Source organism: Argentina silus, assembly GCF_951799395.1.
Source record: "Argentina silus genome assembly, chromosome: 7".
Classification (NCBI taxonomy): Eukaryota; Metazoa; Chordata; class Actinopteri; order Argentiniformes; family Argentinidae; genus Argentina; species Argentina silus.
This window is the reverse complement of record NC_139661.1, coordinates 1,501,159-1,645,337: the sequence shown is the minus strand read 5'-3', so window position 1 is coordinate 1,645,337 and position 144,179 is coordinate 1,501,159. Positions and strand designations below refer to the sequence as shown.

At 40.7% G+C, this 144,179-nt stretch overlaps 2 protein-coding genes and 1 pseudogene across 3 annotated transcripts; all 3 read left to right on the top strand.

Moving 5' to 3' along the window:
• Positions 1–52,346: 52,346 nt before the first annotated feature.
• LOC310806942 (integrin alpha-2-like) lies at positions 52,347–77,674 on the top strand (annotated as a pseudogene). The gene is made up of 16 exons: positions 52,347–52,398; positions 57,349–57,472; positions 59,578–59,687; positions 60,124–60,213; positions 61,011–61,125; positions 63,031–63,221; positions 69,562–69,710; positions 69,910–70,060; positions 70,373–70,533; positions 72,006–72,082; positions 73,145–73,204; positions 73,661–73,791; positions 74,635–74,798; positions 76,670–76,821; positions 77,058–77,168; positions 77,615–77,674. The product of its transcript is annotated as an integrin alpha-2-like (transcript).
• Positions 77,675–89,881: 12,207 nt separating this feature from the next.
• Positions 89,882–95,615, top strand: fsta (follistatin a; the record flags this gene model as incomplete). The annotated part of the gene is made up of 6 exons (XM_083672748.1): positions 89,882–89,975; positions 91,237–91,428; positions 91,682–91,900; positions 92,115–92,339; positions 92,794–93,024; positions 94,693–95,615. 6 exons carry the CDS (start codon positions 89,882–89,884, stop codon positions 94,779–94,781), a joined length of 1,050 nt encoding a protein of 349 aa, XP_083528874.1. The 3' UTR covers positions 94,782–95,615.
• Positions 95,616–96,568: 953 nt separating this feature from the next.
• On the top strand, positions 96,569–134,106 carry ndufs4 (NADH:ubiquinone oxidoreductase subunit S4). Its single transcript, XM_083674240.1, has 5 exons — positions 96,569–96,690; positions 110,762–110,840; positions 131,306–131,475; positions 133,062–133,135; positions 133,396–134,106. Exons 1-5 carry the CDS (start codon positions 96,608–96,610, stop codon positions 133,497–133,499), a joined length of 510 nt encoding a protein of 169 aa, XP_083530366.1. The 5' UTR covers positions 96,569–96,607; the 3' UTR covers positions 133,500–134,106.
• The last annotated feature ends 10,073 nt before the right edge of the window (positions 134,107–144,179 follow it).

Below are 144,179 nucleotides of genomic sequence, written 5' to 3'. Positions count from 1 at the left end.
ACAGCATGGCAAAAGCATGGAGTAATAGGAGGGGAGGGGCACAAATCTGGCCTCAGGGCAACAGGTACTGGGATCTCTGCCATTACTTTGAAGTTGATATTGCACAGAGATTACTCCTCAACAAAGAGAGCCAAACTAGTGCACCACAGCGAGACGCTGTCCACTGGCCCTTTGTTTTGACGGGGGTCTTTCTGTCATGGTTAATCACTTTGTGCTCTGGAGTTGAATGGTCTTCCAGAAGAGCCTGTGTGTGACTGTGTATATGGATTACACCTGTAATAATATACAACACAAACACCATAAAGGACATATCACACCAGCGAGTCACTGCTTCTCTGCAAATAGGCATAAATAATCTAGTCCAAGGTACAGAAATGACTGGTTTCTGTTCCCTTCAAATTTTAAGAATGTCATAGGAAAGGGTCTGAATACTTATGTACATGAGGTATTTCTATATTTCAGTTTTAATAAATTTGCAAACATTTCTAAAAACGTGTTCACTTTGTCATTATGAGGTATTGTGTGTGGATTGATGGCCTGTGATGGCTAACCCTAACCCTAACCCTTTTTTATACATTTTAAATTGAGTCTATAGCACAACAAAATGTGGAGAAAGTGAAAGGGTCTGAATACTTTCCGAAGCCACTGTATATTACATAGAAACTAGCCTACCTCAGAGCACAGAGCATATTTTTGACATTGACTGTTTGGTATTGATGTTGTTTCTGTTTTTTGTGATCACATGCTTTTAGGTGACCAAGATCTGCCAGAGATTGGCCAGAGAGTTACTTCACCTGAAATTAAAGTGAAAACCAGCTGTGTTGTGGCTCCCCGGGACCTTCATTGAATTGTATCATTTTTGACACAAGTACCTCTAAAAGTTGGGGAAAGCAGGTGGGTTTAGGCTGGTGAGAGTTGTGGAGGGTACCATCTGGCGCGTGTGTGTGTGTGTGTGTATGTGTGTGTGTGTGTGTGTGTGTGTGTGTATGTGTGTGTATGAGCCCCAATAAGCTGGAGATTTGGGGCTCTATTGTTGCTCTGGGCCCAAAACCAGAGCTCCCTCGTAGGGCCACTGACCACAGACAGTGAGGTGGTAAATATGAGGAATACCTCCCCGGCACACCAAGAGCAACGTTCATTAACTCCAAACAGAGGTGAACGCTTTTAAACCAGGGTGTTACTCCTTGCAGTTGCAACAGGACCTCATGCTTAATTGGTATGAATTCATACAAAAAGCAGAACACCAAATTTGTATGAAAAGTTATGAATATGACTTGCGTGGTGGTTAGGCAGTATTAAGATTAGAGTGGTTAAGGTTAGGGTAAGTTGTCAGGGGATGGCATTAGCAAACATAAGCAGAAGCAACAAGAATTAGCACAAACTAACAAAAATGTCCCAAACACAAACAAAAATGTGTCCCAATCAGGATTTGAACCAGAGACGTTGAGATTGCAAGATTTCATACAAATTCGGTGTTCTGCTTTTTGTATGAATTCATACAAATTTAGCCAGTTGAGAGCCAAGAGAGCCAGTTGCTTGCTAACTTTTAAGGTAAAGGAGAAACATTTCAGAACGTTTTAGAACACTTTAACTTATGAACAAGACACATTTACAATAAACTGGCCATTGACAGGGCTATCTCTCTGAATCAAGCCAGTGAGTGTGAAAGATTGCTTCATAATCATATTTTGGTATTATAATGAATTCTATGTAAAAAAAAATAAAACAAGTGTATTGATATATTTATATTACTGTTATACTGTAGCATGTTGCCAGTATTGTTCTTTATTCCTGCCTTGCTGTTATTTTATGCTTTAAGATAATACATGTTTGTTAATCCAATAACAATAACTTTTTTTTCTTTATCCCAAGGGCTATAAGAACACCATTAGAGCTGGCACAGAACAGAAGAAAATGGTGTGTGTGAAAAGTGTGTGTGTGTGTGTGTGTGTGTGTGTGTGTGTGTGTGTGTGTGTGTGTGTGTGTGTGTGTATGTGTATGTGTGTGTGTGTGTGTGTGTGTGTGTGTGTGTGTGTGTGTGTGTGTGTGTGTGTGTGTGTGTGTATGTGTGTGTGTGTGTGTGTGTGTGTGGACCATTGCATTACCCTGAGCACCTGCAGCAGAAAAGCATCTTATTCCAACCATTGTAGAGAGCACAGAAGGGGAGATTTTAAAGAGAGATGCCTCCAAGGGAAATGTTTGAAATCCACTCAAACATACTCTGATATATTATACGATAAACATGTGCCAACCATCTCTGTTCCCTCACCTAAATACAATGGATAAAGATGGACAGAGCAGTCAAGCTTATGGAATGGGACTATGCTGCCCTCTTTTGGCTGAGATGTTAACTACATCCAACTACACCTTTCCTCTTGCAAAGGTGAGCAATTTACAAATGAACAAACATTAATTAATGTTTCACCAATTTACTAATGAACAAACAACCAACAAATTGCTATTCTCCTCTCTACATGCAACACTTCATTTCTTTAATTATACAGTTTATTGGTTTCCTCAGTTCAGTATGTATGAAAGCTTCTGCTGTCCGTCCTGACGCTAAGATAGAAGTCCAATCAAAGAATTCAATTCCCTTAAATAATAACCAACGGAGCAGCTTGGGTTCTTAATAATGAAGTGTGTGCAGGGTGCCACTGTGTATGTTGTGTTTTTAATTGTATGAGGATGCATTCACTCTGTCTGAGCTAATTATGGATTAGTGTTCTCTACCTCAGCCCAGTTGGAGAGACCCTTAATTGTATGCTAAAAGACTATTGGAAATGTGTCAACAAACCCCAGGGCTGCAACATGCACACAAATAGGATTTATTTCTATATTTATTTTACTTGGGTCGTGTTATTTCTTTCAATAGGCTTAAATGGTAGATTTGATATGTCATACAATTTGATCCATTCTTCTTTCCACTACAGTGGAAAATGTAAAATACATTTTGAGTATACATTTGTGTAAAGTAGCCTACTAATGTACGATATAGAGTCATATACCTTTTTCTTGACATTAACTTGTCAAGCAATCCATATTGTTGCATGAGGTCTATAGATATTCCTTATTGTTTTCATTAAAACATGTTTAAATTCCTGAATACTCAATCTGCATAAACCCTAATTGAAACTTTATAATGTGTTTTGATTACACAAGTTACACAAGGTCCAATAGTTCTACAGACACCATACAAGGTACTGCACAACACAGTAAATCCTTACTGACTGACTTCTGACATTCAGAACATACAGTACGTATGTTCAGTTGGTTCTACTGTATACCCTCATAGTCACCATCCAAGGTGCCTAACAATAGAACCATTAATCACATTAATATTAGTCCACAGCAGAGTCCAGTATAATGCATTGTGGCAGGGCCTACAGAAGCTTGCTGTCTCTCAGACAGTCAGTATCCATGATATTGAAGGCCAACTCTCCATCCTAACCAATTGAAAATATGTGTCATAGCTAGCACCAGGAGGTTTTCAAGCCCATGTGACCTGAGCAAGGAAAACTCTTGTCCCTAGTCATAGCCTTTATAATTCAAGAGTTCTTCCTGATCTAATCATGAACAAGTCGTAGCCCCTGGTTTTGGTAGCCCAACCCATCTCTTAGCACTCCAATCACACTTTCCAAAAGGCCAATTAGAAACTGTAAAAGGACAATTAGTCACTATTTGCAGTAGGCCATTTGTCTACTTCCCAGGTCTCCCATGGCCAGAAGATGATATGCATAATGAATTAAAAGCAGTACAGTACAAATGGTGTTGGTTTTTTTTTTTATTGGAAAGTAGGAGGACGTTCCTGTAAGAGGCACCTCTGACAACATTTCAGTAGATGAGAGATAGAAAGAAGGGGGTAAACAGAGGGAGAGTAAGAAAGAAAGAGCGAGATTAAGACACAGAGAGAGAGAGAGAGAGAGAGGGAGAAGGGGGGGGTAAAGAATGACTATTGTGGTGGGGCTGCACTGACTCGCACTGATAACTTATTCACGAAAACATATCAGGGACAGCGATGGCCATTTCTAATTCAAGATTTAAGATTCAGGGGTCCTGACTGGGGGGCCCTGGATACATAGAGCGCCTGACTGAGCTCCCCACACAAACAGACAGCGGAATCATGTGGTTCCCTGCATCCCCGGGCAGGGGCTTATTGATTGATTAATCACTCTGCCGATGAACTAACAGATACTGACCTTTTGACGTCTGGGAGCATTTAGCCCCCAAAAAGTCGGTGAAACCACATCGATCATTTAATGGAACATCAAGGCTCACAGATTATCTGGCAGCTTTTTGTCGCTCATCCCGGATCGATGGGCCATCGATACATTGACCTTCCCCGACCGATGCAAACAACAACAGAGAGAAAGGAGAGATTACTATTATTAACCTTCATCATCATTTGGAATGGTTGTTTAGTCTGGGGCTAATGAGCATGTCGGGAATCCACACTCTCTGTCACTGTCCATAGTGCTTCTGCTGAGTGTGGAGAAATGTGGCTGACAGAGACGGCTCACAGGCTAGTTTCTCATTTTCTGGTTATTTGCTTTGTTTGTACTGGGGTTGTATATCATCAATGTTTACCCAGCATATTCTCTATGAGTATATACTCTATTCTCTATACTCACAAAATGTATGTACAAAAATATGCACAAAATATTTGCACCTATACCTAAATAAACCTTACCATTTATCAGCGGAAATCAAGCATACACTGTAAGTAAAATACCACACATCCCCTGTATAACCCAGGGGAACAGCACAAATCAAAAAGTGATCGCATTACATAGCAAAAACCTTTTACCTATTCTCCTCCAAGCATGATGTACACCCTCCCCATAAAGCAATACAATGTCCTGGGTATCCTAAAAGAGTGTAAACATGCCAGCTGGGGCTTCCAGGAGAGTACTGAGGGTTCAGACTGGGATATTGTCCCCCTGCACTAGACTGCGGGCATGAACTGAACTGGATGCACAAGAAAAAGGGGCAAAACAAAACAATGTGGCAATCCATACTCTCCTATCAGCGCCCGAGTCCCCATCGAGGACTTCTGGAGCAGAACTAGCTTTCTCAATGGACATCAGCCACGTGAAGAGTAATGGGAGATGACACAGAACATAATGCACCAACTAGATCCCGGACAGGCAGGAGTAATGGGTCATAAATTCAGGCCCCGAAGCAGAAACTGTCAAAACTCGACAGTGCACGAATGGCTAATGTTTTCACCCCCCCCCCCCCCCCCCACCCGCAGCCTCTGCTGTGTGTCAGTCATTGTGTGTGTTTGTGTGTGTGTGTGTTTGCCACCCCTCCTCCCTCCCCTCCTCCTCCCCTCCTCTCTGCCACTCTCCACCCTACGGAGAAATGCAGCCACCCATGCTAAAAAACGTTTGCTTTTTAATTAATCACGCCGATACAAAGGTGGCCGCGAGCACGGCTTACGTTCAAATCAATGGCACAAGCCGGGGCCTGAGCGTCAATATTTTCCGAAGTGCAAAAAATGCTGCAAGTCCTATAGGCTCTGGCTTTCCCCAATAAAGGCCCTGGGGACTGACTTGGCCTGGCCGCCCCACACTGTGCCCTGGCTTTCCCCAACATGCCACACTCCCCTTTTGTTCCTGCTAACTGGGTGTAAAGGGCAGAATTCAGTGGGCACCCATCACAGGGGCTAACAAAAGAAAGGGTTGTGACCTGATGTACTGGGTCATGTCTGGCATGCTGTTCAGCACACATTCAGAGTGCACTTGTGTTCATCATGTAACCATGTCAAGGCTGGATTTAATACATGTTTTCAAATATGAACACTGGTATTGTTGTACAGTCCACAGCAAAGTATAGCTGTAAAGTTCTATCTGCCAGATAGTACTGTAGTACAAAAGTATCTGGAGTAATAATAATAAAGTACTACTGAAGATTGTGAGGGTGGAAAATAGATGTTAAACAAAGTTGGCTTTGGAAAATGTGGCTTTGATGTACTTAGATGACATAATTATTATAATAAATTATTTTATTATTTACTTACGTACCTTATTTACAGTGATAGACTTTAACCCTTGCAAAACGCACATCCTAGTGAAGTGTGTTTTCCATTGAGTTTGATACACACACTGTTGTTGAAATGACATGGAGCAAACGGTGTAATCTAATTTAAACTAAACTAATCATATTCATTGATCTTAAAGCCTAAAGTAGGCTACTATGACTTTTAAATACCACTCCATTGGATCACTGTCACTGTGGTATTCAATGTGCAACCGCTGAGTGATGCAGCTCAATGGCCAGGAGATGCAGCTCAATGGCTAGCAGGCCATCCCAAGTGTGCATATTAAACATTGTCCTTATCTAAAGCTAATGAGGTGTGTGTGTGTGCGTGCGTGCGTGCGTGAGCAATGAAAAATGATCCACCATGATAATGGCTGTTCTATTTCTGAGTTTCTGTTCGCTAAACCATTTTCAAGCTAAGAAGTCCAGTAGTCAGGGTACCTAGTTAGATTGACAGAATACTGCACAACTGCATTTCAGCTTTTTTTGGTTGTTAAACATAAAATAAAAAATATTTAATTCCTGTGTTGCAAAAGTTCCATGATGAGCTTAATAGTAACTAGAAAAGGATGTTCATGAAGAACTTTGTGTGCTTGCTCAGCTGGCTAAAAGTATAAGGGTAGTGGAAGAAGTTTACATACTGTATAGTCAGATAGTTCTATCTTTGAGATATATTCAAATAAGATCAATAAGCTTTTGGTGACCACTGAAACCACTGAAACCCATGTACAATATGACCAGTTCCGAAACAATTTCTTCAGGGTTCTTACAGGTCTAGCATGTAGTTTTGCACATTGCCCTCTTTGGTGACATTGAAAATCAGAAAGCGTATAATATTCTACGTATTATAATAGCGGCAAATGTGTGCATATTAAAATGTACAATTGGTACTCGGCCAGTACTTTGGACCAAAACAACGCTCTCCAATTAATGTCCTTTATCATGGCCATTTAGTACTATTTTAAAGCTGAAATCTACATACTGTAAGAGCAATAGAATTTTAAATAGCCTGGAGGTAATTCTGTGGGCATAGATTGAGAGAGTAGAGTCTTCAATCTACTACAGTAGGTCAGTGTTTTAAAAGGTTCATACTGCCATTGCAATGGTGGGCTACCTCAATGCCGTGTGAAGTGCTGCCAAAAGGGACCACAAGGTTTTTTGTGGTGTCAAAAGCTGTGAAGAATGTTTGAAAAGATATCTCCTATATTTTGCAAAATCGAGCTGATTAGATAGAAGGTTAGCTCATGAATTACAAGAAGATGAAGAGTGGACATTTTTAAATATCAAGTTATCTTAACAGGGACCAACTGGTGTTCAAATATCATTATTTACTCTCATATTGTTTGTTGTAGTCATCACACATTCTCTCTACCTAAGCACTCTGATATGGGCAGTCAGGAGAATCAGGGGATATGTTTTAGCGGTATTTTGACATGAACAAGCACAAGTCGGCTTTGATGCAACCTATGGATTATAGAATAAAATTAAGATTTCTTAGGAAAGTTACCAACTAACTAAGGAGATTAATTCCCTGCTTACCTTCCCTCACCTGCCCCATTTGGTACTATAGACTCTTGCCCATTAAAGATGGCCATTAATTTGGTAACAATGGCCAGGGTGCAAGTTAAGGGACATGCAAAGATAGCAAGCATGCATCTTGCTAATGTTGGCATCCGTTGGCATCGGTCACAATAATGCATCCATTTATTGTCGATTTATTTGGCATATTCTATTAAATGAAACTTCTCAAGAAATGTTATGAATTTGAGCATATTATGTGCCAACTTCCTGGTATATATAATGAATGTCCATGCATAATCATTAAAAGGAATAATAAGACAATAATAACAATCAAATAAAACATGTTTTTAAAAACCTGCTTCATCATAGCTTGATGAGTTCATCACACAAGTCAATGACAGCACTACAAGTAAAAAAAAAATGCAATTAATTGTGCCTTTTACTGTAGGCTACCTACAATTTAACACCTAAAGATACAGTAAAAACTAAAATCTGAAGTCGGGGATCTGAAATTGAATGTCCTATATCACATCAAACTTATTCCAGGTAAAATACTTTATTTCAAAATTGGGAATTCAATTAGAGACAGTTCTGTTTTTGCAATTGCTTTATTTCTCATAATAGAATGTTTACTAATTATCATTATTATTATCATTGTGATATCAACATTATCAAATTGCCCACCACAGTGGCTCAAAAATATCAGGTAATGGCAAAGTATGACAATAATAAATGTATCATATTTAGGAATTGCTTGAACATTGCATTGAAAAAGACTGTTTTTCCTTTCCTTTCATCATTTTCTCATCTTCTCATCACGTGTGTGTGTGTGTGTGTGTGTGTGTGTGTGTGTGTGTGTGTGTGTGTGTATGTGTGTGTGTGTGTGTTCGGACCGATTTTCTGGCATATAACATCAAGCTTAAGGAAATGCCTATAAATTCATTAAGATAATGATATAAAAGATAGGCTCTATTCATGTTAGGGGAGTGGAATCGGGGTTGTTAGTCATTAGTGCTGCAGGTGTTATTGCTTTGAGCGCACTATCCCATCAGTCCTTCCGGTTAAAAACCCTTGAAATTCAATACCAAAAAATAGGTTTTAAATTAGATATTTAGAGTTGTCAAAAGGCAAAAAAAGACAGGAAATTAGATTGAGCATCATAACTCTAAATCTGACCTCACTCTGTTACAACAGCTTTGTTGGGCTACTGTACATCAAACAACATAGGTTACACTCAGCAATGGGCATGTTGTTTGCTTCTCTCAAACTGCCTAATACTTACTCATCATAATAGATGTTATAGTGGACTGTTTTCAGAAAAGGTTTTCATTTGGTTGATATAGGTTATGCATATTAATTTGAAATGCAGAAAACATTTTCTGCAAAAAAATCCATAAAAATTACAGACATTGCCGATTCACATGGACTCAAATTATGGCGATGCTCTGGTAATGATTACATTACCCTGCCTCCTTTTTTAAACTAATCCCGTTCGAATAGAGCTTAGATTGCAGTCATATAATACTGTCCTTGGGCTGCTTTCAAATAATAATGAAGACTATAATATTGTGAAATAAGCACTACTAATTTTGTAAGAACAATAATTTGTATTTAATCCATTGAATAGGTCATCTTTTATTTTATCCATTGATTGGCATTTTGAATGAATGAAAATAAATTAATAAATGAAAATGCTAGTCAGATCTGAAAGAGCTTGGTTAAAACTTATCTTCAACAAGTCCGAAAGTGAGCCTCAAGGCAAGCGCGAATCGAGCGCCATCTACAAATCTTTAATACTGTCCTTGGCTGCTACTGATTCAAATAAACAAACAATGTAATTGGCCTAAAGGTAGAAATAAGTCAAAGGAATCAGATCCAACTATACCGTTGTGGGAATGTGGTGTGGCCATGGGTGCAGTAGCATGCACGTCTGATTAGCCCGTTAATCCCAAACTAATCCTCAAATACTTGGACTGCTTTCAAATAATACTGTCAAATAAAACAGAATGAAAGGCTATTGCCTATGTAAATTACTGTCTGCTTTCTCACTTTGTGACAGTGTCATTGTAAAAAACATGAATTACATGATTTAAAATGACATTAAAATATAAAATGAATATCAGCTCACAAATGGGACAATCCATTAGAATGCTCAACAATGCCGGTTGGTGGTTGTTTTGCCAAGCTGAAATACCTCAAATAAAATATTTGAAAAAGTCAAGTTGACTCACTACTGCTGTGGCTGTACTGCTGTGGCTGTACTTCTGTAGGTGTACTGCTGTGCTATGTCACTCAACCATGAACCTTTTAAACTCTGACCTACTGTATAAGTAAATTAAACCTTAAAGGTCCAGTATGTAGATTTAAAATGTTTGCACTGTGTAACATCAGTGTTTGAAGTAGAACACCCCCCTGTTTATCAACTTTGTAGATGTCAAGAAGGCCTTGGTCTTTGACAGAGAGGTCGTCAGCAAAGTCTAGATCTTCCAACTGGGAAAACAGGGTCCATTTGATGCCTCTGGATTTGTTTGATGTGGTTTCGGTCATGATCCAGTGGACGGTGGTAAGTAAGAGGATGGGAGAGATGATGCACCCCTGTCTCACTCCAGATTGCACAGGAAACCTATTTGATGGTATTTGCATACATACTGGTTTCACCATTCAGAAATGACAACACTTTTTTTATGCATAGTCCCCCTATTTGAGGGTACCCAAAAGTAATGGGACAATTGGAACTTAAAATGTAGTTATTCTCTCTGTCTTTCCATCCTCTCCATTTCCTCACTCTCTCTCATGTTCATCCTGCTCTTTCTCTCCTGTAACTTCTCTCTCTCTTATTCCAGCATCCTTTTCTGTTGAATCAGGGCATCACTCTCTTTCCATGTTTTGAGCATGTGCTCCTGTCCAGCTCTCTTTAGATCAGCCCACTCTTGCTGCACCCTCTCTCCTTTCTTAGCTGTCTCTCCCTCCTCACAAGTTCCTCTTCTTTCTTGTTCTTCAAATTCTGTTGTTCGGTTTCCTGTCTCTCTTTCCATCACCTCCATTTCTGTCACCATCTCCTCATTCCTCCTCTCAACCTCCTCTGTCTTCTTCCAAACGGCCTCCGCCACTGCCCTCAATTCCTCCCTCTCCTCCAAGATGGTGTCTCTCCCCTCTTTAAACCACTCTCCCTTTATTTTCACCTGCTGTTGCTCCGTCCTCAACACCTGATTGTCTCTGTGAATCTGCTTCCTTTCCTCAAAGAGGGCCGCCTTCACTTCTTCCATCTCCTCCTCCTCCCCCAAACAACTACAATGTGAGTGAGAAACCTGGCACGGTGTCAGTCACAGTGAAGAAGACGGGCAACCTGAACCAGTATGCCATCATGCTGTGTTGTACGGAGCAGGGCACTGCCACCTCCACCTTCAGTGTGGGCTCACGGCCCGGCCAGCAGGACTATGTGGAGTACGCTGGGCAGGTAAGGACATCATCACACATACTGTAGTGACACTAGCCTGGCCAACCTCCATCTGTTTCTGCTGTATCAGCCATCTGCCATGGCATGGCATGGCAGTCAGGCCATTTAGTTCATGTAACACATGCAGTGCCCTGCGTAAGTAATGGGACAGTGAGGCATTTTTTCTTCTTTTGGCTCTACACTTTTTTTCAATTACTGTGAGGTTAAAGTAGAGATTCTCAGCTTTTATTTGATGGTATTTGTGTACATAAAAAAATGCTTTACTTAAAAAAAAATCATACCATTACTTACACAGGGCACTGTAAATATATTGTACTGTAAGATGTGAGACATTTTAACAATGAACAAAGCCCACCTTCTGCGTTATGCTCTCTTGGCTGGAAGTACTCATACATTATGTATTTATTTTTAAATCCTTCTAGCACTTCTGTGACTGCCTATGGCCCCTGGTCTGAGCATTGATTACTTTATCTTATGATGACTGATGGATAGATCAGTCCTCTTGATTCCTTTGTATGTCTTGACATGTGAAGAATTGACAATAAAGCCACTTTGACTTTTTTGACTTTGACTTTGATGATTCACTTACTTGAACAAATGTATTTGTTGTAAGTCGCTTTGGATAAAGGCGTCTGCTAAATGCCATAAATGTAAATGTAAACACCGGAAACCGAGACAAACTATCCTGAGGTAAATACAGACAGCCTTTGTTTACTAGCTAGTTAGTTAGCTAGCTACTTTGACTGCAGCTGTTCTCAACCATTGATTATGTAATTAATTACTTTTGACAGTGTTGCGCAGCACGAACCGCGTACTAGTCGTACAAGTGACGCACCATACAAACCACATTCAAAACAAATATTGATGTTGTCTTGTGTGGACGTCTGTTTGGGAGGATTAGTCTTAAAGAAAAGGCTTCTATTAAAATTATCTTGTTTTACTAATAGTAAATGTGTATTTAAAAGTATCTGTAATTCATGTTGCATTTCTTTCAAAGTTTCAAGCATTTTCTTTAAGCTATATTTCTATTAAAATGCTCTTGTTTTATTAACAGTAAATGCCTATTTAAAAACTTTTGAAATTCATGTTGCATTTCTTTCAAAGTTGTTACCGTTTTATGAAGAAAACATAACATTTTGTAGCAGTTACTATGTTTCTTCCAAAAAGTACTATGAAAATCCAAAAAGTTGATTAACTTATATTAAAACTTGTTTTAAAAGAAAAGCCACATTTTATTTGCAATGTTCTGTTTTCATAAATGGTTGCAGAATTTCATTAGAACTTGATATCTTCTAAAATCTAACAAGTAAACATTCTGCTGTTTGTGACTCATGAACTTTCATTCATGTCCTCCATTGAGGCAGGGCTGGGGCAGAAAAACACATTTTAGAAGCTGATCTTTTCTAAGCCCCCTTGTGTGTGTGTGTGTGTGTGTGTGTGTGTGTGTGTGTGCAGGTGTCTGGTGAGTTCATGAAATGTATCTTACAGTTACAGTATGAATGGCTTACCCATTTTAACCCTTTGGCACTATTTAACCAAAAGCCTAGGACGAGCAGGTGTGACACCAGGAGCGCTGTGCCCTCTGCTGCCTGAACCGAGGTGACTGCACATATCAACCAACCATTGATGTAAGTGAGGACCCTCAAGCCCTTTTCCCGAAGGATGGTTATGGCTGCTTCAGCACACTTTGTGAGTGACAGAACGAATGGTAAGGTTAGGTATTTTTAAGTCGTGGCCTGGAAGGCAAACTTCTGAAATCGCCTGTGTGCAGGATAAACTCTGACGTGGAAATATCGTTGGGTCGAATACACTCTAACAGTATGGGATGCATGAGCATTCAGAAGCGGTAGGTCTGTAGGTGCCTGTCAAAGGCTGTAGAAACCCACAGACAGCTCCCTTGTCCAACAGGGACTGTATTCAGTCATTGAGGTCTCGGGCCGTGTTCCCCTGTGCAATGGACTGCATGAAAACCGCAAAATGTGGTGGAGGGCCCGGAAACTGTAGTCAGTACCCCTGGTCTACTGTAGGACCCAGGGAGAGACTGCGCATACTACTCCATATAGAGCATCAGGGTCCCCACTCATTCCCCAGGGGGAACAAGGGGTACCTGCAGTGGCAACCCCCTTGGCGGGATTGCACAAACAGTCACCCTGCCCTGCAGAGGGGTCAGGAGGTCTGCTTGGCCCGAAGGTCCCGCAGACAGTTCAGTTATGTCAAGTTAGAGTTTGCTGGCTAACCACCGCATGCTCCATCACTCTGCCAGTAGCCTCAGGACTGGTTGAGTGTTCAGCAAGGAGGCGGAGCTCCATCAATTTATTGCGCTTGACCGTAGCCCCTAGGACCAGGGAGTCACATAACTCCTTAGCATACACTGCCAAGTAGACAGAGAGGAGGACTGTGGAGAGGGGCTTAATCCATGTAGTCTGAACTGATGCTAGGTAATCTGGGAAGCCAGGCATACGCATATGCGTAGATTGGGTCCATCCAGCTTGTTTTTTACTTTATTACCCCCAAAATATATATATTTTTTCATGAGGGGAGGGGGGGGGGGGGGCAAAAAGATTGAGATAGTGTCATCGTCTGTAACCCTCACTCGCCTGTGTTCTAACACAGGTTGAGTGGAGGGGAGGGGCTTCCACTCCACCGTCTTATCCGCTGTGAGGTGAGGGAGAAGACCACAGGTTATCTAGCAGCTCAACAACACTCTATAAATATGGCTTTCGTCACAGTTCCCAACCTAACAATTGGGGGCTACATGGGCACTCACACTCAGCGGTTTCCTCATCCAGCAGTCTATTCGCCAGCTCTGCACTCACTGAACTTGGTCCTCTGCTGCAAATTCCCAACCTCGAAATGCAGGCAATGCTCGCAAGATGAAGGATCCACTCTATTGCTGTTAAGCAACTAGTGTAGCTTCTCGTTGTGTGGTGAAGCTAGCAAGCCAGGCTAATAGCACTAAAGTGGGGGGTAGCAGGCTAACAGTTGTGTACCGTGGGCTAGCTAGTCAAGTTTTTCAATGCTACAAAAGTGTTCACACATGCGGAAAACACAAGGGGGCAAACTAGACTCTTTCTTTCTCACTTTCTCACTTTCTCACTTGTGCAGTAAAAGAGGGGAGTACCTCAAAGGTCATGTAAACTACAATAACTCACCCACCAGCTAGAAACAAAACTTGTGTGGTACCTGAAGGGCATGGGAGAAAGTAGTAGGCTAATGACTCATTCAATCTCTTGTTGATGAAGCAAACTAGAGAACTTCGCTCGGTAAGAGTGAAGCCTGAATCAGCAGGATTCCTGTGGGGAAGAATAAACAACCTAATGCCCCAGGGAAAGCTGTGAACTTCCCAGTGAAACCGTTCAGCTAGGTAGCTAGGTTCTATCAGAACACTGTAGCCAGGCTTGCGAATAAGCGAGTGAAGAATGAAAAGAATGAAATGGCAGTGCATTGCAATAGCCTTTATAAGGTGGCTGGGGCGGGGTCAGCCATGCAAAGCACTCCCGGCCTGATCCAGGCATGATTGAATAAGGTTTCAGCGAATAGGGTACACAAGGGTGCATAGTGAGATTTCTCGACTGAAAAAGAACATTTGTCTGTCATTGAGTCATAGTAGTATGCATCAATCACCTACACTGATATGTAGTAATAATGGGCAAAGTTGACAATGTACAACTTCCAAAGGTAGTCCTGTTTGTGGGACCAATAGCATAGTGTATCATAGCAGGCTACATAACGTTGGTGTTGGTAAATGTTTGCTTGTAGCCCTAACAGATGGAAAGAATAGACTTGGCACCAACCACAACCTCAGCCTAACTTCAAGGTTGCGGTTACATACTGTGTTTGCTGGGGGTGCTGTCAAACTTCCTCCTTCGCGAGAGCAGGCTTAACCAATCTGAAAACAGAGAGGACATGCTACTGTGCTTCTAGCTACCTACCTCCATTTTACTGAAGAAATGGGAAAGCCTGTTATTAGTTCATCATGTACATGGAAATAATGGACACTCAGCGGGAGCTGGGAAGTTCACAGCTTTCCCTGGGGCATTAGGTTGCTTATTCTTCCCCACAGGAATCCTGCTGATTCAGGCTTCACTCTTACCGAGCGAAGTTCTCTATCATGTAATAATATTAGCCACAGCTGGCTAGCTACTCTGAAGTTGTCAAATTAATTTGGCTAACTACTGTAACTGTATGTGCACATAATTCACCCTTTTACTGTTACAAATGAACTGCTGATATTTTAGTTTGTTAGCTGGCCATTATGTGTGTATTGTGTGTGAACCAGAATCTATGGTGTGCACGTGCACTGCCCTTAGTTACACTTGCAAACCATGCTGTTTCAAATGTAGAGGTCCTTCTATTAATTTTCCTCAACATTACATTCTAGTCACATCCACGAACAGCAAATCTTCTGTGTGCTGACACTGGACGAAGCAGGATTGTAGGCTCTGGCTGCTGATTGCTTATCATCCTCTTTTATCATATTAGTCAAATTCCTGTAGTCTCAGAAGTTGATATATCTTATATTAAATAAAGGTTTGATCATTCATGTGATGGTGTGGTTGTAGTGTCGAATGGTCATAGATCAATCCTTGAAATTAAATGTGAGTATGTTGTTAAGATGATATGACATCTTTCTAATTCTACAGTAAATTTGTTACATACAGACTATAAATATACAACCTGTACTGTACATTTTCATGTATGTTTAGAAACCTGTTGAAACCTGTGCTCTTGATAAACTTGCTGAATTGTTCTCCTTCCATGCAGTATCGGAAATGTTAATTTTGGGCGATCTTAACGTGGACACGCTTATCAGGCAAGCTTAAAGATCTATGCATTGATCTAAACTTGACATAGTGAATATCCAAGCCTACGCAGTCGAATTTGAAAAACCTTGGGAAATCTACCCTCATTATGTTGACAAATATATCCTTTGACGTTTTTGTAAATGATATCAGTGATCACTGCCCCATTGTGTGTGTCAGAGATACTGTACTGCCAATGTCTAATCCCTGTATGATTTCAAAGAGAAACTTTGATGCACAGGGGATTAAATATCCCCGGTCACACAGATAGCCTGGCTAGGTTGATCACCGATCAGACTGATAGCCTGATAGTTTCCACACTGGCTAACAATGTCCCTAAATCCTCCATCCGTTGTGTTTCTACCAGGGAAGTGTTTGATGTTTGATGTTAAAAAGTCTATTCCCAGATGCGGCCCTTTTTATCAATAAATTGCATTTTATGCACCATTCAGGTTTTAGGTCTGGACATAGTACAATCTCTGCTGCTTCCCTAGTTATTAATGACATTATGATCTCTCTGGATAACAAACTGGCCTTTAGTTTCTATGACTGAGTGTTACGGTTGGGGGTCGCGCTCCCCAGTGCGGTCCCTAGGTGTCTCCCTGCATCCTTCCACTGTGCCATTCAATCACAAACTCATTCCTAGCGCTTGTGCATAATTGTCACTAATGCTATATGTACCCTCACTTCCCTTCACTCCCCGCTTAGTCTTCACCGTTTGTTGGCGGCTTCACGAGCACAAGTTATCTGAGTATATCAGTACTATTTGGTGATCTCTCATTTTGTGTTCGAGCTTTGAGACTGTGTTTTGTATCCTGTTTGGTCTATTCTATCTAGTAAAGATCCTTTTGTTTGGCACCACCTCCCTTCCTCTGCACCGCACCTGGGTCCACTTACAACATCAAACCTTACACCTGAGTACTTGGAACGACCTTCAAAACATACTTAAAATAGATTATCTTGTTTGTCATTTTAAGACATTGATAAAAGATCTGTCATCTGAGGAATGTACATGTTTGAATTGATCATATTGTGTAAATTGTTGTTGTACTAGTTTGTCATTTTGAATGTACTTTTCATTGTTCATTTTGTATGCAGGGCTCCCCTGAAAAAGAGACCTTGGTCTCAGTGGGACACCGTGCTGTGTTCAAATACTGTACAAATGAAGGGTTTTAGATGACAACTGTGAAATCTACCAGTACCCAAGGAAGCCACTGAATAAACATTAACTAGCTTTATTCCAGTTTCACCAACATCCATTTTGATATACAGAAACAACGGCTGACAGGAGACACAGTTGGATTCACATTTAGTACTGTATGTTTTATACTTCTAAGGTGAGTTTAATAATAAACTTATGAACAATATGTTACAGATAATTGTTCTCATACTAAGTAATATACAGTATATCAATGTAATCATGTAATGGGGTTGCTAGTGTAGCCTACAGTACAGTATATATTTATCACAAACAGCATAGAATTGATTCTTCTTGATTCTTAGCCCCACATTGCCTTAGGTCAGCTGAGTGTCTCCACTGGTCAAATCCTGTAGAATGCAAAAATAATAAAATATAAATAATAAATCAACAATACAGCAGCTATCTGAGAATGTCTCAGGAAATTATAGCTCATTGCTCATGTCAGGCAGCATATACAAGCATACATGGGAAGGATTCAAAATGCCTATCTTACTGACAAAGCAGTCAAGTTGGCCCATGTATGAACCTATGAACAATAAGTTACAGACCTTGTTTTCATACTGGGTAATATCTGACCATGTGGTCATGTAATGTGGTATGTTTATTACAAACAGCATAGAATTTATGGATTCTTATCCCCAGTCAGGTTGCCATGCAAAGATGCAACAAGTGACACACAGCTAAAATATTGTCATTCTCTGACATTAGCTATCTATATATAAATGGTCATACTTTTGGTGCATTTAAATAAAATATCAATAAACAGTCAACGTCCGGGCTGACTGTAACAACATAGAAAGCAACACTTACCTTGTCTCAAGTGCTGAGTCCTCGTCTCAAGTGCTGAGTATGGATGATGTCTCGGTTGATGCTACACACGAAAAATATTTGACCAATTTGACTAATCATAGCCAGATGGATAAACTACAGGACTAGACTGCAATTTGTAGCATCGTATCATTTGAGAAGCAGGCTGTCAAAGATATGCTTTGCATATTTATCTCTGTGACTGCTATTGTTGTGTCAAGTTTGGTTGAGTGTTCACCGTCAGAAGACAGGGGAGGCATGAGAGTTGTATTATTCAGGGTCATCGGAGAGACACAAGGGAAGTGATTCTGCAATCCCTTGTGAGAGATGAAAGAAGTGTTTTTAGCAACAACAGGAGCAAAATCAGTAATTTCAAGTGTAAATCTCAACTAAACATGGTATATTAACCAATACTCTGTTATGAAAACTTTGAATCATTCCTTTAACATCAACCCACAACAATTAAGTGAATAGGCCTGAATGGTATAAGATAAGTAAAAGGCTGGGACTCAATAAACTGAAAAACGTATACTTTTTACATCAAACGTTATCCCATTTTAGAATTTAAATTAAAATCACTTCATGAATTGACTGAATTTGAATCTAATTGACCACACTGTACAAGAGGAGTGTCAGCCCAGGCCTCCAATGGCCTCATGTACCCATTCCACTTCTCACACCAATGTAGCATTGACCTCACTATCCACTCCTTCAAATAATGTTATCCCATTTGAGGGGGATGACAGCGGGCTTGCATTGATATTATTACTATGATACAACCTGTTAGCCTTCCGGTGAATTACACAGCATTTCTCCATCCAGTCTATATTTGTGGCAGCCAAGTTTCTTCTGCTGTCGGCTACTCTTTGCTATTGACCTGCTTCAGCTTGGCAGCTGACCGAGATTGATTTTAGCATTTCCTCTGAAATTAGATCCTTGCAGACCACCATGGGAACTGGGCTCCGCACGCTGATCAATTCTCCGAGAGAATCAAGACCACACACTGTCTGGGTCCTTGGAGTGTCCATACGCCCCCTCCCCCGCTCCACCCCACATTCACACAGAAGTATGCACGCACACATACTTTATATCACCCTTATTTTACCAGGTAAGTTGACGAAGATCATATTATCAACTGCAGCAACAACTTGGGGAAGAGTTGCAGGGGAGAGGAGAGGGGATGAATGAGTCAATTGAAAGCAGGCGATGATTAGGCCATGACAGGCCATGGGATCTTTTAACGACTCAGGAGTCGGGACCTCCATTTAACGTGGATGAAGAACGACAACGTCTGCAAGGAAGTGCCTCATTCACTGGTCCCACCTACTGGTCTTCCAACACCACTTCCAGCAGCCTGTTTTGGTCGCCCTCCAAGGATTGACCAACGTATAACATGCTTAGCTTCCCAGACAAGCCAGCAGAGGGATGCAGTATGGTGGGACTGTATGCTTATACACACAAACACACACATACAGGAGTTTAAAATATTTTAAAAATTCACTCGGGGTAATATGACGGCAGTAGGGAGTCAGCTCTCAGACTATTTGCCATGTTTTTTTTCAGGTAATTCACCTCGGGAAAAACAATCACCAGGAAGCATCATTGAGCAATTCTAATGGATAGGGTTACAATGTGTTATAGACCCCTTTCAGTGTTTACAATCATTGCCACCTGATGAATTACATGAAGAGTAGCTTATGAGTTGTTGTTCCAATTTGGAAAAGGAGAAATTATTGTCTGGTCTGAGATATTCAAAACGGTGTGCTTGGATAAATTCGTAATTTTGAACAAATCATGTTCATGGACACATACAATGATATCATAATATATTATTAGCCATTTAGCTGACGCTTTCATCCAAAGCGACTTACATTGCAGTGAGTGCATACATTTTTCAGTATATATGGTCCCAGTGGGAATCAAACCCACAACCTAAGCTTTGTTAGTTTGACTGACTGAGTCATAGAGGACCATGAATCAGTCAAATGTGTACATGCCAAGTTCAATGATAAGAATAAAAACGAATTATATTTTCACTGTTCTACTGACCGTATCAAACAAGTCATTTGTAGTTGCCTACTGTCTGTTCTTTTTCGCCCCTGTCCGTCATATCATGGATCATAGTTGGCTACAAATGAATAACTTTCATATAGGTGTCATATCATTGCTGTAGCCTTGGACAGTTGTTGATATGTGTGACATTCATGATCTGTAGGCTACACATTTTGATTCAGCTCCTATATGTGCTTGCTTGAGCTCCACTTACAACAAGCTCAAATCGTTTCCCATTAACAAACAAAAGCGTGACAATTTATCTAGCCACTAGACAGTCTTTTAGAGATACAATTCTGGATTGTGAATCCAGTCCCACTCCTCCCCTAAAAGAGTAAAGTTTTTAATTTAATTAATTCCGTTATAACATATATATATCATAGAAGATTGACATGCAAACGTTGATTTTACTGTAGCCAAAATGTTGCATATTTTCCAGAACTTTTATCAATTCAATTTTACATTACAAAAATAATGTATTTCAAATTATTTTTAGGCTATCCAGTTTGGAAGTGTGGGCTTTAGGAGTAGCCTAACCAGTGTGATATCTAAACTACCAGAGTGCAAGTTGCTATTGGTATATTAAGGAGTGAGCTAAGACAGAGAGACTTATAAATACCTACAGTGCGCTGCGTAAGTAATGACAGTGAAGCATTTTTTGGGCTCTATACTCCAAAGCTTGGATATTAAATCAATGCAATTATGATGAGATTCTCAGCTTTTATTTGCTAGTATGTGTGTACATATTGGTTTCGGGATTCAGAAATTACAACACTTTTTCTGCATAGTCCCCCTATTTTAGGGTACACAAAAGTATGTGGAAGTCTATGTGTGTCATCTAGTCAACTGGTTAAATTGTGTGACTGCTGCTGGATTCTATACTTATCATTTGCACAAACCACTATGCTATTCTCCCATCAAAAGTCACTAGAATTGCTTGTTTAACGGGTGATAGGCAACAGTTTCGCTGGGTACATAAAGGGGGGGATGGGGATAGGGGTGACATCTTCTGTCATTGTCGGAATCGGGACAAATAGTGAAAATGCAAGGTGTTCACCTTACTCCATCTCGCATTACACTGCTCTCTCTCACTTCATGTGATCACTTTGTGTGGTGGTGCGCGTTGACATAGGCTCTTGCTAGATTGTAGCGCAGGTTTGGATGAGTTGGGATTGATATACTGACAAATATATCTCTTGTGATCCGTCCGGACGGGTGCACTTGGGTAAATCAGCTGTAGGCCTTGTGTCATTTACCTGAGACACAAGGCCTCATTCGTGCTAACCACTACGTTATTCTCCGATCAAAAGTCACCAATTCGTGAACTGCCATAATAAACTTAATTTTTCCAATCTATCTGATAAGGCAAACTGATAAGGCAAACCATTCTCTTTTCAAACATCCTTCACAGCTCTTGTCACCACCTTGTGGTGGCTTTCTGCAGTACTTCCCACCTTGTGTCTGCTGCGGCGGTAGACCACCTCTGTGATGGCGGAACCTATTAACCACTGGCCCACTATATACACTTGCACACACACACACACACTCCCTTCCCTACACACACACACACACATTGAACACACAAGTACACTACAAGGGAGAGGGTGTTGACTGGCTGCCACTGACAATATAAAAACATTAGGAGTGGTCCTCTATTGATACTACGTCATGGCATGTATATGCTTGGATGTTACTGACTGAAGTATTGTATGTTACTGACTGAAGTATTGTGGTATTATTAAGTATTTAAAAATACAGTGCCAAGTATTGGAAAGAGCATTTTGTCTTCTTTTAACTCTATACGCCAACAGGATTTGAAATCAAACCATTACTGTACTATGAGGTTAAAGTAGACATTCTCAGCTTTAATTCAAGGTTGTCTTTTTTCAGATTGGTTTCACCATTTATAAATTACAACCCTTTTTATACATAGTCCCCCTAATTCAGGGAACCAGTAGCATTAAAATTTTTACTTCACGTGTTTCCCCGGGAGGAAGAGCAGCTCAGTCTTGTTAAGGTTGAGCTTGAGGTGGTGGGCTGACATCAAAGCAGAAATGTCTGCAAGACACGCAGAGACACGTGTTGCCACCTGTGAGTCAGAAGGGGGGAAAGAGAGAAAGAGTTGAGTGTCATCTGCGTAGCAGTGGTAGGAGAAACCATGTGAGGAAATTACCGAGCCAAGAGATTTGGTATAGAGGGAGAACAGTAAGGGCCCTAGCACAGAGCCCAGTGGTGAGGGCTCGTGGAGAGGACAGCGTTACCAGGTAAGAGCGATCGGCCAGGTAGGATACAAACCACACATACCCAAGATGGTATTTGACTTGTACACAATTTTGGCTCTTGTTGCTAATTGTGTAATAAGAGGTCAAATCAACCAGCTTTTTGACCAGTCCAAATTCTAGCATTTTATTATTCAGTACTTTGGCAAAGATCATGGACTTCTGAGTTATGTATTTATTACCATTTATCACAAGTCATTTGACTGATACAGCATGGTTTACTTCAATGAAACCTCGGACGTCCCTCAATTTTCAATGTAAATCTTTAACCTCTGAAACAGGTCCCATCTCCCTGTCATTTGAAAAAATTGGGTGCACTGAACTGTCAACATTTTGGCAGCTTTCATATATTTGGTTCTGATTAATCAAAACACCTACATCTTAATTGTCCCTCCTAAAGACAAGCATTTGCCCAGATGACTGTTTTAGTTTACCATCACTTGATGTTAATGTACTAACAGAAATTGGGGATGGACGATCTCTAACATCTAGAGGGGAATAAGGGAAATCAAGAATAGCAGAATGGGGCTATGCCCTCCAGAATTACATGCATAATGTCTTGCGGAGTTTGTTGTATAATATCAAAGGCTGAGAATTCAACTAACTTACTCCTTCTATTGATCCCATCTGTTGTTCTCAGGCTGTTGCGAAGCAAGTCCGTCTTTGCCTTTTCTATTTCATCACACTGACTGACATGCTTCTACAATGTCCTTTTAGTATATGCATCCTCATTGAAGTGTGACTGCATGTCCTCAAAAGAACACTCACAGTGTCAGCACTTACTGTAGGCAAAGCCCACACCAACTTGGAACCCTGCTAGTTCATGTTGTGCCAGAGTGTCTCCACAGAGAGACACCATGGCACCATATATTGTTTTCTTGACGTTAATAGTTTGCATTTTAACCCCACTGTACAACGCATCCATGTATTCCTTGATTCTATTCAATATTACATCTACACGAGGTCTGCTGATCTAGCCATGGCAAGTAGCCTGATAGCAGCCAGTTTAGACCTGTATTTTGGATTTATATTTCCTAGGGTGTAGTACACCATTAACAACTTTTTTTTTTATGCAAAGGATCCTATTGGATTACAGATCTCTATTTCATCCGTGTACAGAAAAATCTGCAATGCATTCGGTTTCTCTGAAAATAAGGGATGTGATTTTAGAAGAGCATCATCAAGAATGTCATGAAAAAAACCTCCCCTGCACATCTGGGGTCCCTTTTCATCCATAGACAAAATCCTTGGGTGTGATAAGAACTGTTCTAGACTTTTGACTACATACACGGTACATGGTACATAATGAAATAATTTGTCTTTGATGAAAAGGTATTTTGATCCTCCACATTTCCTCCTACATATGGTTGGAGCAATTGGAATTCCGGCTGCGTCCAAACAGCTAAACTGCTTCTTAATAACACTGTTCTGTTGATTTGTTGTTGCAACGCCAGCAAAAGGGTCAATGAAATTGTCAAATATATCCATTGCATCTTTTTCAAGTTGACCTGATGTGCTTCCTGAATGCTTCTTTAGCACTCCCTCCATCTGCTTCCTGAGGTTGTCCAATAGTGATGATTGATACTGCTGTACCCCAGCAACAATGTCATTCATGCCTTTCTGAAAATGAGAGAGAGAGAGAGAGATGGGGGTGGGGATGTCATCAATCATGGAGGTTGGAACACACCATCATGGATACTTATGATATACAGATTTTGCTTATGACATATTCATTAACATAAGGACATAAGGGATCAACAATAGTAAGGTGGACATCCTAGCACTAAGAATGAACTCTGTGCTCTGTTCTGAAAAAACATCTTACCGATGCTTGGCTCTGGCATTTATCACAAAAGCAGTGGCATGTGTTGTCAGATCCTGAAAAAAAGTGGACATTGAATGTAGTATCCATGTGCAGGCAGGACATTACTAGTTCATGACAAGTATGTTTGTGACAGGAGAAGTGGTTGCAAAGACTGACTATGAATGCTATTAGTATAGATGGTACATTTTTTGTTACTATTTATCATTGATTATTTTCACATTAACCCAGCTTTAGCCATAAGAGTCATTATACCTAAACCTAAGTCCCAATTGAATGGCGGTCAATGGGCGGTTACTCTCTGCGCTTATAACGACACTAATCGACTCCAAACTGCTCAAAACGAGGCTAACTAGATTCTGTAGGCCGAGAGGAAAACCTCTTGACATTTGGTCTATTTTTTTCTGACCGCTAGATCGACGAGAAGACGGCCAATTTTATTCAACAACTGTACATGATGATGACATGCATCATGGGTGGGGGGCGACAGGTTCACTGTGCACTTGTTGAATGAACGGATGATACACCGACCGACTTCATTACAGATAGCTACTTACTTGTTACGGTGGTATATGGCTTTCCTCCAATAGCTGTTCACCTGGTCGTGTGCCTTCAAGTAGGTGTTGAGGGTGTCTTCTTTTTACATGATGATAGAAGGAATTGTACACTCTATATTCCTCAGCCGTCAATACTACAGAGCAACCAGAAATCAGGGCTGCGACTGTGCAAACTATTGATATGGCTCACTCACAGTTTCAATGGAAAAAGTGATAAAAACGCAGCAGATAACCATCTTGAACGTTACTAAAAGCAAACGTAAGTAAAACGTGCCCACTGCTGTCCATGAAAAGGGCGGAAACAATTATGTTCACAAGTATCTACTGACGTACGTTCAGCTACATTGGGGAGGCCTATGAATAAATAAATAAAAAATAAGGCGCCAAAGATGGTCCACATTTTTGAGAGCGCGCGAAAGGTCAGGTACAGCTGTAGCTAACCTTACCTCAGTGAGGTCCTCACAATCCTTTCATTAGTAGGTGGCTAGTCTTTCACCCGTCCAAAGTCTGAACATCTGCGAGTCATCTAACAGCATGAATGAAGATGGAATGGATGACACATATCCGGGCATGGATCATATATCAACCGCAGTATTAAAAGGTAATGTTAATTTGTTTGTACCCATCTACCTTTCTCCTTAGCAAGCTAACGTTAGCTAGCTAATTTGAATTGGGAAGTTGGCCAACCAAGTTAGCATGCTAACTAGGTAACGTTAACTGTTGAAAACACTTTAACTTTGGTTAGATTGATAGTGCTTTATTGCCAGACATAGTGTTAGTAAGGTAAATGTGTAAATGTGCCCTAATGGCTGACACCGTCGATTGTTAGCTTCGCCGTCTTTGGCGCCCTTTCTATTGTCGACCATTTTAGCTAAACTAGCTAAGATTAGCATAGCTAACTAACATATGGGCGATAATTTAGCGTTAACGTTAGCTAGTTTCATTAGCTTGCACTATCTTTTGATTTAAAGTAATTAACGTCAACGTTAATTATATACTGGTAGCTAGTGTAATTTTGTTAGCTAACGTTAGCTAGCATGGTAAATCATTCCTGCAATAACTGGAAAGGGCAGACAGTATGCTAGCTAATGTCTCATAACCTAGCTATATCAACCTGACACTTTACGTCTATAAACTATGTATTAGTTGCTAATTACTTAACTATTTACCATGTGGTTGAATGTGTTTTTCAGCCACAAATATAAGCATAGACATGCTGCCCAGCCTCTCTACCAGTGGAAAGATTGATCTTAATTTCAGGCTACATTTTTTAATGTTAATTGGTGGGGTTTGATATGTTTTCTGGCATCAGAAACTACTGAGAGCCTACAGAATCAGGCGAGACATTATAAAACTCTACAGGAGGACCAAGGCCAGACCCAACAAGAAGGATGTTTCCCAGCTCCTGGACCTTGAATTCTAAGCAAGATGGGCCTTCATCGACTCTGGATCATTGATCATGTATTCATTTTAAGTAGGCCTATGCTTCCTTAGCCTGGTTAACACCAGACCGAATCTCAAATGAGATACGGTGTGGGAACTGAGCAGCGTTAGAAGCCATAGTAGGGACAGGGGTAAAGTTCATTGGGCAAATGTAAAACACTGAGCTGGCGAGAATTCGGTCTGGTAGTAACCAGGCTAATGCCTCCTGGCTTCCAGCTAGATAGTGTAAGATTTACAGTGTGTTTGACTCAAGTTATGAATGAACTCTGGCGGATCCTCGATCAAGGGAACTCCCGCTTCATACCTGAACTGAAGACTGGCAGGGGGACCTTTTACGACACAGTTTTATGGAGTGTTCAAAAAGGTCATGAAGCCACCGCTGCTGGACAAAGGTAATTACTGGCTCTGTTGACAATGGAGAATCCCATGAAAGTATTAATGTTTGTTTAAATAACTGGCTGCAGTAAATCAAATGAGACTGTTTTTGTTTTTAACAGTGCTCAAGCACTCAATCGCCATGATGAAGGCTTTACCAGACATGTTCCATCACCTGTGGTTCCACCCAAGAAGTTAGGACATGCAAGTGAGGCTATGCTTAACCCATTTACTCCTAAAACGCCTGCTAAAAACGGCTCTCAAAACCTATGGTATTCTCGGATAAATGTCCTTATCTCCTGAGGGTTTTCCGAAAAAATACTAAGAATTGTCAACGTCTACCAAAACCTTAATACCTAAGCCTCTGTAGCACATAGAAACATGAAATAAATTACATTTTAAAGGTAAGAATCACAGGTTGTATTAAAACATGCTCCCTTAGCACTAACATACCAACACATTTTTCTAAAAATCCTCAAAATCAGGGGAAGAAAAAATATATTTTATTTGATTTATTTATATAACAAATAACATTTTAAACATGCCAACACACAGACCAAGGCACCTTGGTATGAGAGAGAGGTGGGAAAGGAGTGGGGAGGGGTGGGGAAGGAGTGGAGAAAGTCCAGAGGTGGAACTGGGAACAGTCTCAGTTTCACTATATCCTGAATCGAAGGACGTGGTGCATGAAGCACTCGCGGTGCAGAGGAACGTCACACTGCCTGCACTCCATCAGAGTTGACCCAGGACGCACGTTGGTGCCGTGGTGCTTCAGAGAACACTCCCTACAGGTCTTCCTCTTATTGTTGATCTGGACCAGGTCATGCTCAGCAGAAGCTCCAGCTGGGGTGGTGGGGAGCACCTGGGGAGCACTTCTTGCAGTGACGGGGACGATCAGCTCCATGGTCAGATCCTCCAGCCAGTCCTTGTAGCCGCCCCTCCTATACTTCCACTCGGCTCCTCCTGCAGACCTGGCAGCCACAAAGGCATTGTAGCACGCCACCGTCATGAAGTAAAAGAACAGCCTCCTCCACCACTTTGTAGACCGATGTTGGATCTGGTAGTAGCCCACCATCTGGTCCAGAAGGTCTACCCCCTTCATATGTTGCTGATAGTCAGCAAGGCATGCTGGCACCCGAACCTCCATCTGGCGTTGACCATTGGCCTTCCTCCTCACTGACCCATAAGCTGTCGGGTCATGGTAGTTGGAGAGGACCATCACTGCCTTGGTGTCCTGCCAGATGCAGAAGGTCAAGTCATCCCACTGCGCCACCTTGAACTCATGCCTGTTCAAGCCAGCCTGCTTTGTGAGGTCCTTGTTCTTGGGGAGGTCCTTCCTGTTGGCACGCACCGTTCCACAAGCTTGCACCCCCCTGGTCTTGAGGTCCACCATCAACTTCACACCGGTGTAAAAGTTGTCCATGTATACGGACAGGTTGGACCCGAAATAAGGTGTCGCCAGGTCTGAGACTATCCGGTGAGCCAGGTCTTTCTCCGTCTTACCCTGAATGGCCCCCGTGTACACCTGAAAATTGGTGACATAGCCTGTATTGCTCTCCACCATGACCCACACCTTTATTCCCCACTTCACCGGCTTCATAGGGAGGTACTGCCGGAAGCCCAGGCGTCCCTTGAACTTTACCATGGACTCATCCACGGTCACGAAGCCATTGACCTCATAAAGTGCCTGGAATCTAACCAGGAGGAGGTCCATGAACCCCCGGAGCTTCCAGAGCTTGTCCGATTTGTCCACGGCAGGGTCCATGTTATCTTGGAGATGGAGATATCTGAAAATGCATATGATAAGATTAATGTGAGTTTAAGCCTAACGTATTGCCATCATTGTATTTATTTATATGTATTAAGTAAGAGAACGGAACTCGGAAGAGAGCGCAAGAAAACAAAACACAAATCATTACCTCCAGATCATGTCAAAGCGGTCCCTTGCCATGGCCTTGGGGATGTGGGTCTGGTACAACCATTTGGTCTGCCTCCAGTAATCCCTGCGTGCTGGCAGCTTCAAAATGCCGAAGGTGAAACACAGCCCGACAAATGTCTTCATCTCCGTTTTGGAGACAGGGTTCCACTTGGAGTTGGTGGGGGTCTGACCGCGCGTCTCTTCAGCGTACCGATTCGTTTCCGTCACCAACATGTCCCAAAGCTCATCGGTAAAAATTCGCGAAAAGACATCCAGGGGGCAAGCATCCACGGGGATCGGCTGCTTCACCCCCGGTTTGCGGGTGAACTGTTTCGCATTGCGCGGCTGGTAACCCTCGGTTTTCCAGTCTACCTGGAATCCGAGAAAGTCGTCCTCCTCCTCTCCGTCTGTCTCGAAATCCCACTCCTGCGCTCTATCCAAAGGATCATCAGGTAGATAATCATCCTCTACCTCCTCCTCCCTTTCAAACTCCTCAATCTCTCCCAACTCTATGACACTGCCCTCGCTGTCAAAACTTTCTTCTGCCATAGCCATTTCGCCACTCTCGAAATAAAATCTACAATAAACGCACGTGTATGTCTGATTGACTGACGTGATTTTCGGCGAACCACACGACATTTGGGTGGTCACGTATTTTTAAAAAATCAACAAGACCCACCTCATGTGTATTTGAACCAATGACAGTGCATTATATGCTGCACGCCTCATGAAAAATACAACAAATAAAAAATGCTGCGCCACGCAGCATCCGGCAGGAGAGGCAATGTTGCGCTACGCAGCAACCGGCGGGAGATGCAATGTTGGGTCGCGCAGCATCCGGCACAAATGGCTTAACATCCTTGAGGTAAGAAATGTGTGCATGTATGAGAATTGTCATATTACTTGACCATAAGATACAAAGAGTGAATTGTTTTTGTGGTCATATTTGTTTTTCTCTTTGTGTTTGTGTCAGTCTGCAGAAGACCCCAACACCTTTCTTCAAGCGAGACCACTCTTCAGCCCTGTCGTGATTGTCTGTGAAACCAACTGCATACTGGCCATTGGAACCATGCCTGTGATGACCTTCCCAAAAGAGGACATCTATGCCAGCATGACGCTCTGTGCTGCAGACAGAAGTTCTCTCGGATGCCATCTCCAACTGGGATATGACTTCTTCGTATAAAAAGGCAATGGCCGAGTGGAAAAAGTTAATTATTGACTAGGGTTGCACAATATCATTTTTTCAGAGGCCTGATGGTGGAGGCGGGGAGTCCGGCCAAGAGTGCGTCGCAGTAGTCAAGGCGAGAGATTACAAGTGTTTGGACCAAAAGTTGTGCTGCTTCTCTGGTGAGGAATGGACGTATCCTTCTGATGTTGTAGAGGAAGAATCTACAGGAGCATGCTGTCGCTGTGATGTTCATCACACAGGATAAGTGGTTGTCAAGGATCACCCCAAGGTTCTTGGCTGTATGGGAGGAGGTAGTTGTGGTAGGAGAAACCATGTGAAGAAATTACAGAGCCGAGAGATTACTTATTTTAAGCACAATATGCTATTTTTCTCTGTAAATTCTAGGGTATATAGCCTTATTTCAAATGATTGCAATAGCATTGGATGCTAAATTTCAGCACATTTCCCTACATATTGAGAATTTTTTTTTTGTATCCAGACAAATGTACTTGTTTTTAGTCTGGCTGCACTAGTTTTAAGATATCTGTGGGTTCTTTGAGACTAGATCATTTTTACTTGTTTTGAAGATCTTGGCAAGTGACATTTTCCTGTTCTGTTGGCAGATAAAAAAATATATTTTTGAGAGCTGACTTTTTGCAGTGTGATTCTAGCCTTTACGTTTTCCTTTGGAGTCTGCTATTGGTGTCTGTCCACAGGAAGACCAAAAGTGTTGTCACAACAACAGTTTGGAACATCTTCCAAAATAAAAACACTGGTGAGCTTAGCAATCGCAACGGCCTGGTAGATCAAGGAAGACTTCTACAGTGGATGATCGAAGAATGCTCACCATAATTCAGAAAACCCCCATAACAACTGTCCCACAGACCAGGAAAACTCTCCAGGAGGTTGACGTGAATTTGTCAGAGACTACCATCTGCAGAAGACTTCACCAGCAGAACTATAGAGGCTACACTGCAAGGTGTAAACCACTAGTTAGCAACAGAAACCGGAGGGCCAGAAAAAGTACCTAAAAGAGCCTGCAGAGTTCTGGAAGAAGTATTGTGGACAGATGAGACAAAGACTAACATGTACCAGAGTGATAGCAAGTGTAAAGTGTGGAGAAAGGAACTGCTCAAAATCCTTGGCGTATCACCTCATCTGTGAAATATGGTGGAGGGGGTGTTATTGTTTGGGTGTCTATGGCTGCCACTGGAACTGGTTCACTTGTCTTCATTAATGATGTAAATGCTGACGGCAGCAGCAGAATGAATTCTGAAGTGGACAGAAACATCTTGCCTGCTGAAGTACGAGCAAATGCTTCCTATCTCATTGGATTGCGCTTCATCATACAGCAAGTTACCTCAAACAGTTACCTCAAACATAGTGCCATAGCAACTAGGCAGTTTTTCAGGGCCAAAAAGTGAGAAGTTCTAGAGTGACCAAGTCAATCTCCAGATTTAAATCCAATTGAACGTGCATTTCATTACTGAAAAGGGGACTTAAACTGAAGATGGCTGCAGTACAGGCCTGGCAGAGCATCATCAGAGAATATACACAGCCTCTGGTGGGGTCAATGGGTCGCAGACTTCAGACAGTTATTGCACGCAAAGGATTGTCGACCATATACTAAACTTGAGTGCTTTATGTGGACATTATATGTTTTTTTCCCAATACTTTTGTAGCCTTCAAATAGGGGGAGTATGTTTAAAACATGTTGTACTTTCTAAATGGTGAAACCAATGTGAAAAAAAACAACATTGAATTCAAGCTGAGAATCTCTACTTTGAACTAATGGAGGGTAGATACAGTAAATATATGTATGTATGTGTACATATATATATATATCAGTACCAGTCAAAAGTTTGGACACAAACTTGCCAAGAGTGCAAAGGTGTCATCAAAGCAAAAGGTGGCTACTTTGAAGAATCTAAAATCTAAAACATATTCTGGTTTGTCACACACACACACACACCTATGAGTACCGGTCAAAAGTTTGGACACACCTTCTCATTCAATGGTTTTTCTTTATTTTTATTATTTTCTACATTGTAGAATAATATTGAAGACATCAAAACTTTGAAGGAACACATATAGAATTATATATATATATACACACATACACACATACACACACACACACACACACACACATACACATATACACAATATATATACATATATACACTCACCGGCCACTTTATTAGGTATACCTGTTCAACTGCTCATTAACGCAAATATCTAATGGTGTGGGGGATATTTTCTTGGCACACTTTGGGCCCTTAGTACCAATTGAGCATTGTTTAAACGCCACAGCCTATCTGAGAAGTGTTGCTGACCATGTCCATCCCTTTATGACCACAGTGTACCCATCTTCTGATGGCTACTTCCAGCAGGATAACGCGCCATGTCACAAAGCTCACATCATCTCAAACTGGTTTCTTAAACATGACAAACACACATATACACTCACCAAACACTTTATTAGGAACATTATACTAATACTGGGTAGGGCCTCCCTTTGCTCTCAAAGCAGCCTAAATTCTTCGTAGCATTGATTCCACAAGATGTTGGTAACATTCCTTTGAGATTTTGGTCCATGATGATATGATTGCATCACGCAATTCCTGCAGATTTTTCAGGTGCACTTTCAAGCTGTGAATCTCCCGTTCTACCACATCTCTAAAGTGTTGGATTCAGATCTGGTGACTGGGAAGATCTGGTGACTGAAGAACACTGAACTCATTGTCATGTCATGAAACCAGTTTGAGATAACTTTTGCTTTGTGACATTGTGCATTATCATGCTGGAAGTAGCCATTAGAAGATGGGTAAATTGTGGCCATGAAGTCAGCAACAATACTCAAATAGGCTGTGGCATTCAAGCAATGACTGATTGGTATTAATCGGCTCAGAGTGTGCCAAGAAAACATTCCCCACACCATTACACCAACTCCAACCATGAGAAGGTGTACAGGTGTTCCTAATAAAGTGTTTGGTGAGTGTATATATGTAATCTATATATATAATCTTCTTTTTCTACATAAGTAGGCAGATACTGCCACCGTCTGGCAGCTTTACCTGCTGCATTTCAAAATTCAAATGGCCAAATGTAAATGGGCCAAATGGCTCAAACAGATGACCAAATGTAAATGCCCAATAACAGGGCACACAATAGAAACAATACTTATAGATTTTGATGACAATTGTACCATCTTATGTATGAATAGGTCCTAGTCCTACTTGCTGCACTTGCATATATTAATAATTTGCAACAGACAGCACCCATTGCTAGGTTTCCATCAATGAACTAAGCAATGGATGTAAATAATCTGAGTTGTTAGAGTAAACAGGCATCAGTATATATTTAGCATGAGTAATATGTTTTTTTTTCTAATGAAGTGTTTACTTAATGGGGCAAATGGTGCCAAAAATCTGAATCCATAAGCAATTTTTATTTTCTGTTCATCATGCTGTGGGTCACTCTGAGTTTGAAAGACCCTCTGGTTGATGTATCATGTTATAGTGAATTACTTTAATTGTGCATGGACCACTGCTGACCTTTCCCTCATGCATTAAGATTTCATATGCCTTCATTTATGCCTTTGTTTTTGTAACTGATTATAATCCAGATGGCATATATTGAGACCACAGACCAGGACTATCTGATTGATTTTTAGAAGTTGCATTGCTGGTACTGAGCCACGTGGTGGCACACTTTTGTAACTGTTGACAACAGAATAGCAGTTGGGCTGAGATTATTTGATTGATGGAATATTACACAACAGTAAAACAGTCATCTGATTCACAGTTACATTTATGACACAGATTTATGTTGTAAGAACATGTAGGTTTTATGTTATACTATGTGATACTATGAATGTAGGTTTTACATTATGAGTATCGGTTTTATGTTGTTACTATGTAGGTTTTATAGTGTAAGGATATGTTGGTTCTGTTTTGTATACCCATATACCCAAACAGAGCTAAAATGGGGAACTTCCTGGATGACTCATCAGAAATGTATGCTTCACTGTTCTGCTGTGTCTACATGTGTCTTTATGACTCTTAGTGGGTGCTGAGTACTGGGAAAGATGACAAGAAGTCACACCACAAGATTCTCACAACCTCAACTGCAATGAGACAACAACACTAACATGTTACATACCCAAAATAGATCCAATGCTTATGATGATAAAATGTGATGAACAAGCAACAGCAATGAAGCAGGTTTTAGATTATAGGACAAGAATCTTAATGTACAGTATTAGAATATTGCAATCAGAGATTGGTGGGAGAGCCATGGGTAATACAATCATTCTCTGCTAGCACATAAACACAGTTGCACAAGGGATCCCAGCCTCAACATAAATGCATGCATATACTGTACCTCTATTATATACTGTAGAATGTGAATTGTATTATTCTGCGCAATTCAGTCTCTGACTGGGAGCAATCATTTAATCAAATTAGCTCATACTATCTCTAGGAAAGGAGAGTATCCACCTCTTCCTTATAATACGTAGTTCTGGATTATTAGCTAAATGGCAGAGCCATTTTGTAATTCTGACCCAGTAAACAGGATGAGTGGGGAAATTGCCTATCCATGTGTAAAATGGTTTAAACATTTTTTTCTACCTGAATATTTCCTCTAGCTGAGTCAAAGTTGGCATGTTCAGGATGATTCCATAAGTATTCATCCCCCATCAATACATGCACAGAAGTTGCTCTCAGAAGGACACCAACTGAAAAGCCCCAGGTGAGGCAGTAGAGGTGTGGGGTCCTACTAATCTCCCCTAAACCCCAAACAACTACAAACAGGTACCCAAAAGTACCCCAAACAACCCCAATGCACTCCAAACAGGTATCCAAAAGAACCACAGAAAACAGCACAAAACCACCCAAATTATCAGTTCAGGTTCACATTTCGATTTGGTATGTGATATATTGGGTTCAGCATTCTATATTGTCACGGTAGCAGAGATGATAAAAACAAAATATGAAAGAAATAGAGCTTGGCTAAAACATGCTACCAAATGTTTGTGCCTTCAGTCAATTCAGGAAGTGAGATTTCAGTATAGTTTCGGTCACAGGCCACATTATACCAAATTGGATCCACCGAGCTCAATCTTACAGTGTTACAGTAGCCTACTCAAACTCAGATGAATGCCTCATTTTCAAGATATGTTCATCTGTGGGCAACTGAAGTTGGAACAAAAAATATAATTAATTAACCAATATACTCATGAATCCATTACAAGCGATAATAAAAAGAATATAGACAGATATATACTGTGTGTATATATATTTGTGTATATATATTATTTTTATATTACATGTACCTTACCAAGTACAATAAATAGCGGTAACCCACTATATCCGCTAACTCTTCAACCATTATTAGATTATTTAGTCCCAGTAGCCATACGATGCCTTTCCAGATACCATATGGTACTCTACTTATTGTCTCATCAGCCAGTGTTACTTTTAGATCCCCTTCTTTTCAAAGCTTATTACGGGTCATGGATACCTCAGCCCCTGAATCCACTAGGTAGGAGACATCAAAGATGTCAGTATAGATGTCATCTACCCAGTAGGCATTTTCCAGGCTGACCCACAGCTTGGTAGCCATTACTTTTTGTCCCGTTCCAGCTCCCGCACCTTTCGGGACTAGAATAGGGCTTCTTTCTGCTCTGCTCTGATCCTTGCGGGGAGGCTGATTCCCACGGGTTTCCTGCTACGGCTGGGACGTAGTCTGGGTTGAGGTTGCCGCTGTGGCGAGGTTCCTTGCTTGCCGTTCTGATGCTTTAAATGGATCGACTAATTTCACCTCTTTCTTGGGTTTTTTAGTCTTATATTGAGCGTTACTGAGAGGCTTCTGGTTCTGACAAGGGGGCCATTCCCCACCGATCATCTCCATGGTCTCCGAGACCTCGTCCAACTCCCCCTCCGACCCAGTCTCTCTCAGCTCCGACTGCACCCCCTTGTCCACTCTGTTGTCCAATCGTCGCCCACCGTGACCATTTCTGAGCCGTGGCTGGCTGACTGTCCTTGCGATGTATCTGGACAACTCCTTGATCCACCCCCGGTAGTTCCAGGGCACCCTTGCCCTCGGCTATCCCCCGGGTTCGATTGCCTGGGAGTGGAGGTGTACAGTGGGTTTTGAAGCACCACGCTGCCTGGTGTCCTCATAGTTTTCTAATAGTTCTCCGGACCTCCTCCAGGATGGGAACACGAGTCTGGAACCTAGACCCTTTTTCCGAGTCTGGCCGGCACTCTAGCCACTGCTTTGGGGTGTATACCACCACTACCTGTTGTATGCAGTTAGGCCTTTTCTTGGCACCCAATTGCTGGTCAATGGCTTGTAGCGCCCCCGGCTCAACCTTTGAAGCTTTCCAGACTACCACTCTCCTCATCCCCAGATTATGTACCTCGACCAGGCCCTGCTGCACCACATAATATGCCCTCTGCCCTGGTTCAAGATCTTCTCCTAGTCTGATATCCACATATATTACTGCATGCGCCGTTAGGTTCTCACTTTCGATTACCTCAACAGGCTCACCCGACTCGACTTCCTCGTGCCTGGCATGTGCTCGCCTCCTGGCTCGGACATGCTCAGTGCCGGCTAACTTGCTGAGCTGTTTCCTGACCTCTCGATTTGTGGCTTTTAGTCGCTTGTCGGTCGTTACCAACAGCCCATCCGTCAGAATAACCCACAGGCTTCCTATGAATCGACAGAGAGTGGTTCCTACCTGGAATCTCGTTTCTTCTATGTTCCCCTCACCTAGGTAACCTAGGGGATAGCTCAGCCCCCAGCTTAGATGGGTCAGGCCCAGGCTTGGAATTTCGTCATTTTAGGGGCAAGGCCATTTGGCCTTCCCGTGCACAAAGGCCACATGACAGGGCACAAATGCCGTTGGGTTAAATTACGCTGGTTTTACCTTTCAGATTAATACCTTAACATTCTCATTCACCAAGAAACATTAATTATGTATTAAAACATTTGTTTTAATTTAAAAACATTGAAAAACATATCACATTGTAAAACATTGCATTTAGAGAGACTGTGAGTATGGGAGAGAAAGAGAGAGAGAGAGAGAGAATGTGTGTGTGAGAGAGAGAATGTGTGTGAGAGAGAGAGAATGTGAGAGAGATAATGTGAGTGAGAGAGAGAGGCTGAAACAGTGGCCATAGCCTGGCCATAGAAGTGAGAAGGTACAGACAAATACTGCTACAGAAAGACAACAGCCACCACTGTGACCTAAACACAGAAGTATCAGAGATACACTTTCTCCTGACACAGTGCAGTGCACAATATATTAAATATATTAGAAAGAACCTTTTTTGGAAAATGACAAATTAACCTGTTTTGAAAAGATGGCAAATGCACCTATTTTGAAAAGATGGCAAAATGAATCTCCTGCCTGAGTTCATCTAAGAGGAAAGAAAGAGAAATGCCTCCTCCCTGCCATAAAAAAGGAACCTGCTGAGGTGAAATTTACATCACCTAAATATGAACATATATACACTCAAACACACAAGCAAAACTACCTTAACAATACAAGCTCAATTTGAATTTGAAACAGAGTGTGTGTGAGAGAGAAAGAGAGAGAGAGAGAGAGAGAATGTGTGGGGGGGACAAAGAGAGAATGTGAATGAGAAAGAGAGATTAAGACAGTGTGTGTGTGTGTGAGAGAGAGAATGTGAGTTAGAGAGAGTGATAGAGACTGTATGAGAGAGACGGAGACGGAGAGAGTGTGAGTGAGAGAGACAGGGAGTTAGATTATTTTAATCTGACTCGGAATCAGAATCAGAATCTGGAACAGGGTCAGAGTTCAGTCTTGGCCCATACGGCTGAATGTCTGGTCTCCTGCTTGAGAGGCCAGCTCTCCACCACCTTGCCACTGCATCCTCGCTTTGGTATTCCAAGGGATCACATCCCTGTGATTTGATTAAGAGGAGATCTTCTACTGTTTTCAATTTCAATCTCAAGCGCCAGTCTCCTTGGATCCTCTTGATAGTTGAAAATTGGCGTTCAACTTGGGCTGTGGAGACAGGGAAGACGAGTACAATCCTGATGAGATGAAGGAGGTTTGGATAGATGGCTTCCTTTTCTGTGAGCAGCCTGTGCCATAGCACAAGGAAGGCCTCCCTCCTGTGGTGCTGATGAATGTCATGTTTGGCTCTCAGCCACTCTCTCTCCACTTCGGCCACATTGCAACCATTACTCAAAAGCAGTGGCTCAAAATGCTCACACAGTCTCTGAACTTCCTCGTCTCCGTAAGTGTCGATTGCACTGATGTTCTCTGGCATATTGTGTGGATCGAAGATCTCAGCAGCCAGGAGCACAGGGTCTGTGGAGAAAGTCGCAAACCGTTGAGAGATGCAGTCAGTGATTCTGTTGACTATTTCCACCCTTTGGTGGCGGAAGGCCTCGTCGGACGTAGAATGGTGGCTGATAGCCACTCCCTTAAATTCAAAAACACCAGCGCTGCTTGTGTTGGTGAAGGCATTGAGGACAGGACGCAAGTAAGGGCCAGGTTTTTCCCTCTGTCTGAGCAGAGCAGTCTGGGAGGCCACAACCCTACTCCTGACAGAGGAAAGGGACAGCTCATCTGCCTGGAAGTCCAGAGAGAGTTCGGCCAGTTCTGCCAGGAGATCCTGGTATAAGACCATATGCAGGACGAATTTAGACGAGGTTAGTTGCCGCCAGTACGCTTTCAGTTTGACTTTGTCTTGTCCAGGTTCTTCTGCACCCTGGAGAAGATGGACCGAGAGACTACGATAGTTGGCAGCAAGGGCGACTAAGGCTTTCCTTCTGTGGTTGATCCACCTTGTCCCCTGAGCACGTGTTGGCTTCAATACATGCTCCTCAAGAGCCTCTCCGAGGTCCTTCAGCTGCCTCCATTTTTTGGCTGAACGGCGGTAGAGTGAGTAAAGGCGGGTGAGAAGGTAATCAATCTGGAGGGGGGGGGGGGGGTCGTCAGAGAGAGAGAGAGAGAGAGAGACATAAGCTATGGAATTCTTCATATTAAGTGTGTTTTTTACCTAAAGCATTGTAATGGACAAAAATAAGACATGCATTTCTTCTTAAGTTATAGAATGTAACAAAACATTGCTGCACAAACACACAAAAAATCCCCTAATGTATGCTTATTTGAACACACCTGGGTAAAGTATGTTTCCTTAAAAGCATCCTTCAGGCACAGCTCAAGCCTGTGAGCAATGCAGTGAACCTTGATCATCCAGGGGGCCGACTGCTGCTGGAGTCTTGTCAGGACACCGGTGGTTTTTCCAAAATGTACACTAGCGCCATCAGCTGCTGTTGCAATCAAACAGTTGCTGAGGATGAGCTGGTTCTCCTCACACTTCTGTGCAACAGCCTTCAAAATCCCCTGAGCATCACAGGTGTCTGGCTCTACAATTCTGAAAAGAAAGAAAAAACATACCAAAACAAAACATTTATTCACCTTAAGTTATTAACATTGAGGCATATGTTGACTCTGACTGAAATGGAAAATCATTTGAACTGAATCAACAACACACTAAAACCAGTTATTCAAAAGCCAGGTGCATTAATAAACAAAAGCCAAGTACATGACTGTATAAACAAGTATGTGAGGGAGCTACCAGTACTTACCCAAGCAGCCAAATTCTTGGTGTGCCATTTTCAATTACCTTAATGCTGATCACCTCTTTCTCCGTCGTCGTTTTGTCTGTGCTCCCATCAAATAGCAAAGAGCAGTAGAATGGCTTCTTTTTAACAAGGTCATGAAGCTGGTCTTTCATTGTCCCAGCGATGTACTCTATGAAAAGTCGACAGGCTTTTGAGTTTTGATAAGTAACTCCAAGCTCCACACCATGCCTCTTTTCCAGTCCCACTAAAGTTCGGAACAGCCTGAAAGGCTGCTTAGAGTGGGCCACAGTGTATGCAATGTCAAATAATTTACACATCTTCTCTTTTGTTCTATCATTAAGCCTTTGCAGACATTGAACTGTGTCAGACACTTCAGGTGATGGAGTAGTGAGTGCCTGAAAGGCTGCGATATGGGACTTGGACTTTCCATGTGTTTTTATATTTGTAGTTCCTGAGATGTACGGTTCAGTGTTACAAAGTCTTTCTTGTCCTGCATGCAGTGGGATAGACCCCTGGTGTTTGCTGTAGTATTCTCTGCATGTGCAACACCAGACCTTTGTTACTACATTGTTGTTTGCCTCATAGCGGAGCCAATCAAAGCCCCACGAGTCCACACTGTGGACTTGCGTCGTGGCCGTCGTGAAATTCCCACCCTGGTCCACAGTGTGGGTAGCTGATGTCCTATGTTTTGCATTGCTAGCCTGAGTTTCTATCTGGGTTCCTGTCCTGGCCGTTGTTAGTGTATCTCCCTGTTCCTGTGTCAACTCCATGCTTTCTGGTTCCTGTGTCTGCTCTCTGCTTCCCTGTTCCTGCATATCTCTGTTCTGCTCTCCATCTTTTCCCTGTGCACCATCATCTTGAGCCTGACTGGTCTTACTGCAATGGGTGCTGTGAAATCCGAATATGCAAGTTAAACAAACACAAATCACAAACTGTCTATGGAGGCCTATGCTATTATACTAATAAGAAAATTCAGCTTGAGATCAGGACTAGTCAAATTCAGCATCCCTAGAATATAATATAGAATATATAGCCTGTTCACAACTTTTACTAGGACATAATTGGAACCTTTAAATTTCATTAGTTCCGATTTTCTTGCCTATTCCCTCTCACACACATACACATACACACACTGTAAAAAAGGATAACTAGTAATTGTTGGTCTCACACACATTTTCGAAACAATCTGACTCAGAAACAAAGATCTGCCACTTGCAACGAACAAAAGCAAGCCTGCCCAACAAACTCCCCTCCAGAGTTGACGAAACAAGAACTAAACAAGAACTTTGAAATCAATGTAACAAGGATTTGAGAGTTGCAACAACTTCACCCCATAGACATGCGCATTGCAGCGCTATACGGGGTTTCCGTGCCTCTGCGCAGGGGACGACACACGAAGTCAACGGCGGGGAATTTTCCTTTTTAACGGCTGCATGAAGTTGACCATTTCTCAGGGCTGCCTTGTCAGGTAAGTGTTTTTTTTTACGAAATAAAACGTTTTTTAACCGTTTTTTTCAACGCGTTAACAGTAAAGCGCACTATGCTGTGGAAAAGAGATTCAATTAGTTTGAATCTTTGTCTTAATAATGTTTTTAACCGAAGTTACCCAGATTCTTGTTGGTTGTTAGCGTTGTTAGCTATCGATAACGCTAAGCTACAATAACAGGGCATTTTATGCACAGTTAGCTTACCTAAAATAATTGATGTACAAGCACCAAGGGTGTTACTAACGCGTTTTGATGGGATTTTCATGGTATACGTTTTTAGGGGAGACAAGGATCTGCACATACCCTAAAACAGGGGTTCCCAAACTTTTCAGCCTGCGGAGTAGCTAGCTAGATAGAACTAGCTAGATAGATTTTGATATGAATCTGTCGTAATCACCTCAGGAGTCACATCAAGAGGATTCTGAAAATCATCTCGCGACCCCCACTTTGGGAACCCCTGCCCTAAAAGATAGTAACGTTAAGTAGGGGGGCTAGTTTAATTGAGGCATTGGTGCCCTTGTATGCTTTTATTTACTATTATTCTTTACTTTTGTTCATGCACATTGAATTACCCCTGTGTATGAAATGCACTACATAAGTAAACTTGTCTTGACTTGGTTAGCGCACAGAATATGAACTTAGTAGCAAGTTAGCTGTGAAGGTATGTATAGTTTGTTGATGTGCAGTCTAGGCTATTTGTCTGTGAATAGCCTTCAACCCTCTAAGCTATGGCTATGTATTCAGTAATGTAACATGTTACGTTTTGGACTTGTTATTGCTTCAATATTGTCACTCATTAGTTGTTGTAATTGTACTTACAGCAATATCGGGTCATTGTACAATTACAAATGCAAATCACAGGGTTTGTCGCAAAATGCTTTTAGCACAATTGAATATGCTTCATTGTGTGCCTCTTCTGTTGCAGACGTGGATTGCATGTGCCGATACTGCAAGTTTGCCAGCTCCTCTGCAGAAATTCTTATAAACCATTGTCGCCTTCGTCACGGAAAAGGAGCCCACTGGCCGTGCATTTACACAGTGCGTATGTGTCTTTAAAACACATGGTGCATTGAGATCACACATATCAAGGTCACACAGAGAATCCACCAATCCACAGGAATCATCATTTCAATGTGAGTTGTGTGATTTTAAAGAGACTTGCAGTGAAAATACTTTTTGGAACCATCTCGGACAACATTTAAAGAATCGAGAAACGGTGCAATGTCCCATTCTTGGATGTACCTTTAAAACAAACACTCGCCCAACCTTCAGTTCTCATAAAAGTCGAAATCATAGAAATTGTACACTTAAAGATTTCCGAACTATAGTGAGCAGCAACACTGAAGATGAGGCAAGTGAACAATATGACTGTGAAGCAGGGACATCACAGAATAGTGTGAGAGCAGATGAGTTTGAAGAGATAGTTGAAGATGTGGATAATGAGACACTTGAGCACAAATTGGCTTCTCTTTTTCTACATATGCAAACAGAGTTGCATGTTTCTAGAAGTGCAACTCAGAATATTGTAGAGGATTTGCATAACCTGCTGTCTTTTTCTAACATTCAGACTTTGAAAAGTGTTAAAGAGATCCTTACAAGATATGAAATTGAAGTAAATGATTCCGTTTTGCAAGAAATTTCTGACGCTATAGTTCAAACCAATCCACTCCTATTAACAACTTCAAAGAAGGGTTGTCTGTCTACAGATCACGGAAGGAATTTATATTTCAAGGAACACTTTTCTATAATAGAACCCACAGAGTATTTGTATAACTCAGCCCATATAAATTATTTTGTTTATGTATCTGTCACTAAGGTACTTGAGACTTTGTTTAGACATGCAGATTTTTTGGACCAAATTGTGTTTGATCAAGACTCTTTACCTGGACACTACACGTCTTTTCAAGACGGGAAGTATTACAAGGACAATAAGTTACTTGGACAGCAGAACAAATGTATCAGTCTGGCATTGTACATTGATGATTTTGAAGTCTGTAACCCTCTAGGCACCTCTAGAAAGCTTCATAAGATAACTGCAGTATATTGGGATGTTCTCAATTTACCAGCCAAGTTCCGGTCCAGCCTCACTTCAATTCAGCTAGCTCTCCTAGGTAAAAGTGTTGATGTGAAGCAATATGGTTATGAGAAGTTTCTTGAGCCATTGATTAACGATATAAAGTGTCTAGAAGGGAATATTTGTTGAAGTATTAGATCAGTTCATTAAGAGTACTGTGTTTTGTGTGTGTGCTGATAACCTTGGAGCACATAGTCTTGCAGGCTTTTATGAAAGTTTTACTGTAGAGAAGTTCTGTCGATTTTGTTTGATAAGTAAGGACCAAATTGCTACTACTGATGTTCATGATTTCCAGTTGAGGGATGTTGATGAACACAAACATTTTTTGGAAGAGCTTTGGCAGAATGAGAACCTCCAAAGCATTAATGGTGTAAAAAAGGAGTGTGTACTGGGGAAGCATCTACTGTTCTTTCATCCAGTTAATGGGTTCCTTCCAGATATTTTACATGACTTTTTTGAGGGGGTCATTCCTGTGGAATTATCTTTGTGTTTGAAAAATATGATTGCAAAACTTTTGTTTACATTTGATTCACTAAACGACTGCATAACATCATTTCCCTATAGGCATACAGACAAAGTAAACAAACCACACACAATTTCAAAAGCAAGCTTTGACAAAGGAAGTGTTGGAGGTAACGGACATGAAAATTGGACATTGTTGCGCTTCCTTCCTTTTATGATTGGATACAAGATACCAGAACACGAGCCTGCTTGGGAGATTTTAATGGACCTTAAGGAAATTGTTGAGATTGTCGTTTCACACACTCTCTCAGAGGAAGCATTGTGTTATTTGTCTTCTAAACTACGGGATCATCGCAAGTTACTCACTAGTACCTTTCCGCAGTTCAGACTTAGGCCAAAACATCACTTTATTGACCATTACCCGAATCTAATTCGCTGTTATGGGCCGTTGGTGGACTTGTGGACGATGAGATTTGAGGCTAAACATAGCTTTTTTTAAAAGGTGGTCCACGACACTAAAAATTGGAAAAATGTGCTGCTCACACTTTCTTCAAAACACCAGCAAATGCTTAGCCTACCATCTAGATAGGCGCAACCTTTTCAAGGCAAAGCTACATGTTGAAAAAGTGAAAGTGGTCAGGGTTTCAGAATTAAATACATCACTCAAGTGTGAAATTGAGAAGAAGTACCCACATCTTCATAGTATGTCTCTGTCTAAAACTATTCACCTGCATGGCAGTGATGCAGAGGGCATGATTTTATCTTCTGGGCAGTGCAGTGGCCTCCCAGAATTCCATAAGATTGTTATCATTCTTGTCAATGCAGAGGAAGTGACATTCATTTGTAAAAGGCTCTCTTCATGGTACATTGAACATTTCAGATCTTATGAACTTGTTGAACATCACTGTTCTGAAATTGTAGCCTTGGATCCAGATGCGCTGACGGATTACCACCCTCTAGAAGCATATAAAGTCTGTGTAAAATTGATGGTGACCACAAGGACATTCATCCTCAATTAAAGCAGCTGAAAATGGTATGTTGTCTTGTGCCAGCTGTTTGCACTAAAAGGGTCTATAAGTATTGTTGGTCACATTAGCCTATATAGTGATGCAGAATCAGACTGTTTTCCCACTTTCTCTCTCTCTCTCTCTCTCTCTAGACTTTGTTACTTCGGGTTGTCATCTCCCCAAAAGAAGCCAAAAGAATTCAGCTCACATACCTTCCAGAATCTGTGGACCAGCTAATTGAGGTACTTAAAGAGCGACTTCAACTTCAAGGTGATTTCACACTCCAATTTGAAGATCCGGACTTTGGAAATTCTTTATGCCAATTGATCACAATGTCTGAATTGCCTGAGGGGCGTGCAGTCCTACATATTATGTGGAACTCTGACACATCCCCTCTTAACTCATCCTCTCTTAACCTATCTGACCATTCCATTGGATCAGTGTCCTCTCTGGATACGGCAAGTTTTCATTCAGAAGATTTTAGGTCTAGTGATTCTGTCCCGAGCACGTCTAGTGATTCTGCCCAGAGCAGATTAAGACAAGTCACTAAATGGCCCTCTCCGTTCACCATTCCTAAGTTCTCATATGATGTTGAACTGAAATTGCGAAAGGGAAATGAGATCTATGAAAAGACAAAGAAGCCCCTTAATGTGACCAGAGATGTCAAAATGGAAGTTTTGGATAAAGTGGCACAAGCTATTTTTGACCTCAGAGGAGGCTATCCTGAAAAAGATCAAGTAGCATCAGTTGCCTCTGCGCTGGTTCTCAAGTATCTGTGCCTTAAGGAGTCAGATAGCATAACAGGCTGTGATGGATGGCTAATGAGTATCAGATATAAGATTGGTAACTTTAGGGCAAAACTGCGTGATGCGGGGTGCAATGAGGTAAATGTAAACAGAAAAAGAAAGCAAGGAGATGGGAATGACTGTCCATTCACACTGAAAAAGGCCAAATGTGGAGAGGTCAATCATGTCCCGGACAATCCGGAACACCATGATGATTCTACTCTTGAGGAGGAACGGCTTGCTCTGGTCGAAGAAATGAAGAAGAAGAAAAGGCACATGGGACTGATTCGGCACAAGATGGAACTGACCTTTTCCCTTAGACGGAAAAAAATAGTAGAGATGCAGCCTATGGTGTCAGCAGTCCAGAAGAGATGGCCTGCGCTGTTTTCTCTTGAAGAGGTAAGGTTTTTCATGTGTATTTATTTGTATTTAAATGCTCATTTCAGAGTGTGTAACGGGACAGCACCCCATTCTTGCCTCTGAATGTAGTGAATCCTGCATTGTGTTCTACTGGGTTTTTCTCTCCCTGTTGAGAAAATAATAAAAACAGCAAATAAAATACAGAATACAAATTTGACTTGATACACTAATTTTCTATATGGGCAAAATAATGAAATTATATTGTTAATTGTGTGCAGATGTCTGAAGAATTTTATCGAATCACCAGCAAGGACCTCCTTGGAACGTTCAATGCATCCCTTGACAAATATGTGCTTCGCCTGCTAAGACTGTATCGGGCAAGGAAGGCAGCTTTGGATCCGACAATGGAAGACCTCCTGGATAAGCTTGATGAAGAAGTGAGTAAAGTGCCTAAAGCTAAAAGTATGCTAATGCAAAAAAATGACCTGGCTTTACTACTTTACTTCCAAACCTTGACCAATTGGTATGTTAAGCAGCCAAAAGAGCGTTGTCCACCAAAGCCAAATATCAAGTGCTCCTTTGCCTAACATTTCTAGGAGATACATATAGGTTACAGTATACACATGCTTGTAAACACATCTCTTCTCAGTAAAAATGTTGGCAGCAGCCAAAAAACACTTAAGACAAGTGGTTGTAAAAATCCATATAATCAATCTTTTTAGTTCTTGATGACATTTGATAACTATGATTTGTAGAAATATGCCTTAATGCCGCACTATATGAATTGGTGGGTGGGTGTGTGTGTGTGTGTGTGTCTGTCTGTAGACAAGGGAGATTGTGTCTCAACGAACAGCAGCAGCACTGAGAGGCCTGCCCATTTTCGTCCGGGAGGACGCGTCTGAGTTTTTCCTGAGGTGTTTGGTAAGTAATAGTAGCTGTAGGAAATAGACTTGCAAAATGAAAGTGCTGCTCAATGTAGGATTTCAAAGCTTACGGTAATCATTTTATGCACAATATACTTTGTGGAAGATATTTTATTTACCCCCAGAGATGGTTTTCAGGATGTTCATCCAAAATGCACAAAACATACCTGCCATCATTGCAGTTCATCAGTCCAGATAAGTGTGGTGCGTGGAATGAGTTTTTAGTGACTGTCTTCTTTTTATCTACTGAGGGGCAACTGTTGTTGGCTGGTGTATTTGTGCAATAAATAGTATTAACTAAAAAAACTGTTAACAACTGGTGATGGGTCACTTTTGGGTCTAACATTATAAAACATCCACAAGCTGAAGGGGAAAAGTAGCAGGGTACTAATGATAAAGTTAGAATCAGTAAAATGATTTTTTCCTTAATTTTCCACAGTACTTAATCATGTGTCTGACTTTTCCTCAGGACACTGATCCTGAGGAAGCTGTGATCCGAGATGTGCATGTTGCAATCCTGACCGTCTATGAAGACGACGATGCCACCACATCACCAACAATACGAGACATGGCTGTTGTCTTGGAAGGGGCCATTATACTACACAACCTACCAAACCTTCAAACTGCCTTGGCATACCTCTTTGGCCTGCTGTATGCCATGAACATTGATTATCCAAAACCAATGAAGTACACATTTGAAGCAATCCAGACCATCTTTTTTGAGCTTGGTTCTCGATGCTCACAGCGCATAAGGTCTCTGAAAACTAAGCTTTTGCTGTGAATGTTAACACGGAAGCCATATATGATAAAACTGTTCCACCGGTTTGAGCAGTTCAGTTTGAGCAAGTTTGCACAGGTTTATTTCCAAGCTTTTTAATTGTTGAATAAGAAATGTTTGGATTTGTAGTGTGGATGCACTGGTTTCTTCACTGGAGGCACTGGCTATTTTGCTTTATTCTTTGACCAGCTCGTAGGAGAGCTGAGGACCAGGACTCTATATGTTTTTGGAGAATGTAGGGGCCTGCATATTTGTGTGTGTGAATGGTTAGGGAGGGGGATGTTGGAAGTGATGAAGTTTCCTCTTCCGCAGGTATTTGTGTGTAAGACCAGTGGTTACCATGTAACATCCTTGTTTAAGGCAGTTATATGAGCGGCAAGAGGCTCAGCATCAGCCCTCCACACAAACTATCATTTTAGTTATAATAAAATGCCTTATTGTGTCTATTTTTTCTGTTTGCAATCAAGCTTTTTGATTGAATAAGAAATATTTGGATTTGTTGTTGGATGCTCTGGATTCTTGTTTTTTTCACAGGAGGCACTGGCTATTTTCCTTTTCTTTCACTTTTACTTCTTCTCAACCTATTCAGCACATTATCATGTGAGCCCTTTTGTTTGTAAAATACATTTGTAGCATTTGTGGAGTTCTGTGAACAGATAGCAAGAAGCACTTTACAATAAACAAGGTTTCAGCTAAGTTCCATTGTTGTATGGTCATTATAGTATGTATATACATTTAGTGACTATTCCTTTAAATGAAAATACAAAAAATATAAGGTATTCTGGCTAATTTACTGAGTGTGTTGAAGGTAGAAATACATGACATTAAAGCAAGAAATTCATTCTTATCAGGATACAAATATAATTAGATGAACAAGAAGTTCCAAGTTGGCAGAACTTGTCCAATTTACTTGAAATTTTATCTAAAGCCAACAACAGTACACATAAGTTGAGAGAACTCAAATATCTCTTGCATCATGTTGCCTTGATAATTTGAGTTTTCTACAGTGCATACATATTTGGGAATGCAACTGCAAAACTCACCGATGTATAAATCCATCAAGACGCATGCACTTAGCTGCAGAATCACGCAGAAGTTTCTAGTTTTTTTGACGGATTCTGTCAAATCTAGGCATCTCTGAAAAGGCAAGGTGAAATGCAAGACGATTATTATAGTATTGGCGACCTATTAGTTGCGTTCAGTGTTGGGAAGGATACTTTTAAAATGTATTCAGTTACAGAATACATGCCCTAAAATGTAATTTGTAACGTATTCCGTTACATTACTCCATCTAATTACCGTATTCTAAATACTTGGATTACATCAGCGCTGTTTTACATTTTATCAAGTGTGAATCAAGCTGCTATTTCAGAGTTTGAATCACCCACAGGCGATGCCAGCAAAAACCCACAACTTAACTTCATAGGATAAACTGAAACATTATGCATCATCTCACAGAAATGTCAGAATTTGAGTTCAAAAAGCCCAGAAATTCATATAAGAAGGATTCCAAAAGTAACCCCTACAATTGACCAAAGTAACTATTCTAAATACCACTCAATGAAAATGTAACTGTAACAAAATACAGTTACTCATAATTTTGTATTCTGAATACGTAATCCCAAATACATGTATTCAGTTACTTCCCAACACTGGTTGCGTTTCCATCCAGCTCATTCACATATTCTATCTTGCATTCGTGAAAATTCGGCTACAGAAAATGCGCATCTGCGTGCATTAAGATGTTTGATGGTAACGCAACTATTGTTTACTTTACAGCAGGAGTCAGTCAGCTGTCAGATGCAGTAGCCCTCTTGGCATTTTGCGAGTGTCAGATATTGGAGTGACAATAGTGAGCTACAATTACATTTATTTGGTCAACTGTGGGTATTTGGACTGGCGAGAAATGGCTAAATTCACAGGTTCAAGTAACTTATAGATGCCGACCTTTTTTTTTCCTCCAAAGAGAGACGTATCCTAACAAGTGATAGCTCACCAGCTATCGCTAGTCAATCAACATGACAGAAAAGTGTAGCACTAACGTCAACACCAGTCGTTTTAAGATTACAAATGGCTGAATAGCAATAGTGTTTCTTAAACGTATACGTTAAGTTCAGCCATAAACCACATAAGTCAGTCATGTATTATATCAAAACCGCTTAGCAAGAAAAATACTAGATTCAAAGCTGACCGTAGCTGACAGCTATCTGCTAGTAGAAGCAACACTAGATGTCGACCCCTTTTCCCTGAGGAAGGGAAGACGTTAGCGCTATCCCAACTAGCTAGCTATCGCTAGTTTTCATGACGCAATTTTTTTTTTAACGTTAACGAGTCACGGGACTAACCTACTGTGCGCACTAGGGTGGCTGTAATTCCATAAAAGCCCACCACGCGTCACTGGCGTTGTTTACACTGGAACTTTGACAGAGGCACAAAGGCCACCTTGGCCGTAAATTGAACATTTTTTCACAGGGCATCAATGGCCGTCGTGGCCGTCGTGAAATTCCCACCCTGGTCAGGCCTGTACGCCCCTCAGGCTGTTCTGCTGTTCTCGAATCCAAGGCCATTCCCCTATTTCGGGCCGGATTTCCCCTGGTCCCAGAGCGGTGTTCCATAAGGGTTCCATGAAGACAAACTACTTCTTACTTTTAGCTATTTATTTATATGTCAGAATTCCAAACTTGTACAAGGACCACTTTTGGCGAAGAAAATCACAGTCAGCAAGCTGTTAATCTGTAACCAACCCTCCAAAAATGGATGCATTCAAACCGTCAAACAAAGCATTTACAGTATACAAAATGATTGTGATTGGCTATTTGGTTGGGGAGGAACCGCGGTTTAGACTTGGCATCCCTTGTTGTTCACGGGCTGGTCACACCATTCATCCCATCTGCGGAGTCAGCACCCTGTAAAAGATAAGATACCTACTCTGGTATGTCCTCCCTAGCCTGTCCTCCCTAGCCTGGTACTTTTCCACTATAGCTCTTTGTGTAAGCGTGTGTTGCAACATCTTTCTTGATGACCTGGCTTAACCTCTCCATGTATTAATTCAACGTACTATGGGACTAATGCTTGATTCATCTCTCATTTATCAACAGGCCATCACATTAGTAAATTTAGCACACTGCAGTACTGTATTTTTATTATAGCAATAATAAACTGTTTTTATAAAAATTATTTCTAACAGGGCTTATGTGGGGGAATTCCTACTGCTCCACCTCCCCACTGGGCAATGAGCCGCTGGGTTCTGCCATCGGACTCCCATCATCAGTCATCAATGTCAACTCCTCCGGTCGCCATTTGGGTTGTAGTTAGGTTGTTTTTGTAGTCAGCAACAATTCCTTTCTGAATTCTGAGTTAATACCCACTGAATTCCGGCTCAAACCATTCCAGATACATTTCCCGTCTGGAGGTTTTTAGGTCACTTGTTATAGGGTTAAAGCAAACACCTGATCAAGGTTGCTTTTTCACCCCAGTCACACACACACACAACTAGACAGATTTCTCCATCAGTCTAATCTCTTCTCCTGATCAGTTCCGCGCGTGGGAGTTGTTGGGTTCAATACCAGACTTTCGTCTAGCCTGGGTTTTGAAAAGCGCTAGCGGCTCCTTCTCTCCGGGTCGACGTTCCACTCAATCAGTACTCCCGTAATGAGAGTCGTTCGGGCCAAAAAGGGGAACCCTGTCTCACCTTAGCTCGGACAGGCAATGCTTCTCAAGCCCCACGTTGGGTGCCAAAAATGTCTCCCGGCAAAGGCCCTGTACAGGAGCCCCGGACTAGCTCTCTGACTAACGGGTTAGATCCTTGGCCTAAAGGGTCTTACCCTATTAGGATTCCAAAAGATATATATATTAGGCTAGTGGCGAATAGATTCACCCTGCTGATCCACAACAGAACAAGGCTTAGGAAAGCCCCTATAGTTAACAACGGCTGTATTCTAATGTGAGTGCTAGTTGGTGTGGTCGCAGGATTTAGATCCAATGATGTTATATGCACATTAATATCTATCTTTTTACATCTAACAAGGAGAATAATACGACTTTAGGTGACTGATTCAATTCTAACTAAACATGTTACAAGAACTAAAATACTTATTTGTCTTTAAATGCAGGTTTGTACTTTAATTAAGCTTTAAGCGTTACAGCATAGCAGTGTAATAATGCATTAAAGTAATCTAAGAAATTAAATCTTACCCTATCTGTCCTTACTCTGTCTGACTTAATCTAAATTTAGAGAGGCTCCAACCAGCATCGGCATTTGCAACCATTGAGTACTCTCGGTTCCTCTATCAGCCCTGCTGATGTCTCCGGAGCAGCACCGAGCCCTCAGCCGAGGGGCTTTGACGACCCACGCTTCCCCGTCCAAGTAAAGCAGTCACTTAACCTCCAGCAAGCCTTTTAACAGATTCCCAACCACAGACAGTTATGGGCAATGCCAACTATTGAGAGGGCGAGGGCTAAGTCTCCAGGCAGCCTCTTGCCAAAGACCAAACTACTAACAGTTATGGACAATGCCAACTACTGATAGAGCGAGGTCTAAGACTCAAGGTAGCTAAGAGGGAGCCTACTCCGATACCAACAGCCTCCAGGCTGGGAGCTTCCAAGTCTAAACTTTCCCCTGGGAGGACTTTGGTCGTGGATACCCTGATTGGGCTAGACCTCCTGGTCTATTAGTAATCCATCCTCTGTGGGGTCTTGTGGAAATGCCCTTTGAGATGCTCTTGTCATCCCTTTTTATACGTATATGTTAAACACATTTCGACATTAGTCAATCTTGAATCATTCTGTTAGGTACATCTGATATAATTTTCATACATTAAATGTATTAAAACATGTACTACTGGTTACACTTGGATGGTTACATTTGCTGTTACATTAGTCACATTGGAATCTTGATATTAAATCATTAGTTATTGTTTAGTATATCTTGTTGGTTATAAACGATTATATTTCAAAACATCATTGCTTTGCCCAGAAACGCTTCTTCACTCAGCTCTGGTAGATTCAGCTCTGGTAACTCCAGATCATCTCCCAGACCTCCCTGAAATGCCGCCCTGCCATTCAGCTCATTAATAAGTTCAAGGAGACCTGGTTCGTCCTCTGGCTCCATCCGTACTTCATTGGAACCAAAATTACATCCGGAACAAGCATTTGGTTGGCGTGGTATATCATATGTAGAAACGATGGCCCCCATCTCCTTTAGGCACTCCAACACTTGGTTGTTGGATACTTTAGTAAGCTCATCCAGTTCCTTCTTACGGGTCATCCTCCTGGTCTCTACATCAGGTCGCTTAGGCTCACTTCTCCCTCTCACAGGCCCACTTCTCCCTCTCATTGTTGTACTCTCCCTTCATTTCCTGATTGTATCAGTTTTGGGACTTGGCAATGGATCAAGAATGAGGCCTCCCGGTGGGGTCACCTCCTTCTCACCCCGCTGGTGTTGCCTTGGTGAGGTCATCTTTTCCTCATGATGGCGTTGCCTTGGTGACGTCACCTCACACTGGCGTTGCCTCAGCTCCGTCCAAAGGCGTCTTCCATATCGGTGTAGTTATCCCCAGGGGTGGTGTTGTCTCATCTATTCCATCGCCATCTCTCCTATATCGTATCCCACTTTTGGACGACGATGAGGTCCACCCAGGTGGTAAAGCAGGTCGAGGGAGGTCCAGATTTTCAATAGTAGAAGTCAACTTTTCAGAGGGGGGATGAGAGATTAAAACATGACATAAAAAGGAGAAGAAATTTTGGCAAGCAATGTTTTCTGATAACAATTAAGTTATATCTTCCCATTTCAAAGCTGATTTATTCTTAACATTATTTTATTTTTTTATTTTTCTGAGGCCTGATTGGACCACCTGCAGGCCCCATCTTTCACACCCCTGAGCGAGGCCCTGTGCCCATGTCCATCAACTCTGACTGGAACTAGGAACGGCCGTAAAATCTGTGAACCTGCACGGTGGACATTAAATGAGGAATTTGTTGACAAGGACATGTCAGGATTTCAAGGGCCATGGTTAAAAAAAACATGGTGACAGCTGTACTGTACTTTGGGAGATCTTAACATTGTACTGTATGTAAAGATGTGTTGAATCAGTTTGGTGCCAGCAGGATCATGCACACAATTCAGGAAATAACAAAACTAATTTTGCATAATTTCACATCAGGGTTGGCTGTTAAAGCATTTATAAGTGCATTTATAAAGCATTAATAACTGGCTTCTGATTGCTATTTCACAAGCACCAAGTGAATATCAAACAATCTAATTACCTTTATATCCCATGAATGGTTCATAAGCAGTAGTGCAAATTATATTAATGTAATTTCTTGTCCACTACTCAATTTAATATAAAACCTCACTTTAGGCTGTAAGAAAGTTGATTTTGCTTCATGCACACCCGTTTATTCTTTCTTATTATAAAAAAATAATTAAAGGTAGATTCTAAACCAACAGTTTGTAAATGGTTTAGAATTGAATAATAAACAGTTATAAGTGATTTATTAACTATTTATAAACCATTTATAAACCCTTTACAAATTTGACCTTAAGGTAAAATGTTACCAAAAAACCTATGCTAAAACAGTGGACTGTTTACACTGTCATCACGTTATAAATATTGACTATACATTTTACTCACAGAATACCTGCTTGAGGTCGTACTACCTCCATCAACTGAGCCAAACACAAATGTTGTAAGAGCAATGGTCTTACTTTTGACCGTTGTCTTGGTTGAGTGTGTTTCTCATCAATCAAATGAATAATTTATTATCTTTAATATAAGAATCAAATAAGAATCAAATACAACATAAATAACCAACAAAACTTGCAAGGAGCAACAGCATACCCTAGGTGAAAATAAGTTGATTACAGGAATTATATATTACATTATATCATTATATTACATTATATCATGCCGTTTTAATGCTATTCAATTTTAAAGAAAATAAACATTTATATATATATATATATATATATATATATATATATATATATATATATATATATATATATATATATATATATATATATATATATATATATATATATATATATATATATAAATGCATAGATGTCTTTTCTAGGGGAAACATGGCCAGTGTGTCTGGTTTGAATTGGTTTTAGATATCTGTATTGTATGGCTAAAGTCCTATTGAAGTGTAAAAAAAACAATGAGCTCAATCTTAGGTTAATTGAATGCACCGTTAAAGAGCTATTGGGATTTGAAGAGCCGAGAGCCGAATATCCAATATGCAACTAACTTTACCAGGGTACCAATCTGTCCAAATCTAAAAAAATAAATAAAAAAAAAGTAGTACGTCTTGTCACAAATTGGGGTTAGGTGCCATCACACCTATGCTGGTCCATACTGAGAATATGCTTGGGAAGTTAGGGAACGTCATCGCTGTCTCACCGTTCATCTGATTTGACACGGCAAACAAACCGCAAAAGTTATAGAAACTGTCAACAAGACTAAGTGGACATGGTATTTATTTATGGTATTTATCCCTCACATGGAATGGACTTGAATAAGCAATTAATCGGACGGCATATCTTCACACTTCTAATTCTTGGTAAGTAGCCATATAATAGAACACTGAAGTATGGAGACCACTTTTTTAAATTCATAATTTGGGAGTGTTTGACGAACTCACCTGAATGTAAAAATGGATACTTTGATAATTAATTGCTCATTATCTCTGGTGCTTTCGATTGTCGGCTGCTTACGGGCTGTACTTTACATTATACATTACAGAAAAATGTAGCTGATTTATGCATATGTGATTTGGGTGGTGCCTCGAGCGTGTCCCCGCTTATAAATACCTGGGCATTTGGTTTGACAAAGACTTGACGTTCAGGAAACAATACGGAGGAGCTTGTTTAAATGCTAAGATTTGGCTTATTTTATAGGAATAAATATTGCCTTTCCATGAAAAAGCAGAAAGCGGATTGTGCAATCAACCTTCATACCAGTGCTGGATTATGGTGATATAATCGACCAAAATGCAGCAGCCACCACTCTTAAACCCTTGGATGCCATCTAGCCCTAGTGCCCTTCACTTTATGACAGGTGATGGTTTTTATACTCATTATTGCATACTTTATCATAAGGTTGGCTGGACTTCGTTAAAGTCCCGTAGATCTCTTCATTACTCCCTTTTGTGTATCAACCCTACTGAAAACCTCCCGGTCTACCGCACCTCGTTATTGAAATTCAAGAACATAAATTACCTAACTCGTTCTCAGAGTTGGTTAACTCTTGGGGTTCCTCGGGTCTCCACCGAATTGGATAAATCCGCTTTTAGTTATGGTGCACCTCACTGCTGAAACAATCTACAAAAAAACATTTCAGTTGGTTGTTCTGGTTGTTCTGCCGCTTGGGCAATTTAGGTGTTGATCGAGAACCTCTTTGGTGATGGATGTGATTGTTTCTCTTGATATATCGTGGTTTTATATGATGTATTGATTTCTGTATTTAACTGTGTTGTATTTTTTTTTTAATTGTGTAAATGTTGTGGACAGGGTGGACCTGCAACAGAGGCCTTGGACTCTGTTTTCCCCTGTCTAAATACAAATATTAAATAAAATATTAGTATTTTTAGCAGACGCTCTTATCCAGAGCGATTTGCACGTAGTCTACCGATGTGTCTGTGTAATTCCTTTAGGTTGCACAAACTTGCAAAACCCAACATTGAAAAGTAGCCTAGAATAACACAGAAATGCATAACCAAGTGCATTAGGGTACATATCCCTATTTTGTCGGCTTTTTGGGTTATTTATGTTTGTGCTTGTATTACTGGCTTATCGCTGCTTAAGAATGTTTTATGACAGATTGCAAAACGCAAACACTGTGATATTGTACATTTCTTCTTATTTTTTCTCAAGCCTTGTCTTTGAACAATTGTCACATATACATATCAGTGCTAGGCTGTCACCATGGAAAAGATGAGAGAGATGAAGCAGCATCAGTCATAAGCACACTATTAGCACTGGATGGGGGTTTCCAGTAACATGAACCATACCTATTCCACCCGATATCTTATTCTGTTCAATTGGATTTTATGTTTAACTATGTGTGATTGTGTTACCTCAAATTGTCCATAATAGCAATCTGCCCTTTTAATCTAAGTATAGCACCTGATGTTACTTTATGGACCATCACCACTTTATGCAGGCCTATTGCTTAAGGTTATTTGTCAATTGCTCAGTAAACACCATACATTTCAGGGACACTAGGCTATTAACTTGTGCAGTGTATGTGTGAGCAACATTGCGTTTGAACCTGGGTCTCCCACATGAATGACATGCACCTTAGTCCACTAAACCAAAGCGTAGGCATATCTTCAGGATCTCAGGGATCGTTACTGGTTACGGGCGAGTGGTTCCAAACCACCTCCACTACACATGCATGCTCCCCTTAGACAGATCTGTTAAACCAAAGGTTAGAATGTGCTTTCAAGACACAATTACATCTATTTACACATTAACCATTTGCTGCAATGCATACAGATTTTCTGATCATAACAAAGAATTTCCTGTCTTTTACAAAGGGAGACAAAATAAGTAGCCAGTGCTGTATGGACTCACTCATTCTAGATATGATGCCCATGGTTGTATCTCAAAAGGTGTTTTGAGTACACATAGCAGATTGTGCTTACAACTGAGCAACTTATGATTACTACTGAGCCTGATATGCTGGGGCGTGTGGGTAAAACATTGTCTCTGGAAAGAGTAAATACCATGCCCTTGGGGGTAGGGGTCGTTTTTTTGATTTCTCTCTTTGAAGACTACTTCTGTTTGTGAGTGTGTTTGTGGCTGTTTGGGTGGGTTATCCCCAGTTACTCATATTTATGTGAAGATGCACAAACAAGTGACTTACTTAAAAGGGAAGTTAGGCTGGTTTAACCTTTGCCAGCTTGCCTGTTCAAGCAAACACTATACCCACTACAGTGGAACCTCGAGATACGAATGCTCCAATATACGAATGTTTTGAGTTACGAATTGAAATTTCGTAGAATTTGTGCTCTGAGATACGAATGAAAATTTGAGATACGAATCCTTTTTTATCGCGAGAAGTAGCAGCCGCGCGCGAGAACTGGCAGCCGCCTGCACACGAACCCTTTTAAAAAAAATAATAATAATTGAGATACGAATGTTTTGACTTACGAAGGAAGTCTCGGAACGGATTAAATTCGTATCTCGAGGTTCCACTGTACTTACATTTTCCATATTAACAAGAAAGAAGAAAAAAAACAAATCTAACATTTTCTGTGAAATTACTACCACCTTGTATCCACTCCACTAATTTACCAGTGTCATAATTGCATGTTTGTTGTTGGGAAAACTGCTAAACTAACCTTCATTGTTGTTGTGAATACCAAACACTCTCTTTGTTTCTATTCCAGTTGACAGAATGTGGTACTCTCAGCCCTTTAATGTTGGAACGGCAGATGCTAAGGTTTTCTCTGGACCTGCAAATGAACAGTTTGGCTATACTGTGCAACAATTCACAAATCATCAAGGCAAATGGTAAGAATGCATCCCATGTCATCCCTAAGTCTGTATTGTGATTCCATGTGCAGTGTTCATTGTGTTGAACTGGGAGTTGTATGCCATATCCATGTGCAGTAGTGCTCATGTCATTGTGTAGCTGTTCTATTCTAGTATTGGACCTGTGAGCCACTGCTAACCTATGGAGTAAAGCCCACAGAAAGCTGATTGGTGGAGTCATAATGTACCCATTTAGTGGGTATGACACCAACAATATCATCTTCTGAACTTGCTTGGACCTGTGACTATTGGATGTCCAAACTCTTAGATAGACACACAGTTGCCACACAGTTACCATACTGTCAATACATTTTTTAGCATGTCTTTGGGGATATCTCTCTGCCCTACTCCTCTTTTTCTTTTGCACTTGTATACAGTAACTGCATTTACAGTGCCTATAGAAAGTCATCATACCCTGTGAAATCTTTACCTTTTGTCACATTACACCCTGGAAATTAAAATAAATCAAATCTAACTTTTTTGAGCTGTATGTACACATTATAACCCTCATCATCAAAGTGAAAATAAAAATGTTACAAATTCTGGACAATTATTAAAAATTAATTAGTGAAATACCTGATTTGGTTAAGTGATCAGCCCCTTAGAGTATACCATTATAAACTTGCTCAGGTGCAACCAATCAACTTCCAGATCAAACACCAGGCTAATTGCCCCCCACCTGACATCAATTGTAGCGGTTTTGATTACTTCAGAATAAAACCAGCTGTTTCTTGAGGATTCCACTACTAGAAGTGCATGGTTCTGCAAAGAATTCACCATGGTTGGAAAAGTACTTTCAAAAGGCCTCCAGGATAAAGTTGTAGGAAGGCACAAGTTAGGTGAAGGCTCCAAAAAGATTTTGAAGGCTTTAGCTATCCCTCTGAGTACCGTTCAGAGCATCATTAAGAAGTGGAAGGCGTATGGCACCACCAACACCTTGCCTAGATCAGGCCGTCCGTCCAAATTGGATTACCGAGCCAGGAGGACATTGATCAGAGAAGCTACCAAGAGGTCAAAGGCAACTTTGAAGGACTTACAAGTCTTTATGGCTGGGACTGGTCTGTCTGTGCATGTGACAACAATCTCACAAGCTTTACACAAAGCTGGCCTATATGGCAGGGTAGCAAGAAAGAAGCCTTTTCTGAAAAAGTGCCACAGCCAGTCTCGTTTGTGCTATGCAAAAACACACCTGGAAGATTCTGTTGCCATGTGGAAAAAGGTTTTATGGTCAGACCCAAGCACTATGTTTGGCGAAAACCAAACACAGCACACCACCCAAAACACACCATACCTACTGTGAAGCATGGTGGTGGCAACATTATGTTGTGGGGATGTTTCTCTTCAGCGGGGACTGGGCAATTGGTCAGGATTGAAGGGAAAATGGATGCTGCCAAGTACATCCAAATTCTTGAGGACAACCTGCGTCCCTCTGCTAGACAGCTGAAGATGGGCAGGTCATTCACCTTCCAACACGACCACGATCCTAAACATACCGCCAAAAGAACAACGCAGTGGCTTAAGGATAGAAAGGTGAATGTCCTTGAGTGGCCAAGTCAGAGCCCTGACTTAAGTCCGATAGAAAATCTGTGGATGGACTTGAAGAGAGCATTCAGTCAAGAATTTGACTGAACTCAAACAATTCTGCAAGGAAGAATGGGCAAATATTCTCCAATCTAGGTGTGCAAAGCTAGTAGAGACATATCCAAACAGATTGATGGCCGTAATTGCAGCAAAAGGTGGCTCTACAAAGTATTAAATCAGGGGACTGATGACTTTTCCAACCCTGTTATTCTTGTTTTTCATTTTTTATAAATTTTCAGAACTGTCGCCTTTTTTTTCATTAGTTTGATGTTGTAATTTGTACATAAAGCTGGAAAAATTATTGGTTTTGATTTCAGGCTGTACGACAAATATAGTAACTATTTCAAAGGGGTATGATGACTTTCTATAGGCACTGTATATGAGCTAATCTGGATAAATGATACAGTAATACAAAGCTTCTATGTGAACTTACTGATGTCTTCACTGACATGACATGACATGTATAGGTGTGAGGTAAGCATTTAGTGGTTCCTGTCTCCGAGGCTCCTCGTTGGATCTCCATGGAGTGGCTTCACTGGAAACAGGAAAGGGGATGTTTATAAGTGTCCAATCTCAGGATCTAAAACCAGCTGTGACAAGCTCAACATCCAGGGTTAGCCTGGTATTTTAACCTTTAACCTTTCAGATAAACGTGAGACGAGCAAGCTAAACTTACAACCTCTTAGTAAACATCTGGTTTTTTTACTAAATTCAAATAGTGTAGGGTTTTGTGGGTTGACTTCATCTCACAGCCCATAATACTATAAATAAGCAAAACACATTTTTACTAAGTTACAAACATAAATACACATACACAGACATTCAAAACAATAGACGTGTCCAAATCAACCATTATATCATTTGTGGTCCTTGTGGCAATTACAATTATCAGTGACATGAAAACCTAGATTTCAAAGTTTAAAATGTGTTTGTGATACAAAAGTAGCCTTGATGACACTCTCAATGAAACAATTACAGCAAGCATATCTGTAGAAGCAATGTATCATGCTGTAATCAACAGCTTTCTCTTTTGATCTGTATTTTCTCAGATTCTATCAAAATTCCAGATGTGAGGAATATCGATACCAACATGAGTCTAGGATTGACTCTCACGCATGCCAAAAATCAGTGGATTTATGGTGAATCATTTTCAATTATTGATTGAAAAATCTTTTTTTCTGAAACATTTAAATGTACTATAAATATACACTCACCGGCCACTTTATTAGGTACACCTTGCTAGTACTGGGTTGGACCCCCTTTTGTAGCCCATCTGCTTGAAGGTTCGACGTGTTGTGCATTCAGAGATGGTCTTCTGCATACCTTGGTTGTAACGAGTGGTTATTTGAGTTACTGTTGCCTTTCTATCATCTCAAACCAGTCTGGCCATTCTCCTCTGACCTCTGGCATCAACAAGGCATTTTCGCCCAAAGAACTGCCGCTCACTGGATATTTTCTCTTTTTCGGACCATTCTCTGTAAACCCTAGAGATGGTTGCGCGTGAAAATCCCAGTAGATCAGCAGTTTCTGAAATACTCAGACCAGCCTGTCTGGCACCAACAACCATGCCACGTTCAAAGTCACTTAAATCACCTTTCTTCCCCATTCTGATGCTCGGTTTGAACTTCAGCAGGTCGTCTTGACCATGTCTACATGCCTAAATGCATTGAGTTGCGGCCATGTGATTGGCTGATTACATATTTGCGTTACTGAGCAGTTGAACAGGTGTACCTAATAAAGTGGCCGGTGAGTGTATATGTATCAGTAAGGGATTACTAACAAAGTGGGCAAAGGTGCAAGGGGTTGTTTCTGGACAACGTCAGTGTGTATATGATCACTGTGTATGTAGGGTGTATGTAACATGAGATGATGAGTAATAGTTTGAGCCCAGATTCAAGGAAGGGGCTCTTAGTGACACTGTGTCTCCTCTCTGTAGACATGTGGGCCAATGTGGGCACAGCAATGTGGCAGGCAGGACTTCTACCCAGGAGTCTGTGCAGGGGTCAGCCCCCTCTTCAAACCTCAATCTGCATTCTATCCTGCCATCCAGAGTAAGATCTTTGTCTCTCCCCCTATCTCCTCTTCACACACTCCATTGCAGTCTACATTGTCTTCAAAATAGGTCTCCTTCCATGTCTCATTTCCTTTACAATCAGGACAGGTCAGATGAGGGCAATATGGTAGACACCTATCCAGTCCTCTGGTAATGAAGATAATGGAGTGAGTAGACTAAAAAGCATAATCAAAGAAAGGTTTCCATTGAAAGTGTGATAGTCAAGGACTTGGCTTAATTGAGCCAAGTCTCCATGAGCTTAAATAATTAAACATACAGTACTATTTCAACTAAATGAAAGAATGTTATAATGGTATTCAAGTTAAGAAATGTGCTAACCTTGACATAATGTTACCTTCTTTTCTCAGCTTGAGGGGGCCTATGGATATTGTGATTATTTTGGATGGCTACAGCATTTATGACTTCCTCAAAAAACAACTACCTACTTTAGACATTGGGCTAAAACTTACCCAGGTAGGCGTATAAACAAGAGGCTAAATTCAGATTGATGGGGAGGGACATGAACACACAGTAAATCTGCCTATCTAGGCCTATAAACTCTCTATTGTGCCTTAATGTCAACCCCCCCCTCCCCCCAAACTTGTGATTTGTTGGTAGAGTCTGTCTGTAGAAGACCTTTCCTGTAAGTTTTTTTTTCTCACTTCTCAATGTTCTCGAAAAGTGGATCCATTATTTTCAGATTTAGAGCATAACCTGGTACGGATGGCTCGAGACTAGCTGGATACTGTACCTAAACCCCAAATTAATGGAAAATAGATGGTGCACATCTTGATTTAGGCATTTGAATTTGACTCCACCTTTGAATGTTGATATTCTGCTCACGTCAAAACATCATCTACCGCCCATTAAGTCACTTTACAAAAACTTAAAACTGATTTGGGATTCAGAAAGGCATACCAGTGTGGGAATGGCATGTTTCTAAGGTGTTTTAGAAATACTCAGAGTGAATGGGGCACTATGGTCACACTAATAAAACAATGGCAATGAAGTATGTAAGTGAGGACTTCCTGTGATGTTATGGTAGCAGTAGCAGCTTAAAATCTTGCTCCGTGTGTGGTGTTGTGTGTTAATAACATTGACTTTCCAGTATGCATTGCGGTGACACATTAGTAGTCACGAGGACAATACTTTAGTTGTTTCTGAGGAGCCCGACATGTGTTGTATTGTATTGGCTAGTGCACCATTGCAATAAACACTATAAACCTACGCCCTGTTTGTCATCTACAAAAGAACAAACATAACACCGTGAAAAACCCTTGCTAAAACTAGCTAAACTGAAAATTTCAAAGGCAAACAATAGCAAAAAGTGAATGTGATATTGCCTTTATTCACAATGAGTGCAACAAACAAAAGTGGAGACCGAAACGTGAGAGGTAAAAAGAAAGATGAAAAGAAAACCGAAGAAGAGGAACTGTTAACCTCGGGCAATGAATCGAACGAAGAGGAACTAATGGTCCTCTCAGAGCTAAGGAAGTTCAGAAAAGATTACAAAGAGACATCCAATGACACAAAGACTATCCTACTGAAACTAGAAGCAACATTGAAAGACATCAATAAGCGAACAAAGAAACTGGAGAAGAAGACAACGGCTGTAGAGACGAGAGTGGGCAATGTGGAGGACAGAGGAATGTGCCACCTGCTTCATTGAGACTCCAAACTCCAGGCGCAATAATCTGAGGACCTATGGTGTTGCAGAAGGGCACGAGAAGAATGACACAGTGGGCTATGTGACTGGATATGTGATTTGGACATATGTTTGGAGAGAGTGATCCTGGATTACCGAGTGAAAGAAACTGTCTTGCAACAGGCCTGGAAACAACGAGGAGTCACGCATCAAGGGGACAAAGTGTACTTTGACCAGGATTACTCCCCTGATGTACAGGAGAGGAGGTGCGGGAGGTGATTAAGCAGCTTAAAGAGAGGAACATCAAAGGCCAGTCACCATTCCCCGCACAAATCAAAATACATATGGACTCAGTCCTTCGCCACACTTATGGACGCAGCACCTACTCTCTAGGGAATGGGAATTCACATCAAAGTGGACGGCAGAGAAAAGTTGGAGAGGGAGCTGTTGTAAGATCATTGGTCAGTGCGCGTAACGAGAGAACCTGGGAGGAAAGGCACAGCAACGTTGTCGGATGCGGATTTGAGAGCCTTCATTCAAGGGGATAGCTGAAGATAATGAAGATGTAAGTAGCCTACTGTGAACAGAAACATCTACTAGGCTATAAATATTCATAGATTTTGTCATTGGAGCCACAAGGCACAAGTTTATAATTGTATTTTATGGACAATAGAACACAATGGTTTTTTGTTTGGAACAAAGAATGAGCTAGATAAGTCTACCTAGCCACATTTCCATATAGGGGAACAGCGATTCAATCAGCATGTTCGTTGTTGGTCTGTTGCAGTTGCACTGAAAGTGTTCATCCCAGAGAGAGCTTGTCACAACTCCATCTCCATCAGGAGTAGGTCGCACTCATTCATGCGACCAGCTGGGTTTTTGGTGTTTCCTTTTGTTTGTTTGTTTACAGATGTGATTTGATTACATCCTTGCAATCTTAGAATTGAACTCTCAGGGCACTTTATTTTTATTTTATTTGAACTATCAGGGCACTTTATTTTTATTTTATTTGAGTTTTCTCTTGATAGAAATGCAGTTTATGTTCAGGGGAACGGGAATTCCCCTTCTACTTTGTAAGAGTCAACCCCATAGGTGAATGAACAACTTATGATGTTCATGGCTTGAATCACCCAATTAAAAGGAAAAAGTTGCACTTATACAAGAAACCCACTTAACAGAGGATGAACACAAGAAATTGAGAAGAGAGTGGGTTGACCAAGTATTTAGTGCATCCTATGGAAAGAAAAGAGGTGTGGCCATCCTGATTAATAGAGCAGTGGCTTTCTCTCCAGATAAAGTATTGCAAGACCAAGCAGGGAGATAGGTCATCCATTTTGAACATACAGTGCATTCGAAAAGTATTCAGACCCCTTAACGTTTTCCATATTTTGTTATGTTACAGCCATATTCTAAAATGGATTCAATTGATTTTTTTCCTCATCAATCTACACACAATACTAGAAATGTTTGCTAATTTATTAAAAATAAAAAACTGAAATATCACATTTACATAAGTATTCAGACCCTTTGCTATGACACTTCCTGTTTCTATTGATATGTTGACATGTCCTTGAGATGTTTCTACAACTTGACTGGAGTCCACCTGTGGTAAATTCAATTGATTGGACATGATTTGGAACAGCACACACCTGTCTATATAAGGTCCCACAGTTGACAGTACATGTCAGAGCCAAAACCAGGCCATGAGGTCGAAGGAATTGTCTGTAGACCTCTGAGACAGGATTGTGTTGAGGCACAGATCTGGGGAAGGGTACAAAAAATGTTTATGCAGTATTGAAGGTCCCCGAGAACACAGTAGCCTCCATCATTCTTAAATGGAAGAAGTTTGGAACCACCAAGACTCTTCCTAGAGCTGGCTGCCCGGCCAAACTGAGCAATAGGGGGAGAAGGGCCATCGTCAGGGAGGTGACCAAGAACCCAATAGTTACTCTGACAGTACTCCAGAGTTCCTCTGTGGAGATAGGAGAACCTTCCAGCAGGGCAACCATCTCTGCAGCACTCCACCAATGAGGCCTTTATGGTAGAGTGGCCAGACGGTAGCCAGGCTTGAGGCTGTAATCGCTGGCAAAGGTGCTTCAACAAAGTACTGAGTAAAGGGTCTGAATACTTATGTAAATGTGATATTTCCGGTTTTTATTTTTAATAAAACATTCACATTACTAAAAACCTGTTTTGGCTTTGTCATTATGGGGTATGTTGTGTAGAGTGAGAAAAAAAAAACATACAGCAAAATGTGGAAAAAGTGAAGGGGTCTGAATACTTTCCGAATGCACTGTATATGCTCTGAATGAAGATGATCAGGTTTTTTTCACAGATATAGCAAACCTAATTGCCAGTAATGCTAAAGGGGTAATAATAGTTGGTGGGTACTTCAACTGTGTGCTTGATGGGAAACTGGATAAGCTACCATCAGACCAGGGGCCCCAATCTAGAAAATCAAAGACTCTGAATAGTATGATTTTTTTAATCCAGACTGATCTATGGAGATACAGAAACCCAAAGGGTAAAAACTTCAGTTTCTTCTAAATATACACGGCAGTTATTCACATATAGATTTTTTTCTGTGTCAATGCAAATGTATCATTGTTGTCTGATCTCAAGGTGGGGTACAGGGTCTTAAACAAGATCTGAAAGATTATTTGGATGTTAATGCTAATGGAGAGGTGTCACATTAAGTTCTTAGGGAAAGGGCAAAGTCAGTGATGAGAGGGAAATTTCATCTAGGCTTAAAAGAGATCGCTTAAAGAAACAAATGGAGCTTGAAAGCAACAGAGACAGATATATTCTGAAAGAGCTTCAGAATACTAGGCGAGCACTAGATGAGCTTCTAATGCACAAGAATATCTACGCTTTTCAAAGCAAAGATATTATGAAATGGGTAACAGAGCCAGTCGTCCCCTTGCTTTCCAGCTCCGTAAGGCTCAGGCGAGTCATGTGATCCCAAAAGTAATTCACCCGGGATCTAAAAAGATGGAGTCTCAGCCAAAGGGATTAGCGGATGCATTTGCATTATACTACAAAGAGATGTATGACTCCAATGCTAAAGAAATCAAGATACAGACCTTTTTTCAGGACTGAATTGACCCTCCATATCTGGGAAAGAGTGGCACCTATATTGAAATAGTGGAAGTGATAACATTTAAAAAAAATTAATAATAACAAAAAATCACCAGGGACAGATGGATTCCCTGGAGAGTTTTACAAATGCTTTGTAGAAGAACTCTCACTAGTGCTAGCCAAGGTCTACAACTATACACTCTCAGAGGGTAACCCTCCAAAAACCTGGTCGGAAGCCATCATTTCAGTTATTCCTAAAGAAGGCAAAGACTCTGCTCAGTGTGAGGGATATCGGCCTATAAGTTTGTTGTGTAATGACCAGAAAATTCTGAGTGCCATTTTGGCAAGGATAGTTCAGAAGATAATTTCTAGACTGATAAAATCAGATCAGACAGGTTTCATACCTGGTAGACAAGGAGCCAATAATATCAGGAGAGTACTTAACATAATGTCTTGTGCCAGAAAAGGCTACAGCCAACCATGTTACTCAGTCTTGATGCACAGAAAGCTTTTGTCAGGGTGAATTGGTCATTCCTCCACCAAACCTTGTCATGGGCTTCCACCCTACATTTATTGACTGGGTAAGAGTCTTATATAAAGACCCAAAGTCATGGGTGAGGGTCAATGGGTGCTGCTCTGAATTTTTCAGCATAAGGAGAGGGGCTAGACAGGGAGACAGCCTCAGTCCTCTGCTTTTCACAATAGGCATTGAGCCCCTTGCAGAGCTGATAAGACAAAACCATCTTATTAAGGGAGTGGTGGACAAAGGGGGTGTCGAGCACAAGATCTCACTTTTCGCTGACGACACAATGACATTCATAAGTGAACCTGCCACATCTATTCCACCTCTTCTACAAAGCTTGAATGACTATGGAGACGTTTCAGGGTATAAGATAAATGAGTCTAAGTCTGAAGCAATGATGCTATCGGGGAAATGGCCAACACAACTAAATCAAAAGGTCAAATTTCACTGGTCCAAACAGGGATTTAGATATATTGGCATTATTATCACCCCTTTTACATCACAATTATTTAAAGCAAACTATAGGAGGTTGCTGGGTGAGATGAGAGCAGACTTGTTGAGATGGGAGGTTCTTCTTGTCTTTAATAGGAAGGGTGGAGACATTGAGAATGAACATCTTACCAAGGCTGCTCTTCCTATTCCAGTCACTGCCTATAGGAGTCCCCATTTCTACATTTAAGATGTTTTCCAAATGTATATGGCAAAACAAGAAACCTAGGATTAGACTTAAACAGCTTTTCTACCCCAAAGAAAAAGGGGGGCATAACCTGCCTAACTTTAAGCACTACTATTTGGGCAGCTCAGCTTAGACCACTGGTGGTATGGATAACACAGGATAGAGACATGGGTTGGTTTGCCATGGAACAGCCTCAACATATCCTTAGAAGCACTGCAGTTTTTTTTTGGTACTGTGGAAAATACTTTTAAAGTGTGGTCAACAGTAAGAAAACAATTGGGTCTCCTTATTTCAATATCTAGGGCTTTGAAGATTACAGTTAACACAGACTTCTGTCCTTCCAAATTGGAGGTAGGATTAAAAAAATGGGCTGACAAGGGATTGACTATGGTGGGCCAACTGTTTGAGGGGGAACAAAAATAAACATAATTTGAACAATTCCAGCTTAAGCTTGGTCTCCCTGCCTGTGATCACTATAGGTTTTTGCAGTTGAGACATTATTTGCAATCACATGGGGAGTGGGACCAAATATCTAGGTTCCCTTCTAGTATTGAGCAGTTATTCATTCTAACAATTGAGGGGATCTTTCAGAAGGAATATAGTATATTTACAAAGTACTACAGCAAACATCCACAGGTAACACCCTAGATGTAAAAGAGAAATGGGAATTAGAAATGAATGTTATTATCACAGATGACACCTGGGAGAGAGTATGTAGAGAGGGACATAAAATAACAAACAGCCCACCTTGGAAAGAGTTTGATTGGAAAGTCAAGATGAGGTTCTTTAAAACACCTCTTGCTATATCAAAATACAGTAACTCATGCTGAAACTCAATAAACTCAATTTATGCTTGAGAGGTTGTGGTAGAGTGAGAGACCGCACTCACATCTTCTGGGATTGTCCACAATTAACAGAGTACTGGAAGGATATTCAGAGTGAGACCAAACTGGTCCTGGGAATTGACCTGCCTCTTGATCCAGCATATTTCATATTGGGTGGACTGCCAAACACATTTCAAACAAACTTATTACAAATGCTACTTTTGGTGGCTAATAAAATGATTACCATTGCTTGGTTAAAACCGCAACCTCCTACTGTGAATCAATGGAGAGACCGTCTTTGACTGTGATGTATATATTATTTATCTATTTGTGCTTTGCTTCCTTCACACATCTCTTCAATAGAGAGTCACGGAAGGGGTTGACTAAGAGCCAGCGTCATTATAGAGAGGGGTTAGGAATCTATACAAAAGGTGCCTAATAATACATACACTGATGTTTTATGTACAGGTACAATCTCGCTAATGATGTAAGGCATGTGTAATTCTGTAAAGATGCAAATGTATGTAAAAATGGTATGTATGTCATGAAAAATATGTCTCATGATGTAAAAAAAAAATTGTCTTTGTGAATTTACCACAGTTGAAAGTCTGCTGAAAGTACAAATTAACAGGTTATCTCTTTAACACTAGCTGTATTAGATTAGATTAGATTAGATTCAACTTTATTGTCATTGTGCAGAGTACAAGTACAGAGACAACGAAATGCAGTTAGCGTCTAACCAGAAGTGCAAAAAAGCAGAAAAGTGCAGTGTGAACAATACATACAGGTAGTGCAGTATAAGTATAAGTAGTGCAGTGTAGCAGTATATGTATTAGCAGTAACATTATAAGCAGAATAAATAGAATGCAGTATGAACAGTATAAGCAGCATATGAGCTGTATAGGCAGTGCAGTATAAGCAGTATATGTATTAACAGTAACATTAAAGCAAAGTAAATAAACAGAATAAATATGGAATGCAGTATAAACAGTATAAACAGATATGTACAGTATGTACAGATGTGCAGTGTATTAACAGTAGCATTAAAAAAAATAAGGATATGTGCATTATGAACAGTATAGACAGATGTGTACAGAAGAGCAGTAGTATGTAGTATAAGAGCAGTGTGTACAAGTGAGGATGCAGTATGTACAGTTTATAGTAATACTATATGGTAAGAGTAGTGCAATTGTCCGGGGGGGGGGGGGGGGGGGGGGCTGTAGGGGTTGGTAGGTTGTCACCTAGGTGCAGAGTTAGAGTTCAGTAGGGTGACAGCCGCAGGGAAGAAGCTTCCTCTGAACCTGCTGGTTCGGGTGCGGAGAGACCTGTAGCGCCTCCCGGAGGGGAGTGGGGTGAACAGTCTGTGGTTGGGGTGAGAAATGTCCTTGATGATGCTGCGTGCCTTACGTAAGCATCGTTTGCCCTGGACAGCCTCAATGGAGGGGAGTGAGGAACCGGTGATGCGTTGGGCAGTTTTCACCACCCTCTGCAGTGCTTTCCGGTCAGAGGCAGAGCAGTTGCCATACCATACTGTGACACAGTTGGTGAGGATGCTCTCGATGGTGCAGCGGTAGAAGTTCACCAGGATCTGAGGAGACAGATGGACCTTCTTTAGTTATAATAATAATTATTATTATTATTGTTATTATTATTGTTATTAATAATTATTATTATATTTGTATCACTAGGTAAGCGTCATTCAGTATGCAGTTCACTCACGATTTGAATTCAGACCGAGTGACTACACAACCAGAGATGAGGTTGTGGTCGCAGCTTCCAAAATCACCCAGATATAGGGCCCGAAGACCAACACAGTCCATGGCATCCAATATGCCAGGTTGGTGTTCATTACTAATATAGGAATCATATTGAATATCACCAGAATGATATTGAAGCTTTATCAAAGTCATTGACCGGTGTGTTAACAGTGACATTTTTGAATCTCCTGTGTTCAGACATTTAGCAACATTTGCCATGTTTTTTTAATGATGAAACGTGAAATCCACATGGTATACTACTGAGTCCATTTTCTTCAGTCAGCGGGGTTTCCACAAGGATAATGGCGGCTGTCCCAGTGCAGCCAAAGTGATGGTGGTAGTCACCGATGGGGAGTCACATAATGAAGCCTTCAGAGATGCAGTCATCAAAGGCTGTGAAAAGCAACAGATCACCCGCTTTGGCACTGCTGTAAGTTAATTGAAACTTTTGTGACGTATGGGACGTGTTTTTCAGCTCAAACATTTGTCTATAGTATTCATCTTTAAAATGATGGTTCACTCTCTGAATTTCTTTTTTTTTCTTTTGTATAATTTCATTTGTTATGCTTTTTAGTTTACAGTTGAGTCTCCATATAACACAATATATTCAAAATAAATAAGAGGAGACGTCTTTTTCAAATGTATCCATCTATGGATTATCAGTTCGTTCATCCACTGAATTAGTACATTTTCTCTCTTTGGATTTGATATTTCCTATATGATGCTTCTCTTCATACTGTAGGTCTTGGGTTATTACATTAGAAACAATATTGACACCACAAATCTGATTAAGGAAATCAAGTCTATTGCCAGTGTGCCAACTGAGAAGTATTTCTTCAATGTCTCAGAAGAAGCCGCACTCTCAACAATTGCAGGAGCGCTTGGAAATCTTCAACATTGAGGGTATGTTTTAATGTTTTAAAATGGCACTAGAGCTTTCGTTGCACAGTTTAAAGGCTGATAGGTAAAGCTTAAGCGCAGGAGCAGTGTGCGGGTTTCACTTACAAGGCACTAATTTATAGCTTTAGTGTTTAAGAAGTAGCTAATTGGCCAATTTTGGGGTATTACTAGCCATTTATTCAGTGTTTTCTTATTCTCATGTTAGAAGTCATGTAGCTGGAAAGTTAGATGTGATTTCTGCAACCTTTCAATTACTGGCTAACATCCAAGGATTAAACCAGCAACCTTGGGACTACTGGCTTGCCTCCCTAACCTCAAGGCCAGCCTTTCCCCCAATAACATAGGTGTGTGCGTCTTGAATGACTTTGTTACGGTCCCTCTCCCTAACCAGTCTTCTGGCACCACCTTGAGGCCCTGGCGATCATCGCTGGAGCGTCCACCTCCCAGTCAACAGGGCACCTCTTCCCTATCTCCAATCAGCACACCTGCGACCCATTTCCAATCACCCTCCTATAAGAACCCTGCCCAGTCTTCGCTCCAGTGCCAGAATGTACTGTGTCTATGGTAACATTCCACATAACCCGCAGACGCTTCAGCCATTTGATATCCTCTTGTGTTTGTTTGTGATTCACCATGTTCTCCTGTGCCTCCCCAGAACCCTCGTCTCCTCTTGGACTCCATTACAATTCCACGGACCTACCCCTACCCCTCTGTACTACTGGATCTCCCCCCTGCCGAACCCTGGACCGGACCCCGACGACACCCTTTGGATTATCCTTCTTTCCCTTACCCCTTTCCCTATTAATTATTATTAAATACACCTTTGGGCTATTCAACTCTGTGTGTGCCGTCATTTTGGTTCTTCAGACGTTCACGAGTAACAGACTTGGTAGAAAGCAAACACATATAAGCTATAAATGAGTGCCTAATATGTATTCACTAAAATAAAGTCTTACCTTCTCAAATATATTTTTAAATAGGGAATGAAAGAATAAATGTTGTATTGTACTTCCCATACAGTGCCCTGCGTAAGTAATGGGAAAGTGAAGCATTTTTTCTTCTTTTGACTCTACAATCCAAAATTTGGATTTGAATCAAACAACTAATAAGTAGAGAGTCTCCGCTTTTATTTGATGGTATTGGTGTACATATTGGTTTCACTATTCAGACATTACAACACTTGTAATGCATACAGTAGTCCCCATGTCCAAATTAAGCAAATTAAACTTGTGGTCAAAAATCCACAAGTTTGTGTTTTTTTCTTAATTATGGTGAGCATTCTTCGGTCATAAAAATTTGTGTAATTTCTGAATGGTGAAACCAATATGTACACAAATACAGTCAAATAAAAGCTGAGAATCTATACTTTAATCTCACAGTAATTGGAGTGTAGATCCAAAAGAAGAGAAAATGCTTCACTGTCCCATTACTTACGCGAGGCACTGTATTTGTTCTGTTCACACTTTTACCATTAGGCACTGGGAAAGGAGGGGAAAGCCTCCAGATGGAAATGTCCCAGGTGGGATTCAGTGCACACTACTCCAGCAAACAGGTAGAGTACTACCCTCTTCCTTGTAGAATAGTATAGAACAAAGTATGTCTGTAAATTGATGTCATATTTGTACCAGTAGAAGCTAGCTTTGGTACTAGCCTTATCATTTAAATTCACTTTGCTTCTCAGTCTGGAAACCAGTGTCAAATAAACCATTTGTCATTACTGAGGATCATTATGCATGAAACAAGAGTGCAGAGGTTTTCGTTGATTGGCTAACCCTTTCCTGAACTTCGTGAAGCCTTTATCAGCACAGGGGTTTTCTTTATTTGATAGTGCTGGCTGTATTATTTACTTATTAACGTTGTCAGTCAGAGGGTCTGCAATGGTTGATTTCACCTTGATTTTCCTCCTCAAAATGCAACTGAGAAAGAGATTTGTTTCTTGGAGGTGTGGTTCGATGTACCAGCCAAGGTCCAATGTCTCAGGAAAATCAGAAAAAAAAACGGACTAACTTTGGCCTAGAATTGATATGACTACTACCAAGGCCACATAGACCATTTTCAACAGTTGAAACAGTTGACAGTTCCTCTTTAATGGAGTTAGATAGGAGTAGAGTGAAGATTAGAGTAGAAGTTGCACCTAGATGCTGTTCCATGCCGAGGGTCAATATCACCCCAGAGTGAGTTAGATTACGTTGAAATTGTTGGTTGCCTTTGGCTGCAGCTGTGATGCTGTCTTGCCAGAGATCAAGCAGGAACACCTTGGCTTTAGCTCACATTAATATGACAATGACATTTCCCACTTGTATCCAGGCAAACTGGTGTTGATTAACGTTATAATGATGGTTATTATTTTAATTATAGACTGGATGTACGTATCTAATGCTTTTCCAATGCTCAAAGCACTTTACGATGTAAGGCTGAACTTACCTCATCCACTACTAATGTTTAGCACCCAACTTAGTTGTCCCAGCCTGAAGAGACACTCTCTTTCCATAGGGTATCTTGACTGAGCAGGGCTTTCTAAGTGATCCACCCCCAGGTGAGAATGCTCATTTTGGGATGGCTGTCTCTGCTGTCCCTAACCTGGACCTGGATGTGGTGGTGGGAGCGCCATTAGAGGGGCATTATCTACGTGTTTTATGGAGACAAGAAGACACTGCACAAACAGTACTCTCAGGTAGGAACCTTATGTCTGATCAGTCATTTACAGTGTCATGACAACAGCATCTCACTTATGGGCATATGAGTATGAGTTATCAAATACTAGACCTGGGCAAAATACATATTTGAAATGGTTTCAAATATTTGAAAAAACTTGAAGTTTCCTTGATTTAGCTAGCCTTGCATACGTTGTTTGCATATCTGAGACTATTCCATTACTTCCATTGAGCCTGACAAATTAAATCAAGCACATTATTTCTCAAATATTTGAAACCATTTCAAATATGTGTTTTGCCCAGGTCTGTCTAATACATGAGATTAGGTGGAATAGATCAAGTGATGATCAAGAGAGATGAAAAAAAAACTAAAACAATATATAAGCACATATTTAAAAAATTATAAAATAGCAAAATATTAACAAAATAGCAACAACAAATTTACAAAATAGAACAATAAACTGGGTCTTTTCTAGAGAATCCTTGGGTTTAAATTAGGCCCCAAATTGCAGTACTTCGGGAGGTCTCTGGATGTCTATGAAGATTTGAATGATTACACCATTTCTGATGTCTCTGTGGGTGCACATGGTAAAGTGGTCCAGCTCTGGTGAGTTTTTCCAAGAAACACTGGAGGATGCTAAATGTTTTGTAAGAGAGCTTACAACCAATGTTCTATTTGTACATGTCATTTATAATAACGAGTACTAGGGCAGAGGACTCAATAGCACAACTCAGGACACAGGCTTGATCCAAAAGAATAGTTTTACTAGCAAAAGGGTTCGGTATACAGGTGGGCAGTCAATAGGTAGCGTATATCCAGAAAAGGGGTAGGCAAAACAGAGTACGGTACACAGGTAGTCAAATTCCAAGATCCAGGCAGATAGTCCAACAGGTAGAAGGCAAAAGGCGAAGAAGAAAAAAAAAACCTCAAAGATAAAAAAATAAAAAAACATGAAAACTAGACACTAGGGTAGTTGCTGGGACGTATTGACACAGAGGCACAATAAACGAACTGGCAGCGAGACAGAGAAACACACAAACAATTTTCTCAGGGAATGATGACAGGGAACAGGTGAAATCAATCAGAGCGGGGTAGACAATTACACAAGCGGGAAATACACAAGGGCAGATAGCGAAGTGACAGAAACGAAAAACAACGTGAGTAAAACAGAAATTAAATGAATAACAAAAACAAAGACAAACAACACGAATGCACAGGACGGGACGTTACATAATTGGTCTCTATGTGTATTTTTTTATAAGATGCTTTCACCAAAGTGCTGATACTGATACAATATACTAACTTAATTTACCAGTTTATGTATTAATTAATTAATTAACCGGTTTAAATTAGTTAGCTTGACTAAATCTGACATTATTACGTTTAGAAAGATTTGCTTAATGGGATATGGGATGTTACGGTCTTCTAAAGGATTATCTGATATTTCAGGTCTCACGGAATGGCTGTAGTGACAACCAAGGCTTCTTTCACACCAAACAAAATCAGCATTCTCAATAAGCCTTGTGTCATTAATGGACGCAAGCTCTCCTGCTTCAAGACCAACCTCTGCTTCAGCGCATTCTTCAGGCCCAAAAATCCCATTGGACCAATAGGCAAGGCTGATATTAATCTATATCTTTACATGTACCACAAATGACCACTGACATATTTCAAAGCCAACACCCAGGCTAGTCTAATTCATTTTTTTAAGTAATTTTTTTAAGTTTAGCTGGTTGTTGCAGGGATCTCTACCCACAATTATGAGAGGAGTAGGTAGTGTTGTGTCTGTGAATCGAGGGGTTCTTATAAACTGTTGTATTGTATATCTATGTATTTTATTTGTTGTTCCCTGTAACAGAGGCCTGCTGAAAAGGAGACCCTGGTCTCAAGTCAGGTTTTCCCTCCAATTCAAACAAACCCTCATATCCTTAGACTTACAAATAATGGTTGCAAATAAAGTAAGGTTGAATCAAAATAGGCTAAGCACTACTAAATGGTCCACAAATGTAGTTACAGTATGTTATCAAACTAGAAAAAGTTCCAGCAGAAACTTATTTTGGTAGTAGAAAAGGGTAAAGATGGTTTGGACGATAGATAGAAAGATTTGCTGGGTAGTTGAAAGAAAGTGAGAGTCTTATTACGGTAGTAGTTAGTTGGTTGGATGGATGAATTAATAGATGATAGATCGACAGATGAGAGAAGGTTAGATAGATCGATACATAGATACTGTAGATAGATAGACAGATGAAGTTAGATAGCGGAGGATAGATAGATAGATAGATAGATAGATAGATAGATAGATAGATAGATAGATAGATAGATGAGAGGTAATTTGGTAGCAGATAAAGTTAAAGGTGGTTTGGTTGGATGGATGGATGGATAAATGGATAGATGAAAGAGAGGATGGATAGATGAGAGAGGGGAGGTATAGATAGATCAATATTCAAAAGGTTAATCAGTATGGGTTATAACTGAGTAAAGTAGATAGGGTGAGTCTAGGGTAGTTCAGTGGAGTGGGTAGAGAGTTGGTTGGTTAAGGGGTTGAGAGTGGTTTCAGTGGGGTAGAAATAGTAGTCAAGAGAGTGTATTGTTGTGTAATCATTCTAAGAATGTGTTCTGCAGGTCTCCTGTTGTTTTTATTTAAGAGTTGTGAAAGTTCCATAGCAGTTGCGGTAACAATAGGGCTCTCAGAATGTTGACCTAAATCAACATTCCACCATATTAAAAGAGAGGAGTTTTGAGTTACAAAAAGCTCAATAGTTTAAAAAGTAAATTAATAAAGTATAATGAAAAATATAAATGTAAGCTGTAGGAGGAGTAGCATGGAAGAATTGGAATAATAATATTAATAATAATAATAATAATAATAATAATAATACGAAGAAGAAGAAGTATGAGCAATAACAATTGTTGGACTTGCTGAACCACTAATAATAAATAAATGTATGAGCAATAACAATACTAATAAAACAAGGTTAATTCACAAGTCTTCATGATTTAAAGAAGCACCATGATAAAGTCTACCAATGTGAGCTCTTTTCTAAACCCATGTTTTAGCGGTGTACAGTGGACAAATTATATGAGGAGTGATAGGTGCGAGATGGAACAGGAGAGAGACATATGTGCAGAATGCTCTTTTAAATGTCCACCTTATTTATTTACACATAACCTAGGTCTTAATCATTGGTTGGATTAAAGAATTTAAGCTACTTTGTGATTGTCATAATGTAAAGATATAGGCCTACAAGATCCAATAATTTCCATCCATAAGAACAGATTGCCGCTAGTATGTAATAACTGATAATATGTAAAGACAGCTGACTTTCTTTTTCTGTAGAATGTCAGTTTGAATACTGTGTAGTTACATTATAATTATACTATTGTTACCAATTGAAATACCACTATATGTAGTTGTGGTAAGGCTAAAGTTGGACATGAATGTATCCTGTATTATCCTGAACAAAAGGTTGTGTCCTCTTTCCAGCTGTCACATACAACCTCACTCTTGATGCTGATCTGCAGTCATCTCGAGTGTCCTCGCGAGGGCTGTTCAGTAAAAACAACGAACGACTCTCCTCCAGAAATGTTCAGATATCTTCCAAACCTGTGTGCCAGGACTACCAAGTCTATGTTCAGGTAACAGGGAATTAAATTAGTTGGTGAAATAGAAAACATATTTTGTCATGATTGTCAAATAATATCAATGATTATTTTTCCTTTTCTCTCTGCTTTTTAGCAATGCTAATATAGCCTTTGCTGTAAAATAATATTGTTTGGTACTCTAATAAAACAACCTAGAGTGTATCAATTTAGAGGGCTGGTAGTTTACCTGTACTGTCATACAGGTTTTGTCCATCATATTTTTCCAACAGGAGACCCCAGATTTTGTGAACTCTATCAGTCTGCGGGTTGACATCGGCCTTCAGAATCCAGATGCCAACCCTGTTTTGGATGTGCTCTCTCCCAATGCATGGGAGTTCTTTGTGAGTTTCCTTTTACGCCAGCCCCAAATAGAGAGGAGTTGTGTAGGTGCTTCAAATGTAGGCAAAAACATTTTCAAACAGGGAATTGAATACATACTGCTCAGATGCTAAATGATGGCATCGAAAACATATTCAACTAGCTCATTCATTTTGTGCAATGTCTGCATGTTGGGTTGTAAGCATAGGGCAGGGCAGAACGGGAGGGGCAGGGCAGAATGGCAGGGGCAGGGCAGAACGGGAGGGGCAGGGCAGAATGGGAGGGGCGGGGCAGAACGGGAGGGGCATCCTGGGCAGCTCAGTCAAAAACATAAGGCGGGTGGAGACCATTGATATACATACACTGTGTATCTACTGTAGATACTGCTACTGACCTTTCGATGGATTCCCATGAGAGATGCTATTGGAGCAGTGAATCCAGGAAATGTTGTTAATGGGCGCTTTCATAGCGACATCTGATTGGTGGCACCAACGCAGACGCTGTTGCTAAAGTAGAGGCCTGGTTTTAGAAGGCTTTTGTGACCTTCAACGGGTTCATGTATTCATCAATGCATGTACCTTGGACTACTACATATACAGTAATAGTAGGAAATAATAGAAAGAGAAAGATGTAGTTTGACATGGGTTTAAATGGGTAAACATGCTTTTTGGCACCAGCTGCACTTGTGTCACTGGCTTCAAAACCTCTAGACAACTTTTTTATGTATTTGCCCTGTAAGGTCTATACTATTTGTGTTCATCTTCTATGTTTAGGGTTAGGGTTAAGTTTCAGAAATATACAGTACATTTAAATGTACACATTGAGCAGCAAGAAAGGACTGGGGAAAAGAGGTGCAACTAGGGGTGCAAAGAGGTGCAGCTGTGTACCAAAGAATTAATCTCATATAGAGGGTACAGTGATGAGTGAGGGCTTTGGAGTTAGTAACAAACCTTTTCTCGCTTCAAAAGAAAAACATGACTTATAATAATGACTTATTATATACTTGTATATATAATATATATAATAAAAACCTAACTTGAGCCTGAGCTTTTTCACAAGACCTTCGATGTGGGGTTTAAAAATGAGACACTCATCTATCAAGAAACTCAAGTACTAGTAAGTTGCTACTCCTTCTATTTGCTTGTCCTGCTTAGTGACTATACTTGAAAGAGAGTGGTTTCGTTTTAGACTTTGTGAAAACCATCAACTTTGTCTTTTCAGCATTTTAAAAGCAACTTCAGCTGACAGAGCTGAGTCTGGGCAATAGTAAAAGCAGACTGCAGTTCTACAAAGGTGTTATTAGATGGGCAGCAAGTCCAACTATTATTCTTTGACATACTTATTATTATTAGGTGGGCTTGCTTCAGCAAGTCCAACTATTGTTCTTCGATATACTTATTATTATTCCAATTCTTCCACTTTAAAACATGAGAGACCTCTAGCTCGCATTGCTATTACTTTTGGATTTATACCTATTAAACTTTTTTAACTGTACAAATTTGAAAGTGCATTTTTTAACATGGAGGTCTATGGAAACCAAAAGACTATTTTTGAACTACTGCTGCTCTTACACCTTTTAAGCATTTCAACTGTAAAATGTGCCAAAAACTCAAAATCAAACTGATATTTATTCAACTTTTGAAACGATTAAGCTTATTGTTACTACAAAACCTCTCATCCAATTAACATGGTGGACTGTTGATTTAGGCCAACATTCTGAGAGCCCTTTGTTACTGCAACTGCTGTAGAACCTTCAGAACTATTGAATTTAACAGGAGACCTGCAGAACACATTCTCAACCACTTAATCACCAAACTCTCTACCACTCAACCAACCAACCAACTTACCAATCTTACCCACCTTTATAAATGCTTTCTGATACCTATTCAACTTCTTAGACGATTAAGCTTTTTATAACTCCAAAAACTCTAATCCTGTTAACCAACCAACTCTACTACTCTCAACCACTCAACCAATCAACTCTCTACTCACTCCACTGAACTACCCCCGGCATCTATCTATCTTTTCAACCAGGTTTTCTAACCTTTCAACTATCTAGCCATCATCCTTCCACCAGTCACTACTGCTTCACTCAAACCATCTCTAACTTAACCGCTACCATAATAAGACAATCTCACTTTCTTGCAACTACCCAGCAAATTTATCTATAGACACATTTTCCACTACCAAAATAAGTCTTTGCAAGCCCGCTAAGTTTCTTCTGGAGCTTCTTTTTTTAGTTATTATTAGGTGAGCTTGCTTCAGCAAGTCCAACTATTGTTCTTCTACATAGTTATTATTAGGTGGGCTTGCTTGAGCAAGTCCAGCTATTGTTCTTCGACATACTTATTATTATTATTCAAATTCTCCTACAGAACCCTCCTACAACTTCTAAGCTATTCACACCAATCCAACTTTAAAACATGGACTCTTGAATAAAAACAACAGGAGGCCTGCAGAACACATTCTTAGAATGATTACACAACAATGCACTCTCTTTGCTACCAGTTCTACCCCACTGAAGCCACTTTCAACCACTTAACCAACCAACTATACCACACTCAACCACTCAACCCTCTACCTACTCCACTGAATTACCCCAGGCTTATCTATCTATCTATCTATCTATCTATCTATCTATCTATCTATCTATCTATCTATGACCTTCTAACATATTGTCTAGCCTTCTATCTTTCTAACCCTATATCTATTTATATCTTCAACGACCTAGCATCATCCTTTCTTCCTTTCACCAGTCACTACTGCTTCACTCAGTATAACCCATACTGGTTAACCTCTTAATAGTTTTGATCTTTCTATACCTCCCCTGTCTCATCTATCCACCCTCTTTCATTTATCCATCCATTAAATCAACCAGCCAACTAACCTCTCACTTTCTTTCAACTACCCTTTCGAACATCTTCATTAACCTTGGTAAAAAGCTTTTTGATACCGTATTAAGCTTTTTGTAACTCCAAAAACTCTCATCCGGTTAACCAACCAACTCTACCACTCTCAACCACTCAACCAACCAACTCTCTACCCACTCCACTGAGCTACCCCTGGCTCTATCTATCTATCTATCTATCTATCTATCTATCTATCTATCTATCTATCTATCTATCTATGACCTTCTAACATACTATCATTCCAACCATATATCCATCTGACCATTCAACTACCTAGCCACCATCATTTCACCAGTCACTACTGCTTCACTCATTATAACCCATGCAGATTAGCCTCTTAATTGTTTAATCCATCCTCTTTTTCATCTATCCATTCAACCAACCTATCTCACTTTCATTCAACTACACAGAAGGTCTTCATCAACCCTGATAAAAGCTTTCTGATACCTATTAAACCTTAAAGCTATTACGCCTTTTGTAACTCAAAATCTCTCATCTGGTTAACCAACTAACTCATCCTATTTATTAATTTATTTATCTATCTAACATTCTATCCATCCAACCAACCAACAAAAACATCTCTAACTTTATTAGATTAACTCTCATAATAACATCATCTCACTTTTTTTCAAATACCCAGCAAATCTATCTATGAAAACATCTTTAAACCTTTTCCACCGTACCCCTCCCAATCCACCAGGTACTGCCGTCCACGACCCCAACGACGAACAGCCAGGAGCCGCCTAACCGTGTATACCGGCCCTCCATCAATGAACCGGGGGGGTGAGGGGGGCTTCGAGACAGAGACCAGGGGGCTCTCCTTTGATCTTGGCCACACGGAAGGTGGGGTGAACTTTCATGGATCTGGGGAGTCGACAACGCACAGCCATAGGGTTGATCACCTTGGAGATGGGGAAGGGACCCACAAAACGGGGAGCCAGTTTGCCATATTCAACCCACAGGGGGAGGTCTCGTGTGGACAACCATACCTTCTGCCCAGGCTAGGAAATGGGAGCGGAGGTTTGCCGACGGTCATAAGAAGCACCTGCCTGGCCCGACTCCAGGTGTGGTGGCACCGCTGAATGAACGCCTGAGCAGAAGGAACACCAATCAGCCTCTTTATCTCCGGGAACAGCAGCGGCTGATACCCATAGGCACACTGGAAAGGGGAGAGACCCGAAGCAGAACCCTGCAGGGTGTTGTGAGCATACTCCACCCACATGAGATGCTCACTCCAGGTGGCGAGATTCTGGGAAACGAGGCCCCGCAGGCAGGTCTACAGCTCCTGGTTGAGCTGCTCGCTCTGGCCGTTGGACTGAGGATGGTACCCGGAAGAGAGGCAGACGGTGGCACCGAGGAGGAAACAGAAAGCCCTCCAGAACCGGGAGATGAACTGTGGCCCCCGGTCCGATACAACATCCTTAGGGAAACCATGGATTCGGAACACATGAAATTACAGTACCTCCGCTGTCTCCTTGGCGGATGGCAATTTGGACACCGTCAAATTACCTTCCAAGGGGGGTAACCCTGTGACGAAGTCCAGCGAGATGTCAGACCAGGGGCGATGAGGCACGAGAAGCGGGCGCAGGAGACTGGGAGGTGAACGTCGGGAGACCTTGTTCCGGGCACACACAGGACAGGCAGCCACATACTCTCCAAACTCTCTCTCTCCATGGACGGCCACCAGAACCATTGCCTGATCACAAAGAGCGTCCTCCGTATATCAGGGTGACAGGAGATGAGGGAGGTGTGGGCCCATTGGATCACCTGAGAGCAATGGGAGACAGGGACAAACAACCAGTTCGGAGGACAGCCGTCCGGTACAGGGACGTCAACACTCGCTTGTCTGACCTCTTCCTCAATGCCCCATGTAACAGCCCCCACCACAAAGGAAGAGGGCAGAATGTTGGTGGGAGTCCTTGAGGCAGAATCTGGGTCAAACAGGCGAGACAGGGCATCAGGCTTAGCGTTCTTGGACCCGGCCGGTAGGACAAAGAGAACACAAACCTATTGAAAAACAGGGCCCATCTGGCTTGCCTGGATTTGAGCCGCTTGGTAGTCTGGATATACTCCAGGTTCTTATAGTCAGTCAAACTAGAAAAGGATGCTCCACTCCCTCCAGCCAGTGGGGCCACTCTTCCAACGCCACCTTGACGGCCAACTGCTCCCTGTTCCCCACGTCATAATTCCTCTTGGCAGGAGAGAGTTTCCTGGAAAGAAAGGCACAGGGATGAAGTTTGTTATCCTCTGGTGACCGCTGGGAGAGGACAGCCCCGATGCCAACGTCCGAGGCATCCACTTCCACAACGAACTGCTGCCGAAGAACCGGGAGAGTGAGAATGGATGCTGAGGTGAAGCTCTCCCTCAACCTCCAGAATGCCTGGTCCACCTGGGGAGACCACTTGAAGGTGAGAGCATGCAATGTTGCGGCAATAGTATTAAAATTTCTTATAAATGGTCTATAGAAATAAGCAAACCCTAAAAACCGCTGTACCAGCTTATGACTAGTAGGCAGGGGCCTCTCAGCAACCGCACTAACCTTGGCAGGATCCATCCGAATGTTGTCTTTAGAGATGATAAAACCCAGGAAAGAAACAGTGGAGGCATGGAATTCACACTTTTCAGCTTTTACAAAAAGCTAGTTGTCTAGGAGACGCTGGAGAACTTGGCGGACGTGTTGGACATGGGTCTCCTCGTCGGGGGAGAAGATTAGGATATCGTCCAGGTAAACAAAAATAAACTGATTCAACATGTCCTGGAGAATGTCATTAACTAGAGCCTGAAACACAGCGGGGGCATTAGTGAGTCTAAATGGCATAACCAGGTAGTGACCACTAGTATTGAATGCCGTCTTCCATTCGTCCCCCTCCCTTATCCTAACCAAATGATAGGCATTACGGTAGTCCAGCTTAGTGAAAATCTTAGCCCCTTGCAATAGTTCAAAAGCAGATGAGATAAATGGGAGGGGGTACCTGTTAATTATAGTGATCTCATTAAGGCCTCGATAGTCAATGCAGGGACGAAGCATCTTATCCTTTTTGTCCACAAAGAAAAAACCTGCCCCAGCAGGAGAAGAGGAAGGGCGAATGATACCAGCAGATATGGAAGAGTCAATATATTCCTTTATAGCATCCCTCTCTGGGGTCCTTATCCTCCGATAAGGAATAGGAAAATAGGAATAGAAAAAGTCAATGGCGCAGTCGTTGGACCGGTGAGGAGGCAGAGAGGTGGCAAGGGTCTTGTTGGATACCTCTTTGAGGTTGAGATAACAGGGGGGAACACTAGAGAGATCCAGGAAGTCTGAATCCAATGAAACCAGGAGGCGTGGGGAGACAGGAGAACTAGGAGGTGCTGGAGGCTCTGGAGGCGCTGGACATACAGAGACCAGTGGTCAAGGAGACACCAAAGCAGGAACAGGTGGAAGGCAGGAGAGTGAGCATCTATTGCCCCAACCCATAACCACTCCAGAGGACCAGTTTATGTGGGGGTTATACTTAGAGAGCCTAGGATAACCCAGGATGAGAAGATGTAAAGGGGAATTGAAAAGATGGAAGCTCAGGACTTCAGTGTTGTTATTAGCGATGATTAGTTGAATGGGTTGAGTACGGTGAGTGACTCTGCACAACAGGCGACCATCTAAAGCGTTGGCTTCTAATGGATGGGACAGGGGAACAATGTTAAGTCTAAAACTCCCATCAGCTCCAGAGTCCACAAGCACAGGGTGATTGAGAGTCTTGGATGAAGTAATTAGCCGTGCAGGAGTGAGAATTCGAAAGGGACCAGCAGAAGAAATGGTTCGACTGACGACTGAGGACACACAGACATGAAATGACCCATCTGAGAACAGTAGACGCACCTGCCCTCCCGTATTCGACGTTGGCACTCCTCAGGAGAAAGCCTGGCCCTCCCTAGCTGCATGGACTCCTTCAATGCAGCAGGGGGCGTAGATGAGTCCGCCGTCGGCAGGATCCGTTGAGGAAGACACCACAACAAAGAGCGATCAACCGTGGACTGGCCCCTCAGGACGGGCGAAGGGACCGCAGCCCTGGATCTCTCCCTCTCTCTCCTGGAGACGACTGTTGATTCTTATGGCCAGAGAAAAAAGAGAATGCAGGTCGGAGGGCAGCTCGAGAGGAGCCAACTGGTCCTTGATGGAGTTGGAAAACCCTTGGAGAAACGCGTCAAACTGCGTGGATGAATTACAGCCTCTGTCAGCTACCAGTGTGTGGAACTCGATAACGTAGTCAGAAACCCGCCTTGTGCCCTGACGCAGGCCCATGAGTGCCCTTGCTGCCTCTCAACCGGGGGTTGTATGATCGCAAAATTTTGCGTAGAGATTTAGTGAAAATCTCCAGGGAATAGCAGACTGACGAATCCCTTGCCCACTCAGTCGTGGCCCAGGCCTGTGATCTACCGGTGAGGTGGGTGATGATGTACGCCACCTTGGCTCATTCCGTCTGAAATGACGCTGCCTGTAGCTCAAAAAGTAATCCACACTAGACCAGGAATGCCCAACAGTTAATGGAATCCCCGGAGAACCGCTCAGGTCTAGAGAGGTGAGGAGTCGGTGCTGGTGGTGTGAACAGAGAAGCAGGAGCGAGATCACAGGTTGGAACTGGCGCCGGGACGGGAGGAGAAGGGACGAGAGTCTTGAGGACCGCCATCAGCTGCTGGATCTGATCGGCTAGCTGGCAAACCTGACCACCAATGAAAGCCTGGAAGCCCTCATGTCGCTCTGACAGGCCACTCAACCCCAGGCAGATTGAGTTATTCGTCTAGAATCCGTCTCTCCTGAGTCTGAAGCGCAGCACACACCAAGTCAGAGTCCATTGTTGGCCAGTTTGTACTGTAATGACTGTAGACCAAGGCAGAGGACTCAATCGCACAACTCAGGACAAAAGCTTAATCCAAAAGAATAATCCTTTAATTCCAGAAAAAGGGTTCGGTACATAGGTAGACAATACGTAGAGAGGCAGATATCCAAAAAGGGGTAGGCAAGGTATAATACATTTCTATAGCAAATAAAGAGAGAACATAACAAGCAAGACAGGACAAAGATGCCAAGAGTGAGGTATGGGAAACTGAGAAAACCAATTATAAACATTCCATATAGGACAGGATAAAGAGGGCAAAAGTGAGTTATGAAAACCAATTATAAATGTTGATGATTTATGGAGGTATTCAAGAGGTACCTAGAAGTTGGTGCATGAAAGGAGCAGAGTATAGAGGAACCAGGTACCCACAGCATAAGAGGATTATAAACATATAAGACAGGACAAAGAGGCCAAAAGTGAGTTATGAAAAACAATTATAAATGTTCCATAAGAAAACAGGTTGATGGATAGAGGGAGTAATGATTTATGGAGGGCGTGGTATCAAGAGGTATCTAGAAGTTGGTGCATGAAAGGAGCACAGCCAGGGGGTACCAAGTACCCAGAAGATAAGAAAAGGAACAGTACTAATCAGTTGTAATATTCTTTTTGATAATTGCGATGGGCTCGCCACCAATATTGTAACAACCCGATAACTCTCTTTAGAAATGGGAGGTGAAACCAAACCGTGACGAGGTATAGGAACCAGGTGAATGATATTGGTGGCGAACAGCCAGAAAGTGTGAATGATTTCCATATGAGGGATGGAACCTAAATTTGAGAAATTTCCTAAATTGGAAACTGTATAAACATGGTGTGCTGAGGGACAAACAACAGGATGCTTCGCGAACCACCTCGACTTTTGTTACTTGTATTAAAAGTCTCTGAAGAAACCATCAGCTCTTTGGCATTTTATTTCAAAGTATTTTAACTTAGAATTTCACGACAAAGGTAGGGTATGGTACACAGGTAGTCATACAGGAGGCGGATAATCCAACAGGGAAAAGGCAAAAGGCAAACTCAGAAAATCTAACTCAGATCAAAAAGCAGGAAGACAAGAAATCACTATGAAAATCGCTGGGACGTTTTGACATAAAGGCACAGAGACGAACTGGCAACGAGACAGGGGAGACACAGACGATCAGAGCGGGCAGGCGGGAATCACACAAGGGCAGGTAGTGAAGTGTCTGAAACGAGAGATAAGGTGAGAGACACAAAAATAAACAGGGAACAATAAATGAATAACATGAAACACAGATAAACAAACTAACAAGATAAACGAGACGTAACAAGTATAGCCTACTAGCTATACTGTCTCCCATCCGGCGGAAGTCATTGGATTTGATGAATTCGTTTTCATTGCAATTGTATTGGTATATTGTAGCAATTAAGACATTATCACAAACAAAGTAGCTTTACATTTATTTCATCCATCCAATGATGAAGACCAGAGGTGCGTACCGAAACTTTTCACTTCTCCTTTTCACTACCACTTACTATATATATATATATATATATATATATACACACATTCCACTAAACTCCCGTTAAAGTGTTCTACCTGGAAGAGCCAAATCAGCTTTATTTACAACATTATTTTGTGCGCCCCGATCCCCGAAAAAATATCTCCTTTCCACTACCACTACAAATGTATCCTCTTAACCCAGAAATAGGCTACATGTTTGTATTGCCATATTAGGGTGTCCAATAGTGTAGAAGTTGTCAACTTCAGATACCTGCTGAAGTCAATAATGTGTGAATGCGGCTGAGGAACCAGTCATGTCTGCTTCACGGACTATAGTAGTTTAGTAGTATTGAGACGCGCATACCTCTGGGCTATAGTGTCATTTCTACAGCGGAAATGCTGCTCCCATAAATGTAAATCAAACCTGGGTCGAATACATTTAAAATAAGACTAATTTCATGAGTTACTTAGTTAATTACTGCTTAGTTATTTGTTATGTATTTGACCTAGATCTATACAATATTCATTTTACAAATAGACGAATGCCGTTGGAGGTATTGGCAAGGGCAGATTTTAAGGATAAAAAAAAATAAAGCCTCAGAATGTCCACAAGTGCATAGCGTCGATGAGCGCTGAATGCCGCAGGTATTTGTATGTTTTCACCACCAGATGCCAGCATTGTATTGGCGACATCTTCTAACCACCCTGTCCTCTTCTGTACCCTGATTAGATCATGTTCCTTTCAAACTAGGCTTAACTGTTTTCAGGCTAAAAAAAAGGCTACTTCTTCATACTACTATGTTTGAAGGTGCGGAACAAGATGCGATTTCTTGTGAAGTTATTTGACAGGGTGGAGTAACTCTTGGTAATCCAGTTTCATTCACATGGTACCTTTAATCGGACTTCAAACCACAAGTCTTGGAGTTGTTTTGTAGGCTATCTTTTATTTGTTTCTTCATCATCATGACCATATAACTGGAGATGCATGGTAGCAGTTAACGTTAGAACTTTCAAGAAAGTTCAGTAGTGAAACTACAGGCCTACTGAACAACATTGATAAATGATAGCCTATTAAGTAAGCTATTACGCACATCCACAGTGCAAGTAAGGAATCCGAGTGTGAATAAAAGGAAAACAGTAGCCAAAGCCATAATATTGGAATGTTTAAAGGTTATTATTCCTGTAAATCATGACCTACTCGTTTTAGCTGAGCCTAAAGTAGGTCTACCCTCTTCATTGGCTTCTCTGGATACGCTGATGAAATTATAGAATTACGCAACAACACTATAATGAACATCCTCAAAACCTGAGTTACTCAAAATCGTATTGCATGTGATAGTCCTACAACCTTTATTTTGCCAGAAAGGTAATCACCATCATGAAAAGCAAGGAATATCTATTACGACTGGCATGGACTAGGTTGTCCATTTGATGGACGCAGAGTGCAAATTAACCGGTTACCTTTTTGATTTCTCAGAAAGATTGCAGTGCATTTCTTAAACTAATGAGGTGTGAGACTCTCTTAAATGAACCCTGAATACATAGCTCAAAGGGTCGGGCAGTGACCGGCTCAAAATCATTTAAAACTATGTTAATGTTCCATAAATGTTGGTGTTTTATAATCGGATAGAGACTAGTTCTGTTAACGAAAATTGTCCACCTTCTGTACACCTAGGTAGCAAACTACTTACCATTGCATATTCAAGAGTGAATCATTGCATTCGTGACTTAACGTTTAAATAGTTTAATTTCTGAAATAGGCTACCCTATATGTAGCCTACCTAATCCACTCCGATTTAAGGCCTACTAAATAAAGCCAATTGCCAGAGAATTGCTATGATTGGGTAATGGGCAAAGAAAGCAGCAATTCTAAATTTAAACTCAAACACAATATTTGAACAGTAGTAGCCTATATTATCTTACAATTCAGTAGGCCTAGTCTAAAGGCCAAAATATGGTCCTATAGTGTTTACTTTGTTGTCCAGGCCTTTTGTAAAGGAATGCTAATGGATTGAAAATGTGATAACACACCCAAAATGAACCCAAATCCAAATACACAGGTATACAGAATTATTTTTATAAAGCAATAGTTATGTGTAAATAGTATATAGCCTTCTGGATAATTCAAATACTAGACACGTCATCGAATGGCTTAATACTTTTTTTTAACTAGGCACGTGCTGGAAGGAGTGGCAAAAATATCACTGTCAATCATTATTTAAGAACACGTTATCCTCATTAGCCTATAAAAATGTTTTAGATTCGCTGTTGTATTTCAATCAGAGAAAATGTTGAGCACAATTTTACCGGAAATTATTAATTCGAAGAATACAGCTTTATATAATTCATCCTCATTTTATAAGAATGTCAGTATATGCACTTATATTGAGTGGACAAATAATTGCCCGTGCCAAACTACAAACGTCAGTTTATTGCACTTGTCTTGCCACACAGTTTTAGCGTGCAGTCTGCTGAAGAGGTCGCACGCGGACCTCTAAATGAACGGGGGTGGAGGAGGGGGGAGGGGGGTTATAGTGTATTTCATTCACTGTCATGTAATACCCTACTCTCCGTTCTGAAGCCCCTTCGGAAACAGGCTTGGATATATTTAAAAGCTTGACCTGAGAAAGAAACCCAAACAACTGTCTGTTCTAATATTAGCTTGCCTGTACTCTGAAATCTATTATTGTCTGCTCATGGACAGTTCATTTGAATAGACACCTTTTATTAAAAGATTAACACACTCATCTGCAGTTGGTAGAAAAATATCAGTTATCACCAAGTAATCTGAAATTGAGGAATTGCCTGTCCACAGACTTAGACAACTATTCCATGTGAATAATATATTGATATATAATATCATTATCATTAGGCCTAACGATTGTTGTTATCAAGATCATCATTATTAGTCCAATTATTTATTGTGATTAGTAGTTGTGGCACTGGTGTTGTAGTTTTCGTGATAGAAATAGTTTATGGTCATTAGTGGTGCCCTTTTAAAGCTCATTATTCAACCAGAAACGCGCAATGGCACTAAAAGAATACAGGTCTTAAATATGCTATTATAAGATGCTTATCAATATTGATCTTCTCTTTGAAGCTCTATCTTTGCGCGCGTCGTTTTCCGCCGTTGCTCTACGACAAAATGAATAGGCTACATTATTGCTCCGTTATTACAACTTTTTTTTTTTTACGTTAACACAGATAAACTCGTACACATTTGCCACCAAGTGTACCTCACTAAACTATTCAGAGAAAGTTGCGAGTCTAAAGATGTCACCTGATGAGGATTGAAAGAACTTTGGAAAAAAATTCTCTCTCCCCACCCCCACAGAATAGGAGACCGCCCACCACAGATAGTCGACCCGAGACCCCTTATAGATTTAAAAAGAGAGGCAGCATTCTCGGACTGACATTCATGCAACACTGCCACCTTAAGCAGATTACTTTTTCGCTGCTTGTGTCAATATCTAGTTCACTTAGTCTCCAACATGCTAAGGATGCTACAGAAACATCATCTCCACCCGGGTATGATCCTATTATTGATATGGCTCTGTCATTTCATGGAAGATCAAAAAGTTCAAGGTAAGTTGTATATTTTCACATCTGTCTAAAAAAAGGCATATTGCCAATGTACTGCGTCTTGGTGTAGGTAGCCTATTGGACCGCTGATAGTGTTGCAAACTTTTCAAAGGGAGTTTACATTCTTCACATCCAGTTTGAAGTTCCTATCAGACAGTGCGTGTATAAATGAATGTCTATAAAACAGGTGCTATATGGGAAGTTCCAGTGTTGTTATTGCTAGTTTTTAAGCCAAAATATGGGGCACGTGGAACATTTCAGTTGAATTTGAAAATGCTTGAAGTTGGAAACTGACATGTTCACCAAATCTGCATTCTACATGGAATATTTGATTCAGCTTCATGAATTTCATACACATGCAATCAAGCATCATGCAGGCTATGTAATGTTGTGAGACGCAAGTGAGTGGCTCAATGACTAAGGGCTGTATAGTATGCCAAGACAAGTCAAACTTTTGGAATGTGACCGCATGTTTTTATGAGTGAATAGAATATTTTTGCGATTTCAAGACTGCAAACCATTCATTCATGCAGGACAGAATGTCCAATCGGTTTGCCACTGGAGATCACTATTATAATCATAATTGATAACTCTTAGTTAATACAATAAAACATAACTGATACTGCCTAAGCTATGAAAAATAGACAACGCAAACAGAAAATGTCACTTTGCCTATAGGTGTTTGGAACTTAAATGACATTTACTATTTCATGTCAAACAGTTGATCAAAAATAAATTACATAATGTGCACACTAAACCTCAAAGTTAAGGGGTGTTCATGTGAAGTCTGGACGATTACAGTGATGAGCGGGACTCGCTGAGTTCAGCATCCGTGATGCTCATGCATTTTTGGAACAAAGTTTGCACAATGATGCTCTCACCATAGCGTAGATACCAAGGATGTGTAAAGCAATTATTCAGTGGATGGGCCCCCAAGCAGACAACGTGATGACTGTCAATCACCAACGACGCGGGATTTTGGCATAGCCTACATAACACTGTCTAGACAGCTCAGTCTGCGCTTTGATAACGTGTTGCAGAATAAAGGATAATTTTTCAAAGAAGCCAGTATTTTGTCAACTACTCTATCGTACCGGCTGTCAGTCGTTGAGTATCCACGAATGACCTGATATGCAACCAGTCGCATTACGTTCGACAAACAAGGACAGGGAGCGTTTAGATAATACAGGCTACTGTACACGTTTTGTGTCTGGGTCAGCGGCTTCAGACTTTAATACATGACCTTTTTTATTTGTGTTTACAGCTGGAAACTGCTGGTTACAGCAAGGGAAGAACGGACGTTGCCAGGTCCTTTACATGCCTGGAATGAGCAGGGAAGAGTGCTGCAGAAGTGGAAGACTGGGGACGTCCTGGACCGAGGAGGATGTGCCCAATAGCACATTGTTTAGGTGGATGATCTTCAACGGCGGAGCTCCCAACTGCATACCCTGCAAAGGTGAGTTGTTAACATATTTCACATAGTAAATACCTTAATGGCGTATGTTATCCCTCCCCACATTCTTAATGGTTTCTTGTGGTTGTAATGCAAATCATTCCTTAGACAGAGTTTATCTTCGTTTATAGTAATGGGTCAAATAATTCGGGGAATATGCCAAAATCCGGTTGTCTAGGGATTGACTCGCCAATGCACTATATGCCTACCCCTAACTGCATTGCATGTCATAAGATACAAATCCATTTGATTGTAGAAACCTGTGACAATGTGGACTGCGGACCTGGAAAGCGGTGCAAAATGAATAGAAGAAGTAAGCCACGCTGCGTGTGCGCTCCAGACTGCTCCAACGTCACGTGGAAAGGACCTGTGTGCGGATCGGATGGAAAGACGTACAAAGACGAATGCGCTTTGCTGAAATCTAAATGTAAGGGCCACCCGGACCTTGAAGTTCAGTACCAGGGAAAATGCAAGAGTAAGTACACGGATATATCATGTTAGAAGGCACCTAATATGCATCTCTAGCTAATAATTTAATGGTGTTGCACGTAATGGTCAACTGCATTACAGAAACGTATATCAGTTCACAGGTGGGTGGTCATTTGAATGTGACACCGTTTTATAATCGGCAGACATTGACCACCACTTTCATTTTTGTCTAATTTTCTAAATGTTCTCTCATTTGACAGAGACATGCCGTGATGTCCTCTGCCCGGGCAGCTCCACGTGCGTTGTTGACCAGACAAATAACGCATATTGTGTGACGTGTAATCGGATTTGCCCCGAAGTAACGTCGCCGGAGCAGTATCTGTGTGGAAACGACGGGATCATCTACGCCAGTGCCTGTCATTTGAGAAGGGCGACGTGCCTTCTTGGCAGATCCATTGGAGTAGCATATGAGGGAAAATGCATCAGTAAGTCATTAATTAGAGCAGCAGCATAATAACCTTACTGTGACCCCTGGCTCTGGCTCTGGCTCAAACTCCCACAATGCACACTCAATATTGTCTTACATTTAATATACCACCAAAATGGAGGGTCTGTATATTAAACAAGTCTGGGACTATTATAATTGTTAAGGTTTATTAAAGAAAATTAGCATCTTATTGTTTCCTGATGTTAGCCACCATGTTACACCACATTAAAAGTCCTGTGGGGTATTTGTCAGCAAATATTTGAACCGGATGTATTCTCACCCATATTAGTCATAAATGGAGTTCTAGCCCATAAGAATCATACCAACACTAATGGTATACTTCACTGTGGTATATCTTACCACATTACTTCATATAACTGTTTTACTAACCAACACAGTATTAGTAGTGATGCATCTGATAAAGGTTTGGGTTGTGGTCCATCTCCTTCCAGAGGCCAAGTCGTGTGAGGACATCCAATGCAGTGCGGGGAAGAAGTGTCTGTGGGACTCAAGGATGAGTCGAGGACGCTGCGCCCTGTGCAACGAAGCCTGTCCAGAGAGCCGGACGGATGAGGCGGTGTGCGCCAGTGACAACACCACATATCCCAGCGAATGTGCCATGAAACAGGCCGCCTGCTCTTTGGGGGTACTCCTGGAAATTAAACACACAGGATCTTGCAACTGTAAGTAATTAACAAGAGAAAGACCCCCCCCCTTGCAATCCCTCTTGTCCCCTCTTGACTCCCCCTGCAAATTCCCACGCTGCCCTACCCAGCACAGCTTAAGCTACCGAAAAGGACTTGAGAATGGGAGAATTTGCATGATGTTGTCTTTGTCGCTGGCTTTCGTTTATTTTTTGCATTTTTTCTGCAAAATAAATAAACAAAAAAGTGAATAAACCACATATATCAATAGGTAAAGACATAGTTCAAATGACTCTTTTTTGGGAGTCATTGAGATGCTTCATAAAACTAACAAAAATATATGAAGACTAACTTTTGCAGTTAGAAAAATTGTGATATTTAAAAGTTTAGATGAGTTATCATCTTAGTGATCTGCTACCTCTGCTAGCAGGTTGCTTTAAGTTTCATGCAGTTTTTTCATTGTCGTAGTGTTGTTGTTGTTTTATCTAGAGAGACACATAATGGTCATATCTTTACAGCTTGTAAATTCCATGGTCACATATGCTAATTTCATGTTAATCATGTATTTATGTTTTTTGCTTTCGGCTGTAATCAATCAATTCAAAATGCACTATGTCTGTTATGACATACACTGCTCTGCCAACATTTAAAGGATTAAGAGAATACAGTTAGATACATTCATATATCTGCATAAGGTGATAGTAATATTGGTGCCATTTTAGCTAAAATGACTTTAAGGTTAACCTTAACACATAGACTACCTATTTTTTATCAGTACGAGACATTATGTGCTCAACAACTGGGACTGCTATCAAATTTTTCAATACCCTCGAGGGAATGATAAAAATTACATTCCAAGTCGCTATATGTCAAAGAATGTTTGATGAAATCATTTCATTTTCATCATGAATAAATCTTGATTTCCTCCACTTCATACATTTTTGTACGACTGACTACCTTAATGTAACTGTGCCTTAAGGTATGCAAATAAGTCCAAGGGACCAACTTTATGATCACCTCATGGGTCAAATAAAAGTGGCATTTCACAGTTTGCAGGATAAGCAGAAGAAGCTTGTAGAACAATGCTCTCTTATTCATCTGCCATTAGAAAACATTTAACATGTACCAGCTGATTTTGTGTGCCGTTTGTAGTGAATGTGTTGTCTATCCGAATATATCAAAAACTGATCCATTTGGATTTATGAGGGACTGCCTGTTTGTATTGTTGCTCTTGCCTGTGTGCTTTTTTCATTTCCAATTGTAAAACTCTTCTGTAGAAAAAATACCTCAAAGTTGTGTTGTTGACCATTGACCTGCTTGCTAAGGTCAGGCTGCGACACAGAGAGTCATCCCTCCCAGTGGCAGCAACTGTATGTCTAAAGCAAAAGGAGACATAAACAAGAATGAAACAAGCAAATCCTAGAACACTAGAACATTTGTGTTTGTCTGCTTTCAGGAATCTGCCAAAAAAGACCTGAGCCATTGAACCTCTCAGATTGCCCCCTCTCTCTCTTGTCGCAGTTCTGACTTCCTAGATTATGTTAAATGGTGTTGCATAATTGGGGATGCCATAGTGCATTGTAGACTGCCAAGTCACCTAAAACAAAACAACACAAGGCTATATTGTGGCTTTGAGAACATTCAGTGATATTCTGCGCTGTTGTGGTCCTTATTCATACAACAGCTACCATATATTCTCCCATATAGCCATTACGGAAGACCAGGAGGAAGATGAGGATGATGAGGACCCGGACTACATGGCATACATCCATTTATCTTCTTTACTGGACGGATAGGCCGCCATCACTAGGGGAACAGTCCTTGGGCAAGGAATCATGTCCATACTGTACATATGTGTATGCTTATTTATTTTTTTAAGAAAAAAAAGGAAGTATACATATAGTTCAGTCTGCTATAGGTTTATTTATACTGTGTTTGTGTTTTATAATTTATACATTTACAATGTCAGGCTTACTATCTACCATGTTAAATTGTGTTACCACTTGTTTTTCATTGTTGTCCTTTTTCCTTTCTTTTTTTTTATGAAGAAATATATTTGTCCAAAGAGAAGCAGTGTTATTTATTTGTCAGGTACCGTGTAAAGTATAAGTCTTCTGCAAGCTGTAAATTGCATTCCCTGAGCTGTACAAATCTGCTTATCACTGTCAAATCTTTATCACAGATGTTTATTTCACACATAAATGCATGTTTAGCCTGTGTGTTTATTTATTGGGAATCTGTCAATCATTAATGTACAGAAATGTTTCTGGTTTTGTTTACAACAATAACTGACCAAAGGGATTCTCTCAATGGTTCTTCAAAGGTACTTTATATGGTGCAGCATGGTAATAAAAAATGAGCAATTTCTTTCCCTTCTCAAAGTTACTCCTCAACAATGTTCTCCCCCAATGGAGATGTCCAACCCTAGACATCATTCAATAGCAGTATTCTTTCCACTTTAGAACAGAGATGGATTTTGGACAATACTTGATTTTTTTTTCTTCAAAATGTGCCATTAACATTTGTGTGCTGTCTTTTTGCCAATGTTTTGCTCCATATTGCTCTTGCATCTCACACGTATAAGATGATATACGGCAGTACTTAACACAATATCAAACCTTATCACTTTGCTTTTCTCACGTTGTATTCAGAATGAGAAATACAAAATTCAGTTATAAATATATAGTTTTGTATTTTTTTTATGTAAATGTCATATGTACATACAAAGTTTGATGGTATTTGTACAGATATGAAGAGTGAAACAATAAACGTTTTTTTTTTCCTTAAACATTTCTCTTTACTGGTTACCTAAAAAACTTCCTGAATACTTAGCATGATCATTAAGTATATTATACTATATTTCTGTAGAAAACAAATTATTAGATACAACCATTTGTACCAACATCACTACAACAATGAATTAAATCGTTCAATACAGTTTGAAACAGTGCCTGCCTCTGAGCTCCATAGTTTATGCGCCTATACCAGACAGACATGTTTCACATTGAAGTATCAAGGAATAAGTTACAAGAAGTTCAATACTTTTCCCGTATACAGTCACAATATCATTAAGATACAGCCCTTGCAGCGAGTATGAAATGTTTGTACAGTTAAATAATATTCTGACTGACCAGCCTGGGAGTGTCCCAGCCCTACAGCAGCATTGCCATTTAGGTATTGAGAGGTGGGTTGTACTAGCATCATACTCTACTAATTACATTGCATATTCAACCACTGTACATAAAACCCATTATGAAACTCTTATGATCTTTTCTACTTCTTTGGGCCTACCGTTGGTTCCAATACTATTCCGATGATTCAATACAAAATAATATGACTATTTTTTGTAGCCTACCCATCAATGAAACCCAAATCCATCACCTCCCTCATGGGAACAAATTAAACAAGAATAGAGATAAAAGAGGAATCAGTAGACATAATTAACAAGTTATACTTACAGTAACACCGAAAACGGGTAATGAATAGGGTAAAAGAAGACAAAGATGAATGAATCAGTCGTACATTCATAATTTAGACCAGAACTCACATACCGTAACCTTGCTTTTTGAGCCTCCCCGGACTCCATACATTAGGTTAGCTGTCACGCCGTGTTGACAAAATCATGGCGTTCTCAATGTCACTTTTATGTTTGAAACGTATTTCTCTGCTGAATACAGCCACGAAATTATTCCTGAATCCCACCAGGTAAAGACTATTTGTTTTATTGACATTATTATATTCATATGTAATCATTCTGTTCGAGTTATTATGATAAGTTTATAACCTCCAATCCCCCTAGCAGACTAGCGTTAGCAAGCTAACTTTGTCTGGTAACACACACACACACACACCAGCCTTGTGATCTTTGGATAATTAACAACTGAGCATAGCTAGCTAGTTACGTCCTAAATAGATTACAGTGTTTTTATTACATAGCTGAATAGGTTGTTCATGCAATGGATGTATGCTAGTTTGCTATGTAAGCTAGCTGCGTGTCTGTATCCTCATTTGTTAGCTAGAAAGCTAGCCCCATAATTCCATACAATCTTGTTAGCATCGCTAGTTGGCTAAGATTATAACATTAACCATCACAGTTTTACCTTTTAAATGTAACCTTGATTAATTAGAATATCCTGGGAATAAAAGCTGTAGGAATACTAACTAGCTAGCTAACATGGTTTTTAAGCTTGACAGTTGCTCATTGTTTGAAAATTTGCATGCTAACCTTTTCTTACTTCACTTCGTGGGCTTGCAAAGTCTTATTTTGATAGTAGAAGAAAGTTTAAAGATGGTTTGGACGATGGATAGATATATTTGCTGGTGAGTTAAAATAAAGTGAGATTGTCTTAGGGTAGCAGATAAAGTGATAGATAGGATGAGCCATGGGTACTTCAGTGGACTGGGTAGACAGGTGGTTGAGAGTGGGAGAGTTAGTTGGTTAACTAGATAAGAGTTTAATAGTTTAAAAAGTTTAATAGGTATCAGAAAGCTTTTTTTATCAGGGCTGATTAATATTTTCTGGGGAGTTGAAAGAAAGTGAGATAGGGAGGGTATAGAAAGATCAAAACAATTAAGAGGTTAATCAGTATGGGTTATACTGAGTGAAGCAGTAGTGACTGGTGAAAGGATGTTCCAGGTAGTTGACAGGTTTTATATATATATAAGGTTGGAAAGATAGTATTTTAGAAGGTCATACATAGTTAGATACATAGATGCTAGATACATGGATACATACATGTTAGATACATAGATAGACAGACAGACAGAGACAGACAGACAGACAGGATGAGCCACTCCAATGGCTCATGAAGTGGGTAGAGAGTTGGTTGGTTAACCGGATGAGTGTTTTTGGAGTTACAAAAATCGTAATAGTTTAAAAAGTTTAATAGGTATCAGAAAGCTTTTTATCAGGGTTGATAAGATTTTCTGGATAGTTGAAAGAAAGTGAGAGTCTTATTATGGTAGCGGTTAAGTTAGAGATGGTTTAGATGGATGGTTAGTTGGTTGCTCGGATGAATGGATGGATAGATGAGAGACGGGAGGTATCGCTAGATAAATACAATTAAAAGGTTAATCAGTATGGATTGTACTGAGTTAAGCAGTAGTGACTGGTGAAAGGAAGATTCTTGGTAGTTGAAAGGTTTGACAGAGATAAGGTTGGAAAGATAGCTTAGATAGATAGTATGTTATAAGGTAATATATAGATAGACAGATAGGATGAGCTTGGGGTAGTTCAGTGGAGTAAGTAGAGGGTTGTTTGGTTGTCAGTGGTTTCAGTGGGGTCAAACTGGTAAGAGATTGTATTGTTGTGGAATCATTCTAAGAATGTGTTCTGCAGGTCTGTTGTTTTTATTCTAGAGTTGTGAAAGTGCCACAGCAGTTGCAGTAACAATGATAGAAGTTAGACCTCTCTGCATGTTTTAAAGTTGATTGGTGTGAATAGCTTAAAAGCTGTAGGAGGAGTAGCATACCAAAAATCTGAAACATTTGAATAATAATAATAATTAGAAAAAAGTTCCAGAAGAAAGTTGGTGGGCTTGCAAAGTGTTATTTTGTCAGTGGAAAAGGTTTTAAAGATGTTTTGATAGATAGATTTGCTGGGTAGTTGAAAAAAAGTGAGATTGTCTTGTTATGGTCATGGATAAAGTTAGAGATGTTTTGGGTGGTTGGATGGATAGATAGATAAATAGGATGAGCCTGGGGTACTTCAGTGGAGTGGGTAGAGAGTCGGTTGGTTGAGTGGTAGAATTTGTTGGTTAACCGGACGAGAGTTTTTGGAGTTACAAAAAGCTTAATAGTTTGTTGGATTGATGGATATCAGAAAGCTTTTTATCAGGGTTGATGAAGATTTTCTGGGCAGTTGAAAGAAAGTGAGAGGTTGGTTGGTTGGATGAAGGGATAGATGAAAGAGAGGATAGATGGATGAGAGGTTAATCAGTATGGGTTACACTGAGTGAAGCAGTAGTGACTGATGAAAGGATAGCCCCATAGCTTTTATTAACATGATTAGATGCATGTATGCAAAGACAATATGCCAAATGAATATTAACAGAAGATGTAAACATAAGAAGAGGAGTTAAGCAGTTTATTTTTTTAGAAATGAAAGAGACATCATCTCAGCATACACGGACAACATTACAGTTTTTATTCAATCATAAGAGGAATTTTATGTTATAAAAGAACATTTTATCGTGTGAATTAGTTTCTGGAGCAAAGTTAAATCAAGACAAATCTGAAGCAGTCTGGATAGGGAAACCTGAAAAGAAAAGTCACTTTTTCCACATTTTGTTGCGTTATAGACTCAATTTAAAATGGATTAAATTAAAAGAATTTGCCATCAATCCACACACAATACCCCAGAATGACAAAGCGAAAACACGTTTTTAGAAATTTCACTAAATTTATTAAAATTGAAATACAGAAATACTTCATGTACATAAGTATTCAGACCCTTTGCTGTGACACTCTTAAAATTAATCAACAAATCAATCAATAAGTTGAATTGAGTGCATCTTAATGCAAGGATAATAGTTCATGTAATTTAGGAATAATATCTTACTATTATCCTTGCATTAAGATGGACTCAATTCGACTTATTGAGTGATTTGTTGATGACATTTTTGCATTTTGGCTAATTTTAAGAGTGTCATAGCAAAGGGTCTGAATACTTATGTACATGGGGTATTTTAATCTGTATTTTAATTTTAATAAATTTACTGAAATTTCTAAAAACATGTTTTAGCTTTGTCGTTCTGGCGTATTGTGTGTGGATTGATGGCAAATTCTTTTAATTTAATCCATTTTAAATTGAGTCTGCAACACAACAAAATATGGAAAGAGTGAAGGGGTCTGAATACATTTTGAAGGCACTGTATGAGGTTAGATAGGATGAGCCTGGAGTAGTTCAGTGGAGTGGGTTGAGTGGTTGAGAGTGGTTTCAGTGGGGTCGAACTGGTAGCCAAGAAAGTGCATTGTTGTGTAATCATTCTAAGAATGTGTTCTGCAGGTCTCCTGTTGTTTTCAAGAGTTGTGAAAGTTCCATGGCCATTGCAGTGCGGCTCTCCGAATGTAGGCCTAAATCAACATTCCACTATGTTAGTCGTTTTTGAGTTGAAAAAGCTGAATAGTTTAAAAAGTATAATGAGTTTCAAGTTAGACCTCTCTGCACATTTTAAATTTGATTGGTAGCTTAAAAGCTGTAGGAGGAATAGCATGCCGAAAAATTGGAAGGATTGGAGTAATAATAATAACTAGAAAAATAAGTTATAGAAGACACTTTGTGGGTTTGCAAAGTGTTATTTTCGTAGTGGAATAGGTTTAAAGATGTTTCGATAGATAGATAGATTTTCTGGGTAGCTGAAAGAAAGTGAGAGAGTCTTATTATGGTAGCCGATAAAGATGATTGGTTGGTTGGTCTGTTGGTTGGATGAATTGATAGATCGATAGATGAGGGAAGGTTAGATCGATCAGTGGCGATTTTAGCATGGCATTTCTGGCTGCGCTGTGAGTGTTAGGCAGCAGAAAGATTTCAAAACTGAATACACTTCAGCGATCAGCGTGACACAGAACGCTACATTGAGGTTATATATATACTGCAATAAAGTAAAAACATGAGACAGACATGTGTCTTCAATAAAGTGCATGCTTTATCAAAATACAAGCATGCGGCACATTGATAACTTGTAGGAAAGTTTGATCAAGTTTTAGAAATTGTACTTCTTTAAATGTCAAATAAGTATCGTGAGAGCAGAGGCTATAACACACTACAAAAGCCACATTAACACACGCAAAGTAGGCTAGGCTAATTAACAGAGCTATATGAATACACAACCCGAGCCCTGTCCAGGGTACTGAAAGCGACAAGTAAGAAGTGTGCCCATCAAAGGTCTAGGCATTAGGCCTACACGTAACATTTAGTCCTCCACTTTATATCACAGCCAGTATAACACGTTTAAAATTACTGCAAAACAAAAGCAATATAGTCTACAGTGAACGGAGCAATGTCCATTTGTCATACATGTCCAAACAAACCAGCTCACTTGAATAGGTAGCGCGGCGGTTTTTTGTGTGAGCAAATCTCTCAATGATTTTACTGTTGAAATCCATCTGTCCCTGGATCAATGGATTTTCAATGAAAAGCATGGCAAGTGCGTTCAGTCGCTGTTGTTTCTTGCGAATGTCTTCATCCTCTTCAATGTTGAAAAGTTCCTCTCTGACTCGGCGGATGTCATGGGAGTTGTGATGATGATCCTTAGCAGAGTGCAGGTTTCAGACAAGGCCTCTTGCAGGTTGTTTTCGTGAATCGTCTGGAATAGAGACAATGCTGATTTTCCTGTATGCAGCTCAGTGTGGTAGAGAGCAGCAGGCTCTGTTTGCAACTTCTCCTTGTTGTTAAGGGCTGTGGGCCATTCATAGCACAGCTGAGTTGGGCCAATGGGAATGACAGTACAAACTTCGGGAACAGTGAGCAGTCCACCAGCTGTGCTGCAATAAGATGGTCACTTTTGGAGAACTGGTCCTTCACTTGAGCAATCATGGTGTCGCAGGCCTCCTTCATCACTGCAGTCTTGTTTGTTTTCCTGCGTTTAGCTGCGCCCTCGCCAGCTTGGTTAGTAATTACATCTGCTCTCTCTCTCATTTCTTTCACGTTCACTTTGAAGCTCTCCACTGCACGATTCACGCTCTTTTGTGTAGGACGCTACACAGAACATCCACTTCTGGCATGACTTTGGCGAAGAACTGCAGCAGTTGGAGAAACGTTGGGTCCCGCAAGTGCATGGACTGGCTATATGCCTCGCTGATGGTCACCCTGTCCCATCCAGGTTGAGTGTGAATGTGATCCAAACACTCCAATATCTCGTCCAGACTCTCCCATACCACATTAACGGTCCTGCTTTTAAAGTTCAATCATGTGCCGGGTGATTGTGCCGCGGGATACGCTTGTGTGATGTCTCCGCCAGAATAGCCGTTCTTTTATATGCAAGGTTGAAAAGAAGGTGGCAAAAGCAGCTAAATCTGCAAAGAACACCTGGATGCACATACTTGCTGCAGGGTTAGGTTTAGGTGGGCGTAGCAATGCACAAATATTGCGGTTGGGTAGGTCACCTTCATCAGTGTTTGCACGCCGCTTACATTACTACTCATCACTGCTGCCCCATCGTATGTTTGTGCAATGAGTGTGTCAGTCAGCCCCAGGGGCTCAAGGGCTTGTTTGATCCTGTTGGAAAGGCCAATGGCAGTTTTATCCTTCACTTCCATGAACTCTAGGAATCGCTCCGTGACAGTGTTGTCTACCATGTATCTCAACACTATGACCATTTGGGATTTGCATGATATATTGGTAATTTCATCTGCCTGGACAGCGACAAAATGGGTCTCTCTCAATTGTTTGGTCACTTCCTCACTGTCGACCTCATACATGCAATCCAGGAGTTCATTCTGAATGGTGCTAGATGTCCCCTTGAAGTAAGGCTGCTCGTCATAGTGTCTTTTGAGCCTGGTGTCCCCCTCACACACCGTCTCAAAAATGCACCTAAAAATGCCTGGGTTTAGTGAGTCGTAACCACGCAAACCCATTTTGCACTTCCCACAGAGTTTGATGCAAGTGATCAGCCTCTCCAGAACAAACCGATTCTCCTTAGTCTGTTTGTTGTGCTCCACGATGCACCGGCGATATGCACCATCTAGTTGTGCCTGGATGTTGACCTGCCCCAGTAAACCCAATTTCGTGGCACAATTCAGATGGGACGCAGAGCTTTCATGCTTCGTTGTTCTTTCTGACAGATGTTTAATGTCTTTGAATCCAGCCGATGCCCAAACAGAGTCTCCACCAAAAAGCATACATGGGAAACAAAACAGCGCATGTTTCGAGGTGCTAGCGGTTAGCCATCTCTTTTTGTCAAACCATTCCTGTTTGAACGTACGGGTCATTTTATCCCCAGCCTGAAGCAGGACCAAGTCTTCTGGTCTGTGTGGCCCTCAACGTTTTATCTCTAACTTCTCTTCCAAAGGCAATGTACTAAACTTTAGCTAGCTAGCATTAGCGACAGACAGTAGATCAACTAAATTGCTTTGTGATTATTTCCTGCCAGGCCATGTTAACGACATTAGCGTTTAATATTTTTTCGCCACCTGTTGCTAGGCAGAATTTATAGGGGCAGAAACATTTCTGCCCCTCCACCCAATATAATTTGTGAGAGGTTTTCCCTGCTTACGCCAGTCATGCTCACGTTGTTCCCCTAGCAACGATGGAGCAGAGTGCTCCGCTGCCCCACAGCAGAGAAGATAGGACATGGAGCACAGTCTTCAGCGCGAGCACCCACACACTAGAGAAATTACTCCAAAACAGCACTATAAGGATTGTGAGTCAAGTTTATTATATTTGTACACACCAATTTCACCATTGAATCACTATTTTGAATTAAATATAAAATACATGTTGCCACAATGTTCAGATGTAACAAGCATCTTGCACCACAGCACCACCTTTGGTGGGGCACTGCCAAACATGCCCCAATGTAAAAACACCACTGAGATCAATAGATATTGTAGATAGACAGATGTAATTAGATAGATGAGGGAAAGATAGATAAATAGATGAGGTAGTATGGTAGTGGACAAAGTTAAAGATGGTTTAGATGGATGGATGGATGGTTGGTTGGGTGGATGGGTGGGTGAATGGATAGATCAATAATTAAGAGGTTAATCAATATGGGTTATACTGGGTAAAGCAGCAGTGACTGGTGAAAGGATGATGGCTAGGTAGTTGAAAGGTTAGGTAGACATAAAGATGGAAATATAGAAGGTAGAAGATAGATAGAATGAGTTTGGGGTAGTTCAGGAGTGGATAGAGGGTTGGTTGGTTGAGTGGTTCACAGTGGTAGAGTTGGTTGTGCTAGTGGTTTTAGTGGGGTAGAACTTACTACTCCATCACTCTCAACCACTAGTGCAAACCACTAGTTATCCTCAAAAAGGATAGTCAGGTTACAGTTTGCTAAAAAAGTACCTAAAAGCATGCAGAGGTCTGGAAAAAGGTCTTGTGGACAGATAAGATGAATATTATCATAGACCAGAGTGATTGCATGAGGAAAGTTTGGAGAAAAAAAACGAATCTGTGAGACATGGTGCAGGGTGTGTTATGTTTGGGCATGTATAGCTGCCACTAGAACTTCAGGCAGTTATTTCATGCAAAGGATTGTCCACTAAACATGAGTTCTTAATTTGGACATTGATAAATCTGTCCCATTTTAGGTATCCTGAAATGGGGGTACTATGCATAAAATAGTAGTAATTGTCATAGTAATTGTTTGATTTTTAAACTTTTGGAGTATAGAGACGAAAGAAGAAAAAATGCTGTCCTGTCCCATTACTTACGCAGGGAACTGTATATGTAAGTTTCAAGTTTATTAAGTTTTAAAGTCACCAAGGTATCAACACACTATGCATCATATATAAACCAAACACAAACAAAGCACATAACATAAAAAGAAGCATATTGGTACACAATAATCTCGACATGGTGAAAGGCAGTGGGGAAGGGGAGTTGCTAAGGGAAACCGTATGCAGCTCTAAAAATGTATGCCAATGTTAAGGGTAGGGATGCATCGATAGCACTTTGTCATTGCTGATACAGATTCTGAGAACTGAACTTTGAGTTTCGGCCAATACTGAGTACTGATCTGTTTTAAACCACAGTATACAAGCTCTGTGTGTGGATGTGGTGCTTGGCATCATTCTTGTCCATCTAAAAACAGTATATATATTAATTCATAAACCAGATGGCATGGTGTTGGGATATCAAGAATCTGTTCCCAACTATCTTGAATTTGATAATATTGATGGTATAGTTGTCTTTATGGTTTATAATAACCATTTTAAGCCATTTGTGGTTTTTAATGTGTGGCAGACAGACTAATTCATTCCTTTCTCTTTTGAGTATTTGACTTCTATTTTTGTGGCAAAGCTGCAGTGAGTTGGTTAAATATTTGTATTGATCATACACCTCCATACACTTTTGTTAGTTGCTTGTGTGACATAATTTTACTTTCCTTGTTCACAATGTCATTAATAAAAATAATACCCTTTCCAAGAAAATGTACTTTTTCTCTCAGTATATTGGAATTTAGCCATATTATTTGCTGGAATATTTGTTCTGACTTTCCTGGAGGATGAATTCTCAAACAGGTATACCTGCCCACCAAAATACCTGCTACACCGGTAATACCTTCATTCAAAAAACAAGTGTACAGGAAACATGTCCATTATTCCCCACTACTGATGTAGTGCCCCTCCTTGTGTGAATTGCTGACTGAAATGTTACCGGAATGTGTAGTGTTTATTTGATTCATTATCAGTCTAGCTTCTTAGAGCTTTGCGGTTATTTCACGAAATATGATTCCCAAATTTGTTAGGCTATAAGCCAACTGAATTAGCCTACATTCCTACAGCTGCATTCGCAGCCAGACTGAAAAGTTACAGGAATGATCTGAGGTAGGCTGAAAACGTACCGAAGGTTGTAGTGCTTATTGGCCCAAGCCTAGTCTTACCCCATCATAACACAAAATATATTGCTGTTTTACTCCAATGTTTTACTCTAACCCCATTCCTTAGTGGCAGGCTGACGTTTTGTTGTTTTTTTGAATAACAAATTGTGGCTTTAACAGTAGATTGCTTTTTTTTACTTTCTTTCTGGACATGGAACCTTTCACGTTACACAGCATATGCCTTGGAGTGCAGCTTTGGCTTGAGGCAGTGGTCACCAACAGTCCCTGAAGGTGAAAGGGTGTGCAGACTTTAGCTCTAGCCCAGCACTGAAACAGCTGTTACAATTACATGAGTTTTGGGTTTACCTTGATTTGAAACAAGTAAAGGCTAGTTAGTTGCAATCAAATGTTGCCTAACATTTAAGTTAAGACCATTCATAACATGAGCCTCTGTAATGTTGTGGACTTGACCGTCAGTGCACCCGATGCAATGGCTACAGTAACTCTTATACGGGGAGAGGAGAAACAGACACTCAATAACCAATCAATGTGTTTACGTTTGCTCATTCACACATGCTTACATTCAAAGACAACATGGCTAATAGATGTCATGTAGCCTAAACTCTGGTGTACAGCATCCCCAAGGCTTAGTTACCACATTATGACCCTTCCAATTGTTTTGTTAGAGCAGAGGGTTGCAATCAATACCTGCTTAAAACAACAAGCCTAGATCTACCTCTCCACTGCATTTGGTGCACTGGGATGATGGTTCATGTTTATCCGTACAGGGGGTGTTGTAGAGAGGAGACCAAACTAACTGCCCGCATGATGATAAGGCTAAGGCCCACTTGAGATAATCTGGGTTTCAAGTTCTCATCCTTAGTTTTCACCCCCCAAAATCAGACTGCTTAGTTATGCATAATGTAGATATTTTAGCTTAAAAAACCCCCCAAAAAACCCCGCTAATAAATCGGTTGTAGGCTAACAGAGAAAGATATTTGGTAATTTGGAAATTGAGTGACCGGTGAAGAAAATGTAATTGTGAACGTAATGCAAACAGATATGACAACGCAAAGATATTTTTGTAGGACTAGGCCTAATCTTTTCAAAACTAAGACAACTTATCAATACATGCTTTTAAAGGATTAGTTCAATATATATATATATTTTTATATACTTATAGTCAGATGGTTCCTTACCTTGAAAGTAGTCTATGGGCCAGGAGAAACTGTAATCCATGGTTCAGAGTTGTTTAAATAGCCACTACTAACTTCAGCTAACTTCAGCCACGACTAACAAAAAAATAGTTGTTTTTTTTGCTAACGATGACTTAAGTGAACCATGGATTACAGTTTCTCCTGGCTCACATACTACTTTCAAAGTAAGGAACCGTCTGACTATAAATTGAGAAATATATACCTAACCCTTTAAGATTAGTCTAAATCAATACATGTTATACATTATCTGAGAAATACATTGTATGCATAGTTCAAGGTTGTCTGCACCTTTTGACCATGTTCAAATTGATTAATCCCGAACTGTTCATGAAAATGAACATATGTTCACTTTACAATCAGATTTGTGCATCCATCGTTTCACAAGTTCTATGTGAAACGATGGATGCACAAGGTTTCAGCTTCCTGACAGCTTGGAGGATGTGGCTGGGGGAAGTGAGGGGAGAGAATTTAGCTTCCTGACAGCTTGGGGTATGAAGCTTTTCGTGAGTCTGGTGGTGTGGGCACGGAGGCTCCTATACCTTCTTCCAGAAGGCAGGAGGCTGAACAGACTGTGTGCGGGGTGGCTTGCGTCGCTCACAATCGAGGTAGCTTTTCGGGTGAGGCGGGTGGAGTAAGTCTCTTGCAGGGAAGGGAGTGGGGCACCAATGATCTTACCAGCTGTGTTCACTATGCGTTGCAGTGCTTTCCTGCTGTGTTCGGTGCAGCTACCGCCACACACAGTGATGCAGCTGGACAGGATGCTTTCAATGGTGCCTCGGTAAAATGTTGTCAGGATTGGTGTGGGAGCTTTCGCTCGCTTCAGCTTGCGGAGGAAGTAGAGGCGCCGCTGGGCTGTCTTCGCCAGTGATGCAGTGTTGGTGGTCCAGGAGAGGTCCTCGCTGATGTGCACCCCCAGGAATTTGGTGCTGCTCACTCTCTCCACAGCAGCACCATCGATGGTCAGTGGTGGGTGTTCGGTGTGGCCTCTCCGGAAGTCGACCACAATCTCCTTCGTTTTGCTGACATTCAGCAGGAGGTTGTTGTCTCTGCACCACGTGGTCAGAAGGTTGACCTCCTTCCTGTAGTGGGTCTCGTCGTTCTTGGAGATGAGACCCACCAGAGTTGTGTCGTCCGCAAACTTCACCATGTGATTGGTGCTGTAGGTTGGTGTGCAGTCGTGAGTCAGCAGGGTGAAGAGCAGGGGACTGAGCACACAGCCTTGGGGGGCCCCTGTGCTGAGTGTGATGCTGCTCGAGGTGTTGTTGCCGACTCGTACTGCTTGTGGTCTCTCACTGAGGAAGTCCAGCAGCCAGTTGCAGAGGGAGGTGTTGAGCCCCAGCTGGTCCAGTTTACAGATCAGTTGTTGTGGGATTATGGTGTTAAATGCTGAGCTAAAGTCTATGAAAAGCATTCTCACATATGAGTCTGCTTTTTCCAGGTGGGTGAGGGCTGGGTGGAGAGCAGAGCGGATTGCGTCCTCTGTGGAACGTTTTGCTCAGTATGCAAACTGAAAGGGGTCCAGGGTGGGGGGGAGGATGGACTTAATGTGAGACATGACTAGCTGTTCAAAGCACTTCATGATGATGGAGGTCAGTGCTACAGGGCAATAGTCATTGAAGCAGGATGGAATGGATTTCTTTGGCACAGGTATGATGATGGAGGTCTTGAAATGTGATGGGACAGCAGCTTGACTCAAAGAAGTGTTAAAGATGTCCGTGAAGACATCCTTAAGCTCCTCTGCGCAGTCCCTCAGCACACGGCCTGGAATGTTGTCTGGGCCTGTTGCTTTGCGGGGGTTGATGGTAGAGAGTGTCCTCTTCACACTGGCAGCAGACAGGCACAGGACCTGATCGTGGGCGGGGGGGTGGAGTTTTCTGTGGGCTTGTGTTTGTTGCTTCAAACCGTGCAAAGAAGCTGTTGAGGTTGTTGAGCAGAGAGATGTTGTTGTCGCAGGTCTGTGGCGCGGGCTTGTAGTCCGTTATGGTCTGAATGCCCTGCCACAGGCTCCGCGTGTCTCTGCTGTCCTTGAAGTGGCAGGTAATCTTGTTTGTGTAGTCCAGTTTTGCTTTCCTGATGCCACGGGACAGGCTGGCTCTCGCTGTTCTCAGGCCATTTTCATCCCCGGCTCTGAAGGCTTTGTCTCTGGCCCTCAGCAGCCGATGGACAGCCCCTGTCAGCCATGGCTTCTGGTTAGCCCGAGTGATGATGGTCTTTTTGTGGGTCACATCATCAGAGCACTTACGGATGTAAGAGAGGACGGTGTCTGTAACATTCTTGGGGAACTTCTATACAGTAAGGACCTGCAAACCACTGAGCTAAACCTCTTTTGATGTAGGCTATTCAGCCTATTCTTAGTCTATAGCCTATATATTAGGGAATTTCGATTAATTTTGCTATCAACTACACAAACATGACCAAAACTGATTATCTAACTAGTCTGAAAATAAAGACTCCAGAAACATTGTCTAACATAGCCAGCAATGTGATCTTTTGTGCAGTAGCAATTTGAAAGGCTCAAATAGCACAAGAAAATACACTTGAAATATAAGAGCAAACCACTATACCCGCCGTTGTAATTTAACAACTGTGTGAGTTTGCATAGCCCCAGTAGAATGGTTGTATGCCAGTTTGTTTTGGCAAAGCCTGCAGAAAACTGGAAATTGTGTTATCTTCTAGGTCGGAATATTGCCAGACTTTACTTTTACGAGATGACATCCCGGAGCTGGATTTAGCATAGGCCTACACTTAACAGATTTTTCAGCGCGAGCACCTGACTCAGATAATCTTACTGGTAGGCTCCGGGGATGTCATCTTGTGAAAGTAAAGTTTGGCAATATATACTTCATTAGGAACACTATACTAATACTGGGTAGGGCCTCCTTTGCTCTCAAAACAGCCTAAATTCTTCGTGGCATTGATTCCACAAGTTGTTGGAAACATTCCTTTGAAATTCTGGTCCATGATGACATGATTACATCACAGAATTCCTGCAGATTTTTCAGGTGCACTTTCAAGCTATGAATCTCCCGTTCTACCACATCCCAAAGGTGTTCTATTGGATTCAGTGGGAAGGCCACTGAAAAACACTGAACTCATTGTCATGTTCATGAAACTAGTTTGAGACGACTTTTGCTTTGTGACATGGTGCGTTATTATACTGGAAGTAGCCATTAGACGATGGGTAAATTGTGTCCATAAAGGCATGCACATGGTCAGCAACAATACTCAAATAGGCTGTGGCAATTAACGGGCCCAAAGTGTGCCAAGAAAACACGCCATTACACCACCTCCACCATGAGAAGGTGTACAGGTATTCCTAATAAAGTGTTAAGTGAGTGCATGTATCCAGTGTCTCGGCTAGTAGTGTGATTGCAACATTTTTATTAACAAGACTTGCGACTGTAATTTGAGTGTTAAGTTATGGCAATTTGTACATTTTGTTTAACAGACTAGTCATTTCATTGCCGACGAGCAGGTCACCCAACGGTTAGCCAGCTAGTCGTTTAATCGTTCTCATCCCTACTATATATTCAGTACAGTAATGTCATTCCAAAACGCTAAACAGCTGAAAACTATTGTTGTTATACCACAAGTCTGAGAGTATGGCTGATTGGTCATTTGTTGTCCCTGGGCTTTGGAAGCATTCCCTGCTGGTTCAGCAGCCATCTATTGGGCTTGCCCTCCACTGTTTCCCTGGCTGCGGCATCATTGGCACATTGTCGTTTCGTGACAAGCCGCCTACTGTACAGTCCTTGCCACAGGCGCTGGATGATGGTGACAGTTGGCCAGTGAGCCAACATAAAGTGCAGTCTGTCATTAACAGGCAAGTCGGAGCCTGCCAGAAACTCACCAGACAGAACTAATGGGGGAGGAAAAGAATCCCTGCGTCTCTCCTTTCACTTACTCTACCCCCCCCCCCCCCCCCCACACACACACACACATCCAAGACAGTTAGCCTAGTTGTTGTCAAAGTTACCTGTTTACATAATAAAAAACAAAACATGTATTTGTTTTCTTTTCCTCCCTGCTTTGTCATACCTGCCATGGAATGTCCATCATGAACTCCTTTTCTTGCAGGTCAACAAGCACATCGGGATGGCGGCTGGCAGAGAAACAAGGACAAGACACACAACTCATCACGGTGGATGAGAAACTGGTGAGGATCTCTTCCGACTGGTCGTGTCACACGTGCAGTCTCTGATGTGGTGTCCAATTATGCTCTCACTGTTTTTTAACTTAAAAAGTGTGGTTGTGCAGTTGATTCAGTGGTTGCATAGGAGGGTTGCTGGCAGCATTATCTCGGGTGCCAATCACTGTTATTATTTATTATGATAGGCAAAACAGCCTTTTCAATGCAAAGTGCAACAAAATCCTATATACAGACACGACTACCGGCGTGTTGACCTTGTTGAGACCTTTCAGAAAACCTGGGGAAATCCTATGCAGGAAGTTTTGGGCAGAGCTTCAAAAAAACTGAATTCAGTTCCATTTTCTTCAATGTTGCAAACTAGCATAGGCAACAACTCTCTGCAGAATAGTCCTACCCGGTCAGAAAAGATGAAACACGTAACAACAAACAACCATTTGTTCTATTGTTCAATCCAAGCTAGATCTGCTAAACTCAATTTGGAGGTATGGCTACGCGAGACAACCGGCATGTCAATAATAACCATCCATAATTATTATCAGCATGCATAAGCCTCAATAATGTTTTATTATAATAAAAATAACAATACAATTATGTAATAATTTTAGATTTAGGCAACAACATTTACTACAACAACCTTTTGTGAACAATGCCTTTCCAATGTTTTTATTGACTCAAAATTGCTGTTATATAATGGGTTGATCAAATCAAGCATTGTGATTGGCTGAGAAGCATTCCAGCTGTGCCGACATTAGCTTGGCTACCACTTTCACTTGCAAAATGTATGCAAACGCCATAACGTGTTTTTCAATGATGAAAACGTTGTTAGACTAATGGAAGGATTCTGACAATATTGTTTTTTTCATCCTTATGCTGCTACACTCCTCAACCGAACTGACCAGCTAGCTTATAAGACAGACAGCTTACTGGCTTGCCATGCCAATCATATTAGACTATGCGTTCCAGAACTATCAACAAACCTGCGTCCCTAACTACTGTATAGGCGGAGGGCATAAACCAATACAAAATCCTGAAAAAAACACACAAGCACCATTGCTTCTTGTCAGAATTGTTACTGTCGGTGTAAGACCGTTGTATGAAAGCAATAACACACTCAAGGGTGTGCTATTACTAGGATATCGGAATGGCTGTGCCTCGTGCCTATGACCAATATTCACGCTATAGCACACACTTGAGTGTGTTATTGCTTAAACAATAACCCAATATGATGATCAGGTGATTTTAAGGAGACGTGCTTATGAAATCTTTTAGACATAGTGAAGTGTTAACGGGATCAGTTGTAGAATCCTTATGCATTTGCAGAAAAATGATAGATAGAAAGTGCTTTGCTTCCAAGAGTTTCAATTTTTCGCTGTGATGAAATTGTAATGTTGTGTGGCTCCCTTCCCCTGTCTCTGCTCTAGTCTGTGTGAGATGTGCAGCAGCAGCAGCACCTGTTCAATTAAATGTTTTTGTTGTTTTTGTTTAGACAATATATTAGCCTATCTGCAGTAATAATGCAAATCATTTTGCTTGGTTTTGAGCAGTTTTTTTACCTTACCTTTCTGTCAGTCATCATTTCTTAATTGCTATGATTAAGGAGTAATATTATGTTTACTATGATTTTTATTTGTCTGTCTGAACTTTTTAACGGCCAAAAACAGTAATTACCAGTTAAAGGTGGTATTTCAAACAGAGTTGAAATGGCACTCTGCTGTGTAGCCTACCTCATCAATCAATCAATGAATAAAGCTTTATTTGTATTGCACACTGTAACACAGAGTGCTTTACAGAGAAAGTAAACACTTTCTTTTTTTAAATGGCAAGAACACTAAAACTAAAAGTGTTAAAGCAAAACAAAAAAGGTTGTTTTTTAGATGTCTTTTAAAAATGTCCACATTATCTGCGACTCCGCATGTTATATATTCTCTGGCAGATATATAACATTGTTTGAAAGCCTCCCTATTTCGTTCATTCTTTTCTCCCACTTTCAAAGAAACATCTTATTTCAAGTTTCTGGGTGCAAGGTTTTCACAGCTACAGTTGTCATCTCACCACCTGTTCTTCAGCCCAAACATTGATAACCAGGCTACTTTGAAGTTGCCAAGGTCAGTGAAGTTTTCAGTGTATTTGGTATTTGCAGTCAACCGTATACAGCAAGGACTAAAAATGCATCAATACCACTTTTTCATTGCCACTACCGATTCTGAGTACTGAATTTTGAGTACTGGCTCATAACGAGTACTGTTCCTATAAAAGCTCTTTTTCTTTTAAAACAGCTCTATACTATTGTATGTGTGGGTGTGCTATGCTTGGCAGCATTTTTGTCCTCTTAAATACAGTGAACACCATGCTCAAGCTGGGAAATGTTAACTCACAGAGAGAAGTGAAAATGAGGATTTCTTCCACTACAATTTCTGAAATAAATGTGGCATGCTTCATCATTTTCACTGCCCCTAAAAATCTTTTCAGTTCTAATGGCTGTTGAAAAGCTGACAATCTCAGATTTCTACCATTTCAAGTGTGTGTCTCAACTCTCAATAATGAGCAAGGAGGCAGTCAGATTATTTCTGAACACTGATTTGGCATTGCATTCCACTCGTGGCACTGCGGACACTCCCACTGCAACTCAAAGTCTGTGAGTTTACAGTTGACGCAGTTGGAGCTAGCAACTAATCTCAAACTGAAAGTTCAAGGCATGAACAGTATATATACATTTAGCCTTTACAACAAAGTGAAATGGATAGAAAACGTTGTTCTAGTGAAATATGTTCATTATTAACCTAGCAACAAGAATCACGTCTTTACCGTCTGTGAAGCACGAATACGTATGCTGTAGCGGCTACCTTCAAATCAGATTTCTTTCCAGTTACCTTCAGACAAAAACGATACCTTAGAAGAATAGTGACTTTAGAGGCAGCAGGCAGCTACATTTGTAATATAATATATTTAGCTGACAATTTTATCCAGAGCGACTTACATTGCAGTGAGTGCATACATTTTTCAGTATATGTGGTCCCAGCGGGAATCGAACCCACAACCTAAGCATTGTTAGCGCCATGCTCTACCATCTGAGCCACAGAGGACCTCAATTTGGATTGAGACACTAGTTTTTACGACAGTTTGCGTCATGGCATTGGATTGGTAAATAGCATTCCCCATCTCCGATTCCCGGTCCAGCATTTTAGGCCAATATCGACCCTGATAATAATGCTCATTATTGGATCGGTGTATCTAAAGCAAGGACGTATAGTGGTCAGAGAGGTTGATAGGGAGGCGGGGAGAAATGGGAAGAGAGTGAGAGAGTGATGCGGTGGGGGTTGTTGTGGACACTGTTTGGGCAGCATGTAGGCCTAACTGTTCTATTGGAGCTGACCACACTGGCTGACAAGGTTTTGGCTGGCTGTGACTGTCTCCATCTTCACAGCAGGGGCCAGCATAGGACCCCCTCCCAAAAAAGTTGTGGGGGGGGGGGGGAAAGAGGGGAGCATGAAACAAACTCTCACCAAGAAGATGACGGCCACTTCAGCATTGTTGGCCACAGGGGTTTCATTGTAGTGTCGGTAGTGGAGGGGAGTAGTCGAACACTCGCCTGGTGAGCCAAAGAGGCCAGCTGTCTACAGTATAGTAGACTCCATATTGGGCATTCAGTAGATGTCAGCAGTCTGTTAATTCACTGGGTAATCAATAGGTGTGAATTGGTTTTGCGGTTTGGCCAATTGAACAAGGTCTCTCGACCCAATGAGGGTTATGTTGAGATTAGCATGCTCTCCTTCTCAAACAAGATCTGAAATAGTATGCTGCTCTTGATCGGATTCCAGTTCCTGGATGGGTTGTGAACGGCTTGAAGTTGGGCCTTTCTCTAAAAGGTCTAGCTAAATAACGTTGTTTTTCTTTCGTACTGAATTAGTAAGGTGCTTAGATTGTTGGACTGAATTGTTGCTGTATAGTTGTGTATTTTCTAATGCAATCCTAAATTAGCCCATTGCTTACTGTAGCTTTGAGTAAATCTTTGCCACTGGTTAAAATTCATGGTAGTTTGGTCAAACACCAGGTGTTTTTCTCATTGCCCACAGAAAAGCCATGGTTTCTGGCTTAAGAAAAGTGATTGTGGATGTCAGGCTTTGGAGTTCAATAAGGGGCCTGTTCCCTTTGTCTCAGTTCAAGACTGATAACAAAAAAAAACTAAAACCATGTACTAAAGGCCTATAGAAACCTCATCAATGTCCAAATTCTCACTGTTTAATTTTATTTAACCTTTATTTATGCAGGGGAGTCTCTCTGAGACCAGACTATATTTTCCAGGAGAGCCCTGCTTACAAAGACACGAGGAAGAAGAAAGACATTTCAAACAAAATTAGTAGATAAAAAGTGTACAATTTAAGCTATACAATGAGCTTGGCGAAACATATGCAGTCCTCTTTGACAGTCTATTACCAGCCTTTGAAATTGCCTCAGATGCACTAGGGAGTCCATTTTTAGTTTTTGTGGTCCCTACCAAAGATTCTACAAAGGGGACATCTACATTCTTGGGAGCGAGTGGTATAACGATAATTTGTATTTCTTAATTTCATGAGTGATGTAAGGTAGTGAGGCAGCTTTTGTAGTAGCCTTTTGTAAATAAATAGGAGGCAATGCCTTTCTCTTCAGTTGCTCACCGAAACCGTCTAAGTAATGAAACGGAGAGCACTATTTTAAACTACGTCATGTGGCTTTAATGTAGTAGCAGCATAAATATTCAGGTTAAATATTCTCAGCTTTAATTAAATGTTTTCTTTTTTCAGAATGTTTTCACCATTTAGAAATTACAACCCTTTTTATACATAGTGTCCCTATTTCAGGGAACCAGCAGTGTTGGAAAATTGGCTTGACAGGTGTTTCTGGTTAGTCAGGTGTGTCCCGTCACACCATTTGTGTAGGCATAAGAGAGCTGTCAATGGCTAGTATTGATTCTAACCTTTACGTTTTCCTTTGGAGTCTACTATTTGTGTCAACATGAAGACCAAAGAGTTGTCACTGAAAGTCAAGGAACCCATTATTAGTCTAAGAAATCAGAAAGAATCATAAATATATCCAAGACCTTAGACTTGTCAACAACAGTTTGGAACATCATCCAAAATAAGAAAAACACTGGTGAGCTCAGCAATCGCAAATGGCATGGTAGGCCATGGAAGACTTTGGATGACAGAAGAATGCTCACGATAATTAAGAAAAAACCCAAAACAGCTGTCCCACAGGTCAGGAACACTCACCAAGAGGTAGGTGTGAATGTGTCAGAGACAATCAGCAGAGAAATTCACCAGCAGAACTACAGAGGCTACATTTGGTGTAAACCACTAGTTAGCAACAGAAACCAGAGAGTCAGATTAGTACCTAGTACCTAAAAAAGCCTGGAAAGTTCTGGAAAAGGGTCTTGTGGACAGATGAGACAGTGATTAACATGTGCCAGAGTGATGGAAAGTGTGGAGAAAAAAAGGAACTGCCCAAATTCCCCAGCATACCACCTCATCTGTGAAATATGGTGGAGGGGGTGTTATGGCTTGGGCGTGTAGGGCTACCACTGGAACTGACTCACTTGTCTTCATTGATGATGTAACTGCTGATGGCAGCAGCAGAGTGAATACTGAAGTGTACAGAATCATATTGTCTGCTGAAGTATGACAAATGCTTCCTATCTCATTGGATGGCACTTCATCATACAGCAAGACAGTGACCCAAAACATACTGTCATAGCAACTTTGACGGGGCCAAAAAGTGGAAAGTTCCAGATTTAAACCCAATTGAACATTTAATTTGCTGAAGAGGGAACACAGGCAAAAAGACCTCAAAACAAACAATTGAAGATGGCTGCAGTACAGGCCTAGCAGAGCATCATCAGAGAATATGTTCAGTGTCTAGTGGGGTCAATGGGTCGCAGACTTTAGGCAGCTATTGCATGCAAAGGATTGTCGACCAAATAAAAAACATTACTTCGTACTTTATTTGGACATTATATTATATGTTTCCAATACTTTTGGAGCCCTGAAATAGGGGGAGTATGTTTTAAAAATGTTGTACTTTCTAAATGCTGAAACCAATCTGAAAGAAAAAAACATTTAATTAAAGCTGATAATCTCTACTTGACCCCCATAGTAATTATTTGATTTAAAATCCAAACTGTTGTATGGAGCTAAAAGAAGACAAAATGGTCCCCATAGTCTACGGCTGATGAAAGGTAGACTGGACAATTGTTTTTTTTTTTTACTGCTAAGAGTGAAGCATGATTTATATCTGTAGAAGAAGCCTTGTGGAGCTTAATGTGAAGCTAATCTGCTTTTAATACAAGATATTTTTAGAAATGAGTCACCTGAAACGATACCTGTCTTGAAGAGACTATCCTCTATCAAACACACTTTGGCTCTCATCATGTGAACACCAACCACAACTAAAGAAAACTGAAAAGCTGCCGTTTTTGGGCTGTTCTTGCCTCAACGTTCAGTTTGAATAAAACTGGTGTATCAAATGATGGCAATTAAAGACCTGGGCGATTGAGCCTCAGTCCCCAGAGCCATCCTATTCCAGTGTCTGCGCCGACCTGCTTTTGTTAGTAATTACTGTTTGATTAAGCATGCTGGGCAGCTCCAGCCCCCGGCTGACTGGCCACTGATACACAGCTTTACACGGAATGTCTGCAGCCACCCGGGGTTAGAGGCAGGCCCGTCCAGTTAGGCAGAAAGGAGGAGCACTCTGCTTTCTCTCTTTCTGTCTCTGTGCCTGAGCACCCTCCTTCTGTCCACATAGAGACAACGCAATAATCTTAAAGCACTTGTGAAGCCTTGTTATAGAGTTGTCTAAAGGCAGGATGGTTTTATGAGTTGGAAAGTGCTTGGAGTTAGAAAGAGGACAGGATAGGAGGGTGGCAGTATTGACCAGGTATTCAGGGCAAGGTCTGTTTGTGCCAGCTGGCTGATTTGGCATGCAGTGACTGTCCAGTCTGTTTAGTACCATCTCATTATCTGCACACAATGGTAAGGAGCGCCCACAGTCAAGTAATGTGCATACAGCAGTCTGCAGAGACTGTTTGTTTATTGTTTTGTCTTCATTTGAGATGGGTCTTTAATGTATTTGACCTGCCCAAGCGATTGCAGTGTTTCTCCTAGGATTTTTGTAGCAGTGTTGGGGCCGACAGGGGGTGATGTAGAGGAGTCCGGGGGAGATTTTTTCAAAAAGAATTTAGACAGTCAGGTCTGGTGACCTTTCAAAACAATATTCAACTACAAAACTAATAGCACCTGGCCTGGAGTGTGGACTGCCGTCCACTTGCAGCTAGGGAAATAAAACCACACTGCAAAACAGGGTTTCCATTGGCCAACCTTGACATTTGAGAAATTTATCAGACATCCATATGCATTGGTGCGTAACCAATTAAGGCGTCCACCCACAGTGCTCGGAATGACAAATCACATTTGGATTACGGTAATATAGTAATTAATCGAAACAGACTAGAAATTAACCTGTAAAGTAATTGTAATTAAATAATGTCAAACAATGTTCTTATACCAACAACATGGCATGTTTGATTGAAAAGCAAAACTTTGCAGCCTGCCTGTTGCGTCTTCATGCTTGGTACCGATGAGCAGCGCATGTCAGTATAAGCTATCGTAGCAAGAGAGAGCAACGAGGCAGGATGGAGATGGAGTTGGGTGAACACCTCACCGCATTTTGGCTATTTGTCCCGGTTCCCACAATGACAAAAGATGTCATGCATTATAACATCACATATTTCAAAAACCGCTTTAAGAACCAATCGTTCACTCCAAAGTTATGGGTGCTTGCATAAATTGCAGAGCCATGTAGGGCTCAAAATAAACTTTCACTTGGTAGCACCAGTGCTCCCAAACCAGAACCTTTAGGAGCAACAACTAAAAAACTATTAAAACAACACTACAGATAGGTGCAGGAGATATTCATAGTCCTACTTGTACTGCTCAATATGAGAGTTGAGGAAAATGAATGACAGCTGATCGGAGAAGCAAAGTGGATAGAATCCAATTCTAATTGTCTGATAATGATACAATCTAATTTAGTGGTCATAAGGGCTGTGTTATTGGTTATCACTAATGTGTAGCATGTAAACTGATTGCCCGCCTGGACGCATTATCTCTCAAACATGTTTTTTTTTCTTCTTAAAATTACACAGATTATGGCTATTTTCCAGAAATACCTTATGAAATTCATGTGACCAATATTTTGGATTTCACTGCTACAGTAGGTCAGAGTTTAAAAGGTTCATGGTAGTGCGGCGGTACCGCCATGGCAGTAGCGAGTCAACTACCTTTATTTTAGGTATTTCACCTTAGCAAAACAACCACCAGGGGCATCGTTGAGCATTCTAATGGGATAGGCAATGTGTTGTTAAACAGTAGCTCATATCTGCGTCTCCACTTGCCCCATTTGTGAGCTGATATTAATTTGATATTTAATGTCAGTTTATGTATTGTAATTCATGTTTTTTTTTTTTTACATTTTCTCAAAGTGGGAAAGCAAACAGTATTTTACTGTAGGCTATAGCCTTTCATTCTTTGTTGTTTTATTTGGCAGTATTATTTGAAAGCAGTCCAAGTATTTGAGAGTTAGTTTGGGATTAACAGGACCATCAGAGCAGTCCAATCAGATGCGCATGCTACTGTACATGCTACATGGCACTGTAGCCATGGGTGCGCCACTTACCGATGATAGTCAAAAGTTGTTGGATCTCATTCCTTTGACTTAATGCTATTGTATTTTTGCAATGACGTTGTGTTTATTCGATTCAATAGCAGCCCAAGGACAGTATTATTTGAGATTTGTAGAAGGCGCTTGAGTCGTGCTTGCCTTGAGGCTCACTTTCAGACTGAAGAAAGCTAAAGCTCTTTCAGGTCTGACCAGTATTTTTATTTAATAATTGCATCATTTATTCATTCATCAGGGAAGCCAATCAAGGATGGCCTATTCAATGGATTCAACAAAAAATATTTTTCCTCCTGTTCCGTCCATCTTGTGTCTCCTCGGCCCTATTCGAACAAGATTCTTTTTTACAAGGGGAGGCAGGGTAATGTAATCTCTGAAATTTGTCCTGTGCAAATGGGCAATGTCAGTACATTTTATAAACTGTGCGTGACCGTGGCCTCTTTCTCCCTGTTTTTTTGTAAAAATATGACCACCACTTAATGTTCAATAGGCTACATGGTGTGAGATCTGTCCACTCCAGTTATCATCAGAGACGGGGGAGGGGGTAGGCTATCAACAGTATCATGGCATGTGGCCTGCAATTATTATGATGCTGGGTGACAATTGCTGGTAATTGCTGGTGTGTCTGGTATAGGCCTACTGTGATCAGTGAAAGTAAGCTGTCATGTTGACATGCTGTTATTCTTATTATTCTGTAGGCTATAATATATAAAACTCACAAATGTTCATTTGTAAACAAATTATATTTTCACAGTTTTACTGCCTGTATCGAACCAGTCATTTCTAGTTGCCTAACTGTTGGTTTGTTTACTGTTCTTTTTCGACCCTGTCCTGTAAATCATGTATCATATTTGGCTACAAATGAATAACTATCATATATGTATCATACCATAAGCTGTTGGACAGTTCTTGATATGTGTGACATTCATGATCATTTTGCTGCAGCTCCAGTGTGTGCATGCTTGAGCTACGCTTGCGCTACGCTTGCAACAAGCACAAATCATTTCCCATTAGCAAACAATAGTGTGACAGTGTCTAGCCACCTCCCTTCCCCCTATGGCAAGAGATGTTGAATGCTGAGTACAATCCAGGCCCACTCCTCCCCTAGAACAGTAAAGTTCTTAATTTAACACATTTTGTTAGTTCCTGCATAGATTGACTTGCAAACATTGATTTCACTGTAGCCAAAATGTTGCATATTTTAGAGAACTGTAATCAATTCCATTTGATATCACGAAAATAATAAAATGGTTGTTTAATTAATGCATTCCAAATACATTTTTAGGCTACGCAGCTTGGAAGTGCAGACTTTAGGAGTAGCCTAACCAGTGTGATATCTACCAGAACACAAGTTGGTATCAGTATACCTGAGCTAAGATAAAGCGATTCTATATGACTGTAGCATACTGTCAACATACGTAACCCCATACTCCAAGGGTATATTAACGGCCTAATAGACCCCCTAGCCTCATTAAACAGAACCATGATGAAGATCTCTCCTGTGATAAGTAAGGTGATCAGGATGATGAGAAATGGCAAGACTGTCAAAGATTACATCCACCCAACGTGTCGGGTGCGCCCCTCCAAAGTTCCCTCTGCTCCAGAACTCGGCCGTCACGATAAACCTACTGAATATAAGGGGCTAAATTATGGCAACTAAAGATTTTCCGTAGAACTGTATGTTTCATATCTTAAGCAAATAATAGACATTACATGGGAAAATGCTCATTATCACAATAAAAACATTTACTGGTTACTAATCTGACATGGAGACGAGTGTAGTATGCAAAATGAAAACAATATTTATTATTGTCATACTTTATCACCTGATATTTCTGAGCCACTGTTGTGGGCAACTTGATGTTGATATCACAATGATAATAATAAAAACAAATGTAGCTAATAGCAGCAAAACGGGGTTCAAGCCATGTACGCATCATCATTAAGGTTATCAAAGGTTAGGGCAATGTCAAGTTTTATGCGAATTAAACCTGGATTTAGAACTCTTTTAGTAGGGCTATATGAAATTGGAAGTTTGATTAGCCTGCCATTTGGTAATTTCTTTACAGATCACTTTGCTGCTTGCAATTATTCTTAGAGACAAGTGCCGTGAGCATGTGTAGCGAATTTCAAGTCAATCGGACTTATGGTTCATGAGAAGATTTTTAAAGATTTTTTCCCCAAAAATCCAAGACGGTGGAAAATCCACCATGGCAAAAGTTATGCGTCCTTGAGGCAAATGTGGTCCTTGTGAGGAGAGGAACCAGTATACCGCAGTGGGGTTGAGCCTTAGACTTTAGGTGCTTATTACTTATTAGGCCAATGGGTGCCATTACATTTTCAGAGTAGTGACAGACATGGACTTTAATATCAAAATGTTTCATCAGTCGGTTCCTTAGATAAAAAAATAAAGGCAAAAGAGTAAGAAGAACAATTCCTACAATTACAGTAGGATTTCAGCCCTTCAGGCTTGAACCCTTAATCATAATAACCTTCAATTACAAATGGGTTTCAGCAGTCATGCTTGAACCCCTAATTAGTAAACATAAAGCAATTGCAAAGATAGAACGGTCGGATTGAACTGGCAATTTTGAAATTCTATATTTTACCTTGAATAAGTTAGCTTTTTGCTTTTAGGGTATATTTAGGTGTTCAATTATAGGTAGTCTACAGTAAAACACACAATTAATCCTCTCCTTATTTTTTTTTTTACTTGTAGTGCCTTGTGATAAGCTCATCAAGCTATCATAAAAAGCAGGTTTAAGTTTTATTTGATTGTTGTGTTATTTCTTCCTATATTAATGATTATGCATGGACATTCGTCATATCACTGCAAGTTGGGACAGAATATGCTCAATTCATAGTATTTATTTAGAGGTTTTACCTAATAGAATTTTTCAAATAATTAAACAATAAATGGATGCATCATTGCCACTTATTATGTCACCTTAAGCCGTCCATGCGCCTGATGCCAACATCTAACCAATGCAGGTAAAACGAGGGCTTTCCACTGCCAATGGATGCTGATGTCGTGCCAACACTGGCAAAACAATGGCTTTCCGCTGCACCAGTGCAACTTTAAATTTAAACTTTGCAGTTTACAAGTTATTTGGTCGCAAAAGAGTTTTGTGCGGAAATATGGTTATAAAAATGTTTGGGCTGTGGCGGCAATGATTTTGTCGTAGGGGAAACTGTGTTTGAATTGGAAATGATTTAAAATGCTTATTCAGTTTTAATTTGTTAATTCAGTGCCTCTTGGAAACATTTTCTCAGATTGATAGTCTGAAGACAAAGCAAAAGCCTTTGTGGCCTCTGTTAAACATGTTTTCCTCTGTGGCTGTAACAAAGTCCTCCTCTGTGTTTGACAATGTGGACGTAGAAGCACAATTAACAGAGAGGAACGCTGTTGAGGGTATTTTTAGCACAAGGAGTTAATGGCTACAGTACTGGGGTGTGAATTCTTTAAGCCTGTCTAGCCTCAGGCAGTCAATGACCTGCAGTGGAGCAGACTGCGTTGACCCACCACCCTCCTCCTCCTTCTTCCCTCCCTCTTTCCCTCCCTCCCTTCTGCACAGACATCTCAAGTGTCTGTTTTGTCTGGTTTCCCCCTCGTACAGCGTGCTTGTGCAAAAAAAAATCTGGAGTAGGATCAACGGATATGGCTCTTTGAAGGGGGCCTAGACAAGAGGTTTTGGGATCATCCACTAAATAGTATTCCATTTAGTTAACACACTTCTACAGAGAGAGCAACCTCTCAAGGACACTTCAGTGCTGTCAGTGCCGTATAGCTGAAGGAAACGACATGTCACTTGCTGTGGGAAAAAAAAAATCTCTTTCATTATTTCTCCCTTCTACTTTTAGTTTACAAGTGCTAGTCCCCCATTAGACTGAATGCTGTTCTCCTTTCTCTGTGTTGCTTTTTTGCAGCCTTTTGTTGGGTCCACTATCTTTCGCCTTGAAGTTGAATTTTAAATTGTTTATTTCCACAAAGCACATCTTTGGGCCTATGTTTCCAAATGTATGTTACTTCATCTAACAATGCAACAGGAGGCTCATTTTGTATTTGTGTCTGACTCTATCTTAAATGGCCAGAGTGCATTTAAAATAGCCTACTGCTGTAACAGTCACAGGGGGCACAAATAAACAAATGAGTGATGTTATGGCCAGCGGATGTAGAACTTAACCCCACCCCTGTTGAGGCGTGTAACTTGAGAGTTAAGATGACCCTTAGCACCAGCTGCTCCTCACGCTCCCGCCCAGAGCCACTCCCACACAGAAGCAAGTGCAGGTTGTTTGTTACTATTAGCGACGCCCTCTAAATGTAGTCCGTAATTTGCGATCTCTTGACACTTCAAAGACGACCAAAGCGGAACCTGCGAGGGTGATGAGTGAGGTCCCGGGTCTGGACTTGGACAGGACACCCAAGGTTAAAGGTTAGGCCTAGATGTTTCTGCTCCCGGCCTGAGCTTATTCACTATGATTCAACTTGGCTGACCTCTTGACCTCCCCAGGCTGCCAAGTAGAGATTTGGCATAGGAGGTCTGATCATACACTGAGCAAAAAGAGATGTGCCCACGCTCTTGGTTCATCTGTCAGGGGGTCCACCCTTCCCCGCCATAACATCCTGATAGTAGTCACGCTGAAAGCTCAATGTCACAGCCACACACTTTATTGTAAAACCTTCTGGTTTCCCTGTTTTGTTTGATTTCTTCTCATGGAACGCTTGTAAGGATGGAATGTTAGTGCCTTTGATCTGTGTCAATATAGGATACTAAATAGCCCCTCCCCACTGTCATTTTAGGGCATTTATTTATGCATAGCTTTTACATCACATCGCAAAGCCTAAGTGAATTAAGAGGGGGTGGCGGGGTTCTCCCCAAAGAATGGAACAGGGATGCTGTGTCGACTTGGCTCCACAACTATGTAAACATTTCAGAGCAAATTAAACTGATATTTAGTAATGATAGAGTAACTATATTTGATTGCCAATAACATCATTGTTAAAAGCGAAAGTGAAAGCGTTCTGTTTCTCAGTTAATTGAACGTTTTAGTGTTTTGACAAGAATAAATGCAAGTTGATTTTGATAATGCAATCTAGCGCCACCTTGTTCAAAAATCCTGCGGAGAACTGTTGCTGTTGATCCTGCTGAGGTCCACAGATTATTCTTGTTTTTGTCATTAGAATGTGGCATATAATGATTGATTTACTATAATATGGCAAGATAGTTTTCTCTATTGCGGAGAATTGAGCACTTCAAACATGTGGGTGCATCTTGAGTATAAGGTAAAGAAGACATCACAACTCTTTGGAAATCATGGTCTGTTCTCGGCCCCATGTGTGCACCACTAAAACATGTGCAAAGACTGTTTTGGTAATTTGGTGTCACTGGAAAGTAGGTCTGCCACGAACAACACAATCTTTGAACCAATATAGGCGGGCAGTAAATGGGAGTATCGGTTAACACTCATTTGATCATATCAGGCACAGCAGTTGTAAACCTGCTGACAGCAACCTGTCTGGGATAATCTGTTATACCTCCAGTACATACCTCTATACATATGTGGAAGTAGGCCTAGTGTATATTCTCACAATAATGAAATCTGTAAATCAATATTCCCGAAAACATTGCATGGCCATACATCGATCGCCTCAACTCTCTGTGCCAATTACTAATTAAATCATGGAACCGTGCATGTCTTTGATAGGATATAAAATCAAATGGGAGACATTGTATACTGTAGATTATAGGAAAATAAGCATAACCTACCTACTTCATAGAAAATGTGTTTGGAGAGCCTTTACGCGCAAACTAAAAAGATGATTGTTAAAATCATCCTGAAAGTTGTCAAATTCCACTTCACTTTTAAACTAGTATACAGTAAGCCTATGTAAGTCCAACCCTCCAACACTGCATCGCCATCACTGGTCATTGGAACTATGCGCTCCATTGATCCTGTCATGCATTTCCTTTTATGTTGAATATGATCCACTATTGCCAGCAACCCCAAGTAGGCCTACAGTAGGCTACTGTAATAATAACCGTACAATCCTAATGGCGTTTAATGAGAGGAAACAATAAGTAAAATGAAATTATACAATTAAATGCACATAGGCAACTATAATGCTATACTAAAGTGGAGGGTAATTATGGTTACGACTGGGGGTTGCGAGAGATAAAGGAGAATTAGTTATTTATCTAGCTGATGCACATAATTAAAAACATGAAAAGTTGCGACAGGTTCATCAAACCATTACAGCATTTGGAGCAGTGCTTAGATTATGATATCTTTGAGCATGCGGTCCTGTCCACAGTGCTAGCCCACTCATGTTTCACTGTTACTGGAATGTGTCGGTATTCTACGATACATCAAATGATGCACAGTAGGTCATCATTACACCTAGTCAAGGTTCCGCATGAACCGAGGTTTAAAACGATCAACGAAGTCCATCTCCTATATGGGTCTTTTGTAAAAGGACATAACCCTGTAGCATAGCCTACATTCATTTTGTATGGTTTCCTGTAGGCCTAGATGTTGCAAACCCCACAGTTGATTGATTTCATTCTAGTTCACTACTGTTTAGAGTTGGGCTGGTGGTAAGGTTTTACCGGTAGCATAATGTGTACAAGCTTACACTGGTAGAATTCCCACCACACTGTAATTTTGCCATTACACACACACACACACAAACATGCACAGGCACACACAGACACAGGCACACACAGACACACACTGACTGAGCTTCATAAGCTAGGATGGTGAGATCAAATTACACTCATGTGGGGGGAGGGGGAAGAGTTGTATGCCAACATTGCAGAGCTGGCTTTGTGTGTAGCCAGTTAGCGATTGTTAGCAATATAGATGCAAGTCCTATGTAGGTTAAAATCTTTTCAAAACTTAATTCAACATTAACTGCAAAGCACATGACAGAATACTATCTATTTTGTTAAGTGAATATACCACTAGATGTTTTTAAAGGTATTACCGGTATAGCAGGTATTTTGGCGGGAAGGTATACTGGTTTGAGAATTGTGATGCTGGCCCAACCATGTTTTTGCTTTTGAATTTTTTCCCACATAACCCAAAAAAAGTAGTAGAGGGTTTATTTCTGTTCTGCAAGCTTAATTCAAGAGCTATACCATGAAACTACAAAGGTGCTACCGATTCACGTGACTCTGCTCAATGGGTGTCGATCAGGCCCTGTTCATAACATAAACTGTTTTGCTCAGTTTGCGACTCCCAACTTTTTTTTTGTTGTTTACACTGAAATCTCCCCCCTGGTTCTCAGTGTAGCTCTGGGAGGAGCAGCACTCAACATTCAGGAGGACCCAGTGGCCCCACAGCAACAAGCTCCCATGCTCTTTATTCGCCGAGGAGCAAGGAGGTGTCAGAAATATCGACACGCTTTCACATGACGGAGACTTTGTCAGTGTTTTTCCCCCCTCTCTTAAGCCTGGCAATTCTGTCTGCATAGCCAGGTATTGTAGGCCCTGTGAATAGTGTCAAACTTCATAGTTCTCATTTTGCTTCCTGTACGTGGCAGAAGAAAAGTGCCCGCCGTGTGGGTTTTCCTTTTGTGATGGTCCTCTCTAGTCTTCCTGGGAACACACCACATTCCAGCCACAATCGCTCTCTTTGTGCACGGGGGCATTGTGTACTTGTCTGGTGTGCCGATAGCCCTCCTAGCTTTTTGCCTAATGTATGCAAGCATATCATAAAAAGTCTAGACTCTATTTTCTTTTTACAATACTGGACAAAGGGCAGAATATCTCCTGTATATGTGGATGCTGCTGTTTGAGCAAGTCCTGCCTTATTCATAAAGCACCTTTGTGCCTTGATGCCTGTGCATAACTTGATTTAGGTTTGGCTACATCTGGAGAGATGATTGTGCATATTGTTGTACACGGCCCTCTGTGTTGGCTGTGGTTTATGTACCATATGTACACTTAACCATAGTCTGTTAGTTTGTTAATCCCTAGAGGATAATGTCTAACCCTTACATGTGTCTGAGAGATTGATCGTCATGTATTCATTTTGGAGAGATGTTTGTCGGAGGGAGTAGGAGCGCACTCCTCCCCGACCACAGAGAGACCATAGAACAACTGCCCAGTGTCCTGATCCAACCAAACACATAATTGATTTTGCGTGAGCCCAAATTGTTTCATCCTATATTTGTAAGCTATACTGTATCTGCAAATGCGCATGAGTCAGTCCCTGCTAAAGCATTTGTATCGCCAAATACTGATAAATGATGATCATTAGTGTTTTCCTGTTGTTCTTGTGTGGGTATATCAAAAAGTGTTTTTATACATTGTCAAAGTAATTTTATTAGCCTGACTTTTCCCAAAATCTAGTCTGCATACAAAATATATGTTACGCCTCCACTTCCAAGGGCACACTCTTACATCTGTGATTCACACAACAACAAAGCAGTCTCCCCACCACCATTTTTTGTTAATAGCTGATGGATAGTGCTGGAGAAATGTAACCACTCTCAAATGTATACAGAGCTATGGATGCAAGGACTGACCATCCATGAGCTCTCAATGATAGTTTTAACCATTTTTTTTTTTAAAACTATACAGTGTTTGTTTACAATTAAATGGGTAAAAACAAGGTTATATTTTGGGTTCTGATGGGGTAAGGTAGTTGACCTAAGCTCCTTAGGCATGTATAAGTTATATTTGTCAAGAATCAATGGCTATATATATATATATATATATATATATATATATATATATATATATATATATTCATTGAAAAGTCCAAAAACGGATGTGCCAATCCTAGATTGCCCCTTAAGCCACCTCATTATTTAAAACATTAGGCTTACACATTCTCTGGTGAACGTACATACCAGTGCTTTTGGCTATGTATTTGGAAAAGATGCCATTCAATCTCATTTTGTATAATTTCTGACCAACTTGATGGGCAGCTAACAACTAGTGAATACAGGAGCGACACTGCCCGTTCTGAAGCAAACGTCTGAGTGTGTGGATTATTGTCATATATACTGAAAAATTTATGCACTCACTGTAATGTAAGTCACTTTGGATAAAAGCATCAGCTAAATGGCATATAATAATATTATTATTATTATTATTATATTGTCATGCTGCTATTCCTCTAATAATGTGTGAAAACGCAGATTTTCTGATGGCCTGCATTTTTCGACATGTTTCTGAAAGCGAGTGCAGTAGTTCTCCATCTACTCTATTGTTATAAAATGTAAGCTAATGTTGATGCAAAGGTCCATAAGCCCAGTGCTGTCACAACATCTGAAATAGTGTCCAATAATGTCGCTGAAATGTCAGTTCCATTGAAAACCAAAATGTCATTATCCACCATTATAGCCAACATCTTACCTAGGCCTATCCTATAGACGAGCCAAACTGGTGTGAAACATTCCCCATATTTGATCCTTTGTCAAGGCTGATGAGATCAAAAAGAGATCCGGCTCCTTTTGTTTTTCTCACTCTTGCGCTGTCCTGCCTGTTATTGTGGCCTGAACCATCAGTCTTAATCTGAAAAGAGACTGTTTTCCTCAACTCTCTGACAAATGGGAATTGTTAAGGTTAAGTACGTGGGCCAACCGGATATAATTACCTTTCTTTCTCCTCTCTCTCTCTTATTTTTGTTTACTTTTAAAAAAAAATGTTTATGTGGAGATCTTGTTTGTGATAAAAATCAGTCTGGCCTAAACTTAAAGTAGTCAAAGTAGTTTAAGTGAACCGAGCTGTTTTAGTAATCAGGAGCTTCATTTAGCAGCCTTAACTGTCATTGGGGGAACTGTATGCACTTCAGTTAGCGATCCAGGCTTTTGTGTGGAGTTCATGCAAAAGACCCCCTTTATACAAATCAACAGGCAGATAACAGACAATGATGAAAATTTGATTCTTTGAAGTTGTAATGGCCATTGAAATGTGTGAAATTCTTGTATTGAAAAGGGAGCGCCCTGGAAGGCCCTCAGTCTTGGGTGGCTGCTGCCTGCGTGCTGGGAGGTTTGTCGCCGACTTCCCATCGCTTGTTTGCTAATTCCCTGAAGAATTGAACGAGGTTCTCTATAGGACCTTGAATGAGCTCCACTTGCCCAAGAATATGCATAGGCCTACATTTTATATATGACCCTCCCTTTTATCGTGCAATGGGCTACTCTTTTGTAGAATGTATTTACATTTAGGTCGGTGGCCTATTTTATTTAACTTTTTACCATTCCCCACATAATTTTATTTATTTGTTTACCCCTTTTCCCACCTAATTTGTGTTTGAGCAGTAATAGAGGAAAAACAACACTATGCCTAGGCCTAGCTTCTTATAGTTTTTGTCGTCAAATATTGTGCAATTTGTTGTGGCTGACTCCAACTCCTTCAGGTCCAGCCATTGACTGGGATCTTTAGAGGAACACAAGGGTAATGTGTGTTTTAGCATACATCAGCGGTGTAAAAAATCTACTTGCCTCGACAGAGTGCAAGTCTGTTTTCAGTAATGATATGAAGAATTTGGGCTTCATGCCCTTTGTATGTTTCTGTTTTCTTTTCTCCTGTTTGGAGCAGTACTCTAGTGTGTTTTTTTTGTAAGCCTGAAAACATTTATTTTGTTTTATGTTGTTTCCTGTTTGCAAATCTAAAGTGTTGAGTCTTTATCCCAACTGCAAATTGTGTTTTAAGGGCTTGCTCTAATGGAAAATATAGCTGTGAGAAAAAAAATCTGTGATCTTAATTATTTTCTATACTGTATGTGGCTCAAACTTTGATTAATCCTAATTATTGTGAGCACCCCCCCCCCCCCCCCCCCCCCATGTTTTGGTTGGTACAGTCCAATGCACACCGAAGCTGCAGCCACAGACAAGCCACTGCAATGCATGGCAGTCACGCCTTGAATTAGTCTACTGGCAAGAAAACAAAGACGGCAGTCGCCAAATCAAACGAGAGCCAAGGGGGAGACCAGACACTTGTGCTCTTTTACCATAACTGGGTCAATTAGTTATGTTTTTATTCATTATATGTCAAGAAGAGCCTATTGTAACACGGGATGTGGCATAATTGGGAAGTATTTGGTGCTTTGTTTTGTCAGCTCCCTCTCTCTCTTTCTGAACCTACACACACTTTCATGTATGTTATTGTCATCATTATGGGATGGCAGTGACCCATTAATTCTCTGTCAATGGTCCACTTAAAAGAATGATATCCATTGTTAACCTAAAAGGAACTCGCCATGCATGATTCTCCCAGCAGTTAGCAGGGAATTTCTCCTTAGCTTGCTGTCTGGGGAAAAAAGGTTTGACATGATGTTTGTCATTGAAGGGATAGTAGTGATTATCCACATACCTTTATTGGAGTCCATAATATACAGACACACTTTTTAAGTCCTTTTCTCCGTTATTCAGTAACTTGCAGCAACCACATTTTTCAACATAATGGAAGTGGATGGGGTCCAATTTGTGGCTAGAAATTGGACCCTATCCACTTCCATTTGATTGGAAAGTCTGGTTGACAGAAGTTGCTAAACAATCGGGATATGAACTTAAGTGTCTTGGTGTATCGACTGGAGTGAAGGTATGCGATTAGGTATGCGAGACCCTTAAATTAATTCTAATATTCGACCTAGGCTCTCTTGTCTCATTTTGTTTTTACAGGAAAGGTGTGAAGCATTATTTTTATCAAGCAAGTCACACCTGCAGTCAATATTTGTTGGTGAAAGTTGATATGTGTGTGGCCACACAAAGTTCACATGTAGAGTCTAATAAGTGTGTGTTTTTACCACAGGACATCTCAACGATGACGGGGGTGCCTGAGGAGCACAACACCCGCAAGGTGCGCATCTTCGTTGCAGCGCGCACGGCCATGCAGTCTGGCGTCAACAACACCAAGAAATGGAAGATTGACTTTGACACCAGGGAGCGCTGGGAGAACCCTTTAATGGGCTGGTCATCCACGTAAGAGCAAGTTTTGTTCCCCTACGATGCAACCTACGCTCCTGTTCTCCCTATCACCACATTGAGACTGGTGCAACCTATTCTCTTGTTCTCTCCTATCACCACATTGAGGTTGGTGAGGCTGATGCTGTTGAAAGTCTGAAGAGCTGCACGAGCCGCCTCATTGAAACAATATTTATAGAGCCTCGAGAGGCTACAGTGATACAATGATCCACGCCTTTCCCTAAACTTTTGTTTTTTGGACTTCCACGCTCATCTCACTATATTTTGTGCATGAACAGATTATTGTGGGAACCTAGTATTCAGGTTACATATTACAACATTTTACTTTTGGATTACATAAAATTACATTGTACAGGCCTATATTTACACGAGAAAAGACCTCTACTTTCTACATAGATCTATAGAAATAGAAATATGTAGCTACACTCACTGAGCACTTTATTAGGAAAACAATAGTAATACTAGGTAGAGCCTCTCTTTGTTCTCAAAACAGCCTCAATTCTTTGTGGCATTGATTCCACAAGATGTTGGAAACATTCCTTTGAGATTCTGGTCCATGATGACATCACGCATGATTGCATCACGCAATTCCTGCAGATTTTTCAGGTGCACTTTCAAGCTGTGAATCTCCCGTTCTACCACATCCCTAAAGTGTTCTATTGGATTCAAATCCGGTGACTGGGAAGGTCACTGAAGAACACTGAACTCATTGTCATGTTCATGAAACCAGTTTGAAATGACTTTTGCTTTGTGACATGGTGCATTATCATGCTGGAAGTAGCCATTAGAAGATGGGTAAATTGTGGCCATGAAGGGATGCACATGGTCAGCAACAATACTCAAATAGGCTGTGGCATTCAAGCGATGATTGATTGGTATTAACGGGCCCGAAGTGTGCCAAGAAAACATTCCCCACACCAATACACCACCTCTACCATGAGAAGGTGTACAGGTGTTCCTAATAAAGTGTTCAGTGAGTGTATATCTATGTTTAACTGATTTGTCTTGCTTTACCTGTATGTTTGCTAGACATATTCCACCTTCTTACATAAACTTGGGTGGCAGGAGAAACGGTGGGTAAAACCATGTGCTCATCTGACTTATCAATGTGACACACCTCTGTTTTTGTGCTACTCCACCCCAACCATGCATCTGACAGAAAAATTAATTCAGCACCTGAAGTAAGGATCCGCTTTGAGAGTCAAGTGTGCAAATCATGAGATAAGCCAGGGTTAAGTGTGCACAACATGATTTAGGATTGAGTTAGGCTCATTCTAATGAACCTAATGATTGGTTATACATTGGTTATTATCACTCCCTTGTCAGACACATCCTTTTCCATCCTCATATTCTTCATTCCATTACTTTTTACTATAGTTTACCCTTTCATCAGACTTTTCTCACCTCATTATGTTTGTAGGAGAGGCAGTATTACTATACAAAGATGTGCAACACATGACTGGGGGTGACTATGAATTGGAGTAGTCCAAGAGAAAAGCTGTCTGATATGTTTTGGTCTTTGTTAATGTGCTTATATTCACGTGTCATATGTATATCACGTACATACCTTTTTTGTCTTTCAGGGGTGACCCATTATCCAACATGGTTCTTACCTTTACCTCCAAGGAGGATGCAATTGCTTTTGCTGAGAAAAATGGTAAATGTGGAACTTGTTTACCCTACCACCCAATTTCTCTCTTCCTTGTCATTTGTAAAGGGTGATGCTAATGCAATAACTTCAGAGGAACATTAGTTTTGTTTATTATAACAGGATAGAGATTACCGCAGTTCTGTCTATACACAGCTTTCTGATGTGCTATGTTTACATGGCAACATCAAGTGTTATGGGACTTGTCCAAAATTAATACACAAGATGTTCTTGGCCCAGTCACTTATTTGAGCTGTTTGTTTTTGTAGGTTGGAGCTACGATCTAACAGAGAAGAGGACATCAAAGCCAAGAGTAAAGTCCTATGGAGCAAACTTCTCCTGGGACAAAAGGACAAGGAGGTCCACTAAGTAAACTGACAACGCCCAGCTGTTAGTCTGCTGAATCACTTTCTGCTCTGTAACAGACCTGTACAATATTATTCTGAGCTTATTAATAAATGGATATTTACATGTAAGCAGTTATTTGTTCTGAAATGCCATGTACTCTTTCATGCTTACCTATCCTCGTCATTGTTTCAGACCAATCCTTAAAAGCGTTTGTATGCACTCAGAGGGCGGCAGTTCCTCAGGAATGCCAACAACTTGTTATATTCTCAAAAAGGCTAATTTCCCGCTTGATGAATTAACTTTTAAAGGGGCATTCTTTGTTGCATCAATTATTAACTTTTAAATGAATGAGATATAGCCATTGATTCTTGAATATAACTTATGAAATGTCTCATGAGCTTAGTTCAACCAAAGCCTCTTTAAAGGAAGCCGGTTCACTCCGCCGCCATCTTAGGGCGCTTATCTTAAATAAGGAGACCAAACGCTTGTTTGTTTTTTTGACAGGTCGTCTATGATACGGAGTAGCAACTTTTCCTTTTGGTTTTTCCTATCACTGAAGTGTGTAGAAACATTCTGTGTGGTCACTGGATTGTTAAAAGTTGTAATGTCTTAAAAATAAATTTTTATTTGGCTCTGTCCTAGCCTTCCTAACCTCCCGCTCTAGTCTTACACAGGCGCTGCTAGGGAAACAGCGCGAGAAAGACGCTTTCAGTAAAGCTAATCTATAGCTGCGTGGTAATTGGTCAGAAATATAACCCCACATGGGACTGGCGCCATCTTCCCCGTCTCGCAAAACCAATAGAAAATCAAGGGAGTGGCATATCTCTAGTATATCCAAACTCAGAACCCAAAATATAAGCTTGTTTTATTCCTTTGTTTGTAAAAATGTAATAGTATTATTACTCAAAATAGGGGTAAAACTATCATTTTGATCTCATGGATGGGCAGTCCTTGCATCCATAGCTCTGTCTATGAATTTGAGAGCGGTTACACAACCATGACTGTGGTTGCTTCACATGTGACATTCTCTATCTCAACAAAACATGCCAGTTCTTCAAGGCCAGAACATATTTTTAGCTGGTAATCTGATTCTACACATACTGTGTGCATATATCCATAATCATGTACCCAGTTGGTGTGTTTGTGACTCTTGTCTGTCTGTCTAACCCACAAAGGATTAAATCCTTATATTACCAGTGTTGCGCATTTCCAAGACAACATTAGCTCATAGGACTTAAGCAAAGGTTATAGCTCAAGATGTAATAATAATAATAATAATTATAATGATTTATTACATGTTTTATTACATTTTATTACATTATTCTCTAAGTCATTTTTAATTCTGCATTCTCTGCTGCAGATCCAGCTCCATGAAATACACTATCTTCAGCCATGTAAAATGGGACATTGGTTCAATACACAGTGGTGCCATCACTATGAGGGACTCCAAATTCTAATCTACATAATTTCAATTTTCAAGCAAATCTCCCATTTACGTTAATGCAATGATTTTTTGTTTAGAATTTGTTCAGTAGGCATATCTCAAAACAGGACATAATTAACCCACTGATCCAATTAGTTACTGCTGCTTCTTTTGGTACATGAAAAACCTATCATTTGTTGGGATCTTCCATCTAATATGAGTACTAGAACTCATGTTGGAGGACATCAATCGGAATCAAAGGAATTCTGCTCACCGGCCATAATATGGTCTCTTTGGCCAACCAGGGAAAGTCATTCCAACATAGGGAAAGAAGATGGGAAGTCCTATTAATTTGCCTTCAAGTAAATTATGGAAATGATAGAAGGACAGCCAGGATGAAGCATTCTCAGTGAGTGGGGTCATATCTGTCTGTACATGTGACAGGATGGCAAATGGGGGTCTTTATAGGGGTCCTTTCTACTTTATCTTATGTGCTGACAGTAAAAATTGGTCATCAAAGAAGGTCCTGAGCTGTCAAGACTGCAAATGGTTAATGCACCTCATTAACCATTATACTAGAGAGATATAGTTTCCATGTCGGGTAACTTTTAGTGCCATCCTTTTGAGAATCTAGATTACGTCAAATCATGTTCTTTCGTATGATTTGAGTTTGTGTGCCTTGGTAATGAAAGCCGTTTTTCCCCAAATGTGAGATTGAGACCTCTCAAACAGTTAGCTGCTAATGCTTTAAATGCCTCTATTCAGACTCAGTGGTGCACGTGTTACCAGCGTTTGTTTACAGTCTTCTTTGTTTGTGTTCAGTAAACACCAAAGTGTTGCTCTCCAGTGTGCCTCTAGCTGCGTGACTGCCGGTATTCGCACGACCAACCACCACCCCGCTTAATTGGTATAGCCCAGCATTAATTAACACACAGCATTGCAAATCCCTCAGTCTCTTGCAGCCGCTATTTATTTTTGCCCCATCACTTGACACATCAAAAGACCTGATCCGATATGACCAATCCATGATGTTCCAACCAAACACAAGAGATGCTGTATTCATTAAGGCAGCATGTGATGCTGTTGCTTTGAATGCCTCAGAGAAACAACTAAGAAAACAAATGAGTTCAGCAAGGCTTTGTACTGAAGCCACAATGAAAGTTGGAATGATAATAGTAATAATGATCCAAAAAAGATATGGAAGAACTTGTTTGGTTTCCTGTATTCATTATGATGTTTTTGTGTGGCACAATCACAGAGTACTGTGATTCAATTAGTTAATACTCTTTCCTTGTGATTGCTATTGATTGATTGAATGTTCACCTAGCTATATCGCTCTAGTGGTCACCATTGAGTAAATACTCTGTGCTGTATTCCAATCCTCCCATGCATTTCGGGGTGTGGTATAAAGTTTGATCTTCACAACAGATGTCATGGAAATCGCACTCATTTTGACATGAGACAACCTTTTGAGGTATGAAAACAACTGAAAAGTTTGATTTTGGAGTTAAAGGTTTTGTCTACATCCCTAGCCTTGGTTAGTCCGGAAGTTGGAACCAGACAGAATTTTGCTCCATTTCACTTCCATACTTAACTGAATATCAGTCTTCTGCACTTGGACCAGTTAGAAAAGACAGAGAAAGAGAGGAGTCTTCTCAGAAGCTATATTTGACTAATACCCCTAATTAATGACATAAGCATAGATTGTTTCAATGAAGGCAGTTCCAGATGAATATTCAGCGGAATGAAATTCTGTCTGGTTTGCAGCTAAGCCTGCCAGTCTGTTTCCATTCTGTAACATTGCTTGGCAAGGCATCAATGTAGGTACTGTTGAGTGCAGAAAATCTACTGTCCAGCTAACTTAAATCCAGAATTAAAATAAGAAACATGATTGAAAAGTGCAGTAGCTTACATTTACACACTAATTGATTAGTTCTTATACAACGGATTGATAAAAACCAGCATTGTGATTGGCCGAGGTGTTTTAGAAGCCATGATTTAATTATTTCACATTAAATCACCTATTATGATATTCATAGGCCCAGTAGATTTGTGTATCACATACCCTTGACAAAGTTTGTAGTTTTGGGAACTATATTTTTCAGCGGAGAGCAGAAATCACCACAATCGATCACAAAATAAATACTAAAGCATTGTTTTCTTGGACCACAACAAATGCATCTTGATTACGGAACATCAAATATCCTTACCAGGAACAGAGAGTAATAAGATCCATAAGCCTTCCATGTGGAGAAAGTGGACTTCACCAGTACATGCTGAGATAATGCAAATGCATTGAGTAGTAGCCAATGCTTTGGGTTTGTGGTTAATCACAGAAATCCAAATCAACCCCTACCCCATACCCCTTAGGCACTCGTATAGATCTGTGAGGACTGGATATGTGTACGCAATATGACCTCATTTCCACCTGGCTAGAGCTACTACCATATTGCTAACACCTACTGTATCCAATCTGTTCATCTCTAGCAGAGTAGCTAGGGGCTAGTGGTTGATATGGACGCCAGCAGTAGACTGTCTCTCTGGCAGCTAACCATGACCAGTAAACTACTCATTGTTTAGTTCTGTCTCTGACGGACAGCATAGGGATATTGGATAATTGAGGTTACCCCCGCCTTCACACACACACACACACACACACACACTCTTTCTCACAGACACACACACACACACACACACTCTCTCTCTCTCTCTCTCTCAGCCCCTTCCTGACCTTATGATGAACTGATCATTATTGTTGCTACTGAGTCACTGTTGTGAACTCCATAACCCGAGAGTGATGGGGCATGCAAGCACACTTCCCCGCAGCCAAAGCTTTGGTGTGTGTGTGCGTGCGTAAGTGCGCGCAAGTGCAATAACCAATACAAGTTCAATTAAAAAGTCTTAATTTCAAAATACAAGACAATTTCAATGAAAATTCAATTTCAATGGCTTGTTTTCTACGCAAAGCCTTGATGTCATTAGTGTTGGAGTTTCTGTCCTGATAATAAGAAAAAGGTGAATATGGGTATTGATCAGTCCTTTACTCAACATGTGATGGATTATACACTAAGTGAAGTGTTATTCAACCTTTAGATTATTTTCTTATCCACATTGAGTTTAAGAATAAGTTCATTCTCAATTAAATTCAATATTTATTTGTCCCAACAGGGACATTAAAGACCTTTGGACTTTTACATGAATGATATATGACCATTGATTCTTGAAGAATATGACTTATAAATGCCCTGAGCTTAGTTTGACTGTCTTACCCCATCAGAATCCAAAATATGAGCCTGTTTTACTCCATTGTTTGTAAACAATGTAATTGTAAACAAACACTATAGCTTCAAAACATGGTCAACTATAATTTCGATCTCATGGATGGTCATTGCATCCATAGCTCTGTCTATGAAGAGTGGTTACATTTCTCCGGCCCCATCCCTCAGCTGTTAACCAAAAACATGGTGGGGTGACCGCTTTGTTGTTGTTTGAATCCCACATTGCCCTTTTAAGTTTCAGGTGGTTGTTATTTTTCTCAAGAATATGAATTATTATTAATTACAGCATTTTGAACTTGAGATATAACTTGCAGGTAACATAGTTGAATGAAAGTTTGTGACAGTTTCTCATGGGAAGAACTTTAAGAGATGTGTGGAGATTCACACATCTCTTCACAAGTGCTTTTTGGAAAATAAAAAGTGGCCCTCATTCTCAATATGCGTAGATGATCACAGCATCAATTGGCTACAATCCTTGTCAAAAAGCTATTGTCTAGGCTGTCTCAGCTTGACAAACAGTCCCCCCAAAAAGAGAGAAGGTTCTCACAAAGACTGGAACAAAAACGCCAGAAAGCATCTGTGGCATGCCGCTTAATTTGAGTTCAGGTCTCTTCAAAGGATCACTTGTAGATGGGTCAGCCTCCCCTTCAGTTCTCAGGTCTCCACCAAAGAGGGAAGGCCCTCTCTTGGGACTTAAGGCATGCCATGGCATAACACACTCATTTTCCGCTATTTATCAGTTCCTGTATTCATCTTTTCTGTTTTCCCATTCACACTGCTATCAGGTTGGATGTGTCACCCCTGAGAAGCCCTGAATGCCCTCTTAAGGAGATCAAAGTTGCTATTGATCAGTGAAGTAGCTAAAGGATGGGATTGGAGAGCACACTCATGCTGATCCCTGGAACATGTCACATCTATTTTAATGACAGTTCACTCTTCCATTCCTCCCTAGAGTAAGCCTTTCATTGACATCCCCTTTTTTACAGACATTATAGCAGTCAATGGTAAAAGGAGGGTAGAATTTAAGTGTTGACACTTTTTTAGTGGAAGACCATCTCATTTGAAAAACCTTGAATGTGAGTTATTCTTAATTTGCAGTATGATTTTGTAAGAAAATTGCAAATATCTTGAAATTACGGTTTCAGATATTTTTCACTTTTGCCATTCTGCGAACAGAATTGATTTTATTTTACCTTTATTTTTGACCCAGGTCTCTTCCAAGTACGCCCTGAAAAATAATATAAAATAACGCCAACATACAAAATGATAAGGGTTTACTCCATGGACTGAACATTGTTTTGGGCCACTTAGATTGTTTTCATTGGGAAATCATGTATTTTGGTGGATAACTTCCCAACAGCGTATTGCTGTTGTATAGGCCTACGAGCCAACATATGTATTCCTCATTACATTTTTTTTACTACATGAGCAATTTGATTATGACCTCGAAGCTAGACATAGCACAACTGTCCACTACACCAACCCCAAAATGATGTGTTCCTCTCCCAAAGAAGGGATGGAGTGCTGAAGGACCAACCAACAAACAGGCGGGAGAAACTAACGCATTTACCACCGCTTCTTTGAAGCTCGCAAGGCGAGCAACGATGAATTGTCCCCTAAAGAGTTAATCGATGGGATTGTGAAAGGAGAAAAACAGAGGAACTTCAGTTTTCTCCGTCCTGTCCCGTTTGAAGGAGATGCGAGTTGGCAGTGCTGGAGAGTCTTGAAGATTAATGGTGTAAAGGGGGTCTGTGACAGCCTTTCCGCTGGCTGCAGTTCTCCTGGGTGGCCCGATTGGTCTTAGATGTCACTTTTGCTACTTAATCTTGTGTATGTGAAACAGCCTGATTCTGAGGGTCCGGGCTGTCCACCACTGTATAGACATCAACCACAGAGACAGAGATGCAAGAAGAATGCAAGAATGCTCTGTCCATCACCCTTATACGGCTAATAATTAAAACATATTTTGGGACAACGAATGGACCATAGGCCATAATAATACAAATAATAATAGCCTAATAGTTTGGGTATATAATGGTTAATTGATTCAGTCAATTTCCCTTAAAGTCAGACTGAAATGATTAGGTGGGCTTGCTTTAACAAACTCCAACAATATTAATATTATTATTATTATTATTATTATTATTATTATTAGTGGGCTTGCTTCAGCAAGTCCAACTATTGATCTTCAACATACTTATTATTAGTGGGCTTGCTTCAGCAATTCCAACGATTGTCTTCGACATGCTTATTATTATTCAAATTCTTCCCAGTGCTGCTAGTCTTACAACTTTTAAGCTGTTCACACCAATCCAACTTTACAACGTGCAGAGAGGTCTAACTCACGTTGCTATGACGTTGGTTTTGAATACCTATTAAACTTTTTAAACTATACCAACTCGAAAGTGCAATTTTTAACATGGAAGTCTATGGCAACCAAAAGATGACATTTTTGGACTACCGCTACTTGTACTCGTGGGATCAAGATTATCCTGATTTTCAGCAACTATGACTACCTTTTGAGTTTTGAAATACGCGAAAACAACATTCAATCTTGATAAATCAGATTGGATTGCCAAATCCAAATCCCTATACCAATGATCAGAATCAAAATGTTCACTTTTGAAATACCCAATTCTACGATTTAATCCAGTCCGATTTGCTGAAATCTGATCAGATCAAGTTTTGAAATACTGGGCCCTAGGGGCGAGGTTAGACTGAACAACAATGTGGTGGCATGCGTCACAGACCGATTTCAAACTGGCGGGAAATGAATGGAAAGTGTACAAATAGTGTGTCGTGGGTGACCCCTTCACCCCTATCTGTGGAAAATGGAATTCAAAACCTCTTTACATGTCAGTGAGACGTCAACTGGTACAAATAATGGAGCACAACCGTTTAATTACTTGTATTAATACAGATTAAATGCTAGTCATGGAGATTGAATCTCATCAACCCCCAGGTTTGCTGTCAGTTAATTTAGTTTGAATAGGTGAGTGACCAAGAATCTGATACTATCTAAATACTGGCTTCAAGTGTTGAATTTTGGGGGCAACATAGAACTAGACAAATTGAGCAAATTGGCCCCTCAGAAGAGGAGGACAGCTAGACATTAGAATCTATAAGTGGTATTTTATCATTGACTGGTAAAGGCAAATAACTGTTATTAGATTTTTATAACATGGTATGTGTGATACACCATTAACTTGAAATGCATATGTTTCACGCTTTGTGTGAAAATACAAATCTGAAGCTGGCAAGTCCCCAATTGTTAAAGTAACTCTTTCAAGCCTTCTCCTCTAAGACAATCTAAATTAGTATCTTACTTGACCTTTTTGACTTTTAACCCTAATCCACCACACCTTAAACCCTATTTCTGGCAGCCGCTCTAAGCCTATTCCCATTCTCTAACCCCCACTTGCCTCATATTCACGACTGTATACTTTAACCCTATTCCCCATCTGTAGCCCTGTTACATAACCATATTCAGAAGTATTGTGTCTTGCAGAGTGTTTAAAGTAGACCACATGTCCTAATCCAGATTAAAGACCTGTTTAACACCCACTTATTGTATACTTTTACTAACTGTATTTTAGTTATTTCCTTCATTTGAGATATTTAGTTAAATGGTTCTAATTCCAAATCACATGTTCTTATGTCTTCCTAACAATAATAGATTTCTCATGATTTGGTGACTTTAAATGCTGTTACTGTGATATTAGTTTGATATTGTCCCACTGGTGACCAAATATGGTTCCAATATTGGTTAAATCACTTATGCTTCATGCTGAAAGTGTGTTTTGTAAAACGCAGGTGTTTTCTTTCCACGGAAGTCATGTGTTTACTAGATTGTGACTTTCTCTCACACAAAACATTTAGTATTTTGAGAGCTGCAAGCTGCCCACATAGTGACGTCACCAGAGCTGCTTTCCGCTGTAAACTGTTTGGATTTAATGAACTAATCCACCTACAGAGTTCGGCCCAAAGCCCAAAGCACATCAAACCAAAAATGCAGTTTTAAAGGCAAAAATTAAAAGCGGCAATTAAATATTTACAGCACATTAATTATTTATTAATTAACTGTGCCTTGTTGCTGTACATATGTTGCCATGCTTAATTTAAGGTGTCACATTACTGTGCAGAGGAAAAGATCCAGGGAATTGTCTTATCCTGAACATTCTTTTAAATTTGAGGTCAATACATTCATATTGATCTAAAAATAAATTACATATCATACATGTGCTCTTAATTTCATTTGTATCCTGCTTGCTATTGAGATGATCATATTGAATAGAAATGTGTCCCCAAAAACTACTCAATGTCTATTTTTACACATGATATATTCATAATAATAATTGGATAAAGTAAAGTGTAACATGAAATCCTTGTTAGTACTTCCGAGGGTAGGCAAGCTACAGCTGTGCTCTCAATGCTCAATCCAAGATGGAAAGTCTCCAAAAGGTAGTATGGATACTCAGTGCTGTGTCTAACGTCCCCTTGTTTACAGACATAATAACAGTCAATGACAACTAAAAGGTGGGTAGAATTATACCCTTCCCTTCGATTTAAGCGTAGACAAAAATGACAAAAATTCATCAGTAAAAGACAAGACCAAAACCATGATTGCCATCAGTGGATGGGCCATAGTAAACAGAGCTCTTAGAGTCTAGACCACTTGAGACGGGCATGTTAAGGTCACACTCATACAAGTCCTCCAGACAAGGTCCTCTTGCACCCCTCAAGTGGAGAAGGATAGAGGGAGAGACTAAAAATCACCTGCACCAGATGGGGCAGGAGCTGCTGCTATGTAGGCTGCCACTGGGCCCCATCACAGGGCCTGAGAGGGCAATAGGAATCATATGCACCACATCATGAATCGGGCCACGTCAAATAACTCACAGCGGACTGGACAGTGTTGTGACTGAACTTCGTCTTGTGTGGTATAGGCCTACATCTTGGGCTGAAAACATGCATTGTAAGCATTTTTTTCTAGATTTGTGTGTTAAGAGGTTGGAAATAATTTACAGTGAATCATTTAGTTTCTACAAACAAGAGATTCAACCATGGCAAGTGTAGGTCTTCATGCTGTTGTTCACCATGCTGAGCCAGAAAAGGAACACAATCTCAAATTACCACCACTAATTGACCTTTCCAAAGAATGAGGTGCCTTTGTTTGATTGGAAGGCGATAGTGTGAGAGATTCTTGGTAAATAAACCTCTGTGCCCGCCCGCCCTCCCCCCTTTGGACAACAAAGAAAGTGAGTGATGTTGGTCTGAAACCAAGAGTTGGGATCCCTCGTGTTTTGATGTGTTGGCCACCTGGGATGCGGGTCTCCATCAGCACTCCGGTGTGGGGAGAGGAAGAGAAACAGGACACACAGAGTGGAGTCCCCAGGACAAACAACCTGAGTGACAAGCCTGCTGGAATCTAACGGAAGTCACCCACCAGACAAGGCATTCAAACAGACATAGAAAAACAATGGGCATTTGGGTAACAAAGGGCCAAATTTGAAATGCATGACATGGATCCCCCAGTTGTTGATGGTGGACTTTGAAAACACTTTTGATCCTCAAAGTGTGAGTTTGTTAGATCTGACTGAAAACCATGGAGAAAGAGAGCACTAAAGGGTTAAATAAGTTCAATAAACGAAGCTGTGTTTATGATTCAAATAACAATGCCTAAGAAATGAATGTCTTGAAATTGTATTCATCAAGTAAATCAACGTAAATCTTAGTTAGTCATGAGATCATAGTTGAAGCACACGCATCGTTTGCAAAGTCATTTGTGGCACTGCTTCAAAGTACATTTAGCACTTACTGTTTGGCAGGGTGTAATTCATTAAGCTGGAGTCAAGTATGTGCTATTCTTTCTTCACACATATACCACAAACTTGCTTGGAGAGCAGAGACACATGCAAGGCTGATGGAATTTGTCTTTCCTTTACACATCATCAGACTAAAAGAAATCCCTGAAGCACAACACAGAACTGGCAAGGATACCATA

Bases quoted from the DNA above. Each gene is read 5' to 3' on its own strand.
- ndufs4 (XM_083674240.1), top strand. From the start codon at position 96,608: ATGGCGTTCTCAATGTCACTTTTATGTTTGAAACGTATTTCTCTGCTG. The intron at 96,691-110,761 runs GTAAAGACTATT...CTTTTCTTGCAG, and splicing joins TTATTCCTGAATCCCACCAG to GTCAACAAGCACATCGGGAT. The intron at 133,136-133,395 runs GTAAATGTGGAA...TTGTTTTTGTAG, and splicing joins TGCTTTTGCTGAGAAAAATG to GTTGGAGCTACGATCTAACA.